We start from the raw sequence: 144,179 nt of genomic DNA on the forward strand, positions 1-144,179 counted from the left end.
TTAAGGGAAGGTCATAGTAAAATCGGATGAAATCCTGATCCAATGTGTTAGGTGTCCTTTTAAAAAATGTCGGCACACAGAGGGTGGCAGGGAGTGGGGGGTGAAGCATACATGTGAAGATTGAAGCAAGGCTTCCATCAGCCAAAAAGTTCCAGGAGCTGGGATGAGCCTGAGAACAGCTTGATCCTATGCTCTCATTGCCACAAAATGAGATAATACATTTGTTGTATTAGCCTCGTGTTTGTGATGCTTTATTACAGTATCCATGGGAAAGTAATACAGACCCTGACGCCCACCCTGTGATTGCCACCTTCTCCTGGGAAGAACTGAACCTACCCAATGGGAGGTCCAAGGAAGGCTATTCTCACTCTCTCACCTTTATTAGGGTCTGTGAGCTAAGCAAGCACCAGTCCATGCTCACCTCCCAGTCTGCTGGTACGAGTAAATCAAACAGCCTGCATTCCCAGCCCTCAATTCTGGGAAATGGGTGTAGAGAAGCTCAGATGCTCAGATGCCACTGATGCTCAAGCTCTTCCATCCCTGTCTAGATCTCCATCCGTTGCTGTTTCTCCTGCTCATGGCTCTCTGGCTTCCACTTAAGCATAACTAGTGGCAGGAACTTTGTTATGTCTGGTTCCATTTGTAAAAATTAATTTTGGCCACTGGAAATTTGTTCTATTAAGAAATCAAATCCAACTCTTTCTTCCTGTAGCATCTTTCCCTCGTCCTATTATCCCTGCTCTCTGTGGCCCTGCAGAAAAGAAAGAGGAAAAGTCAATTGTCTGTGTGCTTGGCAAATCAAGAGGCACCTAACTTTTGCCACATCCCTTCTAGTCTTCTCTTGCCTAGAAAAAAAATCTCTGCTAGCCAGTGCCTCCCTAAAGGGAACATAGATGAGGGTTCACACACACACATGCACACACACACACACACACACACACACACACGCATGCACGCACGCACACATGCACACAGACACAGACTGGAAGGATTTTTCTTGGTCCTTGAGCCTTGATTGCTGTTTATTTCAGTTTGAGATGATTTCTGGTTTGCATTTCCAGGTCTATGAGCCTTATGCTCCTTCTCCTAGACCATGATACACTTATTTTACTCCTTCCTTCCTCTCATCTACTCCATCCCCTCCCTTTTCTTAGGTGCATTTTCACATATGTATACTGAGCACTGTGACTACATTTGCCTACCGTTCCTCTCTCCATTTGTCCACCCCTTCCCCTTAGTTCCTGACCCCCTCAGACAAAATATGGCTCAGCTTTCCGCGGTCCATTTTGTTAAACTGTATAGTAATTATTCAGAGGGGTAACAAAATGGGAGTCAGCCGCTGCTTATAGCAACCTTTTAATCAGTTTGATCATATAGATATGCATTTGGTGTTGGCAAATCAATGAACAAAATGATAACTGTGTGTATGCATGTATTTACACCAAATTTTCTAATCCATTTTATAATACATAAGCTGTTTCTGTCATTTGACTGTGGTAAATAGTGCAGCAGTGAACATGAGGGTGCAAGTGTCTTTATGGGGCACTGCCCAAGAATGGTACATAATGCCACTTGATGGCTACTGAGCCTGAGATTAGGACAACTAAGAAGAATAAGGTGCGGTATGATTTAGAATGCAAGTTCCAATCAGGTATGCTGGCCCTGACCATTGGTACAACAGGGGAGAAGTATTTTACCCATAAGGAAGCAAATGAAAGTTAAAAGGAAAGAGAGAAGCACAAACACCCTGCCATCAACGTCAGACTCCCAGAAAGTTCAGTTAAGAAGATTATTCTCCCCAAAGGGAGAAGTGCATGAAACACTGGACTGACCTGAAATCAACCTCTGACCTCATTTGAAAAGACTCCTTCCTCTCTTTTACCCAATACCCAGGATACATTCCTGAGATGTAAATTCCCTGAAAAAGCCAAATCTTTTCGGGACATGAAACTGCTGGCTGCCCTTTGGAGGTCTGAGAGCAAAGAGCTCCAAAATTTATGCAATACATTAACTGAGATGCCTCGGTATCCAACTAGGTTAAATTGCTTTCTATATTTAAATTGCCTGCTAGCTGGTTAGATGTGGGAACCACAGCTGTGAAATGGATAGTTCCAGCCAATAAATAGAAAGGCATAAATCCTAATGGATTAATCTGTTATAATTAGACAATTTTGCATGACTTTGACATGGAGCCCAACTCTTGGGAGGAGAGGAGAGAGGTGAGTTACCAGTCAGATATGGAGGAGAAAGGGGGATGTGGCAAAGATGAGGCAGGAATAAAAGCTCTGAAGACCAAGGAAGTTGCCATAGCGTAGCCAAAAGTTTAGCTTCTATGTAAGAAAGGAAAGCAGTCACAATGGTCTCCTTCTTCCCTCCCTCTTCCCATTACACTGGCATAGTTCCTTCTCTCTTCTCAAAGGAAAGGAGGCTGGGGATGTATCTCAGTGGTGGAGAGATTGCCTAGCACTCACCAGGCCCTGGATTCACATCCATAGCACCATCATAGTTTTTAAATGTAAAAGAGTTCAGAGAAACTTTCTTTGAAGGTGATAAATGACTCTCAGTTTGGTCGGCACATTGCATCCAGATCTTTTCTCCTTGCGTGCTGAAGAAAATCTCTACAGAATACATAGTCATATAAACTATCAGCCAAAGGCCACCAGACTCCAAAAAGCTGGATTAAGGGTGAGGCACTAAGACCCAGGATAAAAGTAGAGCAGGCAGTGAAGTGTGGGCACATCTTTTTAGCCCAAAGAGAGCCCCTGAAAATACCTTCTAAACCTAGATTAGGATAGACAACTATGCAAATCACACAGGAGTCAGAGACAGTTTGGTGTTGTGGTCTAATCATACTGGCAAATCAGGCACTTCCAGTCCACAATACCAGGACAGCACTGAGACTTGAATGCTCTGAAGGTCCAGAACCAGAATGATCTCCGCACCCAACTTGACCAACTTACTCCTCCTCTATTCCAATACGAAGTCTTAGTTCTAGTGACCCGAGAACTCACTGAGAAAGAAATGAGATAACTCAGTGGTGCTGGCCATACAGGGTGGGACCCAGCGGACAGCCAGGCTCAGAGTTTCAGATTCTCAAGCCAGGATCTTCTGAGCACGTGCACACACATGTACACACACTCATATATACACACATACACCAGAGCATGCACGCACACATGTACACACCACACACACACACACACACACACACACACACACACTCACATACGCACGTACAGTTTATTATGGGCCCCAGGAGCCAAGAACTTCTATATGACCATCTTTTTTTTTGCCCGCTTGAACTCAGGGCCTACGTACTGTCCCTGAGGCAATCTGTGCTCAAAGCTAACACTCTACCACTTGAGCCATAGTACCACTTCCAGTTTTTTCCATTTATGTGGTACTGAGGAATCAAGCCCAGGGCTTCATGCATGCTAGACAATCACTCCACCACTAAGCCATTCCCAGTCCTATATGATCATCTTAATGGGCAACAAGGCTTTGTTTTCACCCCCATTCTCTGGTAAGAAGTGGACCCCGTTGAGCCTTGCATCTGCAGAACTGTCCACCTGCACCAGGGCCCATCTATGAAGAGTTATACAAAACTAGAAACCAAAGCCATATTCATAATCAGAAATGAAGAGTGGACATAGGTATGAAAAAATCTAGGAACTGAGCCAGTGCCCACCCTAGGCTTTCAGATCAGGTGTAGACCAAAGTCAGGGCCTGCTACTAGGGATTCTCCCATTTATGCTCCTGGAGCATAAATGGAGATTCAAAACCAGGAGTGAGGGGTGACCCACTGCCATTCTGTCTCTCACTGAGTCGTGTCACCTTTGCTATCTTCCAGGTGGACTCCCGTGTAAATAAAATAGCAATTCCCTATTGACGCAAACGTGCATGTTGGGCATTGCCAATGGGAAAGCTGTTCATTGTTCTTTTTTTGTGATACTAAGGTTTGAACGCAAAGCCTTGCCCTTGCAAGGCAGGCATTGTGTGCGGGAGCCATGCCTCCAGCCACACAGTCCAAGAAGTCAGTTCCTCAAATACAAATTTTTAAGCTTAGTGGAACTCCAGTTAAAATTCTAAGAGAATTTTTTCTCTTAAAGCTTAATTGAGAGATTCTAATGATGATCTGTAAAAATAAAGATGCAACACTTCCCGAAAATCATTATAGAAAATAAGAGAAATAAGAAGAACGTGCTGTGACAAGTATTAAAACTGACTATAACTACAGCAATCAAATGGCATGGAACTGATGGAAAAATTAACACATCATTCACAGCAAATTCAAGTGCATAAATAAATGCTCCCACATGAGTCTATTTTTAAAATAGGTGTTATCACTGAACAATTGGAAGATTATTTAGGACATTTCATTGTTTTGTTGACAATTGTAAAAATAATAATAATAATAATTTACGTCAAAATGAATCCCAAATTGGTGAATTTGAACTTGTGAATTTTAAATCATAGGAAATCATAAAACAAGTAGAAGAATTATAGCGGTAGAACTTACCTATCTAATAGTGGAAAAGGCTAAGAGCCAGAGTAAGAAACGGTAGTGTCACGTATGACGAAGCACACCTATAATTTGAGCAACTCAATATAAAGATCAGGAGGATCATAGTTCAAGGCCATCCCAAGAAAATAGTTAGTAGAAAGCATATCTAATCAACAAGTTGGGTACAGTAGCTCATGTCTGTAATCTCAGCTGTTTGGGAGAATTAGACAAGAGAATCATAGTCCAAGGCCATCCCAGGTAAATAGTGAGAACCCATTTTAGCCAACAAGCTGGTTATGGTGACTGCGTAGGAAAATCAATGTCAAGCTGACCCTATACAAAAAAGCACAAGTTCCTGTTCAAAAATAACATACAATTAAAAGGGCTAGAGATATGACTCCAGTAGTAGAGTGCCCGCCTAGCAAGCACAAGGTCCTGAATTCAGACTCGAGTTCACTCAAAAATAACTATGAAGAGGTACATAGGGATTTGCTACACTTTAATTTGCAAAATTAAGGTCTACGTATGTCAAACACTCTACTATAAACAAATAGGCAAATAACCATTGGAATAAAATAAGGGTACAATGAAACAATTCTTTTTATAGAACATAGGGAACTTGTAGTTGCCAATAAAAGAAAAAAATAGCAATTAAAAATAGGCCACAGGTATGGAATACTATATAAAAATGGAAATGGCCATTATATTTTAACAATTATGTCCAGGGTCATTAAATAATTATTTCCAATCATTTCTTTTAGGAGTAGAAATTGATTACAACAATATAAACAGCAACAAAATCCACACCCACCCACATATACTGGATAAGAATCTGACACTATAGAATAAAAATCTGACTTCTAGGAATCTAGTCTAAATAAGCTAAGGTATGTATGAACAATGTCTTATTACAATGTCATTTATAAAAACGTTGAATTCAAAATAATTTCAATGTCTCCTAATTAAGGACTAACTGATTAATCCACCCTTTCATAGTCTAGTCCAAGCTAGTTAATATCAATGACAAAATTTTTTTAAGTTTAAAAAATTAAAACAGAAGCCAGGCGCAGTGGCTCACGCCTGTCATCCTAGCTACTCAAGAGGCTGAGATCTGAGGATCAAGGTTCAAAGCCAGCCCGGGCACAAAAGGACCTGAGACTCTTATCTCCAATTAACCCTAGAAAATGGAAAGTGGGGTTTGACTCAAGGGTAGGATGGTAGCCTTGAACTGAAGAGCTCAGGGACAGCGCCCCTGCCGAGTTCAAGCCTCATGACCCACAAAAAAGAAAAAATTAATGTGGTGAGAAAGGAATTGTGTCAGAATGGGGCCTTGAACTCAGGGCCTTACATTCATTCTTGGCCTTTTCACTCACAGCTATAATCTACAACTTCAGTCACACCTAGGCTGGCTTTGAACCTCGATCTTCAAATTTCAACCTCCTGAGTAGCTAGGATTACAGGCAGGAGCTACTGATTCCTGGCAAGAATTGTGATTTTTTACAAAAATGCATTTATTCCCAGAAAGAAAGACTGGAAGGAATTCTTCAAAATGCTAAATAATAGCTACCCTGGGGTACTAGAATTGAAGTTACTTTAATTTTTGTCTTTATATCATTCTATAAATTTTTCCTGTTCCATGTTGAACATATTTCACTTCTCTAATTAGAATTAGAAGCAATCAAGCTTATTTATAAAAGATTAAACCTCCAGCGTTCCAGGAGAGAAAAGAAAGACATGCAGGAGAGGCAGACTCTCTAACAAGCGCTGTGGAAACAGCGTGGCTTCCTGCTCCTCAGGCACTAACTGGCAAGCTGAGGCTGTAACCAAGTTGACAGCAGGATTATTTACACCAGTGGCCACACTGTCACTCACACACCAGAAGGAAGATCCCTGCCAGCTCTCCTCCTGCTCTCAATAAATCTGATCTGGCAAGCCCAACCTCACTGGCTACACTTATCCATGTAAATTACCTTGATTCCATACCTACTGGTGTTTCTCCTCAACTGCCCCGTGGGCACACATGCCCACACATGCACCTGCTGCCTTCTCACATGAGGCCAGATCCCCTGAGCTCACACTCCCTCTCTCCTATCTACAGCCCAGGCCTTGGGTCCAGCACACGCACCGTGAATGACAGTGCCTCTTGTTTAACTGCTTCTAGCATTGTTCTTCTACCTGGCTCCAATCTCTCCCTCCTGACTACTCATCCATCCTACCTGCACCTTAGAATCCCTTGCTTAGACCATTGGGCCAGGCATTCATTAGATAGGAGTAGCTCAAGGCTAGAGCTCTACCACTTGAGCTACAGCACCACTTCTGGCTTTTTTCTATGTATGTGATACTGAGGAATCAAACCCGGATCTTTGTGCATGCTAGGCAAGCACTCGACCACTAGGCCAAACTCCCAACCCTCTATTACACATAATTTCTAAATATACATGGTTTCCAAAGGATTCAGATTGCAGAAGGAAATCTAGAACTTGATAAGAAGGAGAAGCAACGCAATATTTGTAAAATACATGGACAGGCATTTTCTACAAAAATAAATATGTCAAAATGGTTAATACCCATTAAAAAGAACTGTACCATCTATTTTAGTCATCAGGGAAATGCTCCTTAATATCAAGTAACAATGCTGTGAACCCACCTGAATGTCTGAGATTGAACCAAAAAAAAAAAAAAAACAAAGACCTGTGTAGCTCTGATCAAATCCCAGGTAATGATGGAAACAAGAGGTTATTTTTTTTTCCGTCTTATTTATTTGTATTTGGGGAAGGCAAGAAGGGAGGACACAGAAGTAGACGTACAAAGAGTAGACAGATGCATTACTGCTATCTCTATATATTTTGTGGAAAATGAACTATGCAACTAGTGGACAGGCATGGAGGCGAAAACTGGAAGACAGAGAAGGAAAGGGGGAAATTGTCCCAAAAGAAATGTACAGTACTCATTAGCTAACTTTAAAAACAGTATTCCTTCTGTGCATCATCTTAATAATACTAATTTTTAGAATTCGGAGGATAGAAAACCATTTTAAAGACACTATGAAATAGTAACAAGTACATAGAGCCACTGGAGTGCTCAAAAATCTTGGTAGGAGAGTAGTGTTACAGACATTACGAGATGCCTGCAGGAGAGCAGCAAAGAACACAGGCAAGAATATCTAAAAGATTATTTGTAATAACCCAAACCTCAAAACAGTATAAAATGCCCATGGAGAGAAGAATACATTTCAGATACCTGCAATACTATAACGGAATCATTTCTAACAAAAGGATCCAGACAAAATAATATGCAACCAAGTGCTGGTGGTTCACGCCTATAACCCTAGCTACTCAGGAGGTTGAGATCTGAGGACTATGGTTCAAAGCCAACCCAGACAGGCAAGTCAATGAAACTCTTATCTCCAATTGATCACAAGAGAATTGAAATCGGTGCTGTAACTTGAAGTGATAGGGCGTTAGCCGTAAGTGAATTTGCTCAGGGACAGCGCCCAGGCCCCAAATTCAAGTCTCACAACTGACAAAAAAAAAAAAGAATATGCTGCATATGACTGCATTCATATTAAGCTCCAAGGCAGACAAATTTAATGGTATTTCCATACCTTTGAGAAGGGCTTGGGTGCTGAATGTGTTCTCTCATCATCATTTGACCTGGGGCTGGTGGTCCCACGGTATGAAAGTCAAACATCTTCATTCAAGCTCCTTAAAATGACGACTGAGATTAAGATACTTGGCATATCATTTATTATTGTTCAGGAGAAGTGTGAGAGAAATAAAATTATTTTGCAAAAACATCTCTTTCCTTCTAGCTTGTGCTCTCACCTCTCCTCAGGAATCCATACGCAGGAGTCCCTTTCCCTGCCTCTTTAGTGAGCCCTGTCCTGGCTACTGTACCTGAAACTATTCTCTTCCCACCGCCGCCCATGTCTTTGGGCTCCTTAGCCCGCTGTATTTATTTCTTCAATAGCACTGACTTCCTGACACAAAGAAAATACACAAAGCATTAGTCTGCTGCATGTCTTTGTGTGTAGAGACTCACGGCTTTCTCCTGACACCTGCTAGCCCTGACTCAGTATTTACTGATGAATGATCTGCCCCTTCATGCAGCCAGCCACACATGAGCCCATCCTGTGGGCCACATGATGCATCAGCCATACCCCGTGACAAGTGCTTCGTGTGCAACCCCTGGGGTAGGAGGCTCTCAGTGGGCAGACAGCACATGTTATGCATCTCTTCCACTCCCTACAGGCTCTAACTTAGGGTTGAGTTAAAGCCTAATAAGTACAATGAATGAATAAATGTCATTTGCATTGAATTTAAAAGGTGGCTTCCTCAGAACTTTAAAGGCATTAATGAAGGTGTATCCTCATCCCCCTCAAAGACAGCCTAGAGACTTCAGAAAAAAATCCTCCCTCCCCCATCGGCTAGCGAGCAGGCTGCAGGTAGACAGTAATGGTCATAAACTACAAGCAATTCATTTTGGTTTTAAAAGTTCATTCAGTGCTCACACGACACTAGCCAGAGATTATCTATGGCCTAGAGCTGAGGTGAGAGGTCAATCTCCAGCTCTCGGGGCAGGCAGATATGGCATCCACCTTGCCATGATGGATGGCAGCAACCTTCAGCTTCTAATTACTCCCAAAGAACTCATGTATGACTAGCCCCAAATCACACACATGGGGAGAGAGAAGTGAGACAGAGCCAAGGGAAGCGGGTCAGTCAGCAAAATTGGACTCACATGAGAAATAGAAGAGATCACATTGGCATCTCAAGCTTCCCTGGAAGAGCCTAAGTAATAGATTTTTCCCCCAGTTGACTTTTTTTAAGTGTCTCTCTCCTAAGTCATTAATAACTAATTTCACAATCGCTGCATCATGTGACAGCCATAAAATATTGTCTGCGCTTTTCCCAGCAAATTTTAGTATTGAGCCAATAATTGAATCCAAATTATCTATTAAGTTAATTCTTTAGTAGACAATATTTTACACTTGAGGTCATTTTTCACAAGTCCTCTGGAAAGAAGTAAATTTGGAATCAGTAATGACGTTTCCTCTCCCTGAACAAGTAAAAATAAAATCTCTGGGTTCAGCCCAGAGGGAGTCAAGCTGTTAGGAATGCTTTTCTATTTTTCTTCTTCCTGATTTGAACAAGCTCTACATCCTCAAACATCGCCAGGTGTACAGCAGCCCTGGGTGTCCTGGGAAACCTCTCCTACAGTCTCGTCACCCTGTCCAGGGAGGCTGGCTTTAGGAAAGTAGATACAGAGTGCTCTTGGGGGAGCTGGCCAACCTTCTTGCCCTATGGTCCCCTGGAGACATGCTTGTGCATGACCCTACACCCACCCCTCTCACTGAGTGGACATGGATGAAGGCCTGACCCTCAGAGCTCTTGGAAGAACTTGAACTTGGCTCAAAGAGACACCAGCCAGTCTCTTTTAGTCCCTCAAATTAAGCATGTGAGATTTTCCTGTCCTTTGCACCTGGTAATTGCCTCCCAATTCCCACATTTTATGGGCCCAGGAGGTTGGAAGGAAAAACTAGTGAGAATAAGAGGAATCTCCTGCTTCTTGAGGTTCACCAGCAGTTGGGGAGTAGGCAGCCTCGGGGACACCCCCTTCTCATCTTGGTTTCTTGAGAAATGGATGATGATGATGATGATGATGATGATGATGATGATGATGATGATGATGATGGATTGAATGCTACCTATTCAACTTTATGTTGTTTGTTATGGTGATGAGCAATAAATTGATATTGAGCTTCTTTCATTACTTTTTCTGTAATTCCTGGGATAATCTTGTGGGGGAGTTTTCCTTCTTCTTCTTTAGTACCGTAAAGGTGGTGAATGCTGAGTTTCTGTGGCTAAACCACTACTGCATTCTTCACATAAACACATCAAAGAGATTTTGGCAATTGCTTTTGTTTTTGTTTTTATTTTTGCCAGTCCTGGGGACTGAACTCAGGACCTGAGCACTGTCCTTGGACTTTCTCAAAGCTAGAGCTCTACTAGTTGAGCCACAGCCACTTTCGGCTTTTCTATGTATGTGGTACCAAGGAATCAAACCCGGGTCTTTGTGCATGCTAGGCAAGTACTCTACCACCAGGCCAAACTCCCCACTGGCAATTGTTTTTAATACCCTGCTGGAACTGGTGAGCTAATGTCTTAATTTAAGAGGTTTTTACATCTATTTCTGATATAAAATGGCACTATAAGTTTTCCTCCTGCCCTTGTCTATTCTAAGTGTAACAGCTCTATTAATGAACCAAATAGGTTTTTTTTCCTTCTTTTTCTTATTTCTAGAACAGCTTCTCCATGTTGGGGGTGACTTTTCCTTTTCACTTTGTAGAATGCAACTCTAAATCAGAGCAGACCTGGGTCTTCAAAGGAAAGACTGCCTAGAATTCCAACTTCTTTACTCACTCATATTCTAATTGTGTGCATTCCATATCCTTTGTCTATTTACCCTTCAGCCTTTCTTATTTTCCCAAAGAGCTCTCTAAATCACTAATTTTTCAAATTTATTAGTGCTGCCTAATATTTCCTGGTTTTTTAAACTCTGTTGTGTCTATCATTTTCCATTTTTATCCATTTTTGTTTTATTACATCATTGTTCTGTCTTGACAGTTTATTTATTAATCTTTTCAAAAGGCTTATTCTGCTTTGTTAAATTCTATTATTTTTGTTGTAATTTGTGATTCATTGTGTCTTTCTACTACTGTCTTTTTTCTCTAAGCATATTCTATTGATATTTTCCAACCTCTTGAGATCAGTCCTTGGCAAAACAACTGTAGTTCAGGCTGTAGTTTTTCTCCTAACCACTATTTTATTTGTATCCTACAAATTTTACTGTATGGTTTGTTCATTTACCAGATTCTAAATTTTTTGTAATTTTCTATTCCTTCTTCTCTAAAGACTATTTAGCACAGGTTGAGCAACCCTAACTCAAAAACCAAAATGCTCCAAACTCCAAAATTTTTTGATGCAGCATGACACCACTAGTGGAAAATTCAACAGTAATCTGGAATAGGTCATAGTCAAAATACAGATACACTAACAATATTTTTCAGGATATGCATGACGTGTGTGTGTGTGTGTGTGTGTGTGTGTGTGTGTGTGTGTGTGTGTTTGAATTTGGGTCTCATTTCTATTGTATTATCATATCCTGTTACATAAAGGCAATGATCCAAACCCAAAATTTCAAATTCCAAAAATAGCTTTTGGATTTTAACTATTTATTATAAGGCTGTTCAATCTATATTGTTGGGGGACTTTGCTTTCAAGACATAGATCCTCTCAGAGAAAAGGAGGCACTTGTGGTGGTATTGGGGTTTGGGCTCATAGCCTTTCACTTGCTAAGCTGGAAATCTGTCATTTCAGCCATACCTCCAGCCCCGATTCTTACTGGCCATTTTCAAAATAATGTCTTAATTCTCACCTGAATATATGCCTCAACCACAATCCTCCTACTTTAGACTTCATGTCAGTTCTAAGATTCCAAGACCCCATCATCATAGTCGGGATCTCTTTTGTCAAGAGAGTCTTCAGACCTTTCTGTCCAGGCTGGCCTGGCACTTTGATCCTCCAATCTCAGCTTCCCACATAGTTTAGGAAAACAGGTGCATGGCAGGAAAGCCAGCTATGAGTTGAGAATGGGGCTTCATAATCTTTTCTGCTCAGGTTGACCTTGAACTGCACTTTGTTCCATTGTCAACTTCCTCAACATTTAGCATTATAGGTGTGAGTCACAAGCTCCCAGATGGTGTTTTGGTGGTTTTGACGGAGAACAAGTTTACATTTTTATGGGATATAGTATATCAGTGCATTTCTACGTTGTGTACTGATCAACTCAGGATACCTGGATTATCCATCACCTTAAACATTTATCACTTCTCTGTGATGAAAACATTCAAAGCCCTCTTCTCTAGCGATCGTAGTTTCATTGTATTTTGATCGAAACGTATTGCCTGATGTCCATCTTCTGGAATTTGTTGAGGACACTTTCATGCTTTTAATTTATGGTTATTTCTATGAGCTTGCATATAATCAAAGGAATGCATGTTTTCTGTGATGTATAAATTTATATATTTGTGTGTAACAATACACTTGTATTTAAGCTTATTAAACAAGTTGTGCAAGCCTTCTATATGCCTAGTAAATTTTATCTGCTTGTTCTATAAATGTATGAGAGGAGTATGTTAAAAATATTCAAATAAAATGGTTGATTTATTTCTCCCTACATTTCTGCAGCTGCTTTTTATATGTGCCTGTGTGTATATAAATATGCACACACATATATTTGAGTCTCCATTCTAGGTGTGTATATATATATTTCATGATTTTTATAGTTTTGTGATCTTTTATTCCTTTGACTGGAATGTAATGTTCCTCCTTTTGTTCCTAATAAATTTTCTCTTGGTGCGTACTTGCTTGCTATCTCTGCTTGTGTTCCTTTATTGCCAATCCCTTTGTTACGTTTCTTGTAGAAATGTGTTTGTAAATCTTATGTTGTTAATCCAATTTAAAAGTCTCTATATTTTGAAGTATGAGTTTAATCGGTTTATATTATTGCAAATTGATATTATAGCTACTTGCTATCTGCCATACTTTCCATATTCTTTCTTCCTTCTTTTCTTCTATTCACTAGATATATAAGAATTTTCAGTGCTGATTGGAAGGCTTTACATTCTTTTATACAGTGCTAATTTATTCTAGTTTTTTTCAAAAACATCAATCTCTCTCTTCCTCCATCTCTTCTCCTTTTCCCCCTCATTCTCCTTCCCTCTCTCCAACTCCAATCCCTCTCACCCTCACTCTCTCCTTTTCCTAACATTCCTAGTTTCTCTCCCCCTTCTACCTTTCTCCTCCTCCCTTCTTCCCTTTCCAGAATACCCTGTGAGCTTCAAGACCTCTTCCGACTCCTCACCAGTGCTAACACCAGCACCTGAACTGATTGCGTCAATTCCCAACCAGTGCCGTCTTCCTTCCTAGCTGCTGAGAATCTGTTTAAACACAAACCCAGAAAGATGCTTTCAAGCATGGAGAACGAGCATCTCTCCTCTGCTCAAACCCTCTGCCTTCTGCTGAGGATGCTCGAGACAAAGCTGAGTCTGCACAGTGACCTTGAGTTTCTTCTCTCAAATGCTCCTCCTCACCATCTCTCTTGGCCCCCACACCACCTCCATCACCCTGGCTGTTCTTCACACAATGTATCCGTATACCATGGGCCCTCTGTGCTGCACAAAGGCCAAGAACTCTCCTAGAAATCTCTTCCTCCAGCCACAGTAGCTAATTCCCTGGCCTCTTCCTCCTGGGTTGGCTCAATTTTCCCTATTTACTTTATTGCAAACCCCCTCCCTGACTCACTTAATCCTTCATTGAGCACCCCATTTTTTCTCATAGCCCTCGCCAACTTCTATGTTTTTAATTTATTCTTTTATTTATGTCTTTAATTCTTACCCTGAGTATTGCCTCTCCTCACTCCATATAAACTTCTGTCTGTTAAAGTAGCCATGAAAGCATGCTATCTCAGCTGTGAAAAGTGTAATGGCCCGCCTATGCCATCTCTGGCCTTAGGGACTGGCCACCATTTTCTTGGTGAGTCTACATGGATTTTCCTAGCTTGTAACTGGCACAGCAAGATTATCAAGGCAAGCCCATTTTGGAAAAATGCAAGGCTCCCCTAGGGATGATTTTGGCTCCAGGATTCCTGGATGGACCATGCTTCATCCTGAGGCCCTTTCTACCTTGATCCCCCCTCTCTCTACCTTCATCAGGGGGACCTTGAACCTGCATCACCTTCACAGGCTCTCCCACCTGCCTCTGGACTTCCCCCAAAAATCTTATTCCATTGTGGCATATTCTCAGTTAACTTGGACATGAATATATTCCAGTGTTCCCAAAATCCCTGAACTGGTAGCAGGTGTCCAATAGCATCTACACGATAAGTGTCAAATGAGGAAAACATGCAAACCAGGGTTAGAGGTTTAGATCTACCCAGATTGTATCTCAACAAGGGTTCCTCATAGATTATTTGGAGTCATGTCCTACGTAAACCAGTTCTTTTGATGAGTTAGCTAAACAGTAACTAGAATCTATGGAATCCAGGGTCTGATTACTCATAACCAATCTTGAACAGTGGTTTAGAATGTAGCTTGCACAGATGTATTGTCTTATGAAGCACATAGCTATATATCTTAAATTTAACACACACACACACACACACACACACACGTATACTAAGTTGTCCAAAGCAGCACCACACAGCCAGAATTCAAACCATGATGTTACTGTCCTAGCACAAACTCTTGTCTTTCATTATATGGAGTGAGCCCAGTATGAAAGAGTGGAAAATAGTCAGTGATAGTTGAAGAACTAGAATAGGCATACTGTCAGCATGACCTATAGATTTGTAGTGGAGACAGAGCCAGACATTCGTTCAATTATTCAACTAAAATTATAATTGAGCACCTACCATGTGCCAGGTACTTCCCCCCAGTGGGTCCACTATAAACGCTCCTGAAAGATAAAGTCTCTCTTTGGGCCTCCAATCCTCAAGAGAAGTGAACTGGATGCTATACGTGATCCCTGGGGCACAGAATGCATTCCTCTTTTCCTCTTTCTTTCACCCTTTTCTCCCTCTCTATAATCTTATCAAGCAGCTCAGTCTTTTCTTAACCATTGTTTCAGGGGAAGGGTAATAAGAAAGCCCAAAGCTTCATCTGGCTTCAGTGTGTCAAAAGTTTGTACACTTAAGACCCGAGAGGTCTCAAGGACAGACTTCTAAACAATGTTCCCTAGGGTGAAAGTAGAGAAGCACATGTGTACACACACACACACACACACACACACACACACCAGCTGGACATGATCCTCTCCAAACCTAAACCCTATGATTCAATACAACACCTCACTGGCTATCTGGGAAGCATAGTGTCAAAATGAGCTACAGAACTAACTTGAAGAAACTATGGGAGGTCCACGAGTTTGGCCTAGTGGTAGAGTGCTTGCCTAGTATGCATGAAGATCGGGGTTCGATTCCTCAGTTAGCACATTCATAGAAAAACCCAGAAGTGGTGCTGTAGCACAAGTGGTAGAGCTTGAGAAAACCCAAGGACAAAATTCAGGCCCTGAGTTCAAGCACCATGACAGAAAAAAAAAAAAAAAAAAGCAAGAAAAAGAAAAGAAAAAAGAAACTATGGGATAGATTTTCTGGGAGTAAAGTGGGGGCATAGATGGAGTTAGGACCTACAGGACCTACTTTTATTTTCTGTCAGTCGTGGGGGGTAGACTATGGGCCTGGTCATTGTCCCTGACCTCTTCAGCTCAAGGCTACCCCTTGAGCCACCGCACCACTTCTAATTTTCCAGTGGTTAATTGGAAATAAGAGTCTCACAGACTGGGCCGGGAGTTTGGCCTAGTGGTTAAAGTGCTTGCCTAGCATGGGCAAAGACCCGGGTTCGATTCCTTGGTACCACATACATACAAAAAAGCTGGAAGTGGTGCTGAGGCTCAAGTGGTAGAGCTCTAGCCTTGAGAAAAATCCAAGGACAGTGCTCAGGCCCTGAGCTCAAGCCCAGGACTGCCAAAAAAAAAAAAAGAGTCTCACATACTTTCCTGCCCAGGCTGGCTTTGAACTGTGATCCTGAGGTCTCAGCATCCTGAGTAGCTAGAATTACAGGCGTGAGCCACCACAACTGGCCTATAGGACCTAGAGCATAGGAGAGTTGAAAGTGCTTTGTAGGGATGAGACCCGCCAGCCAGCAGCTACCTGATGCTCACTTCAGACCCTTCCTCACTTTCACCACAGCTCGGCTCATCCCAGCTGACCGCTGTGTCCGGAAAGCCCATTGCCAACGCATGATCTCTGCCAGAACACAGCCACACCTTGCCCAATCTGTGGTCAACTGATCCGCAGAGCACTCTCACCCAGGCATGGGGGTTCATCCTGACGAGGAAAGGCACAGCCATCTCTTCCAGACCTGGCCCCTACCTCTACCTAGGCTGCTCCTACCTTCACCACGTCTGCTGCCCTTCGATGGGGTAGCTCTATCCCACCCACATCCCCCGGGGCTGTCTGACAACCCCTTGACCTAAACTGTGTGGCTGTGGCTGTGAGAGAACTGCAGTGTAATTGCATCCCCTGTTGCAAGCGGCCTGGCCAATAGTTCCCAGGGAATTATGCACTACTTATGGGGAAGTGCCGCTAATGGGAAGCAGTGGGTGAACAAGCGCTGTTGCAGGCACCTCGCTTCCTTCCCTTAATTTACAACAAACCACCTCTGTTTATTGAGCCTGTAACGTATTTGAACACTGACTCATAAGAGGCCCTTCTCGCAGACACCGTATATCTGGCAAATAATTCCCCTTCCACTGAGGTGTGTACAGAATTCAGCATAGGCAATTTAGGGCTGTGTGGGGAGATGCGGAAAGGGGAAACCTGATCTGTGAGCCAGCCTGCACAGCAACCAGGGAATCGGCCCTAGAGAGCACCTACGGCCTGCAGCACGGGCTCTCCACCACCCCCCACTCAGCTCTGGGGAAGGCCCTGTGCATGCAGGGCAGTGAGCCACCACACACTCATTCCTGTGGGCTCACGTGGCCACGGTCTATGCAAAACTTACCTGCTCTCCCGTTCTAACCCCTCGTCGCCCCATGAAGACCACACAGGTATAGCCTTCTCTAGTTCATAGATGGGGAAAATGAGACCCAGAAAGCAGAAGCCTTTGGTTGATCATGTATTTCCAGGCCCAGAAAGACATCTGCATGATCTTTCTTGAGAGAGCAGGGAGGATAAAAGGGAACAGCTGTCCTTCCCCCCTCCCTCTCTTCCTCCAGCTGCTAGGCATTGGTGACTGTGTCAGGCACTGATGGAGAAAACTTCCCATGACCAGAAACAGAGGAGACAGAAGATGCTGGATTTTAGTGAAGACATTCTGTGACAGAGTGAGATTAAATAACACTTCTCTCTGTCCACGTTATGGTCTTCCAAGACCTTGAAAGGCAGCTGCTAATTAAGGCTAGTGAATTTGGGTTTGTAGCCAACCAGGACAAAATTAGTGAGATCTAATCTCTAAATATATATATATATATATATATATATATATATATATATATATAATGACAAAGTGTGTCTAGTATTACTAAGGCCAGTCCCAAGTACTACACACACACACACACACACACACACACACACACACACACACACACACACACCAGTGTTTTTTTCCCATTGAACACTCTCCTCCAAATATTTGGGTACTATGAGAAGATCAGCTTAAGGAAAAAAAGAAAGATGAAGAATTTTTTTTTCTCTTCCATCCAACGCTATTGCTGAACTCTCTGAGCTGTGTAGACCCTGCAGCATTAATCACACAGGTGTCATTGTGCACTGCCTCTTTCCTGTACTTGACCACAGCCGCTGGCACACAGAGCTGGCAGCTCCTTACTGTTCTACCCACAGTGCTCCTTGGCACATAATAGTCTCCCGATGAAGTGAAAGGTCACCTGTCAGTTGGGAGTTGGAAATCTGGGATGGTGACCTCAGGAAACAGGCCACGATGTGTGAGGGGGTAAGAATGGGGGTGGTCAAAGAGGGGGAGACCCAAAGAGGCTGAGAGAGACGCTGAAAGAAAAGTTTCCAAATGCATCTCTGACTGGGAGGTCATCCACTGTACGAAGCAGTTATTTACAAAAACCTCCCAGGTGTCCTGGCTCAATCATTTCTCCTCAGAGTGCTTCTGCCGCACAGAGACATGAGGGCTGTCCTAACAGCTTCATCTTCTCCGGAAGCGCCTCTAGAACGGCACCCCTTCTCCCAAGCTCATGCTGTGGATGGCAGAAAGGCAGCAACTAGAGAAGGAATACAGTCTTGCTGGACGCCCAGTCTTGCCAGAGAGTTCAACACCTCACATGTCAGCCTGGATCTTCCCCCTTGCTTTGACTCAGGAACTTGGGAGCGCAGCCAAGAGAAGACAATGGTAGCAGGAAATGAACCCAGACTCATGCAAACCTACCAAAACAGTGGAGGGGAAAGATCTGTTTCTATAAGGGGCTGAAGGTTATTTATTCTCCCTGAATGCCCAGGGAGCAAAAGCACACAGAAAGACGAGGCAGGCCCAGTGGAGTGGCCCGTGTGCTCTGTCCTGTCCCGAGCCTAGGACAGCAGACCTCATCTGGGTTTGCTTCCTGCCTTGCCCTCCCTGCCTTTCGCAGTAAGGAATCCAGAGTAACTCAGCTAGAACAGCCACAGAAGAAGTCCCACAAAAGCTATTCTGCCCATTTTATAAGTTGATTTTCTCAGGTATTTTGCCACAGTGGCAAAAATCTCGGTAACACAGACATTCATTGATGTCAAACTTGGAAATGAGGTATAAGCTTAAGGACCATGATAATGACAGGCTCTGTTTTGACTAGATCCTTGTGGCTTCAGGGGCCTCAGAAAATAACCATCAGCAATTTCTCACACCTCCTCATCCCCTGATCATGTAATGTCCTTGAAGAAACATACACTCCTGGACCAATGCCAGGTGGGTCCCAGGGCTCTGGATTCATTTTAGCAAAGAACTCAATGTCTTCTGGTTGGGCCTGATCAGGACACCCTGGATTGCAGGAAACGCATGTTATTACCAATGCAGTCACTAATAGTTCCCCCTCACATTAAAACACTCCTGGAGAAGCCTTGCCCCTGTACTTCCTCTCCTTGTCCTCTCCAGCATCATAGTACACCCTTTAATCCGTTTCTTGTTCATCTTTCCAATACTTTATAAACACAAATGAGGCCATAGATTCTTTTTTAACTTAAATTTTATTGCAATGGTGATGTACAGAGGGGTTATGGTTAAGTAAGCCTGATAATGAGTGCATTTCCTTTTGAACGGTTTTAACCCCTCCCTCAGTTTCTTCCACTCCCCCACTCCCCCCGCCAGGCTTAACTTCCCCCTGCCCCGCCAAGCGGTATAGTTCATTTCCAGCATAGTGGCATATATTCTTAATTCTTACCTTCCTTTTGTTAAAGACATGATGATATTTTCTTGCTTCTTTCAGCTAACAAAATACTCTGGATATCTCCATGCATTCGTACATGGAGAGTCTTGTCTTCTTATCTTATACCCACTGAGTTTTCTAATAGGTTCAGTTCCAGAACACGTTCATTCATCTTTCTCCTTTGACAAGTATTGGGTCATTTCCAGCCTCCTGCCATTACACACTGTATGTAAGGAACACTGTGGTGCATGTGTGATTTCACACCACTACAGGTGACTATCCCATTGGTTCTCAGCAGGACAATCACTGACACATTTGAGAAGTTGGCAGACATTGCCAGCATTTCTTCCATAGAGTTCTTCCATTTGACACTTCTCTGACAATGGTAGCCACCACATGCTTTCCCACAACTTTGCCAGCGTTGCATTTTGTCAAGATTTGGAATGTGTGCCTGGTTGAAGGGGTGCAAAATGGTATCTCACAATGTGGTTTAGATTTACATTTCTCTCATTTTGAATGGGGTGCTTATCTAGTCACATGGTAGGGACTACGTACGTTTTCTTTTCTGTCAGTTCTATGTTCACGTCCTTTGTCCATTTTTTTTCCAGGGGGGTTGGGTCGTCTCGATTTCTAAGCCTTTTTATATTAGAAAGATGATCTCTTTGTGATATGAATTGTAAATTCTTTTTTTTCACAGCTTGTCATTTGCCTTTTGACTTTGCATATGGTGCTTCAGTCATGCAGAATGTTTTAATATGTCTAGCCATATTTATCCATCTTTTCTTTCATGGCTTCTAGATTTTGAATCATCATCAGAAGCCATCTCCCCACCCAAGGTGACCCACATGTTTCTTTAGAGCACTTTTTAGGTTCGTTTGTTATCAACAATTGAATCTTGATTCCATTGGGGGATTTTTCTCAATGCATAGAAAAAAGTATGAAGCCGAATTTATCTTGTTCCCAATATGGCTTTTCTGTTGTCCCAATAACCTTTATTAACAGACCACATTTGCCATGTCAATTTAAAATGCCATCTGTATCACTTACTAGTTTCTTACATAGAATCTGGTGGATCTTTGTCCCACTGCTTTGTCCAACTGGTCTATCTGTCTTTTCCAGTGTCATACTGCCTTGGCTATAGAGCTTGGCTACTATGCAATGTTTCCAAATTGTCTCACAATGCTATTCTCTTCATATTCACTCCTCTCATTCTTATTTCTCAAATCTATTTTTCAGATTTCTTGCTTTGCTATTTAAACCTTAAAATATGTTGGCTCCAAGAGAGAGAAGAACCAATGAGCCAGATGTACTTTGGTTATTTATGTTACCGAATCTGTAGTATTCTGTTATATCAGCACAGTAAAGACTAAGACCTATGGCATAGCCCACTCAGCTACTATAGCAAAATGCCACAGGCTACATAACTGGTATATGTTTCCAAAAGAACTTAGCATCAAATCAGTAGGCTGAATGAAGAAAATCTATCAGCACATTAAAGTCTCAAAAGAATAGAAAAATGGAGAGTATTGAATGTTTTCTCTCTCTCTCTCTCTCTCTCTCTCTCTCTCTCTCTCTCTCTCTCTCTCTCTCTCTCTCTCTCTCCCCTCTCCATTGAACTGCTGAAGCTGGGATATCAGGCTTCTGGACTTTAATTTCCATGTTCCTGAACTACGATTTACACCATTAGATTTCCTTGTTGTTGAGCAAGCAAATAGCAAACTATGGAATTTCTCAGCTTCTGCAAGAATAAATCAAATGGTATATATAAATGCATATATATGTAAATATGTATATTCTATTGTTTCTCTAGGGAATCCTGATATACACTTGTGGAGTGCTTCAGAATTGTGTGCTATGCTGATTCAAAACTTTGGAAGGGTAGCAGGCTATAAAATTAACCCTCAAAAATCAACTGCCTTCCTTTACGCCAACAGTGAGAGGAACGAGGCAATAATCAGAAAAACAACTCCTTTCACAATAGCCTCAAAGAAAATAAAGTACCTAGGAATTAGCTTAACTAAGAATGTGAAGGACCTATTTGATGAAAACTTTAAAACCCTAAAAAAGGAAATTAAAGCAGAACTAAGGAAATGGAAAAAAACCTCCCATGCTCCTGGATTGGAAGAATCAACATTGTGAAAATGACAGTCTTGCCAAGGGCTATCTACAAATTCAACGCAATACCCATCAATATCCCAATGGCATTCTTTAAAGAAATGGAAGAGGCAATTCAAAATTTCATATGGAATAATAAAAGACCCCGTATAGCAAAAACACTTCTTAGCAGAAAGAACAGTGCTGGAGGAATTTCAATACCAAACTTTAGACTCTGTTACAGAGCTATAATTATCAAAACAGCTTGGTACTGGCACAAGAACAGGCCTGAAGACCAATGGAATAGAACTGAGGACTCAGATATTAAACCACAGACCTATGGCCACCTAATCTTTGACAAGGGAGCCAAAAAAATAGAATGGAAGAAAGATAGCCTCTTCAACAAGTTGTGCTGGCAGAACTGGTTAAGCACCTGCAGAAAACTAAAGTTGGATCCTTCTTTGTCACCTTGCACTAGAATTAACTCCAAATGGATCAAAGACCTGGAGGTAAAAGCTGACACACTGAAAACTTTACAGGAAGGAATAGGAGATACACTAGGCCTCCTTGGCACAGGTCGAAACTTTCTTTTATATATATATTTTTTTATTGTAATTAATAAAAGGGTTACATGATATTTGCCAGATAGAAGGTGCATTAATTCACATACATTCATACATTGATACCCTTTCACATGTCTTGGTACCCAGTACCCTCCCCCCCACCCACCACCCACCCCCAGTTGAAACTTTCTTAATAAGGACCAAGAATCACAACAAATCAGAGAAAGGCTGGATAAGTGGGACTGCATTAAACTGCGGAGCTTTTGTATGGCAAAGGACATAGCTAGCAAATTAACTAGAAAGCCTACAGAGTGGGAGAAGATCTTCACCAACCAAACAACGGACAAAGGACTCATATCTAAAATATATCAACAACTCAAAAAATTGAATCACTCCAAAACTAATCTCCAAAGTAACAACCATCCCATTAAAAGATGGGCCAAAAACTTAAAGAGAGTCTTCTCTGAAGAAGAAACAAAAATGGCCTATAGAAACATGAAGAAATGCTCAACATCTCTGGTCATAAACGAAATGCAAATCAAAACAACTCTAAGATTCCACCTCACTCCAGTTAGAATGGCCAGGATCAGGAAAACGAATAATAACAGATGCTGGAGGGGATGTGGCCAGGAGGGATCACTACTACACTGTTGGTGGGAGTGCAAACTCTTTCAAACACTATGGAAAGCAGTGTGGCAGTGCCTCAAAAGGCTAAACATAGAACTCCCCTATGACCCAGCAATTCCACTACTTGGCATTTACCCAACCATCCAGAATCTAGGGCATACTAAATCCACTAGCACAACAATGTTCATTGCAGCATTATTCACCATAGCAAAGATATGGAACCAACCTAGATGTCCCTCAGCTGATGAGTGGATCAACAAGTTGTGGTATTTGTACACAATGGAATTCTATGCTGCTGTTAGAAAGAATGACACCGCCCCATTTGTTAGGAAATGGGAAGACTTAGAAAAGATCATATTAAGTGAAGTAAGCCAGACTCAAAGGAACTTAGGCTCAATGGTTTCCCTCATTTGTCATAATCAGTAGAAACCTTGGGTTCTACTAGCAGAGATCTGAAATAGAGCAAAACCTTGATACATAAGGCCATATAGTATGAAGCTAATTGAAAGGACCTCCAGGATATTGAAACAAAAGCCATATAACGAATGATTGTTGTCCTTAATGTACTATGTTGTCTCTCATCTCCTTTGCTGTCCCTTGGGTATCTCATATTGTTACAGTATCTCACTTTGTTATCTGATATATTGAATTTATTTGCATTTGGTTATTTGAAATTTGATAGGGAAAGGGGGAAAACCAAGACGGGGAGGGGCGTGGGGGGCGGGTAATGGGTACCAAGACATGTGAAAGGGTATCAATGTATGTGAATTAATGCACCTTCTATATGGCAAATATCATGTAACCCTTTTGTTAATTACAATAAAAAATATAAAAAAGGAATTGTGTGCTATGTACATCTCCTTACCTTATACTCACATTGTCTACATCGAAGAAAGTCTTCCCTATTCTACTCTAAGCATCTTCAAAGGCAAGACTTCATTCGTATTCCAGTGCTGGGCATGGAAAAGACATCCTATATGTGTTTGTAAAAATGAACAAGCAATCAAATCAATAAGCAAGGACTCTAGATGTAAATCCCTGCCCTCTGCTGCCGTAACTTATACTAAATGCTCTTGATGGCCTGGGACGAGAGAACTGAACTCAGCCTCAGTTTCTTGGATTATGGAACGGAGAGAAAACGCACCTCCCCCAGAGCATTGTTAGTAAGATTAAATATGGTTAAATTAAATAGGATAAGTATTGTTAAGTGCCCCAGCCCAGTATCTGATGGCTAAAATGCATTCAATTAATTGTAGCTAGTATCTTTGCCACTAATACGATTTTAGCTTAGGTAATGGGGTCCCAAGATCGAGATTTATGTTTAATAAAAGGGTCCCGGGGCTGAAGTCAGGTGGTAGGCATTTTCTGGTGGCTTTTTTTTTCTGGTATATGCTACTCTTTCCAATAAGTCATCCCCTCTCCCTCTGTGGCCCCAGTCAGATGTGCTGAGCCTTGCTTCTGCAAATGACTCAGAAGATTTCTGGAGTGCCATGTCCTTGGCAGGAGTGAAACTTCCTGGGTAACAGAAAGCGCCTGAGCCCAACACAAAGTTTCTGCATTGTGGTTTGCACCCAGGCAACACATAGCCCCGTGGGGCAGAAGTAGAATCACAGTACCACAAACTTTCCAGAGAATTCATCAGAAATGTTTGCTGAACAGCAAACCCCAACTTCACATAAGGTCTCAGTGGAAAACCGCTGACAGAGGCCAACTTATATAACAGAAGCAGCAAATAATCAGCACAAATGCTCCCCAGCAGAAGTAGGAGCAGCAACCCCTCAGGCCTGGGTTATTCTGTAGAACAGGATGCAGACTTGCTTGCATTCACCCAAGAATCAGAAGGACTTTGCTCCCTAGATCAGACTCAAATGTACAGCCTTCGGAGAACAAGCTGTCAATCTGGAGGAAAAGAGGGTAGGCCAGAGTTTGGGGATCTTCCCCCAGAGAGGCTGCCCAGTGCTTCTTCACCCCCTGGGAAGCTGTAAGGAGTGTGCTGTGGGAAAAATTGTGGTCCAGTTGCTCCCATACAATGAGGGAAAACCCAGGCAGTTGGTTCAACCTAGCCAAGAGCTTTTAAGGGCGTTTCATCTTGGGATCCCTGGGAGTCAAGAGGCAGGATCTGGAGCGGAATGCTCTGGGTAAGGCATGTTTCTGTCTTCTGGTCTCATGTCCAACAGGGATTCCCAGAGCCAACGGGATGGACCCACACCCTACCTGCTTCTTTGACTCAAGAGCATCTCCCAGGCTTCTTTTATCACATGGGTCCAGGGGGCCAGGGGTCACTCTGTCTAGGCAAGGAGTGGCAGTCCCTTCTAGCCAACAGGGAGCTGCTACTATGTGGAATGAGGGACTTACTGCCTGGATTATAAATCAGAGAGGGCTTCATAAAGAACCACTGAATAAGTAGAGTGTTCTTTAAAAATCCCTGCAATGTGGCTTTCATTTTCTCCTGGAACTCCCATTCAGAAGTTGTTGAATGCCATCAGAGCAGGTGTCTGTTGCTTGCTTGGAAGAGAGGTGCACGTGTGAACTGCCTCAGAGGCTGACTTCAGAGCCCAGGCTCGCGGCACGTTCCCTGTCTGCCTCACTGTGTCACTAATAACATCTTTGCAATGCTGCCTGTTGGAGCCTTTGGCTTTGAACCTGGCCCTGGAAATGAACTCAAGCCTTCAAAGTTAGCCCTCAGTCTTCCCTGAATACCATGGGACTGTGTCTGCCAAGGGCAAAAGGAGCCCCACCAAAGGCCAGGCTCCCTCAGCTCCCACAGACTGGATAGGTTGGAGTCCAACACTAAACTTCAGAGATGGTGTATCTGTTCCGTGCAGTCCCTCCCAACATTCCCACAAGGCACAAGGCAGAGAGCACTGACCTGGGGACCCCACAGCCTGTAGTTGTCTCAGCTCTCCAGCTGACCAGCTGGGCAGGCCTCCTCCCATCCCTTAACCTCTCTGGCCCTCAAGATTCTCCATAGAATTTAGATGAAATCTTCTGTCTTGCCTGTTTTCGAGCATCCCTGTGAGGATGAGATAAAATCATGGCTGGAAGAGTCTTTGAAAGCAAAGCGCTCTTCATCTGCATGGCAGCCATCACTACAGCCCATACTAGCCAAGCTGGGCAGTCCATTTCTGGAAGGGCTGATGTGCCGGGCCAACATCCATGCTCCTGGAGAGTGTCTGAAGATAGCCAAGCTCAGAAACACACAAAAAAGGGAAACCATTCTTTCCTGAGTCCAGAGGCACAAGTTCTAGGCTCGCAATTCACTGCTGCATCTTCTTAGACCCCAGTTCCTCCTGTAAAATACAGGCATCAAACCAGCTGGTCAAGGAGTCAAACTACCAGATTGCTTATCTGCACCTTCTCTACAATAACATCCAGATGTTCGTGCTGAGATCTGGGAATCAGGATGCCCAGCACCCATCAAGGTTGTGTAACAGGAGTAAGTAAAATATTAGGCAAGGCCCCTAGAGCTTCTGTTCACATCAGAATGCCAGGACTCTCGGGGCTGTGCTGAAACTTTCTGGCCAGTCACTCTGGTTTTCATTTTATTTACACACCCCTGTAAAATCTTCCACTGTCAGATGAAAGTATTTTACAAGCAGTGACATGAAAGGTCAGAAAGATGAGGGACCTGCTCTGGTTCTAACAGCTGTTGAGAAGCCAAGCAGGACAAAGACATATACCCAAAATCTACACTCTGGAGCCCCAGTGGCTAATGGATTGAAGTTTGCAAATAAGGTTTTATGGAAGAGATAGGTAGTTATTTATTTCTTTTTTACTTACCCTTCACTTTCTCATCATTCCCTGGAGCTTTAAAAGTTGTGTTTATAATTTTTAAAAAGGCAGGCATTCATTGTAAAAGATCAAACCCAAGAATAGAAAGAAAAGGAGAAAGTCATGTGAAACCTGAACTAAAATGCTCGTGTTAACCATCAGACTACTCACACATCCCTTGATGCAATAAGCCTTGCTTAAGCCTGTCTTATATTTCAAAGACTAAGTGCTAAGTGCTGGGTGCCCTGGTCTCAAGAAACTTAAAGTTGTATTTGTGCTTGTATCCATTTGTGCATATGTGCAGCCCTGCTCATTGTGTGTTGATGACAGGGCAGTGTTCTGCTTAGATCAAGCCTGGGTTACCCAGGAGCCCTGATATATGAAGAGAGGATGCTTACTACACACTAGAGCTCCAGAGTAGGAAACATAACTGAGTTCCCTAGCATCAGAACGCAAGCAGGAAACGTGATACGTTCCACAGTGGTCTAACATCAAGGATGATGACTTTATTTGTGTGTTTATGGGACCTTTTCTGCAACGGATCGTACATCCAGATGGGTTTTCGGGACCTGTCTGAAGGGAGGTAATGGCTGAATTCCTCTCTATATGTGATTATGTCTGCAATGAGCAGGAAAGATAAAGAGGGACAAGGGCAATCTTTCCCCCAGCTGCCTTTGTGGATACTTCTTTCTCTCTGTCCACTCCTCCTTAGCTGAGTTCATGTGTTAGTCATTAAGGATGTTGTTGAATAGAGCCCAGTGAAAGGCTTAGTGAAATTCTCCGTTAGATGCAAAGCATCCGGGGAAGAATGTCATGGCAGGGCTATGGAGGGAGACGGCTTTCAGCTAGGCTCAGGAAGGCAGGCTGGTGGGCAGAAGTAACTGTCTGCCGGGGAGGCTTCCTCTCAACCTTTGACAGCTCCAGTTGAGGCCTTCAGGATCACCTCAGGCCCGAAGCAGCCAGTGGAAGCAGGGCCAGCTGGAGGGGGTCTGCGCATCTTTCAGGCCTCTTCTTTTTGATCTATTAACCAGATTCCCTCAAAGAAACTCAAGTGTGAGTTCAGAGAATTGTAAAGGAGTAGATTCCAGCACCTCTAGGCTTTGCCAATAAGAACCTTCTACAGGTATGAATATTCATATCCACTGCCCTCTCACTGTAGGATTGGCGCATAGCAACATGAAAGCCCTGGGGTCCCCTCAACCTGGCTGGGGTGGCCTTTCACACTGCAGAATGTAGAGCCCTTTGCAGGGGCTTTAAACTCCCCCATCCTCAGGGAGAGCATAGCAGTGTCAAAGTATAGACGAGTGTGTTTTAAGGACATGGTTCCCAGTAATTTTAGAACACTTCCTTTCTTCTCCTTTGTCTTTCAAAAAAGACAGGGAAGACTGAAATTTCCTTCGGCCATTCTGTTTCTCTTTTGCCTTTGACCACTGATTCTTGGCCCTGCCGTTGAAGCCCTACCTCCTGTCACAAATGGTTGGTGAGAAGGCCATTCTCAGAAAAGAAGCTTTCTCTGAAGTTATGTTTATTTGCAAGGCACATGGAATCTTTTGATTTGATCGTCCTCCTGAGACGATATCCATTTCCTCCCTATTTCAAGAGGCATCTTTTGATCTCAGTGATAATGGCCTGGTGATTTCTAACAAGTTTCCTGTCCCTCTGTTGATGGTCTTTCTCAATCCCATACCTGAACAAGCGAGACTTGATGCTCTCCTTCTGTTATCATTAGCTCCATTTCAGTAAGTAAAACCCACCTGCTCCCCTCTCTCCAAGGCACCACTTAACGTTGCCAAGTGCAGGCACAGCACTGGGCAGATTTTTCCCCTGGCTGACTTCCCAGTTTATTTACGAAGACAAATGGCCACAGAGCAGAGCAAGCCCACATTCCCAGGGCGAATTCCAAGAGGACTATAAGATGCCCAGTATCTGGAGCTGTCACATCACTTTTTAAGTAGGAGGAGAGGCTGGGTAAAGCAAGACAAGTAGTTATTCAGGATAGAAGGGGAGATATTCAGCTGACAGCTAGATTGTAAGGTGGACTGCCTGCAGAAGAATTCGGCGAAGTTTGTTTAAATGGATGCTCAAGGATGCAGCCAAAATCAGGTGCCAGTGGCTCATTTCTGTAATGCTAGGTACTCTGAAAAGACTGAGATCTGAGGCTTATTGTTCAATGCCAGCCCAAGAAGACAAACCAAAAAGACTATTACCTCCAATTAATCAGCAAAAAGCCAGAAATGGAGTTGTGACTCAAGTGGCAGCTATGAGCAAAACAGCCAAGTGACATTGTAAATCCAGTTCAAGTCCCAATACTGGAACCAAAAAAAAAAGAAAAAAGCCACATGGAGAGACCTGGATCATTTAGGTTTGTGTAAGCACTCTATGACATTTGCACAATGACAAAATGGCCTAACAATTCACTCCTCAGAATATACCTCATCATTAAGCAACATATGACTGCATATAAACACATATGTGTGCCAGCCTAATCTGTGAGAATATGAAGTCCTAAATAAGAGGCAAACACAGCATGGTATACAGGGACGGTCTCTTTAAATAGCTGACATTGAGAAAAGACCTATAGGAGCTAAGGGGACTTACTGCAAGGAAGAGTAGAAGATTGTCCTGACATTGCTCAGCCCCTGAAAAGGCCAAGAGGTGAATGTCCTCAGGTGCACAGGGACCAGACCACCTTGGCTGGAGCAAGGAGAAAAGGTCAGAGAGGTCAAGAGGCCCAGATCTCCAGGGGCCTCACAGACCATTATGGGGGCTCCATCTCACCTCAAAGAGATTATGCAACATCTCTTTCCTTAAGCAAAATTGTATAATTCAGATGTTTTTATTCATTTAGATGAACCTCCCTTCAAGCTTCTCAACCAAACTGAGAGGAGTTTTGCCCTAGACAGATAGAGAGATATAAAAATTACACAGTAAAACTTAAAGAGGTTCAATACTAGGGGGGAAACACAGCAACGTGGGGGCAAATGACATGGGTAGAGTGAGTTGGCTACCAGGATGATATGTGCATGGTAGGGCTCTGTGCTTGGCTCCATTCCCAGTAGAGGTGAATGGACCGGACAAGGGGCTGGGCTGACCAGAGCTCAAAGCAGCTTCGTCAGGGACTTTGGGTGTCTTATTCCCCAGCCAGCTGAGAAAAAGAACAATCCTAAACTGAAACAGAGACTTGAAAACAAAAATGACTCTTCCTCCAGTGCCTAAGAAGACAGCGCAACCTACACCCAAAGGTGGAAGGCAGGAAAGCAACCACGCAGAAAAGATTCTAAAGGAAAAACAGGGAAGCAGGAATTCTGGGAAGAAACCAATTCAGAAACAAGTCTGTGTAAGCTAAATTTCTACCAGGAACTAGGGGTGATCTGATCTGCAGGCACATAGTTCTCTGAGTCCCACACTGGGTTTGTAACTATTTGGTATCTGTTGTCAAACAGTGACTATGGCGCAGACAGGAGCAAGAAGAAGGGACCTGGGAGAACTGTCCTCAAGGGATAGGAGTGAGATTTCCAACAGAGGTAAACAGAGCCTGAAGGAGGCCCTGGGACAGAGTCCTGTTCAAGTCATTCCTAGAAACTGATCTATCAACTATGTTGATTGCAGAGGGGACAGCTCTCTCATCCCTTCCTGGGTTGTGTCCTACCTCTATTAAACCCATTCTGGACCAGTTCCACATCTGTAATCCTAGCTATTCAGGAAGCAGAGATTGAAAAGATTGAAGTTTTGAAGGCAGTCAAGCAAAAGAGGAAAAAAATAAAAGAAACGGTGAGATTCCCGTTTTAACAAATGAGCTGGACAGGGAGATACAGAACTGTGTTTCCACCTACACTGGGTAGGATTATTGGGGAATGAAGCTGGCCCTGAGTAAAAGTGAGACCTAATCTGAAAATGACTGAAGCGTAAAAGTGTTGAGGGCACGGCTCAAGTGGTATAGCACTTGTCTAGCAAGAGTGCAGTTCTGAATTTGGAAGCTTAGAACTGCTTTCTTCCCCTTCAAATCTGTTCTGAAGTCACAGATGCCAGGGTCCCCAGGGAAATGTTCAGGCACTGGGCACAGGCAGAGCTCTCTAGGAGGCATTCAGAAGAGGTGAGGACTGCTCTCTGACTGGGGCCTGGTACACATCCATCCTCAGCTGGGTGTCCTCCCAAGCCTGCCAGCTGAAGCCTAAGGAGGCATGAGGTTCTCAGGGCTAACTCAGTCCCAAACTCAAACCCACATCAGAGCGCCCCACACTCCATTTGCATGAACAAACACTCCTCAGACTTGCCCTGGATGTCTCCAGGCCCATCCTCTCAAAGCTAGCCTGGTACTCCACAGTGAGATACAAAAGAGAAATCTGAAGCATTGAGTTAGTAGCATCACCTGGACCACTTGTCATTGTCAACATGGTTAAGTGTCCTCCACTTGGTTCAGTAACCTCCACTTCCCCCAGGCATGCAGAGTGAGATGTGCCTCAAATACAAATGCACAGCCCTGAAGGAGCACTGAATACTGATTCTACTTTCCACCAGCTTTCTAACAAAACAAGAGTTGAGTAATACCAGGTAACTAGAACTCTAACATATGCCTTCCCAAGACCTGTGTCGGTGAGCTCTCACCTATGGTCCTAACTTACTCAGGAGCCTGAGATCTAAGAATCAGGTTTGCATTCAGCCCAAGCAGACAAATCCCCAAGACTTTTATCTCCAATTAGCAGTAAATGACCAAAAGTGGAGGTGTGGCTCAAGTGACAGCGCCCTAGCCATGAGCCAAGCAAAAGCATGAGATCCTGAGTTCAAGCTCCAATACTAGCACCAAAATCAAACAAAATAATAAAATAACCCTTCCATCTTTCGTCTTCTATGGAGGACAAAAGCCAAGGGTGGGCTCATTCAAGGGGTGTCGTCTCACAAGGATGTGTTTGGCCAACCCAGGCAGACTCTGGTTTTCAAATGGAATAAGGTAAAGTCAAAGGCTTTCCCATAAATTGTCAGCCTCTTGTGTCTGGTGAGAAAGGAAAAGAGAGGGTGGCAGTGTCCCTTCATGGGTCTAATGAAAGGAAGCTTCCTTCTGGCTGTAGGATCTCCCATATTCATGGAGCTTATGACTCCCTCAGCAGAGCTGTTTGAGGTAAATTAGTTTTTTTCCTGGGTGGGCATCGGGCAGGCACTAGTCTATAACCTCTGACTACTGGATGGTTACCAGGGCAAGAGAGAGACTTAAACGAGTTCTCCCCTGGGAAGAGATGCCAAGCTAGAGCCTATCATGACCCCATGTAACCCAGGGATAGCTTCCTCCAGTATGCTTTCTTGAATGAGGAAGACCAAGTCAGAGAGTGAGGTGCAGGTTCATCAACTGTACCAGAGGCAGCTCCTTGTGCTGCTGGCCACGGGTCCTCTGCCATCATACACAGGAGCCTCTATGCAAATTGAGAATGATGCCCTCCTGGGGACCAGGGCAGGTACACAGATGATGAGGAGTGTGAGTGCATCTCAGGCCTATTTGTCTTGCAATCCCAACACTCCAGCCTACATCTGGGTGGGTCTGGCCTACAGGTGACTTGTCCCTGCACTCTGTCTCAATAGAGAGCTGCTCTTGCCAGCTTTCTCTACCACCAGCTCATCCTTGAGCTCATAGCCCTTTTCATGAAGACTGAACCTTCCCTCCCTCTTTCTTCCTCCACCTTTAGACCCATTTCAGTCCCAGGGATGGACAGCTTACACTCTGCATTAGAGAAACTGGCAAACTACAGCCAATGGTCCAAATTGAGCCTGTGCTTGTTTCTGTAAATAAAGTTGTATTGGCACACCACCTGGACTAGTCCTGAACTAATTGCCTGTGATATTTGTTTTTGGCCAGTCCTGGGGTGTGATCTCAGGGCCTGAGCACTGTTCTAAGGCTTTCTCACGGCTAGAGCTCCACCATTTGAGCCAGTACCACTTCTGGCTTTTTCTATGTATATGGTACCAAGGACTCAAACCCAGGTCTTCATGCATGCTAGGCAAGCACTCTACCACTAGGTCAAACTCCTGGCCAGCCTGTATATCTTTTGAGATTGAAGAGCTGGTAGTTACATATGAGATGGACTGGTTTATAGAACCCATTGTATTTCCTTTCTGGCCTTTCATTTGATCCCTCACCTAAAGCAACCTTTCTAGGGTTTAAAGGAATTCAGCAACTTAGCTAATGTCACTAGTGGGTGAATGGGAGAGCCAGGATTTGACCTTGGGTCCCCTGACTTCTTCTAGCATATCCTAGATTCCTTAAGGAAAGAAAATACCTTTGTTTTGTCTTCAGATCCTCAACTCCTTGTCAGATTTTTTGATGGAAAGATACCTCTGCTCAGAAAGCAAGTATAACTCAACAAGTCCCCAAATATGGGCCCAGGGACTTCTCTCTTCAAGAAGCTCCTGAGATGCCTAATGGCAGCAAAGCCTTTTCTGTTCTTGCCTTGGGCCTAATCAGGAACCGTACTCTATTGAGCCTCCCACAGGCACTGACATTCCACAGCTCAGCTCCATGACTAATCCGTGCTCAATGATGAGCCGAGGTGCTTGCTCTGGTGGGACATCCTCTGCCCTCACGCTTGAAGAGGGGCAGCCAACCTGAGGGACTCCAGAGAGCATGACATTTGGATGTTCTGTGGCCACCATCCCTGGTGGCTCACTGACCAAATCAACTCTGATTTACAAATAATACAAGGATGTTGGCCTTTCTCTCTCCCCACTCAGACTGCTCTTGTAGCTCCACTTGGCAACACCACTGAGAAGAAAGCCCAGGGGCCTGATGATGGTCATGCTCTTGTCTACCCCAGGGAATCCAGGAAAGCTTCTTAGGCACAAAGGAAGAGAAAGGAGACATGGAAGGATCACCCCCAAAAGTAGGAGCCCAGCCGGTGGAGGCCTGGGGTAGTGGTCCAATGAGGAAAGTCGTGTACGGCCGATAACTCACCGTATATTGGATATGCACAATATCTCATCTAATCCTGACACTATTTCTATAAGGAAGGACTGAAATTGACATTTTACACTTGAGAAAACTTGACATTAGTCTGGATTTGGTCTCCCAGCTGGCCAGGGCCAGATATGGAATTCAAATCAGGTCCCCATTTCATTCTCTTGTCTCTTAGCCATGGGATGGGGCAGAGCGGGTAGGCAAAGGCAAGAACCATCCAAAGCCAGGGGAGAAGAATCCCAGCTTGTCAATCCCTTCTCTAGAAGATCCATTTTTCAGACAAAACCATTTGAGAACAAAGTCCTTATCACTGAAGTGAATGTCTACCTCTATCCCCTGCTCACCAAAATGGCTAGCTGCTGGGAGCTCATGTCATTGAGCATCCTCCTCCTTCTCCTCCTCTTCGTCCTCCTCGTCCTCCTCCTCCTCCTCTCATTTCTAAGTCCCTGATTTTGGGAAGTCCTCTATAGGACCCCACAAGCACACTCATTCCTCCATCTACTGGTCTGTTGCCCTGGACCGTGCACATTCTGACCATGTTAGAAAGTCATGAGTCAGGGAAGTGGCTGCCTCCATCCAAGCAGCCCTAGGCCAGCAGGGGCAGGATGCCCAGTTGGCAGCTCGGTTCAGGACTCCTGAGCTACACACTTAGATTCACATCTAAGCATTTCTCCTGACCCTCTGAAGTATCTTAGACAAAACAGGAGCCTCTCCACCTCAGTCTGCTTGTCTGTAGAATGGGAATCGTCAACCTCAAAGTTCCAGAGGAGATTCAATGACTTAAAAGTCACACTATTTCAGAATAGCCTCCAGTACATGGTAAGGATTAAATCTTGGATATATATTTTTATTTATATAGAACCATATCTGGTTAAATATATATGCATACCATTTATATGTATATACACATTTGGTGTGGGAGAAGTCAAAGCATAGTCGGTAGCCAATCAGATGCTGAGCTTCAGGGCTCAGCGAGTTCAGCGCTGGGCAGCAGAAGCAGGCCTCCTAGGTGGGTATCTCAGTGAGCAGTGGAGGCATAGTGGGAAATCGAGAGATGGCAACATGGCTACCTGGAAGGCTCCTAGCTGGCTGGCATCCAGAAGGTCTGATGGAAAGAGCAGAACCCAGCCTGGGCATGTGGATCCCCGGCGGGGTTTATTTCCTGAAAGGGCCAAATAAAAGCTCAAGATTTGGCTCCATACTGGGAAACCCGTGTTGCCATGTGTGTTACAAAGTGGGGTAAGGTATATATGATGGGATACACACTCTATATAGACATGTTATATAGATAGATATGTATCTATGACATACAAACTCTCAGCTTAATTTTAATTGTGTTCTAAAACCTATGTGCCAGTGATTGTATATAGAGAATCCCTTCTTGAATATTTGTTTGTTAAACATGACATTTGAAATATGATGTAAAAATCAATGTTAATAAAACCTTTAAAAAGCAGGGCAGGGGCTCTGGGAACTAAGATGATGCTTTTATGGCTGGTCATGAATTAGGCATAAGCTTGGCTATGAGGACCATTGCCAGTTCATCATAGGACCAGCAACTTTACTCACTTAATGTCCAGCACCCAGAGCTCCTGAGGGAGCTCCCCAAATGCCCCACAGCAGGCTTCCTTGAGACTTTTGTCCTAACCCAGGCAGCCCTGGCTGCATGAAGAAAAAAAAATGACTGGAAGGCAACAATCTTGTGGAAAGTTGATGTCTGGGCTGTCAGCTGAGCATTACTGTACAAGCCAGAAGTTTCCCCCAACAATGGCAGAAATTCTTCTGGGTAGTTTCAGATCTATTAAGACCCTGCCACTGAGGGCTTAGGCTGACACTACCTTGCACACAGATGCATGCCCCAGATTAGGAGTGTCCTGGGGCTCACAGCAAAGAAAGCTAACTCCACACACATGCCTGAGTGAGACAAGTGCACAGGGAACTATACTGCATGTGGCTGCACTTTCCCAAAATAACTCCAACTCAGAATCTCTCCCTCTGCTCCAAGTCCTTCCCAGTTTCTCTGCCCTTGCCTTTCCCCCAGCCTCAATCTCAATAGCTACACCCAAGGGCACTAATTAATGTTACTAAGTCATTCACATCATTTAAACAACTGACATTAACATGTAACTCTCCTCAACTTTATATTTGGTGGTAAAATGTCAGACACTTAGCCACATGCTTATATGGACAGAGGGAAATAAAGCTACCCAAAATGCACATAAGATCAAATAGGATGTAACTAAATGAAATGAACTCCAGGATACTGAAACAAGAGGTTAATCTTTGTGATTGTTTTTCTTAATGTATTATGTTATTTCTCTTCTTTTTTTTGCCCTTATGGTTAATCTCATATTGTTACTGTGTCTCACTTTGTTACCTGGCATAGTGTGTGTGTGCATGTGTGTGTGTGTGTGCGTGTGTGTGCGTGTGTGTGGGTGTGTGTGTGCGTGTGTGTGGGTGTGTGTGTATTTAAAACAGGGAAAGGGGGAGAAACAAGATGATTGGGAGGGGTGTGAGGAGGGAAATGGGGATGAAAACATGAGAAGGGTATCAACGTGTGAGAAGTAACACACCCACTACCTGATGAATGGAACTGTAACCCCTCTATACAGTACCCCGAAAATAATTTTTTAAATGCCTTATGAGATACCTTATCTCCCCTCATGCATAGCCCAAGGGCTTACTTCTCAGAAGTAATACTAGTAATGACATAACTTCCTTCTCTCCCGCCCAACAATGGCAGGGGATGGGCATAAGACCAGCCATCTGACACAGAAGCAGCAGCACACTGACCCTGTAGATGCTTCTTCCTTTAAGTCCTTCAAACATCCTTTCTGTCTCGCAAGTCGTCTGGCCCTGTCTCCCAAGTTGTCCTACCAGTTCTGAAGCTACCTTCTCCCAGAGCTTTCCAGTAAGTCATGTTTAACCTAACCAGTCTTTGCTATTTTCAAGGACCATGGCGTGCACAGTGGATGCCATGCCTGTCTCTGGCCACAGTGAAGCAACAGTAGCTGGAGGAAAGATGGCTGCTCCTAACCTCCCTCCAGGCAAAGGTCAGAACACAGCACACCAGTGTCACCACCTGAACAGATGTTTAGGAAACCTAAGCCATTTGAGCAGAACCATGGTCAAGAGGCTGAAAAGTGACATCTGGTCATGTGATGGTGACAGGACAGGATGATGTGCGGGTCTGGGAGCATGGGCCAGCCCTCTCTTCTCCCTCTCGCTGCCTGCACACATCCATGCAAACACATGCTCATACAGCTCAACACATACACACTCTGCCCACAGCTATGCCATGGAGAAGTGGTGGTCCCAGTACCTGGGTAGGGTGCTGGGTGGCACATGAGAGAGATGGAAGACAAGAGCGAAGAGAGACAAAAAAATGTTTGTTCTTTTTGTCTGCAAACCCAAAACGTTCACAGTTGGCTTCCTGCTGTGGTGGAAAGCAAGTTGAATAATAAGTTCCTGCCCTTCTAATCACACACCTCACATAGACCTAGAGTCTCACAGGGCCCCCACTCCACTCTATAGGTTAGATGAGCTGGCCTCCCAGGCCAAGAACAAAACCATACCCAAGGCAAGATGCCAGGCTGGCTCTCCCTCTACCCTTCCATACCCCCAACCACTGTACCTTTATTCTCTCCCAATGTCCAAGTAACAGGCATATCAGTCAGTGTGTCTCCTGGAGGAGGGAGCTACAACCATCAGACACATTGAAATATATGGGCAAGATACATGCATACACACACACACACACACACACACACACACACACACACACCAACAGAAGCTCCTGGTAAGCACCCATTGGTGTCATGAACAAACCTAACAAAGGCACACGAGAGTGAGGCAGAAGGCAAGTCTCTTCCTAGTACATTTATTGGAGCCTGGTTAAGCATGAATGTGAATCAGAGTTCCTGGCCACAGCTCCGTCAGCCCAACTGGAGCAGGGCTCGCTCATGGGATTCTGTTTCCTTTGTTCCCATTATAGACAACATTATTAAAAAAAATAAACTTTACAATAATACATTTTCGCTCATCTGTAGGGTATTATTTCCATAGTTTTGTTTCTTAAAAAAAAGGAAAGAGAAAAGCACAGGATATATGTATACAGATGTGTATATACACATCCATTGAGAAAGGAGTTTCATATGTACAGACAGCTGACATTGTCCTGGAAATGAGGAAAGAGAAAGTGGAAATGAAGAAAGGAGAGAAGAAAGGATTGAGCTCCGAGAGATCAAAGAATGTCATTTGCCACACATCCAACTGTGGTCGCCTCCACCCTCTCAATGGCTCCTCTCCCCAAAGGGAGAGCCGCCAAATGGACCCACAAGAAACAACAACAACAACAAAAAAATCAACAAATCATCATTTCTCTTTGACTTCGAAATTCCTGCCATCAGGGAGAGAGGCACATCTTGGAGCTAGCGTCCAAGGCTTGTGCACTCCCTGTGGACATTCTCCCAGCTAGGCTGAGCTCCCAGGCCCTCCTGGAGCTATCCTAGTCCCCTCCACACCACAGTCTGGTCCAGGGGCTCAGCCTAGTTGTGGAGCTTCCCACACCAGACATAGACTCACCCAGACATCTGAGGGCAGAGGGAGGCTACATTATCATCTCTGAAGCCAAAAGGAAAGGCTGGCATGGCCAGGCTAGAACCCCCAAACCAGCCCTGCTTCCAAGATAATCAGTGACCTCTGCTAGGCCCCCAACAGGCCCCGAGAGCAGGCATCCCCACAGCAGCTTCGGTTTTCTTGTACCCAGCCTACACTAGGCATGGTGCAAGTGCCATCTTGGCAGGGGTCTTGTCTTGGCCTCTTGCTTCAGAAGGGTCCACAGAAAAAAACAAGGGAATTTCCACAGCCTTGTTCCCTCATCAGCACTGGGTGTCCCTTGCACAGGGACCTCAGGGCTGGCTCTCAGGCTGCCCTCCATCTTGTCTGTTTGGTTTAGAAAAACTTCTCCAGAGAAGAAACCTGGGAGGAGACAGGTTCAGAGACAAGGTGGGGGAAAGAACCTTTTTTCTTTTTTTTTTTCTTTTTGTTTCTTTTTTTTTTTGCAAAGGGGGTTGTATGGGGAGGTGTGGGTTTGTTTCCATCTTGTCATCTGTGGAGATTGTAGAAATCTTGTGCCATGACTCCCACAGCCTACAAGACCATCGTCAGCATCAGGAGCAGGAGCACAGTCGAGGCAGGCCATGGTCTGGCTCCACTAAGGCCTGAGTTAGGTTTCACCACCTTTTTACTCCCCGGCATGATATTTGTCGTGAGCTGAGTCCACAGCAGAAGGAGAGACAGACACAGAATAACAACAAAACAGGAAAAAATAAAAGCTGTCAGTAGGATCAGGCCAAGAAAAGCACAATGAACCCATCCCTTGCTGCCTCTGATCACCCCAAGACCCTTCCTAGCACTCTGAGGGCCCAGTCATGGCTTCCAAAGTTCTGGGCAGGCCAGGAGCAAAGGTGACGCTCGTAGTTTTGTGGGTTGTTTTTTTTTGGGGGGGAGGTTGTTGTTTTCCTGGAACACCTGGACACTTGTCTCCATCACACAGACTGCTCCTTCCTGAAGCAGGACTGAGGCTATGTCTTAAGGAAAGGAAACCCCAAGGTCCTCAAACTCCTTGAGAAGGGAAGAGAAAAGGCCACATCCTCCTTCTGTCTGAAGTTGTTCGGAGCCTCCTCCTCTGTGAAGGCCTCCTACACATCTGAATAAGATTGCCACTCCTGAAGAATCTTAAACTGCCTTTTCCTGTCACCTACCTTACCGTGTTGGATCTGTAAGCCATGCACACATTTCCTGTGCAGGGACTGTATCTTTTTCTCCCATCTCTGTCCACTGTAAACATGGTGGAATCAGTACTAAGCAGGTACTCAATATGTTTGTCTGAGTAAGTAAGGAAAGTGGAGAAGGCCCTCTGATCAGAGCAGCCACTTCTCTTCCCACACGAGGCAACCATGGGTCTGGCTTCAGCCTTTGCATTCCCCCATGCCTACTGCGATAGAGGGGACATCCACTCAGGAAGCTCAGCTGGCCCAACCTGTGCAATGAGATTCAAGGTCCCCTGGGGACAAGTTTCCTGCACCCACCCCCCTGATCTGCCCCTACTCACCTCTGTGAAGCACATGCTCAACTCTTTGGAGTTGTTCACCTTCAGCCCTTGCTCCTGTGGAGAGAAGGCACATGTGAGGCCACATCACCAGGCACTGGGGAAGCCAGGCTTTGTCCCAGGGACTCAAGTAAGAACCTGCCAACCACTGCTGGCGCTGTTACACACAGGTTATGTAGGAGTCCCGAGTAGCATTGTACAACCCTGTCCTTTCTGAAGCCCTCTGTGATTAGATTCTGGCCTCTCTGGACTCATGGAGAATCAAGTTTTCAACTCTGCTCAGGAGTTTGTAGCATCTGTAGTCGCCACTCATCCACATGTCTGTCTACCACTCAGAGCTCTTCAGAGGCAAGAACCATGTCTTTTTTGCCTTGCACTGAACAGTGTTTGGCTCCTAACAGCAACTCAATTAATGTTGTACTAGATGCATGCACGCGAGAATGAGTAAATGAATGAATGCCATGGATCAGAAACGGCATCCGGGTGCCAGCTCATTACTTGCCATTGCTGCTGGAAGGATATGTAGGGGAAAAAAATCATGAGACCTCATTTGAGCTTGAGAGGCTGAGGGCGGAGGGAAGCTGGGATTGATTAGTGATGTCTGCCACTGGTGCTTATTAAGTAGACCTCTAGCAACTGTACCTGGCTATTTTCATCCCAAACAGATGTATAGTTCTTGAGTACTCTGTCGACAAGGTGAGGAGTAAAAAGAAAGGCTGCCTGGGTGATCACTCAGGATTCTCTGACCTGGCATAACCACTTGGAGGCAGGACTTAGGGTATGCATAGATCCAACCCTATGGGAACCAACTGGGGACATGACGCTTCCATCCTAGAATGGTTAGCTCCTAAAGCATTTGTTGGGCAACTCTGGCTATCAGACATAACTGGGAAGCCCAAGAAATTATGTCTAACTCACAGATCTTAGCCAGAAGTATCAATAATCCCTTAGATACCATAGACAATTTACCACCCGAGGCATCTGGTCAGCTAAATACAGCCCAGATGTCACCCAGAGACTCTGGCCAAGAATAGAGTCCCTGCCGATGGCAGAGAGGGGATTGTGCTGATTATTCAGACAGTAGGAATGGAACCAGGCCAGGGGGACCCCATTCGCCACCACAATATCAGTGTTTCTCAGATGCCAAGCTAGGACCCAGGCAACCCACCAACTGCTTTTCTGCAGAAAGCCACATGTCAACAGGGACAAAAACGTGAGAAGGTATCAATGTGTGAGTAGTAATGCACCTACTACCTGGCGAATGGAACTGCAACCCTTTATATATTACCCAGACAATAAAAATAACAAATTTAAAAAGAAAGCCACATGCTCCAAGGACTAAATTCTACTTCTCAGATGTGTCATTACTCTAATCACGCCACTGCAGAGAGCAGAACACATCCACACCACCTTAGAGTCCTGGTCACTATTTCTACCTGCCCTCCTGCCCCTTTGTCACTCCTCCATCACTCACACATGGTACCATTTTCTATTCTAGCTACCAGGTGTATCAGGGTTTTCTCCCTGTATCCTCACCTGCACAGTGGTTGCTAGGTACAAGTCGGTATGCAATCTACAGGCAGATAGCACTCCATTCAAACGGCTTTGTTTTTGTTCATTTTACATACTAGAGCTCTGCATAAAATTATTTTTATCTGCTTCAAAAAATATAGCATAAGATTTTAAGAAAGCAAAAAATCCAACTGGCTTCTGAGGTGGGGCAGAACAACACTCTGGGACCATGGATGCTGGTTTTGAAGCAACCCTGAACCCCTCAACAGACCTAGATAGGACTGATTCAGCGGAGTTCTACCCTCAGGTCCACCTACCCAACACCCCCAGCCATGTGTCTCTTTTCCCAGCTCAGCTAGGTATGTAGAAATCAGATCTGAATACTGTTGCTCTCTGAGGCACCGGACCCAGGCCTGGATTTCTTCCCTAGTGGGAGCAAGTCCAACAGGCTCCTCTCAGTGCAGGGGGGAGGAAAGAGTTTAGCAAGCATTACACAGGGAAAACAAAAGGAAGAGCTTTGAACCTAAGAACACTGGTATCAGCAGACCCCAGGGCTAAGCAGCAACACTGTTGGAATCCACGAGCCATCCTCTGCCTGGGACAATCTTCCCAAGTGCTACAAATCTAGTTATAGATTCTAGCTGCAGTGTCCCAGCCTACATTTCCATTTTCTAGACCACAGAATCATATATCCCTTGGTGTCCAAAAGACAGCACCAAGGTAACCCTCAAATAGAACAAGAAGCTTAGGGCCCAATTCTGCCAGTGTCCCAGGGCATGTCTTTTGAGCTGTTCCCTCCACTGTAAGACAGGGTTAAACAAAGGTACCTCCCAAAACTAACTCAATGAAATGAGATGCACAGCAAAGTTCCCACATATCTAAGCACTCCTTGTTCATTGTGAAAAGTTCAGAGCTGCACCAGGGATAACACTGCAGGCAGTGCGTCCGTACATCTCACTGTTAATAAGATGCCCCCAGTTCAGCCAGTGGCCCTGTACCAGAACGTGATATGAGAGCTCAGAGCAGTTTCCTGCTCCTTCCCTTGACTCCTCCAGCCCAAAAGAAAAGGCTTAAGAAACTCCTACCCACACAACTCGGAGAAAACACCAAGCAGACAGGGAAAGTATGGTGAACTTCCCACAACAGCCACCCCAAGGCCCGTGGCAAGTCTCCGGCATGGCATCTAATGCCAAAATCTTTCCTGCACCTGTGCAGACCAGTCTGTATCAGATGCTTATCTCAGCATTTGAACCTGAACAAGACAATAAGGACCATAAAACCTAGGACCTAGCTAACCTCGGGGTACCAATGTACCCTTCACATTTCAAGGAATACCTGGCACTGGGGCTCTAACACTCAGTGAATGAATAGATGGGTGGATAGATGACAGAAGGGAGGGAAACAGAGGAAGGGAATGAGAAAGGAAGGGAGGGAGGGAGGGAGGGAGGGAGGGAGGGAGGGAGGGAGGGAGGGAGCAACATTCGGACCAAGCACAGGACTGGAATCATATTCCACCACCAGTCAGCTGTGATCCTGGGCATGCCAAACAAGCCCCCAGGTCAGTTTCCTGCGTGTGAAACAAAAATACCAATGTCTCATTAAGTGAGAGTTCAATTAGATGGGTAAAGAATCTACTAACATGACTCCTTCTAATTGGCAGATGGCTGATAAATGACAATCACTACATGTCTCTCGTGCCCCATTCCCAGTGTCTAGTACATCACTGCGGAGTAACAGGTGGTTCGTACATGGAAGCTGGATGCCTAAATGAACGAACATGTGAGAAGCAAACACTACTAGCTCCTCCCTGCCTCTTGAGACCCTGAGCTAAGGGAAGGACCAACAGTGCTCTCTCTGGGTCCTGGTTTACGGTTTCTCACACTGTCACATGGTGCCTTTCCACTTCTTATGCTTCAGAACCATAGTTCTCACCTGGATAGATGTGCAGGTGGTGATGACACTGGTCCCCAGGCTGGTGCTGTCACTGAGGTCATCTGGCAAAGAAGGAGTCTTCTCCACCCGAGGGGACTGAGTAGCCTGTGATGAGGGACTTTTGGGGGACACATTCACATCTGTGCCATTGCCAAAGGCCTGGATGGCATTCCCTGGGTAGAAGAGGGCAGATAAATACAGAAAAATCAGGACCCATGTCATTCACTGCTGCCAAACTCCCAGCCTAATCACTGCCATCCCTGGACCAGCTTGAAGAATATGAGGCCAAGGCAATGTACATAGTGAAGACTGTCGCAGAAAAAAAGGAAGAAAACAAGTGGGAATCATCAGAGTCCAGAAAGAAGGGTGTCGCAAGAGCATCTTCTCAAAAACCAGTGCCACAAACCTCTAACATGGAACCTTCCTAGCCACAGGCTTTTCTGGCTCCTCAGCCATCTCAGATTCCAAGCAATCCTCCTCCCTCTAAACACCCAATGTTTTCCCCCATCCACACTATCAACTAAGATAACCAACCAGACAGACTTCTTGGACAAAGCTCTACCCTTAATGCTCACCCCTGCAACCAACCATCTAGAAAAATGTGTAACCCCCTGTCCTCAGTGCATTTCAAAGTCCTCGTGTCCACACCTGAGTTGGACATCTCTTCCTGCCACTGCCAGTGCTTCTCTCCCCCATGTCACCAATCTTGAAGAGGCCATCTCTGTCTGCCTGAGTGTCCCCAAAACAGAAACCTATGGGTTCACCCTAGCCATTCACTGGCACTCACCTGGACCCATGACCAAAACATCTCGTCAGTCCATCTCCTGTAACCACCATCTCCCGTCCTGCTCTGGTTCTCAGTCATCATTGCCCTCTCTTGTGAACACCTACAACAGCCTTCCCATGGGACCCTCCTTATTGGCACTCAGCCATCTTTGATCCCAAGTGGAAAGCTCAGTGCTTTGCAGGTCCCTCACAAACTACTGTTTACTGAATGGGAAGACAGGTTCTCTCTGCCTCCTCAAAGGCTAAGGCCCTGCTGGTCACCAAGGGCCTCACAGAAGCCTTCAGGGCCTTCTCACACCTGCTCAGTTGGGCACCTACACCCTATGTGCCAAAGAACCCCGCACAGAATGAAGGAGGAAGACAAAGACAAGAATCTGGTGAAGCAGGGGAATCTGTCCCAAGTGGGTTATGTACGTGTATGGGAAAAAAATCACAGTGATAGGTAAGCATTCATGGCTCATACCTATAATCCTAAAGTTAGGAAGCGGAGATCTAAGGATCACAGTTCAAAGCCAGACCAGACAGGAAAGTCTGTGAGACTCTTATCTGAAACTATCAGAAAACTGGAAGTGGCGCTGTGGCTCAAAGTGGTAGAGTGCTATCCGTGGGCAAAAAAGAGACAGTGCTACTTTCTCTCATACTACAAATGTCAACTACGTCAAAAATAAATGATTCTTTTAGTGGGAGAAAGGAACTCCACCCTGGAACTGTGTACTCTGTACTGAGATCACAGGCATCCTTTGCTTACCTCATATTCAATGATAGACAGTGTATCTGAACTTCCAGAGTCATATAAAAAAGGAAAGGAAAAGGACAGATGGACAGATGGATGGGAAACAAAGGAGGGAAGAGGCATGCTCAACCCAAGATGGAGGGAGATTAAGCTGTGGGCTCCTACTCTCTACAACCATTGTAATAGGAACTGGATGACTAGAAGAGGACGTCATCCCTTCCCAGGTAAACCTCTCTAAAGGAGGAAGTGACAGACACACGAGGACAGCCTTGTGAGACAGCGCAGTCTCTCAAGGAACTTGGCTGGAGCTGTCAGAACCACAGATCAGAAGCCCTTAGCCTTGACTTGACATGGGCTTCAAACATCAATGGTAAACTGAGTGTTCTGAGGCAAAACTCAAAGAGAACAAATCCCAGTCTCTGTGGGAAGGCCCCATGATAAAGATGGCCACGTATATTGACAGTCCTCTCAATGGCAAAAGGAGCGAATGGTCAGCAGAAGCTGCAGGTTTCCTACCATGCAGTAGGGTGGAGTGGGGGGCTGGAGGGGCTCTGCGAGGGAGAGAGCATGTCTAGACTTACGGAGGCATGGATTCTCAGTGAAATCCCTCAGGAACTTCTCACACTCCTCCTCCATGTTCCCACTGCCACGACAACTGCACCAGGGGGACACCACGATGCTGGAAGGGTTTGAGTCCACATAGTTGGGAGTCATATCAAACCCTAGACATGGATGAAGAGAGGGAAAGGAGAAGAGCTGTAGAGTCTTCCCTTTGAATCCCAGGCACAGTAGATGTCTGCCCTCCCGCTTGCCCTGCCAGATGTACCTGCACCCCAACTTTCAATGCTAATTCTGAGCGTTACAATCCTACAGACCACACCATCAGCTAGGATAGAGGGAGAGAGGGGCCAAAAATATAGGAGACATGGAGCCCCTCATCACCAGGAGCTCTGTCCCAGCCTGCAGGGACATTCTTCCTTCTCCACCATGAAGAGAAGGTCTTCTAAAACCAAAGAAATGAAGGCTCCTGGACCAGATCCTGATATCAACATTTACTAGTTATGGGAGCCTGGTCTAGTTACTCATTTTCTCTTAAGTCTCAGTGTCTTTATCTGCACAATGGAAATCCTAACACGTCCCCTGTGGGGCTGCTAGTAGAATCCAGTAAGACAATCCATGTAAACACAGTATCTAGAAGGCTATTTCTTTATTTTATTTTATTGTTGGGGTGATGTGCAAAGGCGTTACAGTTACATTCATCAGATAGTGGGTACATTATAGAAGGCTATTTCTGATTTCTACAGCTTGGTAAGGCCCCTGGGGCCATCCTCTCTCCAATAATAAATAGCTAGGCTCCTTTCTCCATGAAGAACGCTCCTGGCTTTTTCCTTGCAGTTCTATCTGAATCCACCATAGAGAAGGCCCTACCACCATCCCTGAGTTGAACTGCAGACCCCAAGCCCAAAGGGTAGGGCAGCAAGAAGCTACTGTGAGCTCCCACAACACAAGGAGAACTTACCAATCATGCCAGCATAGGATCCCAGACAGGCCTGGTAGTTGTCCTCAGGGCAGCCAGTCAGTGTTCGGTAGGATGCTCGACAGTTGGCATGGAAGTCTGCCAGTCGGGACCTGGTGTCAGAGAAAGACCCAAAGAAGAAAACAGAAGTTGAACCTGGTGGCCTGCTTACTTCTTCTGCCCCACCTGTGTGTGGCAGAGAAGAGCTGCCACAGAACTAGAAGAAGTCAAGAAGAGGAGGATATGGGGAAAACAAAGGCTTGGAGACTTCAAGCTGCGAGCAACTGGAGCACAGGCTTCCTGGAGAGGCAGGGGCATAGTACAGAGTCAGTCTGGCAAAGAGGGCTCAAAAATGAACTGCAAACTGCTGGTGCCATGCAAAGAATGTAGAGGCTCCAGGCAGGGCTTTGTAAGTCTCCTGCCTGGGACCAGGGCCAGAGAGCCAGGCTATCACTGTTGGCCCACCATTGGGGATAACTTTGACAAAATCCTTCAAAATACCACTGCTCCTGTAGTAAAATGAGTCCACTAATACCTGCCATTCCTTCAACTCTGAGGCTCAAAAGACCTCGTACCCAGAGGAATGGAAGAGATGTGTCTTTAGGATAAGACCTCTCACCAACATTCCTTATCAGCATCACCTGTTGCGGCTTCTAGAGTCCCCAAACCCCATTCAGAAGCCCCAGCCTTTTCTCCCTCTGCTACTGCAGTAGGCCAGCATCCACTCTTCTCTACCACCACCTGACATCAACCACATCATGACCAGTCACACATAGCACTGGGCCATACTCAGCCATGAGCTGCCTAAAGGCCCATGCTGTCAGACTATGTCCTTAGCCTCCAGCCTCAGAGCCGGATATGAAGGGTTACACAGAGTACCTCCTTCCCTCATCTTCCAGCTACAGAGTAGGGTTGGGGAAGTCACATCTCCCTCCACCATGCCACTCCAGGAATCATCGGCTTCTACAGGCAGATGTCCTTGGCTATGTGGCCTCAGGTGTCACAGCAGTTGAGTCACAGGAGCTCCAAGAACTGATGAGGAGACTTCATTCACTGGCATCTTCCCAGTGATGAGCACAAAACAGAACCACAATAGACATGTCCCCACTCTTTCGTGACTTCACAACATGAACCAGCTACTGGAAAGGCCAGAATAAGGTCTCCTCACCAATGTCCGTGGCATACATTAAAGGACTTCATAAAGTCATCCAGATTTTACCCCAAATTCATTCCTCCTATGTCCCATTTGAGAAAGTAGTAGACAGAAGGAAAAGTTGGAGCATACACGCTGAAACTAGAGAGCACGGGCTTGCTGTGAAAGGTGCTCAGTGCCTGCTGAACGGACCCTACCATTGCCCGTCAGCCCTAGACCACTAGAAGAAGGTAACTGAAGTGTTCCACTGGCGGCTCATTCCATGGCCCCGGCTGTGGTTTAGAGAAAGAACGCCCTCTGGAAAGGGCTGACCCCCAAAGGGTGTACATCTGAGACCTCTACAGCCAGTGAGGATCATTAACACCAAACTAAAAGTCAGGAATGGGAATTCTCAGCATTGCCCTAAATCACTGGGCAACCATGAGCAACTGCCTTGCTTCTCAGGGACTCAGTTTCCTTATTAATCAAATAAATAAAACGTGTTTGTAGGCCTGTAGTTTATAATACATACGGTACCTTCACCATTTAGAATGATGAAAAGGTTCTGGAGATGGATGGGGGAGGTTGTACAACACTGTAAATGTACTTAGTGCCCCTGAGTTGTAGATTTCAAAACGGTTAGAATGCTGAATTGATGTTATTTTGCCACAATGATTTTTAAAATGGGGCCTTAACATCCATCTTTTATCATTTAATCCTCACAAAAACCCTGTGAGGTCTGACAAGCAGCTATTATTATCCCAATTGACAGACAAGAAAGCTGAGCCTCGGAGAAATGAAATTAGCTTAAGATCACAGAACTACTGAGCAGCGGAGCCAGGACTCCAATCCAAATCTCCAAGAGCAGCAGGCAGCTCTGCTCCTGTGGGGGAGGGGTCCTGCAGTCTTTGAGGGACCTCCAAAAGGCTTCCTTCTGTGCTTCTGGGAAAGTCACGTTATCTTCCACAGAAGAGAAGGAAATCTTTGGTTGTATCTCTCCTATCACCAGTAAGAAAAGTAGCGTCTCCAGCCTCACCCTCACCAACTGTAGGATAAAATTTGGTCATCAACTTCAAAACCAGTATCTGTCCCACTCTGCTATTCATCACTGCCTTTGTCCTGGACCTCCAGAGACTTGAGTGGGCTGAGAGGGACAGAGAGTATAATGGAAGCAAAAAGAAAGAAAGAAAGAAAGAAAGAAAGAAAGAAAGAAAGAAAGAGAGAGAGAGAGAGAGAGAGAGAGAGAGAGAGAGAGAGAGAAAGAAAGAAAGAAAGAAAGAAAGAAAGAAAGAAAGAAAGAAAGAAAGAAAGAAAAGAAAAGAAAAGAAAATCTGATGTGGGTTGAGTTGTGACCTTGCCAAAGACCTTGTCTAAGATTTGTGAATGTTCCCTTGGTTAGAAATAGGGCTTGACGCTATCACCAGGACCAGGTCACAGCAAATTCCAGTGAGCCCAGGTCCAATATTCACATTCCTAGAGAAAGAGAAGAGACAGACCCACAGAGCAAAGCCGAGGAAACATCAGAAGCCGAGCCTAGAGTGAATGGGCCTCCACTCCAAGGATTGCCACCACCACCAGAAGATTTTTCTTTGAACACACAGAGAAAGCATGGCCTGCTGGCACCCTGACCTCAAACTCCTGGCCTCCAGAACTGTGGGAAGACACATTTTTTACAGGAAAGGTTTAAATTCAGGGTTTTAAGCTTGCTGCACAAGTCCTATAACATTTCAGCCACAATGCCAGCCCCTTTTGGCATTGGTGTTTTTTTCAGCGAGGTCACTCATTTTTGCTCAAGCCAGCCTTGGACTTCAATCTTCCTGTCTATACTTCCTTCATAACTGGGACTCATATGTCCCCAACTACACCCTATATAGTCTCCCAGTATTCTCCACACTCTGGCCTCCAAACACAATCCTTCCAATGTCTACCTTCTCAGTTGCTAGGTTATAGGTGTGTGCCTGGCATACGAGAATGCATTCCTGTTGTAAATATCAGCTTCTGGCACTTTGTTATAGCAGCCCAGTAAATATGACCGCCCTTTCAAATACCTCTTCATTTGCTTTGTCCAAATCACTGCCAGAGGAGCCAAAATGATCAAGTCAAGTCCATCACTGAGTGGGACTATATACAACAGATAAAGCCAGAACACAGACCCTGTGCAGCAGGGGACAGGGAAGCTTCTATTGCACAAGGGAAATTATCAGTTACCATCTTTATGTCAAAAAAAATGTATCCAAACATCATTTAGCTGAAATACAGAAGCCCATTTCAAAGCCTGCAGTCAGGCAGACCCATAAGGTCAGTTTCCTACTTCCTGCCTCCCCAAGACCACCTCCAGTCCCACCCCCAGAAAGCCCTCTTCACCTAGTCACATGGAAGACGAGCAAGGGCACCGGAAGCCCAGCAATGTACACAGAGTCCCTTAGGCAGTCCCCAGAGTGAACCAGAGAGAAAACACGCTCTCATCCCTCTGTGACGATGGCCTACTTGAGTCATAGCACACCTGATGGCTGGCCCAGGCCTCAGAGAGGAAGCTGAAGAGAGTGAAGAGAAGAAAGGATGTGGGCTTGGACCAGGAGACAGCAGGAGGAAAGAAAAGGAAGCAGTTAGGCCTTCTGTTGCCCACTTCTCCATGCTCGGCATTGAGGCGGTCTTGGCAAGCAAAAGTGACAAATGGAGCTATTTAAGAGATTACCATGTCCAAGTCTCCAGGAGGCCTTTGATTACTCAAGTTTCTCATAGCCTCTTAGTGCACAATAAATCCACGGTAGTAAGCTCCCTCTCTCAGTGTAGGAGACCAAGTGGTATCAATTTCCTTCAATCGCTTGACACACTCCAACTCCAACCATGATAAGAACTGGCCATCTGAGCACTCTAGCCCAGTCCTGGTAGGCAACACTCTCCAAGGCAAATGTTACCCTTTCATAATACATGACGAGCCAGCTGGTGATGTCTGCCTCATCTGCAGGCCAAATGTCACCACTTCTCCCGTTCACCAGGAGGGCCCTGATCTCTCAACTCCATTCCTATTGCCAAGAACAGACAAACCTTCCCTGGATTAGACCATTGTTTCGACAGATTTCTGCCTTTATGAGGCCTCAGTAAAGAGATGGCATAAAGGAAGCAAGACAAAAAGAGACAAACATAAATGGCGAGAGAAGGCAGAAAGCCAACAAGAAAACCAAAATGCACACGAGCCAAGTCCATCTCTGCTGTGATGGAGAGAAGACAGCCAACTGAGCTCAGGGCAGCAGGTGGATTGTCCGAAAAACACAAAAACCCTCTTTGGGTCGGCTTCATTAGCAGCTGCAGCCTATTCAATCACAGGAAAACAGCAGGAGAGACACTTGCCCCCTAATTTGATGAAAAGGTTGCCATATAAAATGCAGAACATCCAGTTCATTTGCATTTCTGATAAATGATTTTCTTCCTTTTTTTTGTATATACCTCAGACATACTTATTCTAGTTTTCTGATTCTGGGATTCAACTGAACCAGTTAGATATGCTGTATTTTCACTGGTTAGATCCTACATTCTATTTGACAAACACAGATGCCTACCAAGAAGGGAGCAGAGCAAGGCTGGATGTGCGCAGATCGGCCCCCACAAGCGCCATCGCCCAGATTTGGAGAAAAGACTTCTTCTCAAAGCGGTTCTCAGAGTGTGATGAACAAACCAACTGCATCTGCATCAACTGGGAACTTGTTAGAAATGCAAAAATCTCTAGGCTGCAACCCAAAGATACACAACGTGAAATTGTAGCCGTAGGGCTAACAATCCTCTGTACAAAGTCCTCCAGATGACGGAAAGAAGAGCTCCAGACTGGGGAGCTCAGAAAGGTCCCAAAGAGGTTATGGTTACATTTCACACACACACACACACACACACACACACACACACACACACACACACTCTCTCTCTCTCTCTCTCTCTCTGTCTCTCTCTCTCTCTCTGTCTCTCTCTCTCTCTCTCTCTCTCTCTTTCTCGCACACACACACACACACACACACACACACACACACACACACTCTATTGGCCCCACAGAGACACACCCTACTCAGTGTTATGCTTTGGTCTGAGCTAAGCAAAAGAATAATAGCTTCCATACAGCCGTCCTTAGCCTAGGCAGTAAACACTGTCCAAGATGTCCCAAATCTGTCCGTCCTAGAATAATATTGAGGTGAATTACTCCCACAGAATTCACAAAACATTCTAATGGGGGCCAATGGGGTCTGAAGTTCTTGTCATCTTCCCAGAGTTCCGATTTATCGGTTGTCCCTGCTATATGGTTGCCATGGAAACCACTGGTTGCTCTCAGTGGTAGAATTGAGTTTAGTTGAGGAAAGGGACCTAACATTTATCAAGGACCTACTGTGTGTATGATTCTGTCATCTCATTTACTTTTTCTAAACAATCTCACCAAGCAGACACATTTCACAATAAGGACATGGTAGTTCAGAAGGGCTAGATGACATAGTTGCCCTAAATGTAACACATGATGGCCAAATGCTTGTCAAGAAGAACAGGGTGGCCACTAGCATTGTCTATTAAAAATGACTGGGACACTTGAATATTTAATGGAGGGGCAAGTGGCTTGGAGAAGTGTCAATAACCCATAAAAGACTGCACGCACCATTTATGGGAAGGCAATGGAAATGGTTTTAGTAGACTGAAGAACCTCTGGATTGGCTTTCTAAAGTCCTTCTGAGCAGTAGGTTTGCTTGAATGAGTTCAATAGGATGCAACACGTTGAGATGGTAGAACGTGGATTTCAACCACACGGTTGCTTTTCTGACATGCTTGGGCTCAAAGTGGACAACCTCATCCTCCCTCCTAATCTTCTCAGCCTTCTCCTTGTTTCACGTCCACTGTCACCATGAGTTGGTTGAGACTAGGGAGCAACCTGGCCCCTTTCGCTCCTGTTTATTGCACAATTAATTATACATTGGAAACTTATTATTTCTACCTAGAATGGCAGCTCCTCTACTGGATAAGCTGGGGGAGAAAGAACTTCATCCTAAAAGACTGCACACCATCTTCCAAGCCCAGATAGACAAGTGACCCAGGCTGGACAATCTCTGGAACTCCTTTCTCCTGGTCACCATGATCTAGGGACAAGCAACACAAACTAGGATAAGCATGATCTTTGCCTCAGATCTTCTAATGTAAAAGATAAGAAAGAGAATTCACTCTTCTGGTTGTGAGACACCCAGTCTGAACACAAATATATCAGGACTATAGTCCAGCCCTGGAAGTCTCACTAAGAACACACACAGCAACCTGAATAGAGAAAGAAAACAAGGAGAGAAGGAAAGTCCTCTTTGTACTCGAATAATACCCCTGCCCTTTCAATATTTGATTACGTAAGCCAATCAATTTTCTGATATCTTCCTTAACCTAGTTGAATCTGTCATTTTTTAAAAAGTATTGACTACCCACTAGCTTCATTCCCAGAGATTACATGACCTTCTCTGCCCATGTATGAAGCCAAAAAAAAAGCACACTTTACAAAAAAGTCAAGGCCTTGAGCTTAATACACTCTTACAAAACAGTGGATGCTTTTGAAATCAAATACCATGACAAAATAAATGCTTGTTACTTGGTATTCTAATTTAATAGGATATTTGTTGTTTTGCTGTTGTGGCTGTTACTAAAGTGATATTGATGATTCTGGGTCTATGATTTCTAAGAGTAAACAAAATATAGACATATTTTTCAATAAAAAAGTCACAGCAGGGAATTTGGCCTAGTGGTAGAGTGCTTGCCTAGCATGCATGAAGCCTTGGGTTCGATTCTTCAGTACCACATACACACACAAAAAAAAAATGGAAGTGGTGCTGTGGCCCAAGTGGTAGAGCGCTAGTATTGAGGAAAGCCACCCTATTAATAACATTAGTAGTGTTAGTATTAAATCAGAGGCCAATCAGAGATCCATAATGCATGCAAAAAAGCTAAAACAAGATGAACAATTCAACAAAAGCAAGTTTGAAAACAAATACGGACCACATCCCATAGTTCTGCAGGAAGATACTCCTTGATGGGGACTTTCTCTAGCTGAAGGGCAGGAGGAGCTCACGTGGGTGTCAACACCAGGAAGAGCTGCATTGCTATCGAACATGACAAGGATATGAACTATGTCAATGGATGAAAATTTAAACATGAAATCATGTTAAGAGATTTAAAAGGATCTGGTAAAGTTTATGCCCCCTGGTTATAAACAAGGAAAAGCTGTGAACTGAAGACACTAACAAGTAAAAGGTACTAACAGAAGACACTGCTCATTATGTTCTCCTTTAATAAAGTTGCTTGACAATCATAATTATGTCTTGCAAGTTTTACTGAAACAGGCCTCTGAAATCCTGTGTTATTATAAACAGCAATTTTTCTGATGTTCTAGTAGAGATGTTCTAGGGACATCAGCCAATTCAGCTGACTCTGCCTTGAAGTAAAGAGGCAGAAAAGGAAAAGTCCTCAATTCCAGGGCTGGCTCCTTGGTCTCGAGCAGCCCCAGTTCCTGGGAGTGGGCAGTTAGGAAACAGGCCTGATACCTCCCAGGAAAATGTCCTCCAACCTTTCTGGGACTAATTTAGATGTCCAGGCATTGCTCCAAGTGTGACAGGGTTTGATCTCCTACCACAGAGGCCAAGTTCAAGAAAATCGGACTTCCTTCACAGCCCCCCTCCATCGAAGCTCACCTAGCTATGTTGTCCAATTTCTGTTGTGACTCCACATTATTTTGAACCTCGGCTCAGCTACTCGCTAGCTGTATAGCCTCAAAGAGGTCATTGATGGGGTCTCAAGTTTTATCAGGTACAAACTGGAAGTAATGCAGTACTTGGCTCATATTTTCTTCATGAAAGCAGAATGAGCTACCCAACCAGGAAAGCAGGCAGTGTCTAGACAGTGCCTGAAACAGTGCCTGGCACAATGAGTGCTCTACCAAGGCTCACTGTTGTCATGTTGATATCAGGGGCTCCAATAACCAGGCTTTAGCATGAGAAACTCTGTGCCATGCAAAGTTCCTGTCCCTTCAAGAAAAAGGAACGAAATACTTCTTTCTGACTTACGAACAAGCACTTCTGTGCTAGTACTCTGCCACACAAAGTACTTTCACGAACACTACCACATTGAACCAAAGCAATCCCAGGCCATCAGGATTATATCCATGAACTGTCAATAAGGAAACTGAGGCACAGACAGTCAACCTAACTAATAGAAAAACACAGTAGCAAGGCCAGGGGAAATGCCAGAGCCAACAGATGGATTTCCCCTTTTGTCATGATGTCCTCAGTCTCTCCACTTTTCCTAGCCCATTACTTTCTGGACTTTTCTACGACTCTGAAGCCATTTGATCAGGGAGGTTTATTTCTTTTCTGGAAGCATCTCAGGAAATCACTAGGTACTTCTCACAGTGTCGTCCAATGGGTAGCTCACATGGTACCTTGTCTCTTTTCCAAGGCAAATAATGGTCTGAAATGACCTGTTGTTAGAGCCACTGAACCTCAACTGACCAGAAACAATCAATCAGACACAGCCCAGTACCAAGAGACTCATATTCCCTTCCTCTCTAGGAGAGGATGGGGTATGAGGCAGAGGCTGGATGGGGCAGAGGTCAACCCAAGCCCTTCTGGGTCTCTCCAAAGGGCCCAAGGATCAGATCCAAGACCATTACATTCTTCAAGAGACAGATATTGGAAACACTCCATCATCCTCCAGAAACAGATCCTCTTTTGTCCACTTCTCTTCCATCCCTTCACCTATGTTCCAATCCTATTATTACTCAGTAAGAAGAGAAAAGAATTAAATGTATGCATCATTTGATTTTAATTGAAGGACTGTTCTATTTCATTGAACTGCTAAGTAAGCTGAACAAGAGATTGTGTTTACATAAGCAAACCCCAAGTCACTATAGACTTGCTGTCACATTAAGTCAATACTTATGAAGGCTCTCTATTTAATTATTCAGTGAGGATTGACTTATTATTGTGTTAAGAGTGTGGTTAGCCTTGAGCTAGGTAGCCAGCCAGCTGAAAGATTTCTTTCAACTTTCTCTGAATGCTGATATGTTTCTTGCTAGTGGTGTTGAGGTTAGGTTATTCTTTCCTCTTTCCTGCCCTCCTACCTATGCTTGTCCTCTGGTTTCAGTGAAAATTCTCCGGGTCCACCCCTTTTGGGGATGAGAACAAGGTGACTGTGTGGTTGACCTCACAAAGATCATGCAAAGCCGTTCATTCTGTCCTACATACCTAATATCTGACATCTCATCAGGACAGTTCCTCTGCTCTTTAATGTAGCCATTCCAGCCTTTATTCTCCCCATTTCTGACTCCCAGGACCCTCCCACTCAAAGCTCCACATCTTTACCCAGCCTTGGATTCTCAGCATCTCCCCTCCCTTCCCCTCCACGGACTGTTTGTTCAGTCTTTGCAATCCACCTAAACCCTATTATTCCGTGGCATATTGTTACAAAGGTAAAAAAGATTCAGGTTCTTACATCTTAAATCACATACCCTGAGCTATAACCTAAAGAGAAAAAAACTAGATGTGTATACTTTGCCTAAACTGCAGGCCAACTAGAGAGGCAGAACAGCACAGGTATTAAGAACCAAGTCCAAGGCACAAAATCACTCAGATTCAAATCCCAGCTCTGCCAATCACAAAACTCAGCCTCTGATGACCCAGCATTTGCATCAGGGCAGGAACTGTTAGATTCCGAGAATATTGAAGGGAGTTACCATAGCATCCCTGGGACTATGCTCAATAAGCTAGCCCTAGCTTTCATGGGAGGCCCTCTGTATACCTGGACAGATACCCTGAAAAACAACTCCCTGGGCTTCTCTATTGCTATCATCTGCCCCCTGACCTTTACCCATAACTGAGATGACCTCTCATGCTGTCTCTTAACACCTCTTCCTTTTTCCTACTTCAAGGCCCTATAGCAACACTGATGACGCATGCTCCCCAACCATGTTTCATGCATCTTGCTCCAATGTTGTTCCTCTTGCCAAAATGCCTTTCCCCAGTCACATCCTCATCGAGACCTCTTCCAGTCCCGTATCTTCTAAACTCAACTTAGGTACTAACTCAAAAAAAAATACCTTACCCCAAATCTAAGCAAGTATCACAAAGTCCATTTGCATCATCCTGTCAGAATTTATATTTTCCTACTAAATTGAATTCTTTCAGAAAAGAAAAGATCTTAGTGTCTCATCAGTGCCCAAAGAAATGCCCGACATATAGCAGGAATGCAATGCACTTAGCTGGAGGAGAGGAAAGAAAGGACAGATAAATGCATGAGTGCTTGGATGAGTGAGTGGTGGGTGGATAGATGAGATGGGTAAATGAGGATTACATCTATCAGCACAGAGGATTTTCTCTAAGCAACAAGGGACTATCCTTTGACAAACAAAGCCACAGACAGATTCCCCAAGCCATCATCACAATGAATTGTGTCAATGTTGCATATACTTGGGGACAGAGGTATCTCAGCCTCCTTCCCCACCCCCAAAGAATCACCTCTGGTAATTTTGTCTTTCTGCCTTCCTCTATTCCTGCATGGTAGATCTCCGCCATCCCTGGTAATCACTAAAGAAGGCCCTGGCGACCTGCAAAAATTAACACACATCCTTAAGTACCACTCTTAACTTGAAGAAGTACTTTGGGGACCCACAAAGAAGAAGCCAATGTGTCCCTGTGGGAAAGGCTGGTTAAAGTGTCCATTCTCCAACAAGCAGAGGGCTGAGTGAGACAATTACAGGGCAGAAGACTGGAGTAAAAGCACCTGCTGTTTACAAACCCTAAGGCCTGTACAGAGCACTACACCTTACAGTGCCTAGCTGGCTATGAGGCACATCAAAGAGTATTCAGCGGATTAAATGCAACCATGTATGCCTTACTGCTTCTGAACATGAGAATATTCTATATATGTGTTTATTAGGTGTGTTCTATGTGTGTGTTTATTTTTCTTCATCGAAATAGAAAAAGAAAACACTGAAGCTCAATTGCATTCTTATTCTCTCCTTCGTCTGATTAAGTGTAGAAGATCCCCGTGCAGAAGCCAGACAGAAGGGAATAGGTGTTGGCTAAGCACATGATTAGTCTGTACTTGCACCCTGAACCTATCAGAGAACAGGAAGCCTAGATGTAGTTTGCGGGGGGGGGGGGGGAGGTGTCTTCTCTGAGAACATATAGGAGACCTTGAGTCTTCAGCCCCTTCCTCACTTCCCTTCATTCCTGGCCTTGAAGATAAATATTTTTCTTATCAGGCAAATATCTGGGCAGCTATGCCATCACTAGGAGTCTTTCTCATTATATAGCCTAATGAGAACACTGTGCTTCTCAGGAGCAATTTATCAAAGCAACATCCATTATAAATGACATTTTTCCTGAACTAACAAAGGATGTGAGGCTGGAGAGACTGGTTAAAAGGAAATGTTTAGCTGATTCCAGAAACCAGTCAGAAATTAATTACCCAGTCCCTTGTTGGCCAGTGCTTTTTCTCCCTCTGTGCTCTTCCTCCCACTTAGACCCCCTGTCCTGTCCACCCACCTCCAGGGCCCTGAGTCAGAAGCCTGGGAAGGTAAGCAGGCCTGAGAGTAGACCAGCTCCTGGAAATGTGAAGCCTCTAGGGGAGGGCAAAGTCTTAGGTGGTGGCAGCATTGGAGCATGGAAGACCAGATTATTCGTGGTACCAACTTGCTGATGCAAGATAAAAAAAAAAAATACAGCAAACTGCAGCTGCTGAACTCAGCTTATTTTCTTTTTCTCCCTTCTTCCCCTTAGCTGAGGTTAGTGTTTTACCAAAAAAGAAGGATTTAAAAGAATAAAATCTATAAACTTGTGGGTTCTGACCTGTCAGCATAAGGTTAGGCAAATGGAATGCAGCATCCAAAGAGGACAGACCCTAAACCTTTCATCTCTGCTGTACACAGAAAGTTCCATCACACATGTCCCCATGTACACACCCATAGGAAGACCCTGCCACCCCCACAGACACACACACATACACAAGCCACATACCTTTCCAATTAAAAGTCCTCATCCTCTTAATCACATGCATTTCTACCCTTAAATTCCATAGTAGGTCTTCTTCTGACCTCACAGAGATCAGAAAGGAATAGCTCTCCCTTGGGATGAGCTGGACATCAAAAGGATGATCCAGGAACAAGTCTCTCCGCAATGGTGTAAGCATACAACCATGACTACAGGTGGGTACAGACCTTCCCATACAGAATGAGCTGAATTTAAACCAGAAGGACACAGCAAACCAATGAGACCAGAAAAGCAGCTTGATCATTGGGCCATCCAGAAAACTCTGCTACAGTGTGACTGACCACTGGTGCCTATGAGGACAACCAAGGAGAAGGTAGGAATGTTGGGGGGGAAAAAAGAGGAGATTTCACTGGTTATTGTGCTAGCATGGAGTTCAGAGAATCCCGGTGTGAGTTCTGTGTGGATCTGCAGCAGTGGGGAAGGTAGCTCAGTTGTATGGCTGATAGGACTATTCTTCCAACACTGGTTTGAGGTACTTCAAAATCGATACACATCTCTGAAGAAGTATGTCTTCATGATAAAATACAATTGGAATGGGGCCGGGACTTTGGCCTAGTGGTAGAGTGCTTGCCTAGCATGCACGAAGACCCGGGTTCGATTCCTCGGTACCACATACATAGAAAAAAGCTGGAAGTGGTGCTGAGGCTCAAGTGGTAGAGCTCTAACCTTGAGAACGTCCACAGTCCAAGCTCAAGCCCAGGACTGGCAAAAAATATATAATTGGAAGGATTAACTAGAACTTTTCAACCAGGGGGACAAACTGGCTATGGCAATTTAAGGTCAGGTAGCTAGTGGTCTGCAAGCAAAGGATTCGCAATCTGATGTTGAACTGGAGAATCCTGTCAGTGGTAAGTCCATGTACATAGAATGGAACAGAAAGGGAATCAAGAATAATTTCATTCTAGAGGCATTCTGGATTTGGGATGGGATGCATGGGTCAGTCCCCTTAGGTTACACTCACCCACTGACTGCCTTCCAGACAGAGAGCACACTGGCATCATAACAGAGAGTTTCTCCTGGCGGGAGCCTTCTAGGACACATTTGATGCCTTCACTAGGCTTCACTGGCCACTTCAATAAAGAGATGACCCAAGCATAATCCCAGGACCTTGACATTCTATAACTACTTCTCACTGTTCTGCCATAGAACTTCTTGATATCCATCCCTCCATACTGATCCTCTTCTGAAAAGGAGAAGAGGCAGGTGGCAACATAGAGGAAAAGCTGCCCCTCAAGCATCCATCCTCAAAGCACAGCGAGACTTTCTGAAGAGCTCAAAAATCCAGAGTAATACCAAATTATGCCAAAGAAGATACTAGAGGTTCTCCCCAAACTGAAACCTCAGACAAAGAATAAAGTCAGAAGATTGATTTCTACCAGAAGCCATGTTTAATGACAAGAGAGTGACAGGGCTGAGTGGTTTCAAGAGGGAAAGGGAGTTAGGGAACAGCCCTTCTCTGAAGCCCAGTGCCCACTGCCAGGCAGGGGAGAACAACCAGAATGCTGAGCCAGCCCCGACATACACAACGAAACCTGTACTTTACAAGCTAGTGTTTTTTATGCCACTTGTGTTTTCTATAATTATTTCTTCTTAGTCCTGCCTTTGCATTTACCAAAAGACCTACAAAACTAATAATAAATAATCATAACTAACAATTTTGAATGTTTACATGTGTCTGCTAAACACACCTAAAAGCAGTAATACATTTAATCCTCCCGAACACCCTGAAACCGACAGGTAACACAAAACTCCCCACTTCATGAAGAAGGAAGCCAAGACTCAAGAGAAGCTAAATGGCTGTGGCACAGTTAGGAAGTACTGGTACTAGATTTGAACAGTGGGTCAGGACCAAGGCTTGTAGTGCTCTTAAAGATCTAAGTAGGGTTGGGGCTCTTACCTAATGCTTGATCGATGTGGCAAGCATTCCCCGATAGAGGCAAAATTCAAGAGGGAAACACCAAGAGGGAAAAGAATGATGGTCACAACAGTAGAGCCCAGGGCTGCCTGACTTTGGATGCTATAGCTGTCTCCTTGAGAAGACATTTAGGCTCCACAAAGTGGGTGCTGAGCTTTGTGGCCATGAGGAAAGCTGTGTGACAACCTACCTTTTCTTATAACTCTCTCCTCAAAATTGTGGACATCCTCCAGCTCTTCCTCCGCCCAGTATCTCATCCTCAGAAAACCCTCCTGAGACAGCCTCAGCTTTCCTTTCCACCAGCCCATCTAAGCCCCTCCCAACACAGCTCAGAGTCTTACTAATTGTTACAGTTTTCCAGGCCCCAATGCCTTGGTGGAGATGGTGGGAAGAGCACAGAGACAAAACAGTCCTCTCTGTCTGGTAACACCCCTGAAGAAGTGTGAGTGATCCCACCTGGCTGTGGCTTGGGGCACACTAACAAATTCCCATAAATTCGGTGATCTGAAGTAACAGAATCTGGGGTCGGGGAGGGAAACTGGGACAAAAACATGAGAAGGGGTAACCATGTGGATAAAGTAATGCACCTACTACCTGTTGAATATAACTGTAACCCCTCTTTACATTATCCCAGCAATAAAAAATACAATAAAAAATAATGGAATCTTGTCCTTTCCCAGCTCTGACAGCTGTAATTCAAGAGATGCCAGGCTCCCTTAGAAATCCTCAGAAAGGATCTTTTCTGCTTCTTCTAGCTTCTGGTGGTGCCGACATTCCTTGGCTCATGATGGCATCATCCCAATCCCTGATGTTCATTGTCATAGAGCATTCTTCAATGTATGCCTCTGCGAGCATTCTTCTTATGAGGACACCAGTCACTGAATTTAGGGACCTTTCTCAATGCAGTATGATCTCATCTTAACTGTTCCCATCTACTAAGACTGATTTCCAAATAAAGCCACTTTTTTTCCACCCACATTCTAGGTAGACATGAGCTTTGGGAAGTTATTACCCAACCTGCTACCTTCATCAATCCCTTCCTGATTCTAGCAGGCATTTGATCTTTTCCTTTCCTCTTTTTTATTTTGTCAGACATGGGGCTTAAACGCACTGTTCCTGAGAATTTTTGCTCAAAGCTAGCATTCTACTTCCGGTTTCCTGGTGGTTCACTGGAGATAAGAGTCTCACGGACTTTCTCGCCCAGGCTGGCTTTAAACCATGATCCTCAGATCTCAGTCTGAGTAGCTAGGATTATAGGCATGAGCCACCAGCACCCAGCCGACACCTGATCTTACTACACTCACCCAAGCCTGAAACAATGATTCCCATCCTCCCTCCCCAAGGCCAGATGTGCGCAACCTCATGGTTAGAGAGGCCACACAGGATATTGTATGAGGCAGCCAACTCTCTATGGTGGTCAGCCAAAACTGTAGGGAACTATTGTTACTGTCTGGCCACAATCAACAGCCTCCAGGCTCCATCTTTCTCAGACTTTGAGGTTGAGGCCAAATGTCTGCTCTGTTCATGTCACAATGGTCAATTGTAATGACATCCCATTTCCAATAGCTGCATGTCAAATATTTTGATCATTTTCCCAAGGATAAATAAACAGAGGGTTATTTTAATAGTTAAAATGCTAGCTGAATATTAAGACAAGTTTGTAGATGCTGCATGCAGGTAAAGGACAGGTAAAACTGGGCCATTCTTCAAGCACACACCTTCTACTACTGGCAGAGTTCTAGATTTCTGCCAGTGATGATATTAGCAAATAAACTCATCACAAGCAGACCATGAGAAGCAAGGGAGCTTGTCAGGCTCTCCAGTCCACCTCACAGTGCTGGAATGGTAGTGTCTGCCTGCACTGGCTCTCCATCCTCCCCGAGAAAATCACCCAGGAATCCAGAGGAAAACTGGACATTTTCACTCCACAGGGCTTTCTCAGGATCCCAAGCGAGAGCCAGACATCAGCATTTTTTATGAAGCCCCACAGTTATTGAGCTGTGGGCTCCATGGACCACAGGTCGAGAAATGATACATGATGCAATGAAAACAAAGCCTCCACTGGTCCAGGTTACCGTTCTACTTTATTAGCCATGATACCTTAAGCAGATCCCCAACAAAATCTCTGATCCTCACAGTTTTCTCATCTAACTGGTAAGAGAACCCACCTCACAGGCTATAGAGTGCTGCGCTGATCATTTCGCTGAGTTTTCATCCTGGCCTCAGCCGTGCCGGGAGTCTAGCAATGCCCATGGCATACGGGAACAAGTGGGAATTGTCATCATCAACAACTACAGTCTCAGTCTCAGAGCTGCTGTCCTAAGCTGATGACACAACCCCACCCACTAAGATCAAAGCCATCCCCATCTAATTCTTCCACCCACAGATCATGACAGAACAACAGGTGAAATTAGGATGGGACAAGACGTTGGGGGATGCTGAGAACAGACAATGAGGATGTGGTCACTCTGTAGGGAAGGAGGATTCTTAGAGGACTCCCAATCCTGATCCATTCCAACAGCCAGGCCTGCTTCCAAAAGGCCTTCATGTGCTTTTCTGTGCTCTCTCTTTTCCAAAGTCATCTTAAAATATAATTTTTTTAATCTAAAAGGGCTCTGCCGTAACAGCACATTTGTAGGTCACTCATCTGGCAGCCTGCCAAGGATGAGGAGCTTGCCCAAATAGGCAGTATTAAAGTTTGTACACTAAAACAGATCTTTCACTCCTAAGAAAATCTGTTCTCTCACTCTCTGCTGAAAGCCTTGGGGCTCTTAATGCATACATAATTCTAATGCCCTCAGTTATCTACTTTGTTGTTCTGGGAAAATTGGCATAGGTGAAGAGGAGACAGGAGGAAGCAAGAAAGACCCTCAGAACCTTCAGCAAGAAGTAACAGCAAACAGTGAAGGAAACAGCAATACCAGAAAAGCAAATGCTAATGACTCAGAAGCCCCACTGTCTAGGGCTAATTAGTGGAGGGCAAACAGTTCTAGAGAAGTCAGCAGCACCTGAAGGCACTCAATTCACCCTCTGTGCACCTTACTTGGTCATTAAAAGTGGCCTGGTGTCATCAAGAAAAGGTTAGGGCACTGGCTGTAATCTCTGGTTTGGGAGACAAAGGGTTCTCAAGAATACTACACATGGGCTGGGTGTGTAGGTGAGTATAGAGTGTCTGCCCAGCCTGTGCAAAGTCCTGGGTTCAGGCTCCAGCACTACAAGAAGAAAAGGGGAAAAAAAGAATTCAGTACTCATTGAAGGCTTCATCATATTGTGTGGGACCCTGCATCAGATACACGGGTGAGTGAAAGAACCACTGGGGCTCACAGAGACTCCAAAGCGAGGGCCAGGGAAGTGGGGGAGTGGAGAAGGAAGTTGGCTCTTACGTCCCTGAGTCCCTGAGGGTGAAGTAGAGGGAGGAAAAGTAATAGGAAGTGTCTTGTTTTCTCTCCCACTGCATGTGCTCTTCTAGGGGACATGGATTTGACCCTCGAAAACTCTGTGTTCTTGACACTAAGAGGTGTCATTTTCAGACTTGTAGAGAAAGCAGAACATGAGTTGGAAGTGCCCAGGACTTACTGAGTGATAGAGCCACCAAAGAGGAGCCGAGGGACCCAGATTCTTGCCCCTGGAGGCCCTACTACCCTGAGTCCCTGATGAGGGCCTCAAGTTGTAGGACAGGGAACCCCACTGGCTTCCTGGAGTAAACACTGCAGTCAAAGAGGCTCAGCTGGGGCAAATCTGGAGCCAATGCACTGCAAAGTCATGGGGGCACACGAGACCCCCAGCAGATGCTCAGTGAATCCTGTGAGGCTGGTAGAAGGAGCAAAGGCAGAAACTAAAGATGGCCTCAGCATTTGAGAGCCCTGCAGGGCCCAAACAGCTGTTCACACACCAGAGATTGGTCCTACTACAGGGTTTGGGGCAGCTAGAACCCAGCTAGCAAGGACAGGAAACACAAACTGACCCCACAGGATCATGCAGCAAAGCCCATATATCCAGCAACTGTGATATATTCTAATTCAGTGGAATGGAAGAGAGGAGGGGGGGGAGAGGAGAGGAGAGGAGAGGAGAATCTGGAACACAGAGGTCCACATACATAGGACCCAAAGAAGGTGTTCCCAGAAAACACAAATGCCTCATAAAGGTAGTAACCATGAAGACCGTCTTATATCACTGGATCCTTCCATTAGTGAAGAGGACATCCAGACAGAGGACCCATCCCTTCAAGAACTCAGGGGAGAAGCAAGGGCAAGTTTTCCAGTGAGAGAGGCCAGGAGAGGCAGTGAGAGAGATGGAAGCTGAGGCTAGGACTCAGAGCATGGATTCTTCTGGAAGCAGTGTCAGGAGAGCCCTGGAATTGGCATGCTTTGAGAAGTCATTCTGAGGACTTATCTGAAGGCTGTTGGCCGCTGGGCTTTTTGATTACAAAATCCATGTCCAAATGGTCTGCTCGTTTGTGAGACACTATGGGCCTGGTATATCAGGAGCAGTAGAACTCCTGGGCTAACTCGGCATTCTGTATCCCAGGTGCCAGCTTGCTTGCTCTAGGCTTCTCCCAGTCCAAAAGCCCAGATGCAGATCCTGACCTCCCACAACCCCTTCTCTAATACCCTATAGATTACCAGGTGCTATGCTGGGCCTTGCCTCTGGGCCCTCATTAAAACCAGATCAAGTAGAGAGCCATTTCCCATCAGACTGAAAGAGATCATGACTCTCCACACATGTCCATAGTATCTGGCCAGCATGGAGGACCAAAACCCACAGTGCAGCTATCAAAGCCACTGTCCCGCTCCACACACCTGATCTGACCACTCAGTTCTCCTAGCAGAGAGGGGACTAGGGAGGAAAAGCTCTCACCACGCCTCCATTTTAACCAGTTGGCATGTTATTCCAAACCCAGCAGTGCCCATGGCTGAACTGGGGCCATTGAAAACCCTGCTCTGGTTAAAATACATCTATCTGCAGCATTCAGAAAATAGCCATCTACAGTATTGCTTTCAGCTATAATGGAAAACTGATGGCTTTTATCTCCCCAACTTTATGACTATTGATGGGATAGAGGCTGAGGCTTGATGACCATTTAATAGCCGACCCTGTGCAGTTAGAGGAGCATCAGAAAGCAATGAAAGTGCCGAGATGATTGTCTGGCAAAGAATTCTCCGCTGAGGTCCAGGAAGCAAAACAACCACCCTCCCCAAGCTCTGACAAAGAAAAAAAATCAAAGTCATCATCACTTCTGTTTCTACCCTCTTCCTTTCTGCTATTGACCCCTGCGAGGTTGAACCAAAGGAAGATAAGTAGGAAACAAGAACAAGGCAAGCCAAAACCCTCATGGAGAAAGAGACATGCTAAGGGCTGAAGACCCCAACTCAAGGGCTCTTGAATACTCCCTCCCATGCACACCAGCTCCCTGCCAAGCCTCCAGTACCTTATGGACCTTGCCAGAAGCATGAGGCTCAGGAACGAATAGAGCAAAGGAAAGAGAAAGAAGCTAAAACCCCCTTGCCAGGCACAGGCTGTCCCAGATCCAGCTGATTTCAGACCTTCTGCCTAGAGCCAAAGCCAAAAGCCATCCATGGCTCTGCCTGTATCCAAACCCCAAGTATCCTCTGCCCTCTGCCTCTACCTCCTTGCAGGGGATGTCTGCCCATCAGCCCTACTGCTGCCTAACCTTGCACCCATCAGCAGGGAGCCAGGTTCTTCAGATCAGCACAGGGGCCAAGGAACACCATATTTTTTAACTCTGTGGAATCCCAAGTATAACTGAGCACCCTTTGTGCCTGGATCCAAAATCAGAACACATCAAAGTTTCCTATGTGAATTTCTTGAGCATCAGTGTAACCGCTATGTGAGGCAGTTTCCACAGTTGTGACAAAATATCTGAGAAAAGCCACCCAAAGAAGGAAACGCTTGAGCTGAGAATGAAGCTTAGTGGTAGAGTGTTTGTCTAGAATGCATGAAGTCCTGGGTTTGATTCCTCAGTAACCACTAAAACAGAAAAAGCCAGAAGTGTCACTGTGACTCAAGTGATAGAATGCTAGCCTTGAGCAAAAGAAGCTCAGGGACAGTTCCCAAGCCCTGAGTTCAAGCCCCAAGACTGGCAGGGGAAAAAAAAAGAAGAAAAGGCTTATTTGGATTCATGATTTCAAAGGTTTCAGTCCACTGGCCCCATTGCCGTGGGGAAGCAAAGCATCATGGGAGTAAGAGCCTGTGGCAGAAATGCTGCTGACCTAATGGAGCCAGGATACAGAGAATAACAGAGAAAGGAAGAGGCCAGAGACAGGACATTCAAAGGAATACCTTCAGAGAAAGACTTCCTCCAACCAGGCCCCACCTTTTGTAGTTTCCACCCCTCCCCCCAACAGTCTGTTCAATTATGAATCTATCAATGGATTAATCTGATTGATCAGATAAGGGTCCAATCACTTCCAAAATCCCCACCTCTGAATATTGTACTAAGGAGCAAGACTTTTAACACCAGAGCCTTGTAAAGGGACCATTTCAGATACCATGAAACTTCACATCATGCCCAAAATTATCAAAAATAATGCTGGAAATTTCAGGTTGTGCAATTAATTGTGTGAATGTTAAAATTAATTTCAGGTTGTGAAGCATACATGAATCTCATCTTCAATGTATTTCACTATGTATATGTACAAATATTCCAAAATCCAGCCCAAAGAAATCCCAAAACATTTCTGGTCCCAATTTCCACAAGCGATACACAGTCTATACCCTCATAACTATCTGCATTTTCTTCTCTTTTTCTTTTTATCCATTGTGGAGCTTTAACTTAGGGCCTGGCACTGTCCTTGAGCCTTTTTATGCCCAAGGCTAGCACTCTGCTACTTGAGCCAGCATCACTTCTGAATTTTGAGTAGTTAATTGGAGATATGAGTGTCACGGGGAGATTTTTTTGCCTGGTCTGGCTTCAGTCCTCAGATCTCAGCCTCCTGAATAGCTAGGATTACAGGTGTGAGCCACTGGTGCCTGGCTAGCTATCTGCATTTTCTTTAATTCCGTGAGATGGAAAGAACAGATATGATTGTGTTCATATTTTAAAAAATTAAAAGCCTCAAAAGATGTGACATTCCTCAAGTCTTCTGACACCTTCCAGCTTTTGAAATCCCTGAGTTGTCCCTCTACTATGCCAGGCTATCTCCAGGATGATGCAACTTGACCGACAGGCTGCTGCTATCCCTCAGCTGTGTGACTTTGGGCAAATAGCTTTGCCTCTCTAGACTTCAGCTTCCTCACACAGAAAATGAAATCCTGTGTGGACAGTCTTTTTAATCCTCAGTTTTAAAGGGTAAGCACAATTCCTCGGTGGGGGGGGTTATCTGCCACATTTTAATGCAGTGTCTGCCTCAGCATACAGAACAAGTGTTCATCCCTGCAAGAGTGAGACTGGAGCACACAGAAGATAGCACACCGAAGACACCAAGCCATCCCTGGTCCTCCTTGCCGTACTCCATCACACCAAGGTCTCTCCTCCAAGCCATTCTTCAACCACTGACAGCACAGGGGACCAAGAATGTGCTCAAGTCAGTGGGTGAGGCTGTCTGGACTCAGGCAGCAGGTGAATGGAGACCACCTTATACTCCCCCCTCCTTGCAGAGGCTCCAACTGATATTCTGAGCACCCCCCCCCCACCATGAACCTAACCTCTTTAGAGGCACAAAACCACAATGCACCTGCAAAAGTCAGAAACATGACCCCAAAGGGTCTCTTCCTCTGTGGGCTCCTGTGGGCAAGCCAGCCTAGGAAAGAAGAGCCTAGGAAAGGGGAGGTGGAGACGTCTTAGACCTATTCCTTTGCACCAGCTTGCTTCTCCCCACCCACCTCTTCTCTGGCCAGAGCTCTCCACCTCTTTGTCAGACAAGAGGTCACAGCTTAATTCCTGGGCTACAACCAACCACCAGTCTGAGTGCAGAGACTGCCCCTGGTAGCTACTACTTGTTGATTTCTTAGGAATTTCAAAACGTTCCTGTAGGAACTAGGGAAGAATTAGCAAGTAACGGGTGATGATCCTTGCTTGGTTTACTTAAAATGCACCCAGAGAAATAAAACCATAAGGAAAGAGAGGAGAAAAAGCATGCCAGACTCAGGCCTGACTGGCCCACCCGCTCTAGCCCTGGCCAAGAATGCTGCGGCTCCCACACTGACATCATCAGCCAGCTAAAAGTTAACGATGTCATGCTTCTGGTCCTCCGCATAGGACATCATCTCTCCTCATGTTTCAAGATGGCAGCCACAGAGGCCGCTGGATCTTTCTAAAACTCCACTAGCTCCTTACAGTCCATCCTCACCCGGATTCAGTGAAGCAGCACACACGATCCTACCAGTCAGTCGTGAAAGAACACCTCAAACCATAAATTGGAACACCTAAACACTCCTCACCCTTCATTCCAGCAAGCTGTCCTGTATTTTGTCTCTGGAAAGATAAAGGACAGTTCTTGTGAGCTTTCTCAAAGTCTTGTTGCCTGAGTTTCCACTTACCAGACTTTCTGAAAACCAGTACACTTGTATGCACTGAGATGGGAAAACACTGGCCAATATTTAGGGGGAAAACAGCTTATAAAATAGCATGTACTGCATGACACCATCTTCTTAAAAAGAAAAAAAAGCTATTTCTATGCACATTAAAAACAAAATCTGAAACCAGGTGCAGTGATTCACCCCTGTAATCCTAACACCTGGCAGACAGCAAGAGGACTGCAGTTCAAAGCCAATCCAACGAAGCAAAATGCTCATAAGACACCCCATTTCAACAATAAAAATCTGGGCACTGGGGCTGGGAGTTTGGCCTAGTGGTAAGAGTGCTTGCCTAGCATGCAAGAAGACCCAGGTTCAATTCCTTGGTACCACCTATATAGAAAAAAAAAACTAGAAATGGTGCTATGACACCAGTGGTATAGCTCTAGCCTCGAGAAAGCCCAATGACAGTGCTCAGGCCTCAAGTTCATAGCCCAGGACTGGCAAAAAAAATCTGGGCACCGTGGGACAAGCTATGCTGGAAGCATAAATAGGAACATTCCAGTCCAGGACACTAAGGCCTACATCCAAGATCCTGTTTGAGAAAGAACAACGGCAAAAAATAGACAGGTATGGTTCAAGTGACAGAGTACCTACCTCAGAAGCACAAGTACCACAAAAGAAAGGTCTAAGAGTGGGTTCTCCCCCCAGGATAGCATATTGGGAATGGCCTCTACCTTCTCTAGGAATATTTTCTGTCTTGTCTGAATTATTTCTTATAATCAGCACATAACACTTTGATAATTAGTAAAATCAGAAAAGGAAGTTTCATTTTGAAAATCAGAAAGGAGGCTCCAAACCTAAAAAAAAAAGAAAGAAAAAGGAAAGAAAATTAGAAAGGGCATAGAAAGAAGGCCAAATTGGTCACTGTCATGGCTCCTGTCTATAATCCAAGAGGCTGAGACCCTAGAGGACTGTGATACCAGATCACCCTGGGCCTGAAGCTCACTAGACTCCCTGTCCAAAATAACCAGCAAAAATCCAGACTAAAGGCATGATTCAATTAATAGAGCTGCAACCTAGCAATCCCAAGGTCTTGAGTTCATACCCCAGTACTACTACAGGGAAAGAGGCGGGGGGAAGCCTCACAGAAAGGGAGGGGGGAGTCTCTGAGAGAAGATCAGCTCTGAGGAATTCTGCCTCGGTTTCCAATTCTGAGGATAATATCTAGTCACAACCTAATGGTGTGCTCAGCAGACCCCTCCTACCAAAATCCAGGAATTCACAAAACCCTTTGTTCAAAATGGTGTTTATTTCACATAGACCAAGTGCAGGCCTCCTGTCTACTAGAAATCAGCTCTGGACTGCTTCTGACACCTAAAGCAATGTACCATCAAGGTAAATCACTGTAATGCTGCACTATTATTTGTGTTACTTTTATTGTCATATTCTAATTTGTATTGTCTTTTTTTCCAGATATTTTTGATGTGTGATTGATTGGATCCAAGGATGTGGAACCTTCAGATACAGAAGACCCAATGTGTTAATTAGCATTTACTGTAACTCCTGTGCCAGGATCCACGTGAGCACTTCAAACTCTCATTCTCTCAACAAGTTGAGAACCCTGATCCCGCTGGAGTTAGAGGTTGGCACTCAGAAGCCTAGAGGGCCAGGTGAAGCCCCTATCTTCTTAGTGTCTCTTCAGGCATCCTAAAGCTCTGGCCTCCCTTTCCCAAATCTCCAGTCTTCACACAAACTCTCCCACTTCTGGTAGCATCTTCCTCTCTCAGCAGGACAAAGCCAAGTCCAGTTCTGCTTCCTCCTCTGCCCCTTCTCCCCAAAGTCTCTGCCCCAGGATGGACCCTGTCTCCACATTGTCCTCCCTGGCTCCCCCTCCTTCACCTGCAGCAGACAGTTTAATCCTTGAAACAGTGAATTAAGGAAGGCCTCCTTTTGTAGTGATGGGTTCACAGTGAGGGAGCCCCATCTCCCCACATGGGCTTAAAGCTCTTTGAAGGAGCTCATGTCTACTTCGTGGCCCTGCAGCTGACTGATGCTCCTACTTCTGCTGCATACTTTCCCTTAATCCCATCATCTCCATCCCAAACCCTTATCTTTCCCCTAACTCCCAAAAAGCAAATGCATTTTGTATCTGACATTTCCACTTGCTCATTTCAAAGACTTCCATACAACTCTGGAGCTCAAGCATCCTCCCCCATCCTCAAACTTCCCTCCTCCTCCTCCTCCTCCTCCTCATCCTCCTCCTCCTCCTCCTCCTTCTCTTCCTCCTCCTCATCCCCCTCATCCTCCTCTTCCCTCTCTTTCTCCTCCTCCTTTCCCCTCCTCCTACTCCTCTTCCCTCTCTCATATACTCCTCCTCCTCTTCTTCCCTCTCTCAGATGACAATATTGCCAGCCATCTGGCCACCAAGCCAATATCTTCCCCTTAACTATCCATCTCCAATACATCTTCAATAACTGAGCTCTAAATGTCTATCTCATGGTTCAGATCCGTCCTTTGTCCTTTTCCTTCTGCCTCAGCCTTATCTCAGATACATCACAATGCCCGCTCCCCACAGGACTCCATCTCCTGTAACCCCTTCATACACAACGCCACAGGGATCTTCCTAAAAGACCAGTTAACATTCTGCTTAAAATGTTTCATGGCCCCTACTGTCTTGCAGAGGAAATCAAACCAGCAAAATGTACAAGAGATTTGTGATGAGGTCCTTCCTGCCCTTTCCTGTCACTTTTACTTCCTTAACAGACCCCCCCCCCTCAATCCCTCCCTCTCTCTCTCTTCTCTCTCCTTCCCTCCTGCTCTCCCTCTTTTCCCCCTCCCCTGCCCTGCAAGGAACAGAAATGTCACCTCCTAGTACAGACCCACTCTTTCATCAAACCCAATAGAAATGTCTCCTCCATGAGAACAAAAAGGCCACCCTTCACCTACACCCAGGACCAATCTGGGACACCTTAAACATGTCTGTGATTTGTCTTTAGCATCACAAAGCAGCTAGAGCGTTCTCATATTACAGTCAATTATGTCACTCCTAGGCTTCAGAAGCTCCTTTTCACTCTGTTCTCAGAGTTACTCCAAACCCCCTAGCCGCAGCTCCCAGATCCCATATCTGCTAGCCCTTGTCTGCTTCCCAACCATACCCCATGTCCGTCTTCAAAGCCAATCCTCCAGGGTTCTGCTTTGCTCTGTGATTGGGCTCTGAGCTCTGCTCAGGGCCAGGAAGGCCTGCTTGTGACTTATCTGCTTGTGGCCAATCTTCCTCAAGGAAAGACCATGCCTCCCTCATGGTCCTAGGGGCCAGCATAAAAGAACCTGAGAAGCCAAGTGAAGATCTAACAGTCTAACTGCAATGTGGCTCCATCCCTACAGTATTGCCCATTAACACAGTGTGCTGTCACTATACTCCAAGTACCTGGAGGGAAGGACCTCCAGTTCCTTCAGAAATGCTCCACCACTAACACAGTGCCAGGCCCCATGTGAATGAATGAGTCATTGTGAAATTAACTGAGGAAGACTTGTAAGCTCCTGCCCCTCCCCCATTGCCCTTGCTAAAGCCAACCTACTAGCCCCAGGAATGACTACTGGCTGGGTTTCAGCTGGGGTTCATCCTGACACCCTCCCACAATGCCTGTGGCAGACATCACTAATAGATCACAGCACTTTGCTACTGCATGGGGGGACAGAGTCCAGATTCTCCTCCACTGAACTAATAAAGTTGGTCTTCCAAAGAAAATAAAGGTTCTTAAGATCTGGGAGATCAGGAATATTTGGAGAATATAAGGCATGTAACAAATGTCTTCCTAGAAGATACATTCACCATATCATTTCAAAATATTCAAGGATTTACTTTTTTTTTCAAGTGAAGGTTTAGAGGCCCTCTGCCCACTTACCCCTAGGCAAACAATCATTTGTTATCATTTAGGGATCATCTGCTAAAGTTATATGCCAAGAGTTAACTCTATCTTATACAGTTCAAAAGAAGTTGAGTGACAGCTGCAAGGTGTCAAGAATCAAATCCCAGGTATGTTCATCCTCCATGCCTAAAGGCAGTAGACAGTCCCCTAGCTAGCAAGAGGGAGGGCTTGGAAGACTTCTGGAAGGAGGGGCCTATCTCCTGCATCCCAACAATGACAGTGTCCACTGCACAAAGGAGCCTGGACTGTCAGGGTAGCCCCAGGCTACAGTCTATTTATACACAGCAGCAGCACCCAGAGGTTAGATTACAGGCACACAGCTGGCACAGGGCCAGCAAGGAGTTATTTATATCCTCCTGGCAGACGATGAGGAGCAAGGCACTTCAGGACTGTTTCCAAATGTGGCCTGGAAGGGACATAGCTCTACACGACAAGAGAATTATCCTCCCCACAACCCACAGCCACCATTAACACATACACACCCGTACACACATACACACACACACACACACACAAACATGCACACACACAAACATCCTTATAAAGAATGCAAGCTGAGAAGATTAAAAACAAAAAAAGTTGTGTTTTTCAAAATGTACATGATGGCCCACTACGGGGCCATGATCCAGCCAAATTCCATGGATTCATTCCAGCAAGTCCTCTGGGCTTTCCAGACTCCCTCTCAGTCCTCTAAAGGAAATACTTGCACTAGTCTTCCCTAGATCTCCTGTGTTAGCTTATCCTGAGCCCTGAGGCTCATGGGACATGAACCAGGCAAAAGAGAAAGAACATGGGCCCCTGGGATATGACTTGCAGCCAGCTGGATGTGGGTAATACAGGAAACTTCCACTCCCAGATACTCCATCTGATCCTGCTCCTAAGGGCAGTGAGAGGATAGAAGTACTTAAGGACGGTGAAAGGACACAAGTAAGTACATCAGGGCATCACCCCAAGATCCAGCAGGAAGATATCCTTGTTCAAGCAACACTCCTTCGAGGAAACCTGCAATGCTTTCTAAATAGTGACATTTAATAAAAACAGAGCATTCAATTAGTTACACATCACAAAGATTCTGTACCGTGCCCACCACTAAGTGAGAGAGCAAATCTCCAGACAGGCTTCCATATAATACCAGGTGGGCATTCTGCCTCCAAGACTCTTGGTGAAAAACCTAGGCAGAACTACACCGACTCCTATGGCAAGCAGATCTGCCTCAGCCAGGCCCCAGTGCTGTAGACGTGATGCATAGGAATGATATGAGAGATGCCCCAAGAAGAGACCCATTTCCAAAGAATCACTCCACAGAGGGGCTCTCCTGGACCCCCAACATGGTCATCAGAGAATCCACAGAAGTGAGGACTCTTCCATTCCCACCCTAAATCCCACCACCTGGGAACCCTTCATTTTCCTGAGAGCTCCCCTCCAGAAATCTGGAGAAGCCAACTCGGCAGAGGAAAGAAGGGCAGCCACTTTTCTGGACATCATGCTGAGACAATCCTAGATGCCCTCTAAAGCCACCTGTAACCTCCTGCTGCCTAGACTGGCACCCACAAAGCTACCTGATCACCATCAAGGCCACAGGGAGAGAAAGATGCATGTGCACACAGGTCAGGCCTGCAGTATTTGAAGACTGTACCTCTCCTTCCAGACTAGTAAAGACTAGTGAGGGGGATCCTTCGAACCCACCCTCTGTACCTGCTACCCCAGTGAGTCATTAGCCCATCCCCTCTTATGTTGAAAATTCATGTCTCCAGAAACAGAAGTCCAAGAGGTAAGGATAGGAGCAGCAGAAGGAAGCCTGCAAAGCCACTGGAAAGAATTCAGACTACAAACCTGGAAGACCCCCACAGGTCCTCCAGATGTCTACATTAAAGGGATACCCAGGTTCAAGGTAGAAGCTCACCTGGGAAACCCAGATGTCTTACTCAAAACCCCTAGGCCTCCCCAAGCCAGCTGTGTCCCTGACTCAATAACCTGATGCGGCACTGAAATCCACATCCCAGTGCAAGGAGCTCAGCTACATAGATCCATTCCTCAGCTCCTAAGATGCTGCCATCTCAAGCTTTCTGAGCAACTATTCTGTTGGCCGATGACATGTGCCAACCGGTTCTTCAGTTGCTGGGTATTTCCAGAAAAACAAAATAAATAAAAGGACCTTCTGATTCTTCAAATGGACACAAACTGAGCCGCCAAATTCACCCTGGTCCAAAGTCTCACACAAGCCTATCATTTCACAGGAGCCACACACTCTTAACTCTCCAGCCTCACTTGCCTAGCAAGAAGGTCATGAGTTCAAGCCAACAACCCAATAAACTAAATGAATAAATGAGCAAGTACTAGAATCTGTCACTTTTATAAAACTCCTAGTTCAAGCATCTGGTAGACTGACCTCAGATTTCCAACCCAGGTCTCCTGAAGCCTACTAACCTTCTGAGTGGGCCAGGCCCACCTGTAGGCATAGGGTGTGGGTAAAGCTGGCATGAGCTGCACCGTATGCCAGCCTTACCAGCCTCCTGAAGCACCAATTCTTCACCTGTTCTGTCATCTTAGGTCACTATGTAGGATGTGGCTGGCCAAACTCATTTTAGCATTTGACCCAAGGAGAGAACGCAGTCTCCAGCTAAGATTTCACAGGCTCCCTTCTATGGTGTTTTGGGAATTATGTGTCCCACCCAGCTTGCATTAATCCCAGCCACTGGAAAGCTAAGGTTCAAGTTCACTACACTGCCAGTCTGCACAGCTGAAGTGTGCACTCACTCTGTTCCTACCGCCAACCTTCCTATTGTGGTAAGCAGGGTTTTATTTCAAAACACCTCAGTCTGTGTGTGTCTTTGGTGTATTTTTCTAAGTAAGCAAAAGAGAAAGCCCACTGTCTTCACAGGGCTTTTCCTGAGCCCTGCAGCTAGCTCCATGCTCAGTCTTTTCTCTGAACTCCAGCGGAGCTTGTTTTCCAAACCAAACAAAACAGGAGCCTCCCTTTCTATGTACACACAGGCCCAGTTCTCCCTAGTAAAAAGAATGCTGCCTCCACTCCGTATCCCTCTTCAGCCCCAGACACCAATCTGATTCCTTCTGAAGGCAGTGGTTTGTACCCAGTGCCTCTACCTCTGCCTCTCCATCAGCAATCAGCTTTACACACACACACACACACACACACACACACACACACACACACACACACGCACAGTGAGACACTCAGCTTTGCGTTCTTCCTGTCACTGAATTGAATTCTCTTCTCTTCTGGTTTCTTGGACAGTCTTCTGATCTCTCCAGTGTTCTGATCCCCTACCTCCTTTGTCCTTCCCAATAAGTCTTCATGATTCCAGCAGAGCCCAGTCCTTGCCACTCACATCGTGATTTCACTTAATCACCTGGCTAATGAAGTCACCCAAATCAGCAGGCACTGCCAACCTGGACCCCTTTTGAGGGTGCCACCTACCCTCCTTACAACAAGGCAATGACTTCAATCTCCAGTGATAGCCAAGTATTCCTAAACTCATCCTTTCTTTCCAGCCTCTACTGAGCTCCACATCCTAGGCTAAATGCCCCCCAGATATTGCCAAAGGGACATCAATGGTTTCCCCCAGATACCTCACATGCAGTGTGTTCATCACCATCGCCTACAATAGGGGCCATCACCCATAGTTATTCAACCAGGAAACACAGTCAACACTCACTCAACTAATATCTGTGGAATGCTCACTACCGGCCATGCTTAGAAAGAGATGTGGAGTAAACATGATGGAAATGGTTCTTGCCTCCAGGGTACTTTAGACAATCACTCCTCCTGTCAACTAGCATTACTACTCTTCACTGAAACAATCCCCTGTCCCTCATTTCCTCAGCTGCTGTCTTAGCACAGAGCAAGCAGTATACCACAGTAGACACACACGCACACACACACACACACACACACACACACACACAGAGCTCAGGCTGGACACTCATGGATCATACCTGTAGTCCTAACTCAAGAGACTGAGATCTAGGGATCACAGGTCAAGGCCAGCCAAGGAAGAAAATACCAAAAATGCCAGAAGTAGAGCTGTAGCAATATCTTTGAGCCAAAGAAGCTCAGAGACAATGCCTAGGCCCTGAGTTCAAGCCTTAGGACTGGCACTAAAAGAAAGAAAGAAAGGAAAGAAAGAGGAAAGGAGATTAGGGGAGGGGAGGGGAGGGAATCTGTATCACATGAATCCCAACTCCAAAATGTATAACCTGGTCAAGTTACATTCTCCATCTATTTCCCTCCCTTGACAAAGATAACAATGTCGACCTTATAGACTTAGTGTAGATTTAAGTGAGGCTTTAGAACAATACCCAGAACACAGCTGGCAACCTGCAAAATACCTGTAATGAATGATGCTCCTCGTTTGTCTAGCAGCCTCCCTGTCCAGACCCTCTCCAAGTGCACCCACCCCACGCTGCATGCTGCAATCCCAGCCTCACTGTTTTTCTCATTTTCCTAGACTCAGAGGTTTAAGGCTCCCTCCCTGGGATCCAGAGGTTGAGGCAGATGCCTGAATGGAACCAGTTCCTCTCTCCTTGTTTCCCAGGGGTAGGGAGTGTTCTTTGGATAACATGGGGTTTACTTCTAAATAATCAAGTCTTAGCACCAAGAGGAAAACACAAGAATTACAAAGGGGCAAGCTTCTATTCATTCTAACCAAAAAATGCTTCCTGACAAATTGGCTCCACATCTATAAAGCATTGACTCTACACCAGACCCTGTGCTGAACTCTGCACGTGTTCTCTGATGCTCACAGTAATCCTGCCATGTGGGTATGGGTATTCCTGGCAGGATGGATGGAAGCTCAGGAAATCTCTCAAACTTGTTCCAAGCCAGATAGCTAGTATACGTTGTGAAAACAACATTTGAAATCAGCCTTGTCAAACTCCAGAATCTATTCTTCAGCCAATACTAGCCTGGGCAGTTCTCAGTCTGCACCAAGTTAGCTCTTAGCACTACAAGAAGTTAGGCAGGACTTCTATTAGAAAGGGAACAAAATTATCTATAGTCTTCTTCCAAGACTCTAGGAGTCAGCGATTTTTTTACTATAAATTACTTAGGGCGTCCATCTTGAGTTCTCTTGTGGTACTTGGCATAATTCTAGATATAGAGTGGGACAACAACAAACTCAAGGCAGGAGAGAAGAAAGAGGGAGAGAGGGAGGAAAGGAAGGAGAAAGGGAAGGAGGAGGCAAGGAAAGGTGAATGAATCCACAAATGGACAAAACAGATGAATGGATGGATAGATGGGTGGACAGGTGAATGAATGGATGGAACATGATTTAGCCCAGGGGTTAGGTCTTCCCACCCTCCACTGGGGTCAACATAATCCAGAGAGCTCCAGGGAACCGGGAGAAGGGGGGCGGGGAACCATCCACACCACACCGCAGGTGAAGCTGCTCTTACCGGCACAGGTGGTCCGTGCGGCAGAGGCTACGCAGGTCCAGGCAGTTGGGCTTCTCCTTGTCTTCATAGGAGCAGCTGGGCAGGATGGTCTGCCGGCGTCGCTCAGCACAGGCCTGGTCCTGACAGGAGCAGAAGAGCATGCGGTAGGTGTACTCGCTGGGCACCCGGTCGAAGAACTGGCGCAGGGCCTTGTGGCACTTGCGGCGGTTGCAGCGTTCGGTGGGCGGGATCTCTCGGTTGCAGATGGAGATGTAGGAGGAACGCAGTTTCTTGCAGTTGTCGTTCAGGTTGCAGGCCTTGGCAGCATCCAGGCAGTGGTTGCTCTTGGTGCTGACCACTGGGTCTACCCCTGTCCCTAGAGTAGAAAGGAGAGTTCAAGTCAGAGGCCCACCCAGCCAGGCAGAAGGGACACGGATGCCTGAGATCAGTATGCTTCCATATGCCTGATCTTTCACTCAGTTTCCCATCTGCAGAGCTAAAGCCAAAAAAAAAGAGTGGTTAAAGGCCTGGCTCAAACAATAGAGCACCTGTCTAGCAAGTGCAAATTCTGACCATTCACACGAAAAAGAAGTGCAGCAAATTACATGACTGACTTAAGATCACATGGCCAGAGACCCAGAGACTTCCATCCCTCCAACAGCTCATCTAGCAGGCCTTCAGTTTAGAGAAAACCTCTGCAGATAGGAATCCCTGGGCTGAGAGATTTGCCATGGTCAGGTCAGGGCTATCCCTAGCATGAGCCTTAAGAGCTAAACACATAACCCACCACAGCTCAGATGTGTTCGAACTCGGAAATTGAAATTGGAAATTTTGTGCCTCTGACCAAGAAGTAGAATGTCTCAGGCACAAAACGGGAATGGCTCTGCTATGTGCAGTCGCTTCCCATAATCAGGGATAGCCGTTCCAAGAGACATGTCACCGAGGCAACCTGGCTCCCGCCACCAGCCAATTTCCACCTGCAGCGCATGCTTCTCCTCTGGCCTGATGGCAGGCAGAGGGAGTGGACAGGACCCCAGACTGCCCACACCTTCCTGAAAACTTCTTCATGTCACAGATAAGGAAACTGAGGTGAGGGTGAACGAGAGGCCCACCCACAGTCACCCAGCGCTCTAGAACCTGACCACCCAAGAGAGAGGTATACCAGAGACAGCAGGTAGGCAAGTCAGGGCCTTTCTATCTGCTCTCTATCCATCCTACCAGAGCTTTTTGGTCTTTCGGGAGCTCTTCCCTCCATGCAGGGTCTTGTTCAAGGTGAGGAGGACATGGGACAAGGCCAGTGGAGGCCATGAACTCCCCATGGAAGGCCTGATGACTGAGCATGTGCAGCATGCAGTTCCTGGTGTTCTGGTCACCTGATGGTTAAAGGTCTATCAAGCCCCACCTCTTTGCTAGGCATTGTGTACATGGTCAAAGGAAGCCTGAACCTTGGAAAGCCAAGTGAGCCTGGAAAAGTCAAGCACTCCAGCTAGGAAACCAAGAAGTGGATAGGACTGGGCCTTCAAGAAACAAGCCATCAACCTTCAACTTCTGGCCTAGCTACTTATCCATTGTGTTCCCTTGAGCAAGTGACTAAAACTTGGTTGGCCTCTCTTTCCTTGTCTGTAAAACAATGGCTATTGCTAGGATCATTGGATGCATGAACCAGATCACCTATTATCTGCCTACTAAACCACTCCCATTAGCTATTACATCGAATCTTAAAAAAGAAAAAAAGAAAAGTCAGGCAACATGACTCCAGTTTGTAATCCTGTCTACTCAGGAGATCTAGAAGGACTGAAGGCCAGTCCAGATGAAATTCATTCCTATTCCCAGCTACACAAGACACTCAGACAGGAAGGAGAATCACAGTCTTATTAGGCCCAGGCACATACATGAGACATTATTCAAAAAATAATAACAGCTGGGCATGGTGGCTCACATCTGAATCCTAGCTACTCAGAAGGCTGAGATCTGAGAATCAAGGTTCAAAGCCAGCCAGGACACAAAAGGACCTGAGATTCTTATGTCCAATTAACTTCCAGAAAACGGAAAATGGAGATTGGCTCAAAGGTAGGGTGGTAGCCTTGAGCTAAAGAGCTCAGGGACAGTGCCCAGGCCAAGTTCAAGCCCCATGACTCACAAAAAAAATAATAATAACAATAACAACAACTTGGGCAAAAAAGGCTAGAGGAATGGCTCAAGTAGTAAAGAACCTGCATAGCAAGTACACATGGCCCTGAGTTCAAACTCCAGTATCACCAGAAAGAGAGAGACAGAGAGAGATCCTTCATGATCATATACCCCTTCCAGCTAACACCCCATTTTTCTTTGCCCTTTTAAAGTGAAGCCAATTGTGGTTTGCTCTCCTCCCATTCTCTCCTCAGCCCACTTCAGATTAAAGTCTTCCTCCCCTCACCACCCATGGATGGTCAGAAGTCCTCAGACCCCATGATCCCCAGTCCATCATCAGGAGACAAGGGACCACACTCTTCTACCTGACCCCTTGCTCCTTTGCCTTCTGTTCTCTGCCATCTTCCTAATACCTCTCTACTCAGCCTAGTTTGCTGATTCCCATCCTCACTGCTCAGGGCCCAGCCCTTCCTTCCAGGAACCCACTCCTGATGGCCTTAATGTCAATAAGCATTCCCCTCCCCAGTTGAGATATGGCCCCTGAATCCCAGGCTCATCAGTCCAACTCTGCCTGAAACCCCAACACTCACATCTCAATCCCTGATCCGTATATACTACCCTCTCTGCCAGCAGCTACCTTATTCTGCCACAGTACACCCCTCTAGGAGCTCAAGGGAAGTTCTAGTTGCCCTCAACTCCTCTCTTCTCCACATCGAGAAAGCCCAGAGATTTTTATCTCCAAAACACATGCAGAATTCACCACTTGGTCCAAATTACATTGTTCTGGGTCCCTGCTCTCCCCTCTGCACCCACAACAGCAACTAAAATGAACCTTCTAGAAGCCAAGGCAGAGATCATTCCTGACACAAAGCATCCCATGACACTTCTTTGTGTCACTCAGCAGCCTTCACAGATCTGCCAAGCTCTGTGCTGATAGCTCTCCAATATGGCAGCTACCAGACACGCATGACCATTCAACTTGAAATGCAGCTAGCGCATTTGAATACATGCACGAGATTTTGAAATACACAACAGATTCTGAATACTTAAGAAGCTGTAAATATATTACATGTTGAAGGGAAAACTGTTTGAATATGGCGTTAAAGCATCAAAATTAGCTTCACCAACATTGTCAAAATTTTTACTTCATAGCTATACTGGAGACTGAACTCAGAACTTTGTATTGGCTAGGCAAGACGTACCACTGAAGCCACTCTTCCATTTGCTTTTAGTTCTCATTCAGTCTCTCCCTTTTGCCCAGGCAAAGCTCTGAGTCTGCATTCTCCTACTGGGCCATGACCTCACTGGGATTATAGGTGTGTATCACCAAGCCTGGCTTGGTTATTTTGTGATTGGGTTTCCCTCTTTTGCCCCAGCTGACCTTGATCCACAATCTTTTCATCTCTATCTTCTGCATAAGATGGTCAGCTTTCAATGTAAATACTAAAGCATTTCTTACCCCACATCTATGCATATAGAATTCCATGTTGTGTTTCCTTGACCAGCACTGCTGTGTATGACCTTGGGACTTACTCCTTCCTTATGACCACTCTACTCCAACATTAATCTTTTGGATGGTCTGGGGACTTTGTAATTCTTCATTTGACTCAAGTAGGTACTCAAATGTTATCCCTGAGACCTTCCTTCCTAAGTACCTTAGGCATAGTAACAGCTTCCATTCTCCCTTTACCACCTATTCTGACTTATTTTTCCTATAGTAAAGAGAGCCAGAGTATAAACTTACTCTTTGTGTTTGTATCAAATCTAAATCCCAGGAAAGGTCAAAACAGCCCTTGAGTTCCCGGAGCTCAGTGTTTGATACACAGTTGCTATTCAAACACTGGGTGAATGAAAGAATATCCAGCTTCTAAGAAGTGTTTCCAAATGTTACCAGTATCATTAAGGAAGCAAAGTAACAGAGAGCAGGAAATGGTGGTCAAAACAAGATCAGAAACAATCAAGTATTAAAGTGGGGCCAATGGGGCCGGGAGTTTGGCCTAGTGGTTAAAGTACTTGCCTAGCATGCATGAAGACCCAGGTTTAATTCCTCGGTATCACATACATAGAAAAAAGCCGGAAGTGGTGCTGAGGCTCAAGCGTAGAGCTCTAGCCTTGAGAAAGTCCAAGGACAGTGCTCAGGCCCTGAGCTCAAGCCCAGGACTGGCAAAAAAAATAAAAAAATAAAGTGGGGCCAAGGGAGAAGGGGCTCAGTAGTGAAAGCTTAAAGGACCAGCAATGAAGACAGAGCCTGCACTACAACAGCTAGTCTAGTTCCATATAGGACCTGTGAAGGGAGAAAGAAAAGCTCGCTCTGTCTCTCTCTGCCTCTCTCTGTCTCTCTCTCTTTCTCTGTGTGTGTGTGTCTCTCCCCCTCCCCCAACCCCACTTTTTCTGGTCTAAGGTTTTAAAGCTCAGGCCCTTGCCCTTGCTAAGTAGGTACGCTCTCACAATTGAGCTACCCTGCCAGACCCTTTTTGTGTTGGTTATCTCCAACAGATCTTTCTTTATGCCTGGGCCAGGCTGGACTACAATCCTCTTGTTTGTGCTTGCCTTTGTCACTGGGATAACAGGTACTCCACATCTTATCCAGTTAAGAAGGCATCTTGAGAACTTTTTCTCAAGCCAGATCTCCCCCGACCCCATCTCTGCCTCCCAAGTAGCTAGGATTACAGGCTTTATCCATCATTTCCAGCTCAGTCTCCCTCTCTCTTTGTTGTAAAAATAAAGGACTGGGGGTGCATTCAGACAAGAGAATATCATTCTGTGATTAAAACAGAAATGAATTATCAAGCTGTAAAAAGGCATGCCGCGACTTCCCATGGAAGAAACTATACACAAGATCCCAGTTATATGACGTTTTGGAGAGAGGAAAAACAGCAGAGACACTGAAGAGGTCCGTGGCTGTCAGGAAAAAGGGAAGGAGCAGGGAGAGCAAGGAAGGAGAGGAAGAATAGGGAGAACACAGAGCTTGCCCAGGGCAGTGAGACTCTTCTCTGTGACACTTACCACACATAGGCCCTCATTACACAAGTCTCCAAACCCACTGAATGCACAAGAAGCCAAGACAATTCCTGCTGTCACTAGGGACTCTTCTGGAGAAGGCAGGCCAGAGCTCTAGCATCCGGAGATTCTAACAAACACCCTTCCAGGTTTAAACTAGTGCTGGGGGGAGGGGGCGGGATGGGACACAGGAGCTCTGTACTTTGCCTCAGTTCTTCTAGGAATGTAAAGGTGCTCTGAAACAGAATTAAAGCACAAAACAAGTAAAGGTTTGTTTTCCTAACCTACCAATGAGAGAGAGAGAGAGAGAGAGAGAGAGAGAGAGAGAGAGAGAGAGAGAGAGAGAACTGGTATTGAGCCTTGAACTCTAAAGGCTTCACATTCTCACTTTTACACAAGGATGGCACATTACCACTTAAATCCCACCTCCACTTTCAGCCTTTTATCTGTTTATTGGAGATATGAGTCTCACAGACTTCACTGCTTTGGTCTGACTTCAAACCTGGATCCTCAAATGTAAGTCTTCTGAGCAGCTAAAATTAAAGGCATGTGTCACCAGCTTCCAGCAGTAAATGTAACTGTACTGAAGTCCTCAGAATCAGACATTTCCTCAGCTGCTAGGGCAGCAACCGTGCCTGAGATACAGCTGGGGATGGAAGCGTGGTCCATCTGTGTTGGTTGTTGTGGCAATGTTAAGTCCTGCAGGGAAGACCTGCTGCAGAGATGAAAGGTCCTCCTGGGAATCAGGAGACCAGGGACACAGTGACATCCCTGACTCAAGAAGGAGCAGCAGAAAAAGCCTAGAGAGTGGAAAAGGATTCCCAGACACAGGAAATGGCAAAGACAAGGGTAAGGATAAACAGAACACCTTTCATTGTGCATGGAAACAGAAATAGAGGGAGAGAATAAAAAGAGAAGAGGCTGGAGAGCCAGATAGGGAATCTGGTCATGCTGGAACATGTGGCCACTGGAGGAATTCTCCAAAGCTGCCATGAAACTATACTGCAGGACGTGCAAGAAGCCCAGGGCAGGTGTGAACACAGAGGCTACTGAGGAGGTCTTGTCTCTGGGGAGGATCAGGTCCCCAGACCAGCCAGTCTTTGTGCTTGTCAAATGCCAGCTAGCTACTGGGAGGGAAGAGCAAGCGGCTTGGGGCCAAGGTGGAGGAGAGAGAACGGGGCGGGAGCGGGAGACTACTGCAAGCTGAACAGCAGCTAATTTAGGCCTGTGGCTGTGTCTAGGTCCCCCAGGTGCTCAGCTCCCCTCCTCCCAGCATGTTCCAGAGCTAATGCCAGTGTAATTACAGCCCCAGTGACTTCCATTTGGAGATTGAATAGTGAAAGCATTTGCTAGGGGCGGGACATGTAAACCCCTGGGTCTGAACTTGGTAAATTTCCTAGAAAAAAAAATTAGAAGAAAGAAAGAAAAAAAGAAATCAAAGAAGGCTGTGATCCAAACAGTAACTGCCTCCTTACTGAAAAGTTGCCTTCCCTCACCCTCTCCAGTGGGAACGGGATACCAGAGAGCAGTCACCTCCTCAAGCCTTCTTCAGGCCCCAGGTAGCCAAGCAGGGGCCCAGCCAGGTGTATGCAAGCCTGAGAAAAGGGTAACACGTGCCAAACACACCACACACTCCTTTCCAGCCCATCCACTCTCCTTCCATCCACCAAAAGTTGCCCATCTGTGAGGAAGGGCCTCACCAGGGTGGAAGAAAAAATGGGTTATTCTAGACACAAACCAGGACCCACCAGGACCCCTCAAACTGCACACCACAGCCCCTGGATCAAAATGTGCAGAAGATTCTGGAACAGGAGGCACTCCTTTAGTTTCCAACCTCTCCCTGCTCAGAGAGCTGAGACCACCCCAGGACCTGAGAGCAACTCAGGAGCTGGAAATACATGCCACGTCTGGTTGGCCTATGACAGCCTGGACCCAACCCTTTCCTCTGTGGGTACCCCAGGCCTGTCGCAAGAGAAGCAGAGATGAGTCAAAGAGTAAATGGTAAGCAGCTGCCCAGTGGAGAGGAGGGCAGGATTTAATAATGCTTGGCACTTTCTAAAGCCTCAATGAATTCAGCCTGCCAGCCCCATCCCCTGGGAACACATCTTGGCTCCTTTATCCCTTCCATACTCCACAAAGGCCAGACAAGAGGGAGTGCAGCCAGATGCAGAAGGGAAGAGGTCCTCCGGACCAGAAGCTCTATACTAGCTTCCTGCACACCCACCTTGCCCCTGCTCTCACCTAAGCTCTCACTCCAACCCTCACCCCAGGCAGTGGGTCACCTTGCTCAGAAGCCGTGTGAGAACACTTACAATAGATATTCCCTAGTTACCTGTGTGTTCAACATTGCAGAGAGCTCGGTTTGGTAAACTGTAATTGCCCAAATGTGGCCATGGAATTTGGATCCTGTTAATAGTACCAGCTGTACTAATATTTAATTAAGTATTTTTCTTTAATATCTTAATTCTTAAGTTTTAATTCTCTTAATTCTTAAATATTTGTTTCTTTGACTCACATTTTCTATATTTCAATACCTATGTAGTTATAACCTAAATTTTGATATCTTCATCGGTTCTGAATCTTTCTGACTCACTAAAAAGCACTGCTAGCCAGGCACAGTGGCTCATGTCCATAATCCTAGCTACAACCAGAGGCCAAGATCCAGAGGCTCAACGTTCAAGACCAGCCCAAGTAACAGTGGTAGAGACACCAGTACAGCAATGAAGAGCTGGGGCCCGCCGGGCATGATTGTCATCCTAGCTGATTAGGACCTGGAAAGCAGAACAGAAGGCTCACAACCCAGGCCAACCCAGGCAAAAAGCTAGGCCCCATTCAAAATACAACAAAAACAAAAGGGTCTAGGGCTATGGCTCAAGTGGTAGAGCACATGCCTAGCAAGGCCCTGTGTTCAAAAGTCCAGAACCACCAACATGCCAGAAACAGACAAACAAATGCACAGTGGTTGATATAAAAATATTCCTTGCTGGAGGCCATCCTCAAATACCAGCCTTGATATACATGCACTCTGATTTACAGCAGAGGTGCTCAAACTCAGGGCATAAGTGACTCAGACCACCAGACAGACAGACAGACAGACAGACATGCCAAGTCCAGGGCCTGAGGCTGGTACCCCGGCACCTGGACTTCATAGGTTCCTGGTAATTCTCAAGCTGCCTCTGAAGTCTGAGAATCAGTACATGGAGATGAGGCTGAAAAGCCCATAGTATACACACACACACACACACACACACACACAGAGCACAGCACATAATGTGCCAGACCCACCCAGCAGACCCTCTATTGTCATGTTCGGTTTGGGGGGGGGGGTTCATTCATCCCTCCCTCCTCCCCGACTCATCAAGAGAATTTCCAGCCACAAGCAGGCATCTCCCTGTGGAATGGAAATGAGGCTCAGCCTTCAAGAATACTTTCAAGCCTCCAGGACCCAGATGTTTCAACTTCCTCATGCCCTTCCAGGAAACTTCCCTCTTTGCCCTAAACATACAGCTGCAGATCTGCTTGAGCCAGGCTGTGCATCTCAGTCACTAAAAGCAGAGGCAGAGAACCTTACCTCCTAATTCTGTGTCTATCAGGCTGTGTAAGACCTCAGGTAAGACTCCTGTCCCTTTCTGGGTCTCATTTCCTCCCACGAAAAATGAACTAATAGTCACTACACTCTGTGACTGTCCTACCTACTCATCGATTGTAAGGTGCTGAGGGTCAAAGGGCCTAAGAACAGCCTCCCCTGCTCTGGTCCTGTGATGAAAAACACAGGTCAACCGATAACTGACCCAGATGAGTCCACTTGTGTCCTACACAAACACACACCAGTGGTACACACATACACAAAAGTAAAGGCAATGGCAGCACTCCATAAATGGTGACCATACCCCTGAACTGTTAGCAATCAAATACTGCAGCTAAACAGCACACATTTTCATATACTAGCCACCAGGTCCTGGAAACACAGCTGTGCACAGGCAAGATAGAAACTTTTCTTTTATTCTAATGAGTGGAATTCTAGTAGTAAATTAATAAATAATGTAACATAAAGGGTTGATAAGTGAGATGAAGAAAATAGGAAGATTCAAAGGAGAATGATAGGCAAAAGGATGGTATCTCATAATGGTGGCTTCAGTTGACACAGAATGGGTGCTGGTGACTCATACCAGTAATCCTTAGCTACTCAGGAGGCTGAAATCTGAGGATCACCATTTGAAGCTAGCCCAGACAGAAAGTCCCCATGAGACTCTTATCTCCAATTAACCACTCAAAAATAGGAAGTAGAGCTGTGGCTCAAAGTGGTAGAGCACTAGCCTTGAGCAAAAAAATTTCAGGGACAACAGCCAGACCCTGAGTTCAAGCCCCAAGTCTGGCAAAAAAAAAAAAAAAGAATGGTGGGTGAATCACACACACACACACACACACACACACACACACAAAAGTTAGAGAGAAAAGTAGTCAAAGGCACAAACAAGAAAAAGCCACAAGATCTTCCAAGGTAAAGTAAGTCATTTAGACTTTATTCTAAAAAGCTAAGCACTTGAGGAACATGAAGGAAGGAACCCACAGAGCCCACTTGTATGGAAATTAAGTATGCAGGAGAGGGGAAAGGGAGGTGGGCACAGGGAGGATAAGCTGTTTGTAGGAGTGGAGATCATTGCGTTGAGCAAGATGATAAAACCAGGCTCAGAAAGACAGTATTGTATGCTGTCATTCATGCGCAGAATCTAGACTTAATGTGATATGATTGTAAAAGAGATACTGCTGAGGTGTGGGGGGGGGGGACTGCCAGGAGGGGAGAAGAGCAAAGAAGGTAATAGGAGGTGAATATGATAGAAGCAATAGATGAGATAGATGACAGATAGATAGACAGACAGACAGATAAATAGATATAGCAGACAGAGAAAAATAGGCTCATACCTGTAATCCTACTCAAGAGGGTGAGATCTGAGGATCAAGGTTTGAAGCAGCCCACTCAAGAAAGGTCTGTGAGATTCTACTTCCCAATTAACCACCAAAAAGGCAGAGATGGAATTGTGACACAAGTGGTAGAGTGTTAGCCTTGAGCTAAAAAAAAAAAAAAAAGCTAAGAAACAGTGCCCAGGCCCTACGTCAAGCTCCTGTTTCAGCTCAAAAAAAGAAAAAGAAAAGAAAAGTAGCATAATGAAACCCTGTACAAATTGTTATTTTTAAAAAAGGTGGTTAAAGAAAGCAGGATTAAGAAAGAGTTACATTGACAGGGGTAAATTTCATCAAAATACATGATACGCATGTATGTAAAAAACATAATGAGACCCCACTGTGCAGCAAATTGATGCTAATGAAAAATTAATTCAGGGGCCAGGAGTTTGGCCTAATGGTCGAGTGCTTGCCTAGCATTTAGTACTATGCTCTGGGTTTGAGTCCTCAGTACCACAAACACTGAAAAAAAGCTGAAAGTGGTACTGTGGCTCAAGTGGTAAAGCACTGGCCTTGAGGAAAGCCCAAGGACAATGATCAGGCCCTGAGCTCAAGCCCCAGGATTGGGGAAAAAACTAATTTAGAAATAAAGAAAACTGGAATGGACTAGGAAGAAAAACAGAAAATTCAATGGTTCTAGCATTCCTTTTTGAATTTTTGAATTTATTTTTTATTGTAATATAGAGGGGATACAGTTTCATTCGCCAGATAGTAGGTGCATTACTTCTCACACACTGATACCCCTTCTCATGTTTTTGTCCCCATTTCCTTCCCCCACCCCCTCCCAATCATCTTTCCTCCCCCTTCTCTTTCCTATTTCAAATAATCAAATAAATGTATATACAATATACCAGGTAGCAAAGTCAGATACAGTAACAATATGGGATTAACCAAAGGGCAACAAAAGAGAAGAGAAATAACATAGTACATTAAGAACAACAATCACACAAGATAAAGCTCTTGTTTCCAAGGTATATTAATATACCTTTTAAAGGAGAAAGAGAGGGGGGGTGCCAGGTCCACAGGTAGCAGGTGAAGGCTGGGTGGGCAGCCATTGCAGAGATGTGAGCCAGGGGCTCATTCTGATTATCGTTTAGGAATGGGACAGTGCCAACAGGATTGGCTGCATTTTGAGGAGAGAGAAAAACTCAATAACTCCTGGGGTTTAAGTCTGAGCACCAGGTGGATGGTGACAGAAATTAATGAAATGGGGAAAACTAGGGAATGTGGGAGGGAGGGAAGAAGGGGGAGGAAGAGGAGGAGCAGGAAGAGGAGGAAGACGAGGAGGAGCAAGAGGAGCAAATGGGCAGCTCTGGTTTGGGCTTGATGAGAGTCAGGTCTCCTAGGTGGCCAATTGAAGGTGACAGGCATAGGGATCAGCAAGCTGAGGCTCCAGGGAAAGATCTTCCGATCTCAAGCTGGGCATAATGGGCATGAGTAGCTCTTCAGAGCCACACCACTCAGCAAGGTCTCCTAAGGCTGATGGCACTGACTCCCAAAGTGGTCAGCCAATACCATAGATGCAATAAGGGCTCGCTAAAAAACAAAATGAAATAAATGAAGTATGTTACCTAGCTAGACAGAGTCTCCTCCTCCCTTCTCTCCATTTTTGCTGTGTCCTGATAGTAGAAGAGGCCAAACCTTATATGTCACAGCCTATATATACCAAAACCCAAAGAGAAAAGTCTTTGTCTCCTCCTCCAAGAGCAAAAAGGAACAAGGTCCTTGTTCCTCTGCTCCATCCAGGAAGCCCAACAGACCAGTCCCTTCTCACCTCTGGGCTCTGCACTCCTGGGAGCTCCATAGCAGAACAACTACCCCAATGTCCCCGGAGATGACAGGATCAATAATCCCACCACCTCATCTCCCAGTCTTCTTGGGTTCTCAAGGAAGTCCGGGGATGTGGTAGAATTTAAACCTTCATCCTCTGTGTGTCCCGACCACCGCCCTCCTCAGACCCACCCTGGATCCCACCCAGGATCCTTTACAATCTCCACTTTATTTCCACTTATTCCCTCATCTCTCAGCCTTGTCACATCACCACAGCCACCCCAAGCACACGCTGGGGGAAGTTAAGATTTGGGGGGAGCTGGCCAATCTGCCAAAAAAAAAAGGATTCAAGGAATAGCAAATGTAGTGAAAATCAACAACAAAAAAATCGGATGCTTTTGAATTTGGATTTATTTTTTTAGTTTTTAACCATGTGAAATTGGTTTTTAAATTTTTTAAGGCAAGTTAATCTTAATTTTGTGTTGTAACATTTAAATTTTTAAGTTTTACCCTTTCCCATGGGTACATTTAATTCCATGTAAATACCATTTGGGGCTATAAAGGGGCTCCATATTTAAATTTCCTGCCATTCCACACCATTTCCCACAATGATATATCAGCTTTAATTTTGAATTTAAGACAACTGAAAACCAAAATTGAGGCATTTCATAATGACGTGATTGACTCAAGTCTCTCTTGGCATTTTTTGTTTGTAGTAAGTGGGTGTAGATTGGCAGCACCAATCATAAGTTAAGAGTTGGTTTCCTGACTATGAAATACACATTTCTCATCATACAAAGTTTCTTTTAACCCATGACCCTCAGATTCAATTTTTAAAAAAGAAACAATTAAGTATATTTTAAAACACAGTTCTGAAGTACATTCACCCATTCTATGTGAAAAATCTAAAAACTTTCCAAATAATTGAAACTGGGTAAATCAATGCATTTGGAGGGAAAAAAAAAGACTCGTTCTCTAAACACACTAATTTTAAAAGAAGGGCCACTCATTGTTCATGGACCACTAACCTTCAGGCCTAGAGCAGGGCCCAGAGAGATCCTCCCTTCTCTTCCTCCAGCTCATCCATCTTCCTGCCTCTTATGGTCCCTCTGCTCCCCTAGGCTCCTCACTGCCTGGGCCACTGGTACATTGCTTGATGGAGTGACATCTGTACCAAACATCCCAACCTCAAATCACCACCTCCTCTCCTCTCAGCCTCCAGATGGACTCCTATTCTAGCAATTTCTCAACCACCCCAAACTGTGACGCATTGGCCTGAACACTGGCTGTCCTTCAACTACCCCCACTCTCCTTGATCTCATGCCCTCCCTCCATGCCCCAAAATCGCATCCTTCAGCAAACACCTGACCTTCTCAGCCTCTCTTCATCAAACTCACTAACAACCAACTCAAAGCCAACGTATCTTCCCATCCACCCACCCTGTCCTGTCACTGGGAGATACGTGCACAACTAAGGCTCCTCCAACCTCAAACATCTTATAAAGACCATTTCATACCTTCTCCTACCTCAGTCTCCCTACACTCCCTTCCCCTACCACAGGCTGGGTGGCTTAAAAACAATAGAAATTCATTTCTCAAGGTTGGAGACCTGGCTCTGGTAGAGCATTAGCTAATGAGAAAACTTGTCAGGTCCCAAGTTCAAGTCCTGACCTTGGACAAAGAGGGGAAGAAATGCACTTCTTATTTCTCATAGCACTGGAGACTCAGCAGTCCAAGATCAAGATGCCAACAGACAGTGTTTGGTGAGGGTTAATATTCTAGTTTGATGATAGCCATCTTTTCACAGTGTCCTCACAGGAATGGCCAAGGGAGAGCTCAGCTCCCTGGAAAATAATTACAAGGTAGAAATCGTGCTCAGGAGGGTTCTGTCCTCATGATTCAGCCACTTTTCAAGAACTCCTAATATTACCAGAGGGGTTAGGGTTCTAACACATCACCTCACACTCTCAGGGGAAACAGAAATCTTGTCTCCATCTAATCAGGCACAACCATCAGCCCTCCACCAAGTCCCACATCTGCATACGGTCCCTCTACCTGGGGTCCTTCCTTACCCGGGGCCTTTCCAGCTCTGCCATTCCCTGATGTTTCTGCAGCAGACCTCTCCTGGGGGTCAGAATTGGGCTTTCCCAGTCGCCTCGCCCATCACCTCACTTTTGTCTCTACTTGGTTTTCATCTTATTCTTTTTCTTGTGAATTTGTTGCTTGGCTTGTTTTCTATTTTCCTCCATTTCCAGCTAAGAGCATGGCTCCCTAAGAGCTAAGCCACCCTTGTTTTGGTCATTAGCACAATCTCAGCACCTACATCAGCGCATGGTGCATAAGGACATGCAGGATTCCTCCAAGGGAAGTCCACAGCCTCCCAGACCACAGAGTTCAGGCCACTTGGTACGTTTGTGAACCAGGACAAAACAACTTTTAGCAATTCTCTCAGAGTTGCCCAAAGAGACAGGGAGGGAGCTGTGGGAATGCTTGTTCCCTGAGGGGTGATGGCTTAGGTTCTGTTCTGATCAGAGGCATATCAGGGCATCCACATTCACCCTCTCCCACCACATCCCTTCCTTTCCTTCCCTATCCACCTGCAAACAGAAAGCTGCCACTCAAGCCCACAGCTACGTCCCCACATACCACACACACACACACACACACACACACACACACACACACACACACACACACCAGCCATCCAGATTCATATAAACATACACACACCACTCTCTTCCTATTCCTAACCCACTGCCCCAATACAGAAGCAAACCATGCCACATGCACCCTGACACCTACACACCTGTATTCACACCACTACACTCACACGCACACACACACATCACATACACTGACACACACACACACCACATATACACTAGTCTAGCACACTCAACCCTAAATCACACTGACATATAACTCCATAAATGTACTGAAACACACACCACATGCACACATACTGGCCCCTACACTTTCCACCATTTATCCACACATACCCATCACCCTACCACCCATATGCACACACACATCACCTGTGCACAAATCTACATATACAAACACATGCACACATAAACCTTCCCCTGCTACTCGCTACACACTGACCCCTCCCCTCCATGTGCCTTTCCCTGCACATCACAGGAGCCCATGCACAGGCATGGCAGAAAGGGATACATGTCACTCATACCCCGCTTGCCTTCTATGGGGATAAATCAGAGTGGGTGCGCTTGGCTAAGACAGGAACCTGTACAGAAATGCAGAATCCTGTGGTAAAGGCAGGGAAGGGCCAGCCAAAAAGGGCCTTCTGGACCAGCCTCTTGCAGACCCTGGTCATATGCAGGAGGAAAAGCAAGCAGGCGGCCACTTACATGATGTTACTTGAAGAGAACCAAAAGGAATCTCACCCCAACCACAGCAGCTGAAAATCTACCATTAGAAATCCCCATGGGCCCCTCTCTACATCACCCTGATAATAAAATTTTTTAAATAAAAATAAGAAAGCCCTTTTGGGATAGGGGTTAAGTTTTGTTTCTGTTCTTCTTTTAATTATGGTCTTTAAGTCATTGTACAAAGCACTTCGGTTTAACATATCAGTTTATGAGTACAGTGGCTCTTTGTCATTCTCTCCCTTCTCTCCTCACTCCACTCATCCCTTCCATTTTCCTAGTTCCATTTTCGTATATGTACACTGAACATTATGGTTACATTCTCCCACCCTTCTCTCTTTCTCTCCATTCATCTGCCTCTTTTCCCTTTCTGAACCCTTTTTCATAGCAATTTTTCCCCTGGGACACAAAGGTAACACAAGATGAAGTCACCAACATCTCACACCTCAGTGCCAGCAAATCCTTTTACCAACCAACAGAAGCCCGATTCCTCTGGCTATTACAGGAGACAGAAAATGGAAAAAGAAGAGAAATGTAGATCACTCCAGCTCTGCACTTCTGGGTAGGAAGCTGGTTCCTCCCTCCCTTCTGCTCCTGAACACACACACACACACACACACACACACACACACACGGCCCAAGGTCTCCTCCCCTACCCCTCTCCCCTTGGCCAATAGACCCTGAAAGGAGTGGAGGTGTCAAAGGGGTGACAGAGCTGCAGCTAAAGCCCAATTCTCCTTGACACTCAGAGTCTCTGACAGCTGTTAGAAGAATGTGATTTTGAAATTTAAATAACACATTTCTGCATTCAGCTCAGGGAGACAACCTGAGGATAAGCAGTTTATCGCCTGAGCCACCATGAAGGGGGGAGAGAGGGCAGGAAGAGAAGCTGCCTGGTCCTCCAGCATCTCCCAAGGTAGCCTCGATCCTGAGAGCAGCCTCACAAGGATCCAGGACCAGCGAAGCCCAGCCTCTTCATCCCTCTGCTCAGCCAAGACGGGGAGAAGGGAGGAAAAACCCCACCCTAGCCTCAACAGTCAAGGAACCAGAGGGGTCAGCCTAGGAATGGAAGGGGATTTTTCTAGGTTCCCAGAAAAGCTTAATGGGAATCAGAAGCCACTCCATGATCTAGGTACTCTTCATGCTGGTCTGATCCTTAGGCCAAGGATAAGTCTCTCCTCTGCACAAAGCTAGCTTAGCTCCTTCCTAGGTCCCCAATTCCCTAACCAAGCAGTCCACAATCAGAGATTTAATGGAGAAGCAGAAACAGAAGAGCCCAAAGAAGCTACTCTTTCTGTCCACCACAACAATCACTATCCACTGTCCCCTGCGCTCACTGGGTTCAGAAACATGGTGCCACCTTCATCACAACGAGCTCAGCCAGGTCTCCCAGCCATGACACAACTAGAAATGTCATTTCCAGATCCTACTTCCTCCTCTTCCAAGTCTTCCATGATTTACCCAGACTCTGCTCCCTGAACTCTTGGGACAGCACTTGGTGTCACGCTGACAACTATTTTGGGGGTGTGCCACTAGGTATCTTGTGTCTTTCCGAACCGTGAAGATACAACTGTGATATTATGTACCCTGTGCTGTATACTAGTATACAATCATGTATAATACATAATGTAAAATAACAGCCTTGCTGTCATTACAGCACATTCTAAACACAATGAACAAAATGGTGGCATTCCCCTCAAGCCCAACCTAAGCTCCTCCTCTTCCGCCAGCCCTTCCTGCACCTCCGCGGAAGCGTCCACTGGGTCTCCACGTCTCCCAACTCCTCCACTCAGCTCACACAGCACTTCAGGCACTTCTCTGACTTCTCAAGTATCTTTTCCAGAACAAGCAGAACATTCCCACAAAGCCATCTACTCTACCCAGTCTCTGGAATGTGACCCCAGTGGCCACTATCCATGGTGGTCCTGAGTGCTTGGCACCATGAATCACCAGTCCACACGAGGCCACTGAACTGCTCTACGCAGCGCTGAGAGAGATTTGGTTGCCAAGAGCAGAGTGGCTCTGAGGTCACACGGCTCGCAGGTCAAGGGTAAGGATCAAGCCTAAGACTGGTCAGCCTCAAAGTCCACATCTCATCGTCCACTTGTGAATCCTCTATGGATGTGAACTGATGTAAAGCACAATGCTAGAGGAGACAGAAAGACATCACACACTGTGGCCTCCCAAAAACCATTACCACAGTGCACACAGGCCCCAAAACTATACCACCGCTCTGGAGAGAGCGGGCACCTGACAGCCATATGCAAGATTGCTCGGCCAGAGGTAGTACTTGAACATTAGCTCTTTCCTCTCTAGTAGCCCCTTAAAAGGAGACCACTGGGACCTCATGTCTTCCCTGGGCTCTGGATGGTACAAGATGGCCCAACCCATTTCAGATGGCCAGAGCCTCACTGGTCCAACAAGCTAAACACTGCCAGTCTTTTACCACCAAGCCACAAAAGGCCACCAAGGCCCATGGTTCTCACGAGCTTCCCTCTGTGCTCAGGAAGATCAAAACTGCCTAAGAATCACATTGAATCCCAGGGTCCCAATGTCCTCTCAAGATCACCTGGTCAACTCCATTCAAGCCCTCAGAAAGCTTTACTCTACTGTGGAAGCTACTGCCAAGTCACCAAAAGGCATGCAGCCATTTATCACATGCCAGCTAGGCCAACCCTGCCACCATCTGCCATCCTGACCTTGAAGAAATCATTCTGTGATCATTTTTAAATAGCTACCATATTTTTATGCAACATATCAGGCCCTGGGCCAATCACTTACCTGCATTATTTCATTTACTCTTTGCAAAAATTCTAGAAGGCAGGTGTTCCCTTTTGTTTTCATTTTTGTGTATTTGTATGCTTCAGGCCTTGTGCTAGGCACGTGCCACACACCCGAGTCACGCTCCTGACCTTTATTACATCAGATGTTTTCAAGGTAGGACCTCACTTTTATGCCCAGGACATACTGGGCTGCAGTGTCTTCCTGCTCGTGCTTCCCTGCACCAAGATCCCTTGATCTCCACCTCCCAAATAGCCTCTACACCCAGCCTGAAGATAGGTGCTTCTGACAGCTGCTGAGGAAACCAGGGCTTACAAAGGAAGCACCTACAGCCAGTCTGACACCAAGATGGGTCAGGTCTAGGTCTGTCCCCTGTCCCTGGATCTCAGTTTCCTTTACTGTCAGGTGAAGGGATAATCCTGTATGCTCCTGGGTTCCCTTCCAGCTACAGGGAAGAAGAGAAGGAATTCTGCATAATTCTGCTTTGTTCCCCATGCAACACTTGTACAGGATGCTGAAGCCCTGACACTAAGATACACAGGCAGTGTCTAACCCTAGCCAAAGCCACTTGCCTGTCCCTTCTCCATGTCCCTTAAGCATAGCCCCAGTGGCTGTGGGCTCCTGTACCCACCCTCCCAGTCCTTTTCACTTTCTCATTGATGTCCACCCTCTTCCTAAAGGCCATGCTCTTGGATCCTCTATCCTGAGGCAACCTCTCTGCCTGAAAGATTTCTTCTGTATTTATGACTTACTCCAGCCTCTCCTGCTTCCTCAGCTTTATTCACAGGATCCTAGAAGTCTTGGCATATGAGGCCACTCAACTTCAATTTCTGGGCCAGCACATGCCCTCTGGATGGCCTCCTGCCTCCACTATACATATCCAACAGTGAGAAGGCAACAACTGCCCAGCCTAACCTGGTCTCCAAGGCACCACATGTACACATCCATTCCCATTCAAGCCCCTTCACCAAAAAACCTGGCAGAGAGCAGCTAGGAACATAGGAATAACAGGTCAAAAGAGCCACAGCAAAGCCCAAGACCATATACCCTGTTATGAAAGGCTTGGAACCCAGATGGTGATGCCTATTGAAAGGTAGTGAAATCTTTAGGAGATGGGGCCTAAGAAGAAGAAGGTAGATGACTGGGATTTATCCTCTATGGGGACACAAGAACACACTGTCCCTTACTCTTTTTGCTTCCCCTTGCCCACTACAAGAACAGCTTTCTTCTATCACATACTTCCACCATGATTTACTGCTTTGCCACAGGCCCACGAGCAATAGAGTCAAACAACCATAGCCAAAAGAACCCTCTCCTCCTTTTAAGTTATTTCTCATAAGTATATTCTCACAGCATATTGTTAATCAGGAAATCTAATTAACACCCTCCTAGGATTTGAACTCAGAGCTGTCTAACTCGAGGCCTGTAATTTTCCCATATGCCAGGTATTCCCTTAAAGGTTCAGTTTCATGTTTACAAGGTCAGCTAGAAATGCAGGAAGCAGAACACGTCTCACTACTTCCCCATGAAATCTATATTTCCATATTAGGTGCAGGACATTTAATGCTTCCAACATTCCTGTCTCTGTGGGCCAGAGACACACAGGACACAGCCAGACTACCTCTGCCTGGCTTTGGACAGGGACTAGCTGATCCATCTCTGAACCTACCCTCTCAGGTTAGACTAGGAAGAGAGAAGAGTAGGCAAAACTCCAGTCCTCCAAGCATCTGGCCAGTGGAAGTTCTGGTAAGAATCCTGACAAAGATGGGACTAGCTTTCATTGCCAAGAACTCAACTAGAAAGGAGGTGCGAAATGAACAGCACATGCCCAGAGGCCCCTTATAATGTATCCTCACATCTCAAGCAGCAGATGGCAAAGTGACGGAGGTAACATGACACCTCAAAGGTCCTATAACTTCCTTCCATGATGCTCTAGTTGAGGACTATGGGCCCAGAAGAGGAAAGGCCACCAGAGTCAACAGTAACAATAAGAGGGATAGTCAGAGTCTCTAGAGCTTGTCCCTTTTGGTGGGAGTGGTCCAGAGTCCACAAATGCAGTGGTTGCATGACAGAGTTATCACTAGACTGCAGGGTAAGGGAAACTGACGCAGTGAGTTCCGCATCCAGTAATTTCCTCATTTGTCTTGTTGACATCCTGTCCCATAGAGTGTCAAGTTCATTATGTAAAGATTTTCTGCAACAAAGACACTTAAGCATTGAGTCCAGGAAACAGCAGGGGCCTGAGTTAATGTCAAGACCTTGGAGTCTCATCAATTACACAGCAAGGCAAAGGTATTCATTTACTAGAGTAAACCTAATGGCCATTGCACACACCTGGTTCCTGAGCAAAAGGTAAAAGAAGCATGGGTGCCGGTGGGGGCCGAGGGCATCCTCACTGGACTTCTCCCATGTCAACACTATCCTTACCCTACCTCTTGTCTTAAAATCTACCGATGCAATGTAAAGTTGCTTATTCCAAAGCAGTCAAGAAATATGAAAATGTCAGTCCACCACTGAGCCTAGTTTTGTCAAATGGGCAAGATTTATCAGAAAAGTGTACAGGCAGACTCAGGATAGAAGCCTGCTCAGGGCCCAGTGCATCTGCTAGGACACCTACTGGGAAGGTCCTAGGGCAGGGGATTCATTATAGTTGACTCGCTTTGAGGTCTCCATTCTATTCCCCAAGGTCTACCACAACCCAAGGCCATGTCCAGATTGCCACTTTCTGTCTACCATGGTATAGCTATCAAAAGGCTCATGTGCCAAAGGCAGATATCCATCTTGAAAACTATTAGGATGTGGTGGACAATTTTAAGAGATAAAAACCTAGCAGGAGATCTTTCAAGTATTGGATGGTTGTGACTGTGGGAACCAGATCCCTTCCTCTTTCTGTTTCCCTTCCTGGCCATGAGATGAATAGTTTTGCTCCATCTCTCACTCCTACTATATTATGCCACACGGGCCCAAAGCAACAGGATCAATGAAGCATGGTCCAAAACCTCTCCTTTCTGAGTTCATTGTCTCAGGTATGTATGTATTATAAAGACAGAAAGCTGACTAACACACTGGCCAGTGTCTCTCTTCTCAAAGAGGGTGAGGATTTCCCACAGGGACACATGCACCACCCCATTTCTAATCTCCATACATCCCCAGTCTTGATCACCTGACTAGGTATTCTCATCTTTGTCATCCTTAAAGTAGACAAAAAAGTGATGGGAAATATTCAATAAGTCTGTTATACAAAACTCAAAACTTTGGTGACAAAAGTTTTATTCTTTGGTATTTAATGTCTCTAGTTAGGGAGAATTAATTTTCCTTCTAATGGTCAAGAAACATCATCCTGAAGAATTCTTTACTCTGAAAGAGCTTAGGGAAGTCTCTTGGTTCACAGTTTGGAACAGTGGTCATCAGTCAGAACTAACTATGGTGCCCCCTTCCCCTGGGACATTTGGTAATGTGTGGAGACGTTTTGGATGTCAAGACTTAGAGCATCTACTAAGCACAGGTCAGAGAGGATGCTAAACCTCCTTTGAGACATAGGAAAAACTGCTCAGACCAAAGAATCTCCATTGCTGTTATTGACAAAATCTAGTTTAAAGCCACAAGAACCTCAGAAGATTCCAAAGTTGGCCACTAAACCAGAAAGAAAAAAAAAGTCCCTGTAAATCTGTGGCTATAGCCAAGTACCAACAGCTCAAGCCTATAATCGTAGCTACTTAAGAAGCTGAAATCTGAGGACTAGAACTAATATATGAGACCAGCCTGGACAGAAAATATCAAAACTCTTATCTTTAATTTCCCAACAAAAAAATCAGAACTGGAAGCATGGCTCAAGTGGGTAGAATACTAACAATAGATGAAAAAGCTGAGTGAGAGTTCAAACGTGCACATATTCATGGCTGTGTTCCTGGCCCCTGTAACTAGAGACCAGTCAGCCTAGCCATTCACCCATTGACAAATAGTAACTCCTGGAAGAACTCATTCCTTCCCACCATCCTCAGGGCTGCTCCAAGTCAGGCAGCCTGCTCCCAGTGCTTTTAGTACACCTGCATTTTAATATGGCCATCTCTTGAGATGAGGTGGGAAATTCCCACTTTTACCAGGATTTCAGATTTGGCAATTTTTGGATTAAGGGTGCTCAATCTATGCCAACAACAATGATTCACATTTCCACAATGCTCTCAAGAGTCCTGGATTGTCGATCCACTGACAAATATCTAACAAGGTAGCTACTGTTACTCTCCCCATTTTGCAGCTGAGGAAACTGAGGTACTAAGAGGACAAGCTTGCTCAAGGACAAGCACTCCAAAGCAAAAAAGACAAGGAAATAGAATAGTGGAATGAGCGTGGGGGGGTGATGAAAGAGAGAAGTGACATCACATTCAAACCTGTCCATGACAAATATCCTCAAATGCTTCACTCCAGTCCACCATGGGAGGAAAACCAGAAAGTCTCCGAAATGATAAAAGACAGTGGTCCAGGCCCAGAGCTGCCAGGGCCACAACTCAAGAACGAGCGAATAGGGCAAGTCCCAGCCAGGGCCACTCACCTGAGAAGATTGAAGCAAGCCTGAAGATGTCAGAGAGGCGCGAGGTCACCGGCTCATAAGGTGAAGCTTCATAGAACTCCTCACCTGGAAAAGAGATGGGCATCAGACATGGGCTCCTCTTGTACAGAGTACTCCCAGCGCTCACTTGGCCTGTTCCTTCTCTGGCGGAAGTAGGAGACTAGGCAGCCTTTCCCAGAGTACAAAGTGTTGGACAGAAAAGGTCAACATTTCTCGTGGACAAGTTACTTTTCTCCCAACTAGAGCAGGTAGAATGGCCTGTTCTCTTAAGTAACCTTCCTGCAGGAATAACCCTCTTGGAAAGACTTCTGAAAAGGAGAGGACAGGAAAAGGCCAAGCACAATGAAAGGATCTAAGTCAGAGAAGATCTACTCACCTCTCCCCTACCCCCAGTTCCAACAATCTATGCAATGCAACTTCCTCGTTTCACAAGATTGAGATGGCCCAGACAGAAGAAGCCACAGGTCAGAGATCACACAGCTTTCTATGGCAGAGCTGGAGCTAGGCCCTAGACTCTGGTGTCCTCATCCCCACTCTGTGTGGGCTCTGCCCAAATCCCTCAGGAGGACAGAATTCCCTCTTCGTTTCAGCGCCAGAAGAACCTGGGGCTGATGGTCATGGAGTAAGAGGCCTGGACAATCCCTATTCACAGGCTCCTTCTCCTCCTGACTGCCTGCTACCACCCCAGACTTTCCTCAGGACTTTGGGAGTGTAGCAGAGGTTCACAAATGGACACCCAGAAAAATAAAGGAGATAAATGCAATGAGCTTCCCTGGAGACCACCACCACCTCATGGGGAATCCCTCAACCTGTGCCAATGCCTCACAGAACAGGAAACAGCCTCAAGAGACCTGGCCAGGAAGGAGCAATCAATGTACTCTCTCTCAGACTATGCATGTGGTGAGGGGGTGGGGCTGACAAGGGGTGACCCACAACATCCCACATTGATTTCCCACCCACCAGGGCCCTGCACCACTGGCAAGCACCCTGTCACAGGAGCTCAGATAGGCAATGTTCATGGGGACACAGAGGAAGGCACCCTGCCCCAGAGGTATTTAGGAATGCCCTCAGAAAGAGATGCCTTCTGCTAAACCAAAAGGCCACCTAGAGCCAAGTCTGCTGCTATAGCTAGGCCTGTGTTAGTTCAGAAAGCAAGCAGTACAAGCTCATACCTATAATCATAGCTACTCAGAAGGCTAAGATCTAAGGATCATGGCTCAAAACCAGTCCAAGCAGGAAAGTCCAGGAGACTCTTATCTCACTGAAGTACCAAGAAACTGTAAATTGAGCTATGGCTCAATGGGTAGAATGCTAGCCTTGAGCACAAAAGCTCAAGGGCAGGCCCCAGGCCCTGAGTTCAAGCCATAGACTGGCACAAAAAGGGAGGGAGGGTAGGAGGAAGCAGTCCAGCTGCTAAGCCAAGCAGACTCCAGGAAGCACACAAAAGAAGCCTAGCCCCTCCTGGTGATAAGGCCTCTGTCTCCCACCGCAGCTCATAGGACAGCGAGGGGCAGTGCACACCACAGGTGAACCTGCTGCACTCAGCTGATGACCCCACCCTGCCGTGTTCATCTTTATGGCCTCTGGCCAGTCCCTTCTTCCCAAATCTAAAAATCTACCAGCCTTCATGACCTCGGGGTCCTCCATTCTATCTAGCAGCTCTCCTGGGAGATTCCTGAGGGTAGGGCCCCCACCATCTGGGGCCAAGAATCACTTCTACTATGCCTCTTTTATGCCATACTCCTGAATGTGCTTGAGGCACAATAACCTACTCCATCTTCTCCACTATCCTAGGTGTGTAAGCTCAGCACTATTACTCCTCTGCACACTGACAAGGGCCAGCGGCACAGAAACCTTAAGAAACTTGCCCTACCTGGTTTTATGTCACACGGTTGGTGAAGAGCAGGCAGAATGTGCCTCTGGGTATGAAGCAACCTAGGAAGGTGGATCTGAAGCCCAAAAGACTCTCTCCAAAACAGTGTCCTTGAAACTAAATCAATCTTTGGTGAGCAGGGCTGCCTGTTACTTCCCACAGGAGCAGGAATCTGCTGCCTGCTGGACGATACGCCCAGGGCAGGGTTCTTCCTTCTGGTCTGCACAGAGGGCAGCCACAGGCAGACCTGAGTGGCACTGGCTAACCTTAACCAGGGACCTGGAAACCACTCTAACTCCACTCATTTAAGTGGTCATTCTCTGCTGCCACTTAAATCTTACATCCAGGATGTCAGGTTCTTGGGAACGGTACAGGGAAAAGACTTTGTTCTTCATGACTGACCCATCAAAGCCCCTCAAGTTTCACACCCCCAGCCAACAGTGCTAGTCCCACTTGGTAATCACAGAAGGAAATGGGCCCTAGGGGTCACCCCCAAGGCAATGGGAAGAGACTGGCAGAAGGCTGCAGAAACCTGAGTGTGAGTCTGGGTTTTCCTATCAGCTTGCTGAGTGCCCTGGGAACCCTCTCCATGCCTTGCCGTCCCCACTCATTGGGCAGTGGACCCAAGCAATGTCCAAATCCTTTATGGTTCAGATTCTAAGAGGTTACTGGTGGTCAGTGGTCACTGCTTCAAAGACCATACATGGCTGCCACCACTGGCATGTCTTTCTCCCCTGCCACTCCAGATCCTTCCAGAGGCAGAAGTTATCAGCTTCAGAGGGGAGGGGGGAGAAGGTAAAGAAGAGACGTGGGTGAGTCACACCCACCCATGGGGCCCAGAAGTAAAGAATGGAAGAAAAAACTAGTCTACGCACATTTCTCCTCTCCCAGCAGGCCCTGCCTTCCCCTCACTCCAAGCCCAGCTGGGTTATTAAGTGTCATTAAGAAACAGGAAAGAGGTACCTACAGCCTCTCCAAGGAGACTGCTCTACCCCAGTGGTAATAATTAGCTCTTGGGTGGCCCTGCCACTCATGGGGACTTGGCCAGCCACTCAAAAGCTTCCTAGCTTTTCCTGATATCTCCTGGCAGATCTCTGACCCCAAACCCAAGAGAAGGTAGATGGGAAGAAGGGATGGGAATGAGCTGGACGCTCTTCTGGGCTGAGTTCAAGGAAAAGCCTCTCAGCTTGTATGTGACCAGCATGAGGACTGTGGTTTCTGCAGTGCTACTATCCTCTTGAGCACAGAGTAGGTGTTCAGTTAACATGTGGAGTAAATTAATAAATCAGCCATCTCAAGGATCAAAACCACAGACCTTATAGAGGCACCCAGGCCTAAAGGGGCTCTGAAGACCCCACTGCCAAGTGTGCAGCTAAGCAAGGGGTGTCATCACCACAACTGTGATGATGTCAAACACCTTGTCTCTCCAGACTCCCAAAACTGTCCCTTCATGTTGATGTGGCCATGCCACAGAGGCTGCTTGAGGTGGCAGGGCTACTTGTGCCAAAAGATCCAGCAGCAGTTCTTCTGTCCCCTTATCTGTCCGTATGTGGCCCCAACTAGCTTCCCCCTGTCCTCTGCACTGATCCTGCAGGCTCTGGGAAGGCAAATCGGAAGCAGAAGTGTCCCACTGGGAAAGCCAGAGCCATGATGACTTGCACATGAGCATGGGCTCTGAGTGGACAGCTCCTCATCTTGTGTGGAACCAAACACGTGTGTTAGGATAGTATTTTTCTCCTCGACTCTTCTGGCTCCAGGAATCAAGGTTGCTGGGGAAAAGTGGCTGTCTCATAAAGTAATTCTTGTTACGGATGGCAGAAATGCTACTAGCCACGGTACACACGTCCAATTCCACATCCCTAGCATAGCTGAGCATCCGGGAAGTATGCAAACTGTCGACAAGAAGGATCCTGCTGCACACCTGTTGCCCAGTACAGCTGATTTCCTTTCTCCATCACCCTTGCAGAATTCCCCTCCCTGTGCTTCTTCCCATGTGGATGGTCCCAAGCCCTACCTCTTCCCACTCTCAATGCGATCGTGCGCACTCTGTGATTCCTGAGAACAGGACCGGAGTCTCTGCACTCACCTCATTCCAGAAATCCACTCTGGCCAGTAACTGACATGAGCCCTCAAATAAGCCCATCACCCTTCTCCTTATAACCTTTATTGTGCTCTTGATCAGCCCTGTCACCACCCAGGTGCCATGACAGGAAGCCAGGAACCCTCCTTTGTCATCTCTCTCCTACCCTCTTACAGACCACCAGCCACCAACACGGGTTGATACCACCTTCTGCAAAGTGCTTTGTTCCCTTTTCCTCATAGCTGGCTGCAGTCCATTCCTGCCACCCTTATTCCTGATCTGCATCAAAATGGTGGTGTTTGACTCCTGTTTTCTGGATGGTTCTCATGCATGAGGACCACACAAGCTTTCTAAAGACAAGTACAATCCACTCACTTTATTTTGGGGGGTTCCCTGCGGTCCATCTCCTGAGCTGTGTCCTTCCTCTACCGCCCCACTTTTCCTGTAGCTTTCACTTTCCTAACTCTTACTCATCCTTCAGTATCAGCCTAGAGGCTGCCTCTTCAGTAAGCCCCTTTAGATGTTGTCTCAAGAGCTAGGAAAGCAAGGATAGGAAGATCAAAATTTGAGGCCAGCTCAGTGAGACCCTATCTCAATTCTAGCTAGGAGGGACATAGAGATAGAGGATCACAGGACAAGGCCATCTCTGTCCAAAAAATAATGACAGCAAAAAGGGCTAGGAGTGTGGCTCAAGTGGAAAGAGCTTACTTAGCAAGCCCAAGACCCTGAGATCAAAACCCATACCCTCGTGGAGATTTCATGACAAAGCTTTAGATCCCCTTCTGAGGCGCTGCCTTTGCACTCTGCACCTTCCAATCATAGCACTGACGCTGCCAAATCCCAGAACTCCTCCCCTCCTTCCCTCCACCCCGCTCCTTACTTATAAACACCCACCAAGATGATGAACTTTGTCCCAGCTTGTGCTGGCAACACCTGGCAGACGACACACTCTCGACACTTACTACATTCCTAACCAGACATCCAGCCAAATGGCTGGACATGCAAATCCCACAAACCCCAAAGTCTGGAGTAGGAAAGAAATACAGGGGTGACGTTGGAGGAGGGACTATCAGGTTCTGTCTTGGGCAGGCTGAGACAGGCTTGCCAGGGGACCCGGGGTCTGCTGCCTACAGAAGGTACCTATGTCTTCTAGAGTGGTCTGGAATCCACATGCAGAGCACACCTCATTAAACCCAGGGGATGTGGTGGTAGAGGGGCAAGGGCTGCTTCTCTGTGTGCCCCTGGCCTGCTATCCCCTACCAAGTCCTCCGTGCTGAGCCACCGGCCCACCTCACCCTCATGGCATTGCTACCCTTCCCCTGCTTACCCTCAGTCAGCCCCAGGTGGATACTCCAGTAGATCTGCAGACACTGTAGCTCCTTCTTCATGCCCCGCTTGCAGCGGCAGTCGTACAAAGGACTCTCCTGCAAGACCTCCAGGGCGGCCTGGCACTCCTTGTTGGCCAGCATGGTATTTCGATCTCGGCCCGCCAGACACTGTCGAAGTGTGCGGTAGCGGGAGCTGCAGTTGGATTCAGCCGCGCACAGCTCATTGGCCCGGACACAGTCCACTGGGGGGCGCCAGCCGTGGAGCTCAGGGCCCTGCAGGGAGGAAGGGCTGGCCAAAGAGCGGAGGGTTTCGTCTGGGTGGTGGGGAGGGAAGACAAGCATGAATGAGGGCCACCACGGTCGCTGCCCCCAAGATGCAGGCCTGGGACAGCGGCCCTTCAGGAAATGTCACACCCACTGTACACCAATGCATATCACGGACCACTCAGACCCAAAGGTGAACTCAGGCATGGTCTCAGGCTGCATGCTTGGCACACCTAAGCCAACACAGCATCAAATGCCCAGAAGGCCTTGTTGGAGACCACAGCCAGGCTAAGATGCCAGCTATCCAGAGAGATCTACACCACCTCAGCAAAGAGCTGGGGCTGGAGGACTGCTAGGGGGTACAGCTGTGTGGGGGGGCTGGGGGAATCTCATTCTAACTCTACCCAGGTCTCCCACCAACTTCTGAACCAGATAGGAGGGCCATCCAAAGCTTTCTTCTGGCTTGGTGGACTCCAGAAGGTCATGTGACTTTCAGAGTCTGTCTGCTCCTTATACAGACCCTCAAGTCCACTCTCCACTTCGCCTCTAAGGGAGACCCAGCTCAAGCACGCGAGATGATGGCTCAGAGTCACACCAGACACTGCAAAGCCCCTCCAGCCCTTAGTCTCCTTGTTCTGAGCTGATAAGCTAGACTTTCCCAACAGCCAGTAAAAGACAAGCCTAAGCCTGTGGCCCAGGGCTGCCCAGGACAGAGGACAGTCCTCGTTAGAGTCCACACCCTCACACCTGCTAGTCCAATTTCACACAAGACAAAGGCCAGAAGACCTTCAGGCCAAGACAACTTCCACTCCAAAAGACAAAACTCCATCTCAGCATCTCTGTCTGCTCCTCCCATCTCTATCTCTCGGTTTCCCTCCTTACTGCCTCCCAAGGGCTACGTTCTCAACAGATTCCCCCCTCCCCCTCCTCTTCTCTTCCCTCTCCAATCCCCCTTTCTTTCCTCTGCCCCTTACACTCACATTCCCCTGAAATTCTCTCTCCCTGTCTCTCTTTCAAAAGCCAAATACTACATGAATCGCAAAAGGAAAAGGGCTTCTCCCTCACAGGCCCTGCCCCACAGAGTGAACCTCACAGCTCCAAAAAAACTGGACAAGCACCCGTCAGCTCCCCCACCCCCAGTGCCCTGGGATCGGAGTAGGAAAGGACTTGCAGATGATGCACAGGCTAGTCTTGGAAACAAAGCTTCCAAAATGGTGTCCTCCAGACCTGGACATCTCTCTGTCCTTCCAAAGCCCCTTACTCCAGGTCTTGCCTCAGAAAAGCCCCATACCATGGTCAGAAGCACAGCTGCCTTTTCCAAGAACGATTTAAGAGATGCGTTCCCACCCCAAAACATGATAAAATTCCCAGTCCAGTGAGCCCTGCCTTCCCCCCTCGGAATACTGCAGGATACACACACACACACACACACACACACACACACACACACACACACACACACACACACTCCCACCTCATATCCCTGCCCAGAACCACCAATCTTGGCCTTCTCCCTAGGAGGCCCTGCTCAGGGGGGGAGCTACTGCAAGGAGACAGCGACACCTACAGGCAGAAAGGTGCTTAGCCAGTCTGTCACTCCCCAGTGCCCAAGAGAAAAGCAATCTCTCCCAGAGGAAACCAGGGCAAGAAGCTACACCACCAGGACACAGCAGAGAAGAGCACGGAATTGGCGGCAGCTGGAAGAGGCACGGGAAGGGACAGGACAAAAGACAATTCTGTCCTCCACTAGCCACATCTCTATCCTAGAACAGGAAGAGCTGAAGGATGTGACCACACTAAGAACAGACCAGAGCAAAATCCCTACAGAGGCAGCCAAACCTGCCCAGGTACCTGCTGGCTGGCCAGAGACATGTCCTCCACACAAGCTGAGGTAGCATCTTTCCTTTCCTGTTTCAGCAAATTCGCACATCCCTGCACTGTACCTGAGCACCTCTGGGCTTCCTAGGAGCAGCTGAGACAACACTCCCCCACACCCCGGCTTGCACCTGCCAGCCAGCCAGCCCTGGGCTCTCCACTGACTTTGTCCCAGGGCCTTAGGACATGGTTCGAATTCCACCTGACTTTGTCCCGGGGCCCTAGGAGATGATTCACATTTCACCTGACTAAGCTAAGGGCTGCACCGTCCAGCAGGACTGTGACTGACCTCCTGTATCCTCAGCCTTTTGTAGCCTCAGAATTTACAATGGACTTGTAGTGAGGATGTTGGGCCATAAAGACACTCACCTTGTCTACCCTGCAAATGGGTGTGATATAGAGTCTCAAGAGATTGTCTTATACAGCCCTGGGTAGATTCCAGGGCCCAAAGCAAGGCCTTTGTCCCTGTTCTGCTAAGTGTATTCCTTGATGGGACAGGGATTCCTGCTGCAAAGGACTCAGACAGCCTTTTAACAACTCTCCCTGGTTCTTATATTAGATTTCACAATGTACAGAATTAATCAAACTCAGCCAGGAAAGGGAATCATGGCAACCCAGCGCCTTTACCCAAGAATCCCAGGAGAAGAAATGTCAGAAGGTATCTTGGAGGTATTCCCAAAACCCTAATCAAAAGGAAGCTTGGATCTATCGAGAGCAGACAGGTGAGGCAGCTTCTAGAGACAAAGGAGCTGAGAAGGCACAAGATTCTGACTACCCTCCTATACCCAAGATCCCCCAAAAAAGAGCCAGAATGTATACCAGAATACCCATGGAGATGAGGCCCTGGGATATACAGTACCTCCACCCACCTCACATGCCCCAGGGCATTCACTTCCTGCAAACCAACACTGGAGGTCAGGGTAGCTGGGCAAAAAGAGGCTCTCCATCCTTTAAAGAAGTTTTTCAGAGACCTCTTCACTCAGAACCTTGGAAAAGGCAACCCAAGGCCCGTGCCCTGGAAACACTCCTCACCAGGTCCAGCCAAAACCATCTACCAAGTCCCAGGCTCTTGAGACAGCCCCAACCAATTCCCAACTATGAGATCCTGGCCATGAAAAGGACCCCAGGCCTTCACACCACCCCATGCCATTGTTCCAGCATCTTTGAGCATCCTATAGTCATTCCTCAGTTAAGCCCTCAGCCCAGTGTGGCAAAGGGACTTTTCAGGGCCCAGGAAACTGAAATGAAAGGTTCTGTGACTCAAGAGGATGCTAGCATCCCTTCTCTTGAAATATCGACCCCTGTTCCTTTGCCACTCAGCCCTCGGATCATAGATAATGGTAGGCATCTATGCTTTTCACCCCAGGCACTCACTCTTGCACATACACCCATCATAAGCAAGAACCCAGTTCCACTTCTGGACAGGAGAGACGGCTGGTTCCTCAGCCACCTCCACCAGGAACATCCTGCCTGCAATATGAGAGTCTGGGCTTGAGAGGGAGGCGCTTAAACACACACACACACACACACACACACACACACACACACACACACACTGCCCCTGCCCTCAGAAAGCATCCACAACTAGGAGCCCTGTCTGGCTGTGGGGTAGGGTGCAGTTCAGCTGCAGTCTGCTTTTGCCTGAAATACAATTTTCTTTTCTTCTTGGCCCTGATCAGTTTAAGCCCCTGAAAGCTGTGTTTTCACACTAGCAATGAGAGAAAAGGTCAGGTTTTATAACAGTCCCTTCAGAATCAGAGGCCACTTCCAGAGGATTGCTAAGAAGGGCTGCAGGATCTCATAGCGGGCCGTGGCACCTTCCCACCTCCAGGCTCTGTCCCTCACACCCCAGAGAAAAACTGTCACTGGTTGAGGGAGGCAAAGGAGTGAAAGCCACACCCCAGGTCAGGGCCATACCCTCTAGGATGGAATGCCCAGAAGTGGAAGGGGCAGGAGAACAGTTACACAGGAAAACGAGCCTGGATGCAGCCAGCACTGATTCCGTTGACTTCAGATCCCCTACCTAGGCACTTCTTAGGCACCTGTCATAGTCCCTGCATTCTCTAACAGGGAAGGGGTGCATGTGCCCCCTGCCTGGCAACTTGGCACACCCTAGCTACCAGCAAACCACAGTAGCTGCAACAGCACTGGCACTGCTCTACACACACACACACACACACACACACACACACACACACACACACACACACACACCCTCCTAATCTCCTACTCTCTAGAGGAAGCTGGGACTCTTGGTCAGCACACAGACTGGCAAATGCTCCCTTTTCCTCACCTGCACCAGAAAATTGCTGCCTCTAGAGCCCTGCTTCCCAAGCAGCTGAGATTTCACACAGCATAAAAGGAGGCAAAGGGGTTGCAAACAAACCAATGGGGGGGAGGAATATTCCGGAGCATGAAGCCCCCCTCCTCTCTGCCTTGGAGGGAGAGGGCTTACAGAAAGAGCAGGGGTCTTTGTTCAGATCTGTTTTCCTCCCTGCCTACTCCCCCACTTTCATCCAAAGAAGCAAACTTTGGCCTCTTTCCCCTCACCTTCTCCCAGCTACTGACCCCCCAGCCTCAGGAGGCGCGGTAGGGGAAGGCCTCAAACTTCCGCCTGCAGCCCCGCTCTTCCCCACCCACTCATCTGGCTTGGATCTGGGTGGAAGGAAGCGCAAAGGATGGAGAGAAACTTGCAAAGTGTTCCAGAGAGTGGGGAGAATGGGGTGAATTTCGCGGAGGTTGACTGGCAGGTGGGGGGGGCTGCCTGGGCTCTTCAGGAGATGCCCAACCAGAAGCTCCTGCCACATGCTCCTTGGCTATCTACTCCTGGAAGGAACCGATTGGGAAAGGGGGACTGGCATGATTTCTCTCGCCTCCCCCCTCACCAAACCTCCCCCCACCTCTCTTCCAGATCAAGAGTTTATTTATTTTTCTTAAGTTGATGCGATGTGAACCCATTTTCAGGGTCTCACGTGTGTGTGTGTGTGTGTGTGTGTGTGTGTGTGTGTGTGTGTGTGTGTGTGTGTGTGTGTGTGTGTGCAGGGGAGGGGGGGGAATGGATCGGATGTTGTCAGTCTGCTCCCCGCTCCCCTGCGCAGCCAGCCAGCCGTGGCAGGCTCCCTCTACCCGCGTCCAGGCTGCCGGGGCCGCTGGCATCGTGGGCGCCCGGGCCCCCCGGTCGCCCCTCGGCGGCGCGCGCTCTCCGTGGTCTCCCGAGGAGCCCCCCGCGTCCCCAGCTCCTCGCCGGCGCCCCCGTGACGCGCGGCCCCGAGCGTTCCCGGGCTCACCGCCCGCAGGTACTCACCTAAAAAGAAGAAGAGGCAGAAGGCGTTTGCCAAGATCATGTTAGATAAATCCCACCGTTGGCTTTTGTTTGTTTGTTTGTTTGTTTTTGTACGTGTCTTTCTCCCTTGGGTTCAAAAAGAAGAAATAAAATAACAGTCTCGCCAAGCCGCGAGAATCAGCCCCAAATCCAATGCGGAGATCCCTGCCAGTCCGCCCGGTGGAGATCCGGAGTCCGGAGAGCGTCGCCCGTGGCAGAGGGGGTGGGGAGGGAGGCGGGCGGTGAGCCGCCCCTCGACGCCGGCCGAGCCCACACGGTGACGGGGAGTCTGGCTGCCCTCGAAGCCAGCAGCCCGGTGCTGAGGTCGTCCGGGGAAGGCGCGAGTCCCCGCGGGTCCGGCTCCCCGGTGCTGCCCGGGAGGGGACGGGGGAGGTGGGGGCCAGGCGATCTGCGCGCGAGTGGCTGGAAGCGGCCAGGGAGGGGGGATCGGAATAAATGCAAATAGCAAAGAAATCCACCGACGGGGGGTAGGGAGCGCCAAGGAGCGATCCAGTCGGGAGCTTCGAGGACGGGAGACCGAGGAAGAGACCCGGAATCCGGCCCCGCTACCCTCCGCTCCGCTCACTTTTTTTTCTGATGGAATTCCAGCGCCCGGGCGTCTCGGCGTGCGTGGACCTCCTCTCTCCCTCTCCCTGCCTCCGCCTCGCTCGCGCTCTCCCCAGCTCTCCCTCGCTCTCCTCTCTCCCGCCCTTCTCCCTCTCTCCCCGCTCCTCCCTCCGCCCGCCCCCTCCCCCTTCGCGGCTCTGCGCCCGCGCCCCTCTCCTCCGCCCCGGGCTCCGCGCTCGGCTCCCCCGCGGCTGGCGACGCGGGAGCGCGGCGGGCGGAGCAGCGACCGCTCTGCGGCGGCGGCGGCGGTGGTGGCGCCGGGAAAACGCTGGCCGAGGGGACAGCTCCGCCGCCGGCTCCCTCGGCTCGGCCGCCTGCCCTTCTCGGGACTGACCTGCTGCTGCCTTGGCCGGAAACGGACCGACTGCCCCGGCTGAGGCTTTTCCTCTCCCCGCAGCGCCCGCGGCCCGCGAGGAGCGGGACGCCTCCACCAGTCCCGGAGAGGCTGGGAGAGGCTGGAGGGCTCGGGGGTCCCCCGGAGCCGGAGCCATCCGGCGGCACGGGGAGCTGGGGCGCTGGGGAGGGGGCTCCGCCCTCCGCGGGCTCACGGTGCCCCTCGGTCCGGTCTCCCTAGCCGGGTTTTATGCTATGGACGCCCTACGTGGGGAGCCCCGGTGCCCCCGCCACACAGCCGCCCGACCCAGTCCAGCCCCGCGCATGCATACGCGCGTGCTCCCCACGCGGAGCTCCAGAACTTTCCCTGCACATCCGCGACGCGTCTGTCCCCCCTACACCCCAGCCGCACAGCCTGTGTGGGCGCCCCGATCTCCGAGGCTCCAGAACCCGCCGAGCAGCGCGGGAAGGATCGGGCGGGTACCCGCTCTCTACCCGGGCTGGAACACCCCAAGAGCGACCCGGGCAGGGGTTCCGAGCCACCCAACACCCTCTGCCCACTCGCCCCGAGGCGGGCCAGGCTCCGGGGAGATGGTCCCTACATAGCTGGCAGCTCTAGGTCCGCCTCTCCCTGCCGGGAACGGGGCGACTGATCCATCTGTCGGTGGGCCTCACCGGCGTGTGGCTCAGTCACGGAATTTACAGTAAACGCCCAGAAGCACCGAACAGGGGGGGCGTCTGGGTGGGGAAAGGTTGGAGGAGAAGTGAGGCTGCTGACACGTTTAGGTAAAGCCAGATGGGGAGAGGTGTCTGAGCCACAGCCCCCGGGCGCACACGGGGGCACACCGGGTCCCCCAGTGTCACCGCCGCGTGACGCTGCCGAGCCCCTCGCCTTTCACGCACACATTCCCTGCACGCCGCTTAGCGCACTCTGGGGGTGCTAGGCGGGGTAGGCGCAGGGCCCCATAAACTTCAGGAGCTGCCCAAAACCGGCTCTGCGCTGCACCCAGGGTGTCTTCGGACGCGCCTTTTAAGACGCATTTTTTTAATAAACAAATCTCCGAAATAGAGTCAATGCTAGAAATCCACTTCGCCTGGAGGGAGGGGCCGCTCTCAAAACCAGCAGTATTCGCTAGTGAGAAAGCCAGCTAGAGGGAGCACCTTCCATCTTGTGGATTTAGGCGGGAAGGAGGTTTCTCCCAGCCTTGGAGGAGCAGGGCAGGGATGGGGACATAAGCCTTTCATTTGGCCTGCCTGCGGTGAGCCATTGGCCGGGTCTCCGGCCTCTCCTCTCCCCTCCCCTCCCAGAGTGGAGAATTTGTTCTAGGAAATGTCTATACATTCGACAAGTCCTTCCAAAACCTGAAACTTAAGGAATGGGCGTTAGGCAAAAGTAGGTTAAAAAAAATGAAATGCAATACCAACAAACAGAACATTAACCGTGCACGCGCACACGCGCGCACACACACACACCTTTCTGCCTCTCTCCCCTATTTCCGGTTCCTTCTGATGGTGCAAATACCACCTACCTCCACCCATTTGTATTCAAGCAAGCCATCTCCACCAAGGACACCAGACATACTCTGAAATTGTTGCTCAACACATCCTTTCCTCTCCTTTCTTTTTTCCCTCTCCTCTCCCCTCTTTCCCTGTGGGTGTATGTGTATGCATTTATATTATACACATCAATATATTGTATTTATTAATAAATAATTTCATTTTCTTTTAGGGATAAAAAAAATGTTGAAACATAGAAGCTTCACCTTCCCTGCCCCAACCAGTGAACGGGTCTGGGAAAACAGCGATGGACATGGAAGGCTGGCTCCCAGAGTTCCCATGGAGATGGGGAGGTGAATTGTAACAGGAGGTGAGTGGCTGAGACCCTCCAGGGACTCAGGACCACCCAGTCCACCTCGGAATCATGGGAAAACCAGCTCAATATAACTGGGGCACCCTGACCTTGGACCTCCTGTCCCTGCTGTCACTACAAAGCTCTCCCACCCTGCCCATCTCAGCCTTCTAACTGAGCTGGGCTTACATGTTCATGGTCCATGTATGACACCATTATGTCCTGAACACCAGCTGTGTGAGATTCTGATGCTCACAGGATCTGAAGAGGAAAGAGAGGTAGTAGAAGAGGGCAGTTTAATCTCTTTGAGTCCCAGTTTTTTCATCTATAAAATGGGGGTTTGGGGGGAACTTACAAGATATCATACACAGTACAGCTGGAAGGCCTGGCTAACAGAGCATTGTTCCTCTCTTTCCTCTCGGAGCCATAAGAATTTACCTATATGGCAAATTAGAAGTCAAGAAGAAACGGTGGCATGTGTTCAAGAGAAATAGAGACCTTTTCTCTAGAGGATAGGAACAGATCCCACCAAGAGAGTCACAAAGGACGAGACTGACTTACAATACCTGACAGCTGAAGCCCTTAGGCTTGGAAGACACTTCCTCATTCCCTTGGGTACCTATATCATTCTGCCAGCCTTTAAGATTCCTGCACAGCTGCTCCCGGGGTCGAGGGCGGATGAGCCACACGGAGGGCCAGTCCCACCTTGCACAGAAAAGGGGAGACACACAAGCAGTAGCACAGACATGAAACACGAACAAAGAGGACACTTAGCCATTTAATGCCTTCTTTTCTGCCCTCTCTCTGGTCCCACTTGTCACTTGAAGATTCTCAGGAGGCCTAGAGAAGCACCTATAGCCACCTGTTCTGACATCAGAGTCTACACTTTTCTTCCCTTTGGTGGAGAGAAGAAGGCTGAAGTATTCCTTGCCCTGGAGATTAAAAAAAAAATCAATCAGAAATGGAAAAAAGGTAACTAACCACCCAACTAAGACATATCAGGAGCCACAAAGCTGACAAGACCAAGGTGCCCGGGGCCACAGGACAACAACTTGACCCAAAGTATCCACACTCAGTCAACCAGCACAAACTTATTGAATGCTTTCTCTGTCCCCACCACAGTGCCAAAGGCTGTGGGGAATAAAGCAGGCATGTCACTGCCAGAGAGCATTTATAGATGGAGTTAGTCACATCCACAGCAAGAGAGGGAACCCAAGGGCACATTTGGATGCAGTAAAGGAAGAAAAAGCCGGTGTTCAGGATGTTAGGGAGGCTTGCCTGGGGTTGAAGAATGTGAATTCACTCTAGACAGGGAAACATGAATGAAATTCAGCTGAGCACCAGGACATTTCAGGGAAGGAAAATGACTAGACAAGGCCAGTGATAAAGGTTTGAATAGCCAGCAGTTGGGATGAACCGAGGATTGAGGTGGGCTGGGGCCTGGAGGGAGATTCAGGGTTCTAATTGGGTTGCACAGTGGAGGACTGCTGGCTTAGAGTTTGGACTGCTAGGCGCTATTGAAAGTATTTGAGCAGGCAAGTGACATGATAAGAATGATTTTAACAAGATGGATGTGACAACTGTGTGAACGATGGAGACTAAAGATCAGTTGGGAAGCGATTCTAACAGTCTCAGCCTGAGGTTCTGAGAAGCCCAAATGGAAATAGCAGTAATCAGGGGCAGGAGGAGATGGTTGTCAGAAGCACTGCATTGTAAAGATGAATCAGCAGGATGCTGGTGATGGCTTGAACACAGGGCAGAGGGGGGAAATTGCCTTCCACTCAGAATGAACAGAATAGAGTAAACACACCAGCCCTAACTTTTCAAGCTTTGCCATTGGAAAAAAAAAAATTTAAAAAAAAAACCACCAAGTCTCTGACAAAATTGAAGTTAATACCATAACTTAATACAACAAGATGCTACTACAATAACCCTTTGGCTGGCCCTGTTTTGCAAGTGAGAAAACACAGGAGAAATGTGATTTCATTTGCCTAAGGTCCTGTGTGAAGAGGCAGAACTAGGACTCAAACTCAGGCACTCAGGATTCAAGGTATACATTAGTCATTCTGGACTCCATGTAAGTAAAGTGACAGCCAGCCACTCTCCACACCTATAAATTTTCATGTCTGCATTAAGAATATCTAAGATCATCCCTTTCTCCCGACCCTGGCTAGCAACAGTGTGTGTATGTGGCGGGGGGAGGGGGGGAGATGAGAATCAAAACTCCTACTTTTTGCCTCATCTGGTCTTATCCTCAGAATCCAGGTCTAGAGGCTAGAAAAGGTTGTTTGCCGGGTGCAGCAGGTCTCAGATGTGCGCTCTGCCCTGGATCTTTCTGAAGCTTGCTGGTGCTCTTCAGCCTCCTGTCTCCCTCTAATGGCAGGCTGAGCCCACACCAGTATTCCCTTACAGCAGGTTTTAGTCAAGAAGGAAGGAGTGAGCCAGTCTGGGAAAAGACACCAGCAGGGATTTAACTAAGCCATTTCAAATCCCCAAAGAGTGAACAGCACGCTATGCAGCAGGGTGGGTGAGACCAGGCTAGGAGAGAGAAATGCATGCTGCACTCGGGGGCATTGATTTCTCTAATTGATTTCAGTCAATGTTCTCAGTGCTTCATCATTCCCTTTAGAGGGCGGCACAGTGGGGGAGGTGGATGTGGCTCTGCTAAGACTCTCCCTAAGCCCCCATGGACCTCTCTGCAGCCACACCCATCCCAAAGCACCCCTCACCTCCGTACTCTAAGGTAGCCCATTAGATGGGGAGGAAACTGCTTTGCTGCACTTCTGCAGGGAAGAGGAGGGGGGAGGCAAATGGGAAGCTGAAGCTGCTCCTCCAAGAAGAAGCCATCAATACCTCCTGAAAGGAGCATGGCATCTCACAGGAGCACAAAGCACCTTTCACATCCAGGTCTCCGGTTCCTATGGCGTTACCAGGAGGAAGGTTTGGCCGACCTAGCTTCCCTTCTAAGTGGTCCAACTCAGAAGGCCAAGGCTATGACACCACAAACAGCAAGGCAAAGTCTGCATGGTTCCCCTCGCCTCCAGAAAAAGGAAAAGGAAACATGCATCCTTTCTGACTTGGACCACCATTCCATTTTCTCCTCCAGTGTGGGACATGAGAGTGAAGGAGAAAGTACCAAAGCCATTTAGGGTGACATCTTAATGTCACTCCAGGGAGCCTAGAAAAGGCTGATGCTCTGGACATTCTAGACTGCCCAACAAGGGAGGCAGTCTTTACCTCCATGATAGCAAAGTGAGCTATGGAATCTAAGACCCTAACTCAATGCCTCACCACACAACTGCCCCAGCTACATAGTTCTGTCTGTAATTGGCACCATGCTGGCCACACCCAGCCTTGTCCAGGTGCCAACTTGGCAGCTCTCAGCCGCCTGGAATCCCAGAGTCTTACTTGGTCACTAGCCATCTGCAAGGTTGCTCAAGGTCAAGGCAGAATCAAGAGAGAGTGGCAGTGAGTGCTTCTACCAGGAGGCTGAGAGGCTCTTGATGCCTGGCACCCCCAGGGAAGCTCTCAGCCCCAGTGGCTCCCTACAGGGACCATGCTTTATTTAGCCAAGCCTGGCAAGGTAGGTGAAGCATCATACATATGAGATGGACTGTCAAAAGGCCCAGTTCTGTCTCCAGGGCCTGGAAGGCAGCTCACAAGGGACTTCGGACAGAAAATGGGGCCATAGCATCTCTCTCTAAGCAAATGTGCTTCATTGAGCCCAAGGTAGACTTTTGTCAAACGATCCCACTCTAACCCCCATGTTCAACCCCGTCAATTCCAACCTCTTTTCTGGGAACTTCTTTTCCCATCATCCAGAACCTTGCCCAACTGTCTGCAATCGCTCATGCTTTCCTGTTCTGCCAACACCCTCCACAGGTTAGGGAAGGAAAATATTGAACCCAAAAGAATCACTAATTATAGCATTTAGACTATAATTTACCCTCACACTCTGGGCTCTTAGGGTTGGAAGAAAACCTATGGCAAGAAGAATAACCATGTCCATTGTCCCAAAAGTCCCTCTGATTATAGGCACTCTGGGGTTTCTTGTTACCTGGGGGGCCACCTGTATATAACCATTTTCTTTCAGCTGGATACACACAGGGTGCTTCCATCACACCCCAACTCACAGCCCCCATAGAGGCCCCCAGATCATTCCCAAGGGCATCTGCTTGTCCAGCTGGACTGGACATAGAAGCTCAGCATTCTACTGTCCTCCTGGCTGCCCCACAGCAGTGAGTCTGTACACTGGGAACTCCATTTTGTCATGTTCCTGCTGCCTGGACCTGGAACAACACTCCAACTAGTGGGTGTGGCATAATAGAAGAAGGCCCAGACTAGGATTTGAGTTCTGGTTTTGTCCTGGGTTTGCTGCCAATCCAGACAAAAGTTTGGTACTATTGGTGGATAGCTCTGTGCCCATTGCCCAGGGATGGTAAGGATTTCCCAATTGAAACACAGAAAAAGATGAAAGGAAGGTGAGAGGGAAGAGAGGCTAATATAATGGTGGAATCCCTGTGTTCTGTCTGGGCTCCATCCCATCTCTCAGCTTATCTTCTATCCAGTTCATCCCACAGAATGAGCTGGTAAAGTGGGCCATATGAACCTCAGACTTTTGGGATAGCAATTCCCTACTCTGAACACCTCACAAATGATCATGAGGACCAAGCGAGATGCTGACTCAGTGCTTTGAAACTCAGGAGAAGCCATCCAGGTGAGGTGATGGTGATAGGTTTTGTAGGCAGCCCACATTCTTCAGTGAATCCTGGACCAGTCTTCAGCATTTATCTCAGGCATGAGTGCACCATTCTCACTGTGCTGCTAAGACAGCCTGCAGAGTGAGGCTTCCAGGCCCCTCTGTGAGCAGCCCTCTGGACTTACTCCTCCTATTCTGTTGAAAGGCTTTGTCTGTCCTCATCTCTGGACTCAACACTCTGTGTAGACAGACATCCACATCTACAACACCACCATAGCCCATATCCTTAGAGGTTGCCATGGAAGTCTTCAGGAAGTGTTTGATGAAGGAATGAATGAACTAATGATGTCCTTTACCGTATATAACTTCAACACAAGTCCTCAGGCTCAAGATCCTTGACCTGCTGTCAACTGTTCATCCTCTATTCCTGGATTCTCTGGGGGCTCAGTGACCCATATAATAAATGCATCACTTTCTCCTGTTCTGTTCTCCTTAGCAAAAATTGATAAATTTGACCGGAGGATTTTTTTGCCATTTAAGTTCTTTTAATTCAAACTAGATTGGCTTATGCTCTTGACTTTAAAGTCTAATTCTATAAAGATTTAGCACATTAATGGGAGTCAGATTCATTAGAACTCCCAATTGACACAATGGACCACCTCGCTCTTACTTGTTCCCAATGTAATCCCTCACCCCTCGACTCCAGCCTAGTAACCCCAATAATATTTTAGTCTAAGGAAGCAGAAGTGGAACAGCCATCTTAGTTCTTCCCCCCCAAGACAGCCATATAGAGCTGGCAACAGCACTGGGGATAGCATGGGGTCTCCCTTCCCTGTGGACAGAGCACTTGCCCTGCTTCAGTAGAGATAGGAATCAAGCACTGCTGGTTTCCAAGCCATGTACTGTAGCTCAAAACTCTGTAATCCTAGCTACTTGGAAAGCAGACCTGGGAAGATCACTGTTCTAGGCCAACCTGGGCAAAAAGTTCAAGAGACTCCACCTCCACCAGTGGCTGGGTGTGGTAGCACTTACCCAACATTCCCATCCACACAGGGAAGCACAAGCAATAATTGCCCAAGCAAGCTAACGCATAAACCAACGTCAATAACCATAACCAATGTGAAAGGGGCTTGGGGTGTTGCTTACGTGATAGAATGTCTATTTAGCAAGCCTGTACTCCTAAGTTCAGGCCTAGTAGTAGGACCATCCTCAGGAGTCAACATCCACCTCCACACATGTGGCTCTCCTGTGTCCCCATGGAAGGGGTTGATTTGGCCAGGAGCACCTTGCATTCCCACCTCACCTTGCACCGAACTGACCACTCTGCTTCCTCTTAGCCAGTGGCAGCTCTGAAAGTCAGTCTGGTGAACAGATCCTAAGTGAGATGATAATCTGTTTAGTTTGTGTTACCAGTGTATTGTGTCTTCCGGAACCAGCAAAACATGGTCTCTTTTGTTGCAGTCAATCTCCATCAATAACTGAATTCTTCAGTGCCTTCTTATTACTCCTCTGTGACACATATGCATTTCAAAGAAATGTTGACAGAGAAACACAGCCTTAATGCAAGGTAATGGCTGTCTTAGTGAAGAAATCAAGCACCAGGAGAAAAGGGATGGAGAAGGAGAAGAATTCTCAACATTCACTCCCTCTGCTCTCCAAGCACATATCATTCATTGATCAAAGCACTGACTTCCCAATTCAGGGCTCTACACAGCCACATCAGGTACTTGGAGCAAGTACAAAAGCACAAAGCTACAAGAGCAAAAAAGTTCCCTCATCCATTTGCAAGTTCAGATCCCACAAATCCTGAGTCCCCTCCAGAACTGTGCTCTGTGGCTGGACAGAAGTTCCTTGCACTCCTCCAATGGCACATTAATGGACTGCCCTGTGTGACACTCATCCCCACTGGGAGAAGCCCCAGGGCGTGTCTCTGGAGATCTTTGAGAAGAGAGAGTCCTTTCCACCACCCTACAGAGGATGGAGAAAGAGTTTGTGGGCGGACCCTCCTGTGCCAAGAAAAACTACCACTCCCGTTGGATTCCACTACTCACTAAAATAAATGCTTGCTCTACAAGACCCACAGTGAACCCCAAGGGATCAATCAGGCTTTCATTACAAAAGGTCACTTACAGCTCTGGTCACATCTTCCTCACCAGGTGCTCCATCCACCGTATCCTCAGACCCAGAGAAGACAGGGTCTCCCCACAGCCCCCTGGGAACAGCCAGGAGTGGAAGGTAAGGAGACACACCCCATCATGTTTGCTGGGAGCACAGACCTGGACCACACACAGACTATCACCTCCTTGGCAGCTTGTCTAGCCTTGCATTTTTCACAGAGACTCATAACTGCACCACATTGTGGGCCCTGGGTATTCACACAGCCAGTCACATGGCCTAAAGGAGGCCTGGGCACATCCCCCATCTCAGCTGCTCCTATTCAGGCATGCCTCTTTAGAGTTCAAGTCGAAGCTTCCTGCCCTGCTTCTCTGTCCTTCCTACTCCTTCTCATGGATTTTAAGAAACAATATATTGAACTATTGGCCACAACTATTACTCCAGACCTTGAAAGATGATACCCTACAAGACACCCTGGCACTGGTGGCTCATGCCTGTCATCCTAGCTACTCGGGAGGCTGAAATGTAAGGATCACAGCTCAGAGCCAGCTTGGGCAGGAAAGTTGGTGAGACTCTTTACCCTTACCCAATTAACAGCCAGAAAACTGGAAGTGGAGCTGTGGCTCAAATAGGATGCTAGATTTGGGAAAATAAAAATAAAAGCTGAGGGACAGCTGAATTTAAGTCCCACCTAAAAAAGGAAAAGACATTGTCTGTGTCTTTGATAAAATAGGGTGGAGGTAACCCTGCTTAGAAGTGGCAGGCAAATACCGAAACAAATAAGTGCAATAAGGTCTGTAAGCTATGCTGATTGAATTAGGGTGTAGAGGACAAGAGACTGACTGATGGGTGTAGAAACAGTGAATATTTATAAACAAGGGTTTTAGGAAAGAAACAAGCTTAGCTCTGTTATCAGGGGCTGTTTCTAGATATGTAAGTTTTCTAGAGGTGGAAAGAGATAAGCGGCCTGAACCTATTCAATAATATGGAGAGCTAGTGCACAGTTTCATGTAAACTATCAGATGTGGGCCAAGCAAAATGGATTATATTAGTTAAGCTGGGTCAAGTTCGATTTGCCGCTGCGACAAACAGCTGCAAAGTCTCAGAGGCTTGACACCATTTCTTCTTCATGCTACATGTTCAGTCTAGGTTGGCAGAAACTTGTGCTCCACATAGTCACTGAGAGATGGAGAGTGGCTCGTGAGACATCGTCGTTGCTCCTGAATTTGGAACCTGAGGCCTCCTCCAGCATCAAAGCAGGAAGAGAGTGAGCTGGAGTGCAAAGAGCTGGCCAGGAGTGATATACATCATTGTTATCCATAGCCATTGGTCTGCCATGTTGGTCCATTAGACACTGTGACTGGTAGATACAGGACAGAGATGGAATATCTGGTGGCACCAATATCACTATCAGAAAGACCAAGGAAGCTCACTGTGCCGCATGCAAAACTTCGGGTTTAACCAATCAGAGTCCTTCAGAAACCCTGAGTCTGGCTTGCTTGGAGCCAAGCAATTTCTGGAACTTAGCAGTAGACACGCCTTCTTCCTAACTCCAGAGTGACTGGAGCCAGCAGAGAACTGAGGAACAACCACAAGACTCAAGCTCTTTCTGCAACTCCAGAAAGCACACACTGAATGCAAAAATAAGCATAGCTAACAGTAATGGAGCACTTCCTAAGTGCTGAATGAGTATCTCCTATATATCTACAGTCTCAAATAACCCAGTAGTAAAAAGAGTCTTTTTAACCTATTTGGTATGTGGAGAGCATGGATAAGATTCTTTGTGATCTTCAACTAATGAAATATTAGAGCAAGAAATTCAATGCAACTTATATGACCAACCTACAGCTAGCATTATCCTTAATGGAGAAAAGCTAAAGCCATTTCCTCTAAAATCAGGAATGAGACAAAGATGTCCACTCTCTGCATTCCTCTTTAACATAGTATTAGAATTCCTAGCCAGAGAAATAAGGAAAGAAGCAAGCATAAAAGGGATCCATATAGAGAAAGAGGAAATGAAATTATCCCTCTTTGCAGATGACATGATTCTATATTTAAAGAACCCTAGACTCCACTCCCAAGTTGCTTGAGCTGATTTGAAACTTTGGCAAGGTAGTAGGGTATAAAATTAACCCTCAGAAATCAACTGCCTTCCTCTATGCCAACAGTGAGAGGATCGAGGCAGAAATCAGGAAAGCAACTCCTTTTGCAATAGCCTCAAAGAAAATAAAGTACCTAGGTATTAACTTAAATAAGAATGTAAAGGACCTTTATAATGAAAACTTTAAAATCCTGAAAAAGGAAATGAAAGCAGAACCAAGGAAGTGGAAAAATCTCCCATGCTCCTGGATTGGAAGATTTGACATCGTGAAAATGGCAGTCCTGCTAAAGGCTATCTACAAATTCATTGCAATACCCATCAATATCCCAATGTCATTCTTTAAAGAAATAGAAGAGGCAATCCAAAATTTCCTATGGAATAATAAAAGACCCCATAGAGCAAAAACAATTCTTAGCAGAAAGAACAGCACAGGAAGAATTTCAATACCAAACTTTAGACTCTATTACAGAGCTATAGTAACCAAATCAGTTTGGTACTGGCACAAGAACGGGCCTGATGACCAATGGAACAGAACTGAAGACCCAGAAATCAACCCACAGATCTATGGCCACCTAATCTTTAATAAGGGAACCAAAAAAAAAGAATGGAAGAAAGACAAGTGATGCTGGCAGAATTGGTTAAGCACCCACAGAAAACTAAAGTTGAATCCTTCTATGTCACCCTGCATCTTGAGGTAAAAGCAGATACCCTGAAAATTTTACAAGAAGGAATAGGAGATACACTAGGTCTCCTTAGCACAGGTCAAAACTTTCTTAATAAAGACCCAGAAACACAACAAATTAAAGAAAGTTTGGACAAATTGGACTGCATTAAACTGCAGAGCTTATGTATGACAAAAGACATAGCTAGCAAGTTAAATAGAAAGCCCACAGAGTGGGAGAATCTTCAAAGAATCAACCATCCCATTAAAAGATGGGCTAAAGACTTAAAGAGAGACTTCTCTGAAGAGGAAATAAGAATGGCCTATAGACACATGAAGAAATGCTCAATATTTCTTCCCATATAAGAAATGCAAATCAAAACAACTTTGAGATTCCACCTCACTCCAGTTAGAATGGCCATTATCAAGAAATCTAATAACAACAGATGCTGGAGGGGATGTGGCCAGGAGGGATCACTACTACACTGTTGGTGGGAGTGCAAACTCGTTCAACCATTCTGGAAAACAATATGGTGGTTCCTCAAAAGACTAAACATAGAGCTCCCCTATGACCCAGCAATTCCACTCCTTGGCATTTACCCAAATGTCCAGAAACAAGGACATACTAAACCCACTAGCACAATGATGTTCATTACAACACTATTTACCGTAGCAAAGATATGCCCCAGCTGCCCCTCAGTAGATGAATGGATCAAGAAGATGTGGTACTTACACACAATGGAATTCTATGCTGCCATCAGAAAGAATGACGTCTCCCCATTTGTAAGGAAATGGAAAGACTTGAGAAAAGTCATACTAAGTGAAGCAAGTCACACCCAATGGAACATAGGCTCAATGGTTTCCCTCATTTGAAACAACTAGTTCAAAACTAGGACTCTCTTAGTAAAGGATTACAATAGCTCAAAACCTAGGTATATAAGGTCATATAAGATGAGTCTAAATCAAAGGTACTCTAGGGTATGGAAACAAGAGCTTTATCTTGTGTGATTGTTGTTCTTAATGTACTATGTTATTTCTCTTCTCTTTTTTTGCCCTTTGGTTAATCTCATATTGTTATTGTATCTGACTTTGTTACCTGGCATAGTGTATATATGTTATTTGTTTATTTGAAATAGGAAATGGGAGGGTAATGGGGACCAAGACATGTGAAAGGATATCAATATATGTGAATTAATGCACCTTCTATCTGGCAAATATCATGTAACCCTTTTATTAATTACAAGAAAAAAAAGAAATAGGAAATGGAAGGGGGAAACCAAGATGATTGGGAGGGGGTGGGGGAAGAAAATGGGGACAAAAACATGAGATGGGGTATCACTGTGTGAGAAGTAATGCACCCACTATCTGGTGAATATAACTGTAACCCCTCTATACATTACCCCTATAATTAAAAAAAAGAAAACCAGTGCAAGATTACCCTTCACTTTACTACCAAGCTATTACTTCCCATAGTACAAATGCATCTACAAATCACACAACCTGCAGTCCCAGGAATTGCATACTGATTCCCTCTCCAGCCATGTGGCCTTGGGCAAGTCATTCACTTCACATCCTTGAACTTCCCTCTCCTTATCTGTAAATCAGGAACCACATGAATGTTTTTGCTGCCCTTTAATTATCTTACATAAATGAGCTTTGTCAGCTAAAAATTATATGCCATGACAAGACAAAAATCACCATGGATCAGATGTCCCCAAGGGATGAGGCACGAGTCCAAAGGGAAGTCACACTTGCTGGTTGGGGGCCAGAACAAGAAAGACCCATGGCCCTCTGAGGAGTCTTTCTAATATACCTGAAATGTTCCCTGGGGACAGCCAAGAAACTCTCCCGGGCTTCTCAGCTGCTAGGCTCTCTTTGGTAATTCTGCCACAGCTTCATAATTGCTGTGTTCTTCTAAAGATTTTTTTGCACTATTTCTCCAAAGTGGAGCAGTAACATCAATAAGTTCCATTGCATCACAAGTGTTATTGGAAAGCACAGTATATGGCTTGCTGGCTGGGCTTTGGGTCACTCTCTCTCATCTCCCCCATCTCTCCTGCCTGCAGTCTAATCCCTACACCCATTTTCTTCCCTTTCTCCTCCACATCAGTTTCCAACCTCTCTCCTGCTCTGACCACACTAATCCACACATCTGTCCCTTGGCTGTCTTATCTGTCTAATAATCCAGAGCTTTCACTCATGGCTTGGAACAATCTACTACTGTCTCTGCCTGTCACGTGTGCTCTCCCTGGACATACATGAAAATGTCAGCAGCAGTTATCTGAGTGCAATGAGATTACTGATTAGCCTCATCTTCTTTCCAATTTCCTCTATCAGACCTGAAAAAGACTGCACATGTTATTTTTATAATTAGAAAAAAAACATAATGAGTCATGCTTTAAGTCCTGACATTTCTGGGCAACCCCTCCCCATCATGCCAGCTGAGAGTTGTCTTTCTCCTGTAAAATTCTATACCTCTCAGTCCTATCATAAATTGCTTTATACTTTAGTTAGGTTGCGGAGCATAAATATCTGATAGCCTCAACCAAATTATGAGCTCCATAAGAGCAAGAGATTCATTCTATATATCTTCCCTTTACTACCCAGTAGTCTTCTGCACATTTCCAGGTGTTGTGAGTACAATTAATTGTCCCCTGATATCTGTGAGGGATTTGGCCCAGGACCCCTGTAGATAACAAAAATTCAAGAACATGCAATCCCTTGTATAAACTACTATACACTGTGCACATCCTCCCTCACCAAAATCATCTCTAGCTAACTTATAGTACCTGATACAGTGTAAATGCTATGGGGAGGGTTGTTACAGTGTATTATTCAGAGAATGATGATTAGAAAAAGCCCATCCATGTTCAATACAGACATAGTGGATTTTTAAATGTATTTTCATCTGGGCACTGGTGGCTCATGCCTATAATCTTAGCTACTCAGGAGGCCAAAGCCTGAGTTCAGGTGCCCAGGCAAGAAAATCCATGAGACTCTTCACTCCAATTAACCACCAGAAAACTGGAAGAGGCACTGTGGCTCAACATGGTAGAATGCTAGCCTTGAGCAAAAGAGCTCAGGGACAGAACCCAGGCTGCAAATTCAAGCCCCGTGACTGACAAAAAAAAATGTTTTTATTAAGGCATACTGCTATTATTGATCTTTATATAAATATATATATACATATATATAATTTCAACTTTGGAAAAAAGATCCCAGTTTACCGTGTTGAGTTGGCATTGTACAGAAATTAATAGCCACATTGGTCTAGAAACATTAAATTTAATTTGTTTTCATTTGTACGGGGGTAAACGCACTGTATTAAATATGTAAGGTCTTGTCTAGGTGGGGTTGATTACAGAAACTAATAAAGTATTCTCTAAATAATGAAAACAAATGTTTTTCAATTCAGAGTTGGTTGAATCTACGGGTACAGAACCTTCAGATACTGACAGAGACTATACTTTCCAAGTAGGGAATTATGATGATGGCACTGCAAGGGCTTACAGGGACTTGACAGTCGCTTACAGGTAGAGTCATGGAAAGTTAGAAGAAAGGAGCTCTAACGCTCATATAATGCAATGCCTGCATTCATACTGACTGTTTCTGGCACTTAATATGCCAACTAATTGCATTTCATCCCCACTACATGAACAGTCAAACAAGGCCTAGAGAGGAAAAATGACTTGGCCCAAGAGTCCAGAACTCACATCTCTTGTCGCCCTGCCCAGTGCCTTAACCACTAAACCACAGCTGCCACTCCAAGACCTTATTAATAGCCATTTCTCTCCCCAGTCAGTGACTGGACATGGCTTGCCAGGTTAATAATTTGTTCATTAGGCGCTTAATGAATTACTTGTTAATTGCTAACTTGATGAACAGCCAGCAGTTCCCATCTGCCTGGAGGAATAGCAGCAAATAACCACAGAAGGGCCAGACAAGCCCCAGCAGCTATAGTATAGGAGGAAAAGGGTGGCAGCTGTCTGGGACTACAAGGAGGGAAGGGTTGTTTTGGCTGGTCCTGCGGTACACAACTGTGTCCCCTGAGAGGGCACATTCTTTGGTACTGAACTCCTAACATTCCTGCAGCCCAAATCTTAATATCCACTGATCCTTTAAGACCTCTCTTCACCAAAACTGCCAGCTCCTTTCACTTCCTTTTAATTTTATTTTCTCTAAGCTTGTATCACTTGAGGTCAATACTACTCAATTGAATATGAAGTTATCTGGTGTCATGCAATTCTGTCCTATTTTTCAGAGTATTGATCCCATCTCCACATCTCAAAAACAGCTGCTCCCATTGGATGTTAATTGGCTTAAAAGAAGAAACCACAGACCCTGAGTTCAAGCCCCAGGACTGGCAAAAAAAAAAAGCAGAAACTACATCCTTCCTGTTCATTCTCAACTCTCCTGGCCCTGCCTAACACAGCACCTAGCTTATAAGCAGGTTTTAGAGGAGCAAAGGAATCACTCAGAGCTTGCCACATAAGTCTGTGTTCATTTGCTGAGACTGACATAACAAAACACCACAAACTCAACAGAAACTTACATTCTCACAGTCAGGAAGCTGAAGTCTACATTCAGCTGGGGTCTTGCCTTGCTTTGCTAGTGTCACTTTTCCATGTTTTCCCATGATCATTTTTCTGTGTACATTCATTTGTGTCTTCCCATGTGTCCAAATTCCCTCTCATTTTAAGGCCCATTCTAACGGCCTCATCCTTACTTAATCATTTCTTTAAGGCTGTTTTCTCTAAATGTACTCAGCCACATTTCTAGGATTCTGAGGTTGACATGTGAAGTTGGGTTATACAATTTAGCCCATACAAACTCCCACGCCCAAATCCTAACCTCACTGTTGGACAACACAGTCCTTACATGCTCTGAAGACAATGGGCCTTCTCCACGGGAAGGGCTTCTTTGTGGCCCTGGACTACCAAGATTCGGGGAAAACTCTAGTGGAATGTTTCAGGCAAACCTTCGTGGTTATAAGTGTTCCCAAGTTATTTTTGAAACCACTTTCAAGAAGGACTGTATAACAGTGATAATTTCTTATATTTGCAAGGTGATTTTTCTTATCAGATATCTCCAGCATTGCTGTAGGAGAGAAAGAGGAAGTGGCTTGATGTCCAGCCTTACAGATAGGGAATTCAAAGGAAGAAGGAATCAGTCATCTTTCTCAAACCAAGCTAATTTGGGTATGTGGCTTTCACTCCCGGGCCTTCTTATGAGCTCTATAGAAAAGACTTAAGTCTTGGTTTTTTTTTTTTCCTCTGTATCTGAGCAATCTGGGCAATTGCTTTTCAGAGCAGCTAGAATCAGACTTAACTTCCACCCAGACACCCAAACCTCCTCAGGGGTCCTGGGGAGAGGGGTTCCTCAAATGGACATCTTCAGGGTCTGAATTTCCTGTGCCAGTTCCAGAAGGCCAAGGTTAAATTGAAAATGAGTTTGAAGATATATCTATTATCACTTCCACACCTCTAGAAGTGTAGCAATACAGAAAACGTGCTTAGAGTACAATTGCAAGATGATTTCATATAGTATTTATTTTTATCTCTTTCTATCTCCAGTATTTTTAGAAGCTACCTCAAATGCATTGTGGAATGAAGCAGGGTATGAATTTTAAAAAATTTCACCCTCAGAGTAATGCTTCAAAAGTGCAGAGGGAAGTCATTAAACCCATTTGGCAGATGAGTGAAAGAAGAACAAGAGAGGTCAGCTATGGCCCAGCCTGACACAAGGATGCTGGATGCCCTCTGTGTTCTTTGTCCTTTGATTAGAGAGGAGGCTTCCTGGGCAACTGGACCCTGAGACGCCCCTTCTGAAGTCAGGAAGGAGAATCCAGGTTCTATCAGCAGACACCAAGTTCTTGAACAATTGTTCCTAAATAATTTCAGCTGAGGCCTGCACTCCACTTCCTACTAGCCTTACCTTGGGCTCTTAGTCGTGGCTGGGCTGGTTACTTACATGCCGATATGTCTATCTAGCTGCTAATAGCTCTTGAGTTTGGGACCCATTTGGCCTAAGAACAGAAGCACAGCAGTGACTTCCTTGAGAAGCCCAGGGAGGGGATCGAGGAGGAAGAGGGCCGGGGACCAGCAGGACAATGTATACCACCGCTCAGTCAGAAGCATCTTGTTTCAGTAAGTAGAGTCTGGTGCCACGTGCCTGCGGCTGCTATTGCTCCTGACTCGTTGGCACAACAACTGGACCACATTCGTTAACTCTGCTTAAACAGCCCCCAACACATGCTTAGACATAAACGGCAGAATAAATGAGCCATGGTTTCTCAAAATCTCAGTTCAACAGGGAAGGTTTGTGAGCCTACACTTGAACAGGGAACAATTATCGAAAACAAGCCAAGGTCAGTGTGTCAGCATGCAGATACAGGAAGAATAACCAGCTGTTTCTGCTCTTGAAAACAAGCTTCTCCTCCCCAGAAACTTCTGCATTACCCCAACCCTTGGTTCCTCTGTGCAACTTTAATAGACCCACCTATCAGCCACTAGCACAGCCCAGTCACTTGCCCCTGGTACCACCCTTTAATAGCCCTATTACCCTTCTGCTCATGCCCCAAAATTTGAAGTGTGAGCTTGTCTAGGTCTCAGTTCTCCTATTTCTTCCAGTGTTACTTGGTTTCTCACCAGTCTATTTTCTGTAACACGCTTTCCATATCTGTATCATCGCTGCTTTTTGTGGTATTGCTGTTCTCCTCCTCCTCCTCCTCCTCCTCCTCCTCCTCCTCCTCCTCCTCCTCCTCTTCTCCTTCTTCTTCTTCTTCTTCTTCTTCTTCTTCTTCTTCTTCTTCTTCTCCTTCTCCTTCTCCTTCTCCTTCTCCTTCTCCTCCTCCTCCTCTTCCTCCTCCTCCTCCTCCTCCTTGATTAACACAGACACTCAAACCTGAAATATACCTCCAACTCTGTCCATGATACTTGCTGGACTCTGGGAGTAGATGTGACCTGCAATGCACAAACCATCTCCACTCCCTCCGTACCAGTAGTCAAGCTTCCTTCCCTCTGTTTCTTCCCCCAAGTGAAGGCTTAGCTCCACACAATTCCCTAATGTCTTTCTTCCCTGTCTGGACAGACTCATGGGCATTTGCTACCAAGAGATCACAAATTGTAACCCACTGATTTCAGTCCCTTGACATGCTACAGATGCAAACTAACTGCGCCTCAGGCTGCAGAAACATGGCAAGCCTCACTTGAGATGGGGGAAATGAAGTGATCACAGGAGCTTTTTCTAATTTTTTTTCTGTGTATGTACCGATCGCAGAGAAATAGAGGGACCTGACTTTCTTTACGGCACTAGTGTTAGGGGTAGGCACTAATGAGTGCTGTTAAATGCTGTTAAGTACTTTAAGAGCTATTGAGCCTGGCACTAGTGGCTGTAACCCCAGCTGCTCTGGAGGCTGAAATCCAAAGATCACAGTTCAAAGGCAGCCCAGGTAAGAAAGTCAGTGAGACTCATATTCAGTTAACCACCAGAAAACAGGAAGTGACCTTGCGGCTCAAAGCAGAGTTCTAGCCTTGAGCAAAAGAGCTCAGGGATAGCACCCAAGCCCAGAATTCAAGCTCCATGACAGACAACACCAAAGTAGCTGTTAAGAATGTCAGTTTTGTATTGGGCTTTCCTTAAGACTTTTTTGTAAATACTCTATCATAAATGTCTTTTTCTGTAAATGAGCAAAACCTCCAGAAGTAAGTCATTAAAGCTTTTGCATGGTAGTAGATAGACGTTTTTCTTCCATCCAACTGCCTTTGGCAGCAAACTATGAGCCAAGCAGACTCTTCACCAGCACAGGTCACACAGACTTTACTCATTGCAGCCTAGCTATTTTGAATATTGTACAATCACGTTGAGGACTCATCTGCAGCTGCAATCACTACAGGCACATCTGAAAACATGCTCCAGTCACGACTATTCCAGACAGCCTGCACCAATCTTGGAAAGAAGCATTCTGAGCAAGAAAAGCCTCAGATGACCCAGCATCTGTTTTCTACTCAAGTCAGAAGGTGACCAATGGAAGCCTTGAGTACATGAGACGCTGTATTGTGATTGTTCCATTATGTGATTGGTGTTCATCAGAAACATCCCTATTTGCATGATACACCTCTTTTTGACTACATTAACAGATCACTCTATACACTTTTGGGATTTACCAGGAGACCCCTCTTCTGTGTGACTTCCCTGATATTGTAACATTAGATCTCCAGTAAAGGCCTTCATTTATGTAGTCTCAAACTTGTGGTCTTTTATCATAGGCTGAGATAGTAAGGAAGAAGAAGCATGCTCAGGGCAGAGATAGTGGCAATGGAGCAACAGCAGACATGATAACGGTGGTAAGTGCAGATGGTGAGGCCAGGAAAGCATTCAAGAACAAAAACTGTGGTATAGAAGATAAGGGGCCCAGAGTGTGGTCTAGTAGTAGAATGCTTTCCTAGCATGCACTGGGTTCAATTCCTCAGTACATACCCAGAAAAAGCTGGAAGTGGTACTATGGCTCAAGTGGTAGAGTTCTAGCCTTGAGAAAGTTCACAGGCAGAATCAGTGAAGGCTCCAGGAAGGAGCTAGGACATGCCCTGAGGCTCCTCATATCCTCAGCCCGGGGCTGGAGTAATTAGAAGTAGCCCCTTTTCCATGCAACCAAATGACACTATGAGACGAGGAAGACTCCCTGGCTTTTTCATCAGGACCTCTGGGGAAAGGCTATTTCTCTACCACCTTATGGAAGTACTTGAAACTTCTTTTTTTCTCCAAAACCAAAATCCATTTTTCAATTGTCCTGGGTTTAGAAATAGTCTGATGATGGACTGCTGCAGGGCCCAGGAAAAGAAGGGACTATTTCTCAGAGTACAGGCTACATCTAGCTGGGCCAAAACACAGCAGACTGGAACAGCACCCTTTTAGAGGCCAATGAAGGCCTGACTGACAGGATGCCTCTTCATTTCCCACCTCATGTCTCTTCCAGATCAGAAGCAAGAATGAGTTTCCTGGCAAGATATCCTTCTAGCTGAGCCTCACCTAGCCAAACAGAGGGTGAGACTACAGCAGGGATTCACAAACCAGGAGACCTTAGACTGGCTTTAAAGAATTCTAGGAAGGCATGTTTTTTTGTTTTTTTTTCAAGCTAGATCAATTCTAAAATTCAATCCCAAAACCTCTTTCCCTAGGTACCACTAACCAATTCAAGTCCAAGAATGCAGAGTGCCTGAGCTCTTCCGCCAGGCACATTCATGGCCAATTGGGGAAAGAGCCCTTGTCTCCCTCTTGCTTATTCCCAGTGACCTGGACCTCTTGTTACCAGTTCTTCAAATGTCTCAGATCTTGAACTTCTCCTGCATACAAATATCATCCTTGACTCCAAACTTTCCTATAGGTAGATTTTTCCAGAAGTAAAAAGTATTCTGCAACCATCCCAATACCTGTTACAGGGGAAGGTTTAGTTTCAGTTCCTTATCATACTTTTAAAAATCCATAGATTCACAGAAAGTTATAAAAAGAATAGTACAGCACAACCTCATAAGTCCTTTGATCAGGTTCCCCAAGCAGTTACTATTTATATAAATATACTATAGTGTCAAAACCAGCAAATGTGGGGCCAGGAGTTTGGCCTAGTGGTAGAGTCCTTGCCTAGCATGCACAAAGACCCTGGTTCGATTCCTCGGTACCACATACATAGAAAAAAGCCGGAACTGGTGCTGAGGCTCAAGTGGTAGAGCTCTAGCCTTGAGAAGGTCCAAGGAGAGTGCTCGGGCCCTGAGCTCAAGCCCAGGAAAAAAAACAGACAAACAAAAGAGCAAATGACATGGCACAGTGTACATATGTAGTTCTAGGCCATCTTAGCACATGTATACCATAACACAGTCTCCATTCACCCATCTCAGGCCTACCAGAAGGCTTGTCCTATTCAGTCTTCATGTCGTTTACTGCCCTGGAATGTCCCTCTCCTGCCTTGTCCATCACCTTCCTGCAGCCCTCTCTCTGCTGCCCCCTTCAGGAGCCTTATAATCAACATGACCAGGCTGTAGGATTTTAATTAGAAATTCTCCTAGGTCTTCCTTCCTCCTTATTGTACCTACATAATTCATTTGTATTACCTAAATATAGGGCTTAATAGTGGTCCCTGTTAAATTTCCTCTTGTTTACTTCAGGCATCATGTCATCTTATCAGGATGTTTTCAGACCTTCTCTCTGCACTATAATTATCCCTCCTAACTGTCATCTAAAAATTTAATAATCCTGCTCTCTCTGACTTCATGCACGTCATAGACAAAATCACTGAACTGAACAGGATTAGACTGACCAAGGGCCATGACATAAAGCAGAGGGGTCCTTCTTGATGGAGGAGATTGAGAGTTGAAATGCAGGCAATCCCTTTTTAGGGAGAGTTACTCAGAAGCTCTCTGTCCACACACATGTGCAGCCAGCTGGACTTCTTTTTATTCACATGGCTGCCAGGAGCAACTTCACATGACCTGTTCACAGATGGACCAATTCAAATAGCGAGATAAGAATCATCAAACACTCTGGCGCTGGTGGCTCACACCTGTAATCCTAACTACTCAGGAGGCTGAGATCTGGCCATTTTGGTTCAAAACCAGTCCAGGCAGAAAAGTCTATGAGATGTAAGACTCTTATCTCCAATGAACCATCAAAATATTGATAAGTGGAGGTGTGGCTCAAGTGAAAGAAAGCCAGCCTTGAATGAAACAGCTCAACGAGAGTATGAGGCTCTGAGTTCAAGCACCTATACCAGCATCCCCCCAAAATCCATTAGCCTCTACCCATAAAAAGACATCATATTTCATCTATAACCAAATTACTATGGCCTTAAGTCTCCACTCATTTAACTAAGAATCTATTTCTACTTATCTCCATATATTCTCATATATTCCTAAGATCATACGTGCTTCCTGAAATCTCAACTTTCCTCAAGGATGCCAGGCTGCTAGCTACAAAGAAAGCAGAAACACAGAAGTGAGCTTTGCTAAGGGCCTTGCCACATAATTCTTTTCAATCTAGGGGCCTCTCTGAGATAGAAAGGAGGACTTTAAGTCTTTCCAGGACACAAACAGATTACCTCTAATCAGAAGTATGATGCTTTTCCGCAAGGTCAGCCCTGGCTTAATGTGGGTTCCAGTGGTGCCCTCATGAATGGTCCTGGAGGCCTAGCCCTGAGACTGACTCCTCTTCTCACACTACGGGCTTCCTCATAGAGCACACTGCTTCTCCATGCCTATAGACCTCAGCCACAGCCATCTGAAACAAGGCACAATGTGAGGATGGGGCCCATCCCTAGTCTTCCCCTCTGCTGCCATGTAGGGCCACGATAAAAACAGAGACCTAAGAGTAGGATGGCCCACAAGGCGACCCTGTGATCCCTAAGTCTTACGTGCAAGTGCTTTAACAGCCCCTGCTGAGCTGAAGTTCCTGATACAGTGATTTGCCAATCAAGGAGTATCAGAAGGAGGAAAAGGCCTGGGCTGATCTGCTTTGTTCTAAGTGAACTCATGCTGGCTTTCACAATCACCTTTCTTTTCCAAGAACTCACAAATCATCAGTTTCAGTTATCTGTTTTGGAGTTGTGCCAAGAATCAGCATTGAAATGACTGAATAATCATTCCAAGTCAGGGAAGAGACCAGCACTTTGAGCCTGGTGTGCGGATAAGCACCTTAAGAGGAAGCCAAGTGTCTTCAAGCCCTGCCAGCTGGTCCTGCCCCCCTCTCACTTGCTCTTATAATCACACACACACACACACACACACACACACACACACACACACACACGCATCCACAGAAGGAGATCACCTAGCACAAAGATACCCAAAGGCAACGTCTCAGGTTTTCCCCTGCTCTGCCCTCTCTCCAACCACCCACCTCCTCCACTCCCAGAGTAATAGACATCTTCATAGCTCTGTAATTGCCACTGTGGCTAAACAACCGTAGGATCACAGAGAAATGGAAACCCGACACTGGGCAGGGTGCTTGGGCAAGCTCTGACCCATGCAGAAAACACACCTCCATCTGTCAGTATGGCTCTCCCTGCATGGTGAGTTGATGGAGCATTGACTGCCAGTTTGCTAATGTCCTTGTCTGTGGTTTCTGCAAAGACACAGTCCTCAAACAGGAATTCTAAGGCTCAGACTTGAGTCTTGTCAGAATTATAGTAATTAAAGTTGAGAAGAATCTCAAACCAGAGCCTGACAACCAGGCTCCAGCTTCAAGGTCACCCTGTCTACCTCTTAAGGTGTACTGCCTCTTTCTTCCCCTCTGTCCTCTCCTAATCCTGCCTAGAGCTACCAAAGGTTCACACATGTGCAGTGCCCTGGATATACAGGCATCTGGGAAAACCAGCTCTTGGCATTTCAACCAGAATCTTACAGGGTTGGCTTTTGGAAGGGAAGAATTTAATCCAGGCCTTGTGAGAACCAAAGCAATGTGGGAACTAGAAGAACTCAAATACCATCGGACCTGTCTGATAATTCTACACAGAAGGAAACTGAGGCCCCAAGATGAGCAACAACTTGCACAAGTTCAGACAAATGTTCACAGCTCCAGGATAGAACTCGCTACCTCAGTCCCATTTACTTAAGTCACTCACTAAGGATTTTGCTTGACTCGAGTCATGCAACAACTTTCTGAAGGATGATTGTCTCCTCTGTGGGTGAAAGAAAATGGAATGGCAAATTGGGTACAGGAGTGGAAAGAAAGAAGAAAATGGCTGTCCTTATAGAAAAGATTCAGTGCTGCACAACTGGGTTAGGACAATTAGACCATGAGGGTCTATACCTTGAAGACTTGATTCTCAGAGAGACGCTATTGGGAAGGTAGGATCTAGTGATAAAAAGCTAGGCCATTGAGGCCTTATCCTTGAAAGGTAGGTCTCATGTGACCCCTTGGAAATTGTCAAAAAGGGGTGATTATAAAAAAGGAAAGGCCTTGGCTCATGCCTGTAATTCTAGCTACTCAAGAGGCTGAGATCTGAGAATCACAGTTCAAAGCCAGCCCAGGCATCAAAGTCCATGAGACTCTTATCTCCAATTAACCACCAGAAAACCAGAAGTGGTACTGTGGCTCAACGTGGTAGAACACTAGCCTTGAGCTGAAGAACTCGGGGACAGCACCCAGGCCCAGAGTTCAAGCCCCATCACAGACCAAAAAAACAAAAACAAAAACAAAAAAACAAAAAAAGGAAAGGACTGGCCCCGCTTTTCTCTGCTTCCTGGTATGAGATTTGACTACTTCATGTAGGCATGATGTGATACCAAACACCAGCTTCACAGGAAGCCCAACAGCAGGACAGCCAAATCTTGAACTTTGAACCTATAACACTATGAGCTAAATAAACCTCTCTTCCTCCTAACGTAGCCTGCCTCAGACACCTCATTATTGTGAGGAAATGCTGACAAATACAGGAATAGTAAGGCTTACCAGCCCCACCCATATTGCCTTGCCTTTATGGACTTAGGAACAACACAGGCAGCATGTTTCTGAGGAGGAGGGGGAGTGCTTTCTTAGATGCCTTAATGGTAGCTCTCTCCATGTGGAGAAACAATTGGAGTATCTCTGCTAGTTGAGTTATACCAACTTTCTCATTGTTTTTCTTGGCAAAATGAGGATGATAATAGGATGCACTGCACAGCATGTTTGCGCGAATTAAATGAGATGCAAAGTACCTAGTATAGTTTCTGGCATATAATCAACATCCAATAAATGTTAGGTTTTTATTATTGTTTTTATTTCTAGCTTGATGAAAAATGTATTATTTTTACACTGTTATAAAACTAAAAGAACGGTGAGTTAGGTTCCACAAATTTCATAGCTGAAATCATGTACTTTGGACAGTTCCATTATGTTTCTGTTATTTAAACAAAAATTTACCTTCTCAGAGAAGTTGAGAGCAATGTACTCCACCTACCTCCCCCCCCAATCACCAACACAGCACCTACTCCAGTGCAGCTTTTTTCTAGGCCAAGAGAATGATCCTCAATCCTCAGAGCATGATGGCTGTGTAATTCCCAGGACAGAGGGATAAATTAGACTCTGGAACTCAAGATCAAAAAAAAAGTCTTTGAGGCTGGATGGAAGGCCAGATTCCAATCCCACATCAACCCTGAACAGGCTGTCTGAGCTCACACACACACACACACACACACACACAGTCTGTGGTGTGGCCCACTCCTGCCTTTCGTTGGCACCTGCATTTATTACAGGCCTGGACCCAGCAGGATCCTCATCTGGGGTCAAGATGTTCAGAAGCTTGAGGAGTTTGAGAAGACAGAGATGTGTCGCTTCCCCACCCTGGGAAGTGTTGTTCAGTAATTTCATCATTCTGAGAACATCTTAGAATGAGCTCCCACAACCTTGCCCAGACAGGTCAATCTCTCCCTGTGGCTTCATGATGAAGTCTAAAGACAAACTGTGTGCCATGCCAGCTGAACATGACGTACTATTTTACAGTAAACTGTTTTTATAAAGAGTATACTCTAAATGGCCAGAGAGAATATAGTAAATACATAAACCACCAACACAGTAATTTATCATCATTACCAAAATGCTATATACTGAACATAGGTATGGGATGCTTTTGACAGTGCAGGCTTATTGACACTAGAAATAGAAACATGTGGATAGGGCGGGGGTGATGAGCTGTGTGCCTCAATGATACCACAGCAGCTGGGCACTGGAGACTCACACCTGTAATCCTAGATATTCAGGAGACTGAGATCCTAGGATCACAGTTCGAAGCCAGACAGGGTAGAAAAGTCCATGAGATTCTTATTTCTAATTCACTACCACAAAACCAGAAGTGCTACTTTAGCTCAAAGTGGTGAAGCACTAGCCTTCAGCACAAACCAGCTCAGGAACAGGGCCAAGTCCCTGAGTTCAAGCCCCAGGACCAGCAAAAAAACAAAAGTAATACCACAGCTATGATATCACTAGGCCAAAGGAATTTTTCAGCTTTCTTAGAATCTCATTGTTGAACAGACATCGTTGTACACCACATGCCTGTATGTGTGATGAGGAGGCTGCACTTTTAAAAGACTCCTACAGCAACCTGGCTGTAATCCTGCACACTTTGAAATCCCAGTACTTGGAAGAGTGAAACAGAAGGACCAAGAATTCCAGGTCACTCTGGACTACAATATCAAGACTTTCCTCCCCTATACACCAAGAAAGGAAGCATATAGCCAAGTTATTTTTTCCATTTTACAGGGACTCCTGGTACCCAACCTTGTAATTCCAAGTTCTACCTCTGTTCACATTCAATCTCCCTCCTTACCTGAACTCTCAAGAGGATAGATCTCTTTGCCCCAAGGGAGTCACGGTGGAGCCATATCCTGATTGGTTAAAGCCCATGCTGTTTGAGGTATGAAATCCTGTCCCCAGTGCTAGTGATTGTAAATGTCAGGCCTCCCTGTTATTCCACTGCCCACCCTTCTCTGCTCCCCAGAGGCCAAACACACACCTCAAACCTCTATGCTTTCTTCCAAGGCCTTTCCACAGTCTTCTTCTAAAATGACTTCTCTCTGTAATCCCTGACTGCCTTCCAAGAGGCTGGTCAAGGGCCTTGTCCTGTACAAAGTCTTTAACCAGAACCCACAGTATTATCTCCATATTCAGGTCTCAAAAGTCTGCACTGTATATCACTAGAGGGTCACAGGAATCAATTCAATGGATCATAATGAGCATTTCTTGACAAAAGAGAGCACAAAATTTCAGAATATATTGCTAGTAATACATATTGATCACAGCATGCACATATACAAATATATGTCTTGCATACTGATATAATGCAAAATACATTCCTGCTGTGCATTGGAAAGCAATGGGTACTGTTCCTTCCATCCTAAACAGTACCGTGAGTCTACAATGTGCTTAATTTCTCCTTTGAAGAAAGGAGGGTGAAGAGTGAGACAAGATGAAGCTGCTCTTACTGGTGGTGAGATAAGCAGGTAAGGCACAGTCACAACTGCCCACCGTTGGAAAAAAAATGAGGGGATGGGAAATAAAGAAGGGCTTCTCCCCAGAACCCACCAAGAGCTCAACAGTAAACATTGGTGAATACATGGTGACATTAGTCTAGATCATTCTGTGATAGCAAAAGAAGTTGGTATACTTCTTGCTCACACAAGGCCCGCTGTCAGTCTAGAGTAGTTGTCGTCTTCCATGCACTGTCCCAAATATTCAGGCTGCTTGTGTCACACTGCCAGGCCTGCTGCGTCCATATGCAGATGACTTTGACATGGAAGAGAGGACTAAGAGAACCTCCCCAGGTAACATATGCCACTTATACCTCAGCCATCAGTCAGACCTCTTCTTCTAGCTCCCATTTAAATGCAAAAAGAACACATGCAGGGGCTCACATTGGAACTTGGTGAGCTGTAAATGTCTATGGTAGCAAAGCCATATAATGAATGACTGTTGTTCTTAATGTACTATGTTATCTCTCATCTCTTTTGCCATCCCTTGGTTATCTCATATTGTTACAATATTTCACCTTGTTATCTGATATATTTTATATGTGCTTAATTGGTTATTTGAAATTGGATAGGGAAGGGGGGAAATCAAGATAAGCGAGGGGAGGGTGGGAGGGAAATGGGGACCATGTCATGAGAAAGGGTATCAATGTTTGTGAAGTTATGCACCTTCTATCTGGTGAATATAATGTAACCCTTCTATTAATCACAATAAAAAAAGAAAAAAAATGTCTATGGTAGCATCTCCTGGACAGTACTGTCTGCTGGTGACCTCTACTAACTCCTGGGAATTACCTTGCCCTCTCCAACTATTGAGCTCTTTATTCTATAGGACTCCTGGAGGTCTTCCCTGCAGTAATCACCATTCTCATCTCTGGAGATCCAGAAACGATGGGGACTGACTTTCACCCTGGATGGAGACCCTGATCTGATGATGGAGAGGGGTGGGGCACACCAGCAAGGACAAAGGGCTAAGATTCCAGCAATGGGCTTTGCTAACCTAGCCACTTCAGTGTATGTCTTGGGAATGTTCACTCCCAAAGAATAGCTCTGGAGAAGATGATTTTTAAAAGAACACCTCAAAATGGTCTACAGCTCAGGGCAGAGGGAGGTGGGGCATTTATCAGCCTCATCAGAATGGATCTTTCTTACTCCCCAGGAATATAATCCAGCCTCTTATCCTAGCTTGTGTGGAAATTTCCAAGAATTCTTCAGGCATGGAGATGCAGAGAGGTAAGTGAGGCTCTCAGAGCAAACTTTTCACTGTGAGGAAAGTCTGAAGGAAAGAGAGACTGACCCCTTAGCTTCAGACATCAGGGCTGTCCTGAACTTGCCAAGCAGGAGAAGAAGGGCACAGACACACAGGGAAAGTAACACAAGGAGAAAACCTACATGTAAAGAAGCAAGAAAGTATATTGAGGCCTGGAGGAGGGATAGCCTGGTTCTCTGGGAGATCCATAAAGTGGGCCTCGATGTGGTGACATTTATGTATTTGGATTCTGAAGATCATGTACAAATGACCTCTGAGAAGAGGAAGGAGACTCTGAGACCTCCCATTACTTGAATTGCTTAGGATGGTGATTCTCCAGGGCTGGTCTACACCAGTCACAGAGTCCTTGAACCTGTTTAACAGAACATTGGTTTGCCATGTTCATTTGTACAAAGTGAGCATGTCACCTGGGCCAGTGAGAAGGAAGAGGAGATTTGCTGCATAGGGAGGATTCTGGAACAGCTTTTGCTCTCCTGAGCAAAAGAACAGATGGATTGGAGTCCGTCCTTTCCTTTGCTCCTGTGTTGAATGCAAATATGATGCCTAAAACCCAGATAGCCATCTTGTGACCATAAGGTGTTGAGTACAAGGACAAAAAGCCAATGAGCTGGGGAGGCTCCAGTGGAGGGGCAGAGGGAATACGGAATTTGACAGATTCCTGAGCAGCCAAACAGTGTCTGGCCACTTTGTCTCACCTTCTTGTCACACTTGGCAAATTAAGTCCTACAGGTTGAAGTCCTGTTTACTATTCTCTCCATCCTTGCAGCGCAATGCATCCCTAACCAGCCTACAGGGGAGATTTCAGGCAAGAGGATATTGTGCAATGAATCAAGTCTGTGCCTAGTAAGCAGGTCCACCTGGCTGGAGGACGGGGTGTGTGTTAGGGAACAGAGAGAAGGGGCTTTGCAGGAAGTCAGGGACAGGGTAGAAAAGACCACTTTGTCACACACAGATCAAAGGCATTTACACAGTTTTCCACAAGGGAAGATGATCCTCATATTTAGGTTTTAATCCTGTAAAGGAAAGACTGCAAGACCCTGATAATGGCACTGATGTCATCCCATGAGAAAGTCCCAGCACAGTTTTGTAGTCTCTGCAACCACCTAATGGAATCACCGTTTAAATGACTTGTTAAATGGAATTGAGACCGTCATCTAATCATTTTCATGTGACCTGCACCACTTCAGTCAACTGCCACTCCAAAAAGTGATAGCGATGTTTAGAGCTCTGCCACCAGCCCAGCTGAAGACGTCAGCTGGGTTCCTTTCTACCTAACCTCATATATTCCATGATTGATAATGTAGGGCTGAGCCTGACTGACCCTCTGGCACCCACGACCATGTCTGAACTCCTTTCTCCTCACCCCTACAAAATAAGCAGGGGGAATTGAGGAGTGCCTGGTCCTAATCTCTCCCATGTTCCCAAGACACTGAGCAGATAATGTGGGTTTGTATCTCTGCCACTCTAAGCCTGACTAGAGGACACACTTCAGACCTCAAGTGTAATATTTCTCTTGGTCTCAAATTATCCAGTTCTCCATCTGGTTCTTTCTCTATATATAATATATACGTGTGATGTGTTTGTTTGTTTTTTCTAACTCTTTCAACCATCACTTCAGAACCAGTGTTTGGCCTTCAAATAAAGAGGGCTCCATTAACACACACACACACACACACACACACACACACACACACACACACACAGTTATATGCTAAGGAGACCCACAAAGAGGAGACACTGGATTGGGCAGCACCCCAGCACTAAATTATATTTGCCATTTAATTAACACCCCAAGGCAGTGAAATCAAGAGCTGAGCTGCTATGCTACTGGCAAAGGAGCAGCTCTTTGGGATGGATTCATTCATCTCCTGTCACCAAAGGCATCAACAGCCTGCCCCTGTAACCACCCCTCCACCCCAGTGGCTCTACTCACCAGGAGAAATATTACAGAAGCCTGACCAGCAATCCCTGGCCTTGCTTCACCCATCACACACACACACACACACACACACACACACACACACACACACACGCACACGCACACACACACACATGCACACACACACACACACACACGCACGCACACACACACACACACGCACAGATATCAGGGCTGCTCTTCCAAAGTTCCAGTCCATGCAAAGTTAGCAGCCCTCCCACCACTCACCACTCATATCCCTACCCCATCTCCCCAGTTCCTGATTTCTCCAAGGAAGCTGAGCTCCGGTGCCTGTTCAAGGAGCAAGAAAACTTTCCGTTGTTCATCCTCCTTCCTTCTTCCTTCTCCTTCCTTTCTCTCTCTTTCAATCCTTCCCCTTCCCTCTTTTCTTCTCTTCCGTCATCCCCTTATTCCTTCTCTTTTCTGTCTTCCCTCCTCCTTCCTTTTGTATCCCCTTCACCTTCTTTTTCCTCTCTCCTTCCCCTGCCATCCATCTTCCCTTCCATCCCCCTTCCTGTCTTCCTTTCTCTTTCTTTACCCTCTGCTTTTTTCTTTTCCTCTCCCTTCCTTCCCCTTTTCTCCTTTCCCTCCCTCTCTCCTTCCTTGCAATCTGGCTGGAGCCAGCAGGATTCCCAGCAGTCCCCTCTCCTGCAAGCACACATAGACCTCTAGGACAGCTCCTAACCTCTTGCTCTTCTGGGGGACACACAGGACATACTAAATTTCTGCATCAGATACAACACGACAGTGTGCAATCCGAACCAACTAATAATAAGAGTTTTAGAGTTAGAAAAGGGGGGGGTGCTTTGTGGAGCCAAGGTTCCCATGAGCCTCAAAGACTGATGTTCCACAAAGAAGGAAGATGAAAGGCACTGGAAGCAGTCAAACCAGCATGGTCAAAGGTCTAGAAACAAAATAGGAAGAGGAAATGTGCAGAAGGTTGCGCTGCCCAGCGTGGAGGGAGTGGAAAGGGTGGAGATGCCTGTTACCAGGAAGGATGGAGCTCTGGGCAGGATTGCCGAGAGCCCCACTGGGATGCTTCAGGGCCCAGTAACTATGGGATTATACCCCAGAAGAGACTGCACCATTTCTGACTCTGCTAGGAATGAGTCACAGCCCCTTCTAGCTAGATTTTCTTCCCTTCCTAACGGGGAGGGCTTACCTGGTACCCACCTCTCCAAGCCTGAATTTTAGAACCAGGTTAATAATTCTGGAAGCCAGGGTATATCATGGGTGTTGATTTTCTCCCTGAGCCTCAAGATGTCAGAGCAAATCAGAGCTTTCCTGAT

The 144,179-nt window shown here is 46.2% G+C and overlaps 1 protein-coding gene across 2 annotated transcripts; it reads right to left on the reverse strand.

Moving 5' to 3' along the window:
* Positions 1–37,342: 37,342 nt before the first annotated feature.
* Positions 37,343–111,968, reverse strand: Gfra2 (GDNF family receptor alpha 2). 2 transcript variants are annotated; one of them, XM_090354270.1, is made up of 9 exons: positions 111,293–111,968; positions 105,849–106,163; positions 100,551–100,634; positions 77,995–78,349; positions 46,078–46,187; positions 45,140–45,280; positions 43,040–43,212; positions 39,599–39,652; positions 37,343–38,757 (listed from the first exon to the last, which is right to left on the reverse strand). In XM_090354270.1, the coding sequence occupies exons 1-9, from the start codon at positions 111,330–111,332 to the stop codon at positions 38,635–38,637; spliced, it is 1,395 nt and encodes a 464-aa protein (XP_090210396.1). In that variant the 5' UTR covers positions 111,333–111,968; the 3' UTR covers positions 37,343–38,634. The 2 variants fall into 2 exon arrangements, with proteins under 2 accessions (XP_090210396.1, XP_090210397.1); XM_090354271.1 differs by lacking the exons at positions 100,551–100,634; positions 105,849–106,163.
* Between the last annotated feature and the right edge of the window lie 32,211 nt (positions 111,969–144,179).

Source organism: Megascapheus bottae, chromosome 20, assembly GCF_031878675.1.
Source record: "Megascapheus bottae isolate mThoBot1 chromosome 20, mThoBot2.hap1, whole genome shotgun sequence".
NCBI classification, from domain to species: Eukaryota; Metazoa; Chordata; class Mammalia; order Rodentia; family Geomyidae; genus Megascapheus; species Megascapheus bottae.

Coding starts and splice junctions, on each gene's coding strand:
- Gfra2 (XM_090354270.1), bottom strand. CDS start 111,332: ATGATCTTGGCAAACGCCTTCTGCCTCTTCTTCTTTTTAG. Junction 106,164..111,292: donor CTGCCTCTTCTTCTTTTTAG/GTGAGTACCTGC, acceptor CCCACCACCCAG/ACGAAACCCTCCGCTCTTTG. Junction 78,350..100,550: donor GCTTGCTTCAATCTTCTCAG/GTGAGTGGCCCT, acceptor TTTCTACTCTAG/GGACAGGGGTAGACCCAGTG.